The sequence below is a fragment of the Malus sylvestris genome, chromosome 4 (genome assembly GCF_916048215.2).
Source record: "Malus sylvestris chromosome 4, drMalSylv7.2, whole genome shotgun sequence".
Taxonomy (NCBI): Eukaryota; Viridiplantae; Streptophyta; class Magnoliopsida; order Rosales; family Rosaceae; genus Malus; species Malus sylvestris.
The window spans coordinates 18,399,337-18,531,658 of record NC_062263.1 but is presented as its reverse complement, the minus strand read 5'-3'; the positions used below and the strand labels follow the sequence as shown (position 1 = coordinate 18,531,658).

Below are 132,322 nucleotides of genomic sequence, written 5' to 3'. Positions count from 1 at the left end.
CTGAGAGCCCTCACAGCCCAGGCACAACGACACAATTATCAGGGGCGTGCTCGTTGCAGGCGGGCGGGACGATGGTGGTGTTTATAACCGGTGGAAGACTATCAACAAAGCATGCACTTTATGGAATGGAAGCTTGGAGAGAGCCATGATTGGCATGCTTAGTGGAAGGAGCGCCATAGAAATTGTGAGTTTTTTTCTTGATATTTTATTTGTCATGTACATAATATTATTTTGCAACTAATTATTTTTATGTATTTTTTGCATAGGGTGACAAAACAATGGAAATTTACAAGACAAGAGTAACACCAAAAAATCAAGTTTTTAAGTTGCAACATGCTTGAGACGTCCTCAAGGATTTTCCAAGGTGGGCAACTGATGCAGACCAACAATGGGGAAGATTATTTCAATGTGAAGCCGCACCGAGAAATGAAGGTGTTGATGAAGGTGTCGATGAAATGACCCCATCTCCTTCTTTAGCAAGGCCCCCAGGAAGAGATAAGCAAAAGGAAGCAAAGAGAAAAGGGAAGGCCCAAGATTCGACGAGGGGAGACTTTGCTATCGGAATTGCAAAATTGCATGAAACTCATAGCGCTCGCCCAGAAGAAGCGGCCCAAATGTGTTTACAAATGAAGGAAATCTCGGATAGGGAGGAAAATAGGTTTGAAATTGAATTCATGATGAAGGACCTCAACAAATACACTCCATAAAGGAAGAAGTTCTTACGTGATAAGCAAAAGGAAATTATGCGAAAGTCTGCCTCAAGGAGTATATTCAAGATGATGAATCCTCTAAACCCTATATCCTAACATTTCAATGAAGTCCATCACCAAGTGAAGATGGTGGATATAATTGTTAAGTTTATGTAGTGTATGAATTATGTGCTTTATTAATTAAGTTTATTAATTGTCGTTTGTATTAAGTTTATGTTGTTTATTATGTGGTTTATGTACTTTATTAAATTTATGTCTTATTAATTAAGGTTGGTGAAAGTTGAAAGCTTGCTTTGTGAAAAATTTAATGATTTTTCAATATTTATCGGAATTTAAATTTTTTTAGATTAAAATGTTTATAAAATTAATTTACAATAGTCTACATATTTATTTTTTTTTAAAAAAAATTGATTTAAGAAAAAAATTAGCCTAAGTTCATTCTTTAATAATTCCGGGCTAAAATTTTAGGCCAGAAGGGTTGGAGTAGAAAAGATGTTTCTGGGCTAAAAGCCAAATTTTTCAGGCTAAAAAATTTGGCTTTTAGCCCAAGGGTTGGAGATGGTCTCATGGTGCGCAGGCCGAGTAATTACTAAGCTAACTACATCCTTCGGTTATGTGCGGGGCATGCCAACTCGACTGTCGACCGCGGCCGGTGAGTAAAATTTGTTGATGTTGCGTTGGGTGCGCTGCTGAGTTCTTGATCTTGCAACTGCAGCCGAGGAAGGAACAAGTCTCGGCATTTGGATTCTAAAGCCTGAAGACAAGGCTGCTAGTTCTGCAAAGTTCAATATCAAATTTGGCTATCAAGGTGGCAAATGTAGTAACTTGGTAACACCTCACTTCACCGAGAAGGCTAATGAGATGACCTCTGCCAATAAGGATTTGAAAATCCTTCTCGACTGAGACTTGGATAGATAACCAGTCGGCCTCATTGCATTGTTGTTTATCCAAACTGAAGGTGCTTCGCGGTCAATTGATTCTACGGCAACAGTGCTGTTTATCCAAACTGAATGTGTTCGCCGGTTGCCTTCACAGTGCTGTTTATCCAAACTGAAGATGTGTTGGCGAAAGAGAAAATAAAAATCTCAAGGTTGTTGAAAGGTTTCGCGTAGAGTGGGAGTTTGCACAGGTCAGTTTGTGTGTTGAGTTGGAAGGGCTTTCAATGTTGCATGCGACTCTGTATTTACAGTGGTTGTATTTTGCTTGGCACGGCCTGATAGCTTTGTAAAGTCCAATCACCTTAGCCGTCCAATATCTTCAAGATATGATAAAGGCTATCTCATGATTCTCCTTGAAAAGATAAATATATCTTTCCACATGCGTGACCTGACCACTGAATGCATCCTATTCCAACTGAAACTTATCTTTCTCCACCATGTTGGTCCAGGTGCAACCATGCATGCATAATAAATTGCATTTTATTTGCAACATAACCTGATCACTTAAGAGAGCATTTTCTATCAAAAACCATCTGACATACCTCATGACAAGATAGGAGCATGTGCCATTTGTCCTTCACAATTTTCCGTGACCTTTTAGAATAAAAAAATAAAAAAATAAAAAAAAACCTAGGCTTATCACATCATCACCAAAAGCTAAGCCTATCTAGACTTTTTCATGATCTATCCATGCATGCATATGATAGGAGCATATTTATGCGACTGAGTTAGCTTGTTCTCATGCATTTATGTTGTTATTTCTTAATTAATTATGTATTTTAAGCTATTTTCGTGTGTTTGTAGGTCCATAGGCCTTATGAAGCAATAAGATGCATTTTGGAGCAGTTTTGGGCTTGGAATGAATAGCACATGCATGGAGCAAGGTGGATGGATGAAATTGAAGACTAAAGAGGCTAGGAATGTGTTAAAGAGAAAGAAGAATTAATGTAAAAAGGACAAAGAGCTCAGGCACAAAGGGGTGTCACTCCACCATTCACCTTTCCATCATTGTCGTGCACCACCATTGCACTCCCTTTGGATTCCTATGCTGTGCATCATCATCCATGTTCCCTCCATTGACTCATTTGCTGCATCATTCCACCTCTCTTTCCTTTCTCTACCATGTGCACAATCATTTATGTTCCCTAGCTGCAACACCACTCCATTTTACCCTCATGCTTTGCATCATCACTTCACTTTCACCTTTGAATCATTTCAAACACCACTCATTGTACTCAATTGCTACACCATTCCTTGTTCCCTCCATCATTTCAGATTCATGCATCATTACATTGAATCATTGCACTCAATTGCTACACCATTCCTTGTTCCCTCCATCATTTCAGATTTCATGCATCATTGCACTTAATTGCTACACCACTCTATGTTCCCCTCCATTGCCATGCACTTCCTTTATAAAAGGAAGTGTGTGTAACATAAATTGATGGCAAACTTTGCTTGATCATTCATCCCCATTTCAATACAACCTTCATCCAAACACATCCATTCATCTTCACATCCATTCCTCCATACAAACAAACCTTCAAACACTCACCAACACCTTATGTCGTAGCAAAGGAAGGGAAGGAAAGTGCTTGGACGTGCTTGCTGTCCAACTTGGATCGTTGGAGCTTTTAGGTGTTTTCTTTCTTTTGTTACCAAAGTTTAAATTCATTTTCTTTCATTTTGTTATGAATATGAGTGGCTAAACCCCTCTTAGCTAGGAGTGATTTCAAAGCCATGATTATGTGTGTAATATGATTTGATAAATTCCAGTTATGAACTCTTGAATCGTGAATGCAATTGGCTTAACTATTTGATTGATAACTTATTTGTATTTGTTAATTAAGGGTCGACACTTAATTGGCATGCATAAATCCGTTGCTAGAATATAAGGAAGTTTCACATAATCATTACAAACTTATATTCACATGTAGTGAAGGTCGCTTATAAACGATCGCGTTAAGTTCAATTTCTAGCATTAGTGACATGATGTCATAGTTGCAAGTGCTTTGTCAATACTTATGATTTTCATTAAACGTAATGATCTTTGATTGTATCTTTATTATGATGTCATGTAGGGAACCTTTGAAGAATGTTTTGGGTTGTCGAATGATGTCATCCAATCCAATTAAACAAGGAAAATATGAGAGTTAACTAGTGATGTCACGGTTAATTTGGAGCATTGTCGTTCATAATTCAATGAAGTAGTAACTGGAAATCAAGTTATTTGCATACATATCATGTGTGGAGAAAAAGCCTCTAGCTATCCCATCCATCATCTTATTTCTCACATTCATTTTACAATCTGTCTAGATTTCAATACTTGTTTGTTTGTTACAACTTCATCCAAATCAAAACCCTCCTTTTAGTTCTTGTTTCAAAGTGTTTCAAATCTATTTTAGTTTGTGTTTTTAAGTGTTTTGATTCAAGTAAAAGTCCATTTTCGTCCAAAGTCATTCCTAGTGTCTAGTTTAAGTTTATTTGGTTGTTTTGAGTATTTTAAGTTTGCTTTGAGTCATGTGAATCTTGTTAAGTGTTTTTAAGTTTAGTTTTATGTTTTTGAGTCAGTTTAGAAGTTATTAGCAAGCCCTCCTAATCCCCGGTCCATAACGATCCCTACTTATACTTATACTACAATTGTCAAAAGAGGGTTAAATTTGTGTGTTAAGTTAATTTTCGCATCAGCATAATAACCTTCTACCACATCACGCAACTATTTTCTTATTCCATATGCAATGCAAAAGCCATCATGACCACATCAGAGCTAGGAGTCCCAATCCAAGCTGCTCTTCACACGGTGCACTGCTAACAAATCCAAATTAATTTGGACTGCTCTTTTTGCTTCTGAGTTGGGGTTATGATTTGTATCCCATTTATTTTGTACAAGAAAATCAAGATGATTTATCAAAAGATAATTATTATGATTAAAAACCTTAACATTATCTCAAAACAAAATTATCTTAACTTTCTTATCCAACGGTCTAGAACCATGCTTACTCAACGGCCTCAATTGCACGGGCTGATGATGTAATTTTGGGTCCAAACAATATTATATAAACTAATTAATCTGAACATTAAATAATGTCATTTTTCAAAAAGGTGAGAGTTTTAGCCTTTTAGGTACATAATAAAGATATATGTAGTGTCATCTTAAAATGGGGTAATAAAACCCCATAAAAATAAACATAAAGGTGATAATTAAGAGAGAAGCAAAAAAGTACAAATAAGATGATGAGGACTATTTAAAAAGGAGAAGAAGTGTAGCTTTTAAAAAGATGGTGGGATCATCTTAAGTAAAATTGTGCAATTAAAATGATGTTGGGAATAGGTTTGTCTTCTTCCTCGCACGAGGCCGACCCTGCAACAAAAGATTTCAGATTCTGGCGTTTACATATAAGCCCGCATAGCTCTCTCCCCGTCCATACCTGCCTAGTTCCGCCTAAAAATTGGGGGCCCTAGATAGGTGCCTACTCCGGCTACCCTTAGGGCCGATTCTGTTAGTTAGGACATTCCTCTTTAACCTAATGCGTCTCAAGTTTAAATCATCATCCTCCCTATACTCAAGATCAGTTTAAGATATTTGGTGGCAAAACTCACTTAAAAAGTGAGTCTGTCATGACTTTACCTCCAAAACCTTGACATATAATCCACTTCCTTGATAAGCTTCAAATGGGTCTTGCAATTAATATTATTAACAAAATAAAATTTACAATTGAAAAGAAATCATTCTCTCTCTCTCTCTCTCTCTCTCTCTCTCTCTCTCTCTCTCACACACACACACACAAAACCGAAATCAAATTATTTGAGAATAAGAAATAAAAACTGAAACCGAACCAAAATTTCGATTTACCGAAAATCGGTAAAACTGAAATAATATTGGTTTACCCAAAATCGTAAGAGGATTCGATGGAGGAATTGCAAGAGGATTCGACGGAGATTTGCCTATAATCACCAATGGATTCTACGAAGATCCACCTCAAATTGCTCCAGAAACGCTTCTCCTTTAAAAATACTTAGAACCCACATGATTAGAAATTTAGAATTAGTACAATTATATCAAACTCTGACTCGATTTTAAAATTCCGAAAATCGATTTTAAAATCCCCAAGTCAAATGACACATCCCGACCTGGAATGTTCACTTGGACACTCGAACCAAGGCATGCTAATCGACAGTGGCAGAGCCAGGATTTTACGTGAGGAGGGGCGTCACGTAAATGTTAAAAAAAATAAATAGATAATATTTATAAGCGAGTAGAATACATTGAATTGTCAGCTAATTAAAATTTTTGAGGCGCTAAATGCTTTCTTCATGTTGAAATTAACCTTCCAATATCAAGTCAATATATAGAGTGATTAATAAAAAATTAGGAAGGATTAAGAGAAATAAACCTTCCAATATCTAGTTAATGAAAAATAGGATGGATTGGAAATTTTCGAACAAAAAAAATGAGAAAAATGGATTGAGAATTTAGAGAACAAAATATGAAATTTTATAAATTTAGTAAAAATTTAGAGAGAACATAAATATTTATAAACCTTAATATTCTGGTGGGTTGGAATTTGGAGGACAAAATATATGAAATTTCAAGAAGGAGAGGAGGAAAACTCAAAATTAAATCAGACTTTTCATTTTAATTTTAAGAGTTGATTTGTTTATAAAATAAGATATTAAATTTAGTTTTAAAATGAATGTTGTTGGAATTGAAAAGAAAAAGACACCTCTTATTTTAATTATCGGTGAATGGAATTTAATAATTTTTTGTAATTTAAAAGAAAGATCATACTAAATTTACCAAAAAAATAGAATTATAATAGATATTATTTAGAAGGGATGAAAAAGCGAAGGTAGGCCTATGCCTATACTAGGCTTATAATGCCTCCGCCACTGTTGACCGACACTTGGAATTTGACGAAGCCATAAAAGTGAAAAAGTGTGAATAAATTAAAAACTTAAAGTAACTAAAGTGAGAGCACGCAGTGTGCTGGTTAGAACCCTTATTACAAAGCATTGTGCCAGAGCTTAAGTATGAGTGCAGTATACAGGAAAAAAACTTCCTACATTATCGGTGATCAGTGATTACCAGTAATCCTCGTCACCACAAGAGCACCTCTACTAAGTTTTGAAAAGGCGAAAAACATTCATGAGTGGTCCAAAAAGTAAAGTTTTGTAAAACCATTATTTTCGTAAAAGTATATACGCTGAAATGGAGTGCGAAAATAGAATCCGCCTTTCAAAATACCCTAGGAGGGATCATAGAGCCAATCCAGTAAAAAAGTCAATGGTCAACGATCCAATTGAAGTTGGTTAAGTCGGTTTAAGTCAATTTGCGCTAGTCCGAGCTAACTGGAATCCACTAGAATATTACATCTCTGGATGGAATATTTCGTTAAAGCTACCGGAATATTATGTTAAAGTTAACAAAATAACCTGAGATTTTGACAGAGACACTAACGTAGTCAAGAATATTCCGTCATCTTCTCCAGTGATAGTTGCTGGCATAGCCGTTCACCGACCGGAGTTTTGCTGGAAACTGGAATTTTTTTCCAAAAACTGAAAATGACTTAAATCAAAGGCATTTCACAACCAAATTTCACCCAAAACATATCAAAATGAAGCTTAGACTGAGAGAGTTCAAATTATACCTAAATGAAGGTCAAAAGGTGGTTAGAGACGGCCAAAAGGGCTCGAAAGTCTTGGCTAATTTGGGTTTGTCGAGAAAGTGGCAGGTTCGAGCATGCAAAGCTCGAATCTAGTCCATGTGATCGTGGGGAATTCCTTGATGGTGTCAATTTCACCCAAGACGACAAGATTTGGCTGGAAAATAGCTTGGGAACAACCATGATCAGAAACGTTGCAAAATGAACTTGAGAATTTAAAGTTTGAATTAGAGATCGTTATCCTTCTAGTTTGGGTTCAGGCACAAGGTTTTTGTCCTTATTTCTAGGTTTGAGGAGAAGAGAAGGGACGAGTTATGGTGGTTTGGTGCGGGTGAAGCTCGCTAGGGTGGTTAGGTAGATGGTGGTGGTCTTGGTGCTGTGTGCACAGAGAGTAAAGACAGATAAGGGAAAGAGAGGAGAAAGATGAAGTGAGGGAGTTTGAGAGAAAGCATAATGAGACATAGATGAGAGGGAAATGGGGACAAGGGAGAGAGCTGTGGGCCCCAATTGCTCACAAAACAAGACTAGAAAAGACGAAACACAAATATCTCCAATTAATGGTGAAATTATCAAATTGCCCTTGACATTCCGTGTTTTGTAAAAATCTTTATTTAGCTTCAACTTCAGTTTCTCTTGTGCCCAAGCGTTCATGGTGACGACCACTACGATAATATGCTAAAGGAATGGGTCAATTTACTCAATGTGTGTGTTTGGGTCAAGCCCAAACAATTAGCTATTAGGCATTAGGCCTAATTAGGAAATAGTAACATAAATGGGCCAAGTTGCCCACTTGTTTAACAAGTCATGCTGTTTATTTGTTTAACAAGTCCAGCTGGTAAATCAACAGTACCACAAACTGCACCCTGCATTACTGACATCCCACTGCTGTCTTGGAAACAAGTTGTGGGTTATCGAGGGTGTAAAATTACCATTTGGCCCTTCGCCTGGAAACATGCGCAAATTGCTTGTTACATGTTTGATTTACGTCTTGTCTCTACAGACATGCTTGTAAGAACGAGTACTATCTAATAATATGAGAAAAGAGACAAATTATGAAAAGAGTTTCAAGGTTCACGTAGGATTCCCATTTAGCCTGTTAGGGGCATTTTTGTAATTTCACATTGTCGAGTGGATAAATTACAATAAAATTTGGGATGGGATTGACATCGAATGCCTTGAATCCATATCAAAATCCTCAATTTGAACTCCTAGTCAATTTCAAAATCCCTAATTTTTTCATTAAAAAAAATTATTCAGAGTTATGGTGAAAAATCCCACCTTCAAAGCTTGAAAAGTTGTAGAGAAGAAGAAATTCTAGCGGAGAAGCTTGTACGGCATCAGAGTGGTGTGGCGTGGTCCAGTGTGGCCAAAAGAGTCGAGAGAAGGGGAAGTGAGAAAGTGTGAAATTAAGAGAAGAACTGAGAGAAAGAGAGAGAGTTGATTTTAAATGAGGGCTAAGATTCAATTTGAACAAAATTCAACGATTAATAGTAATTGATTTATTAAATAAATAACATTTCCCATTCAGTTCGATTTTACAGAGCAAACCCTTTATGGAAACCAAATACCATATTTGAATTCAATTAAATCATTCAAGAAAATCCATAACAATATCCAATCTAATAATAAACTGAAATACAAAACACCAAACTCAAAAATCTGGAAACATAAAATTATTCGCAAACTTATACCGAAATACTACCAAATTTCGGCCAACATAGGGCCCCATGTCTAAAATTATAATATTTCAAAGGTGCAGCAACCTCTTGGAAATTTGAAATCTCCAGCGTCGTATCTTTAGGATTCTTGACTTGGGCGAATTTGAGACTTGAGCAAAATTAGCCTCCGATCCCTAGCCTGCTTCTTAGCGTGGTACCCTTTCACGACATGTGTTGGGGCTTTGCAAACCTTAAATCAATGGTTACGTGAGCCATAACGCTAACACATATCAAGGTCGGCCGAATACTCTTTTCTTTTTCTTTTTTTTGCCCTTTATCTTGAAGTCTTGAGCCTTAGTATCAAAAAAGTCGCGCTTAGTGGCCACGATTCACACTCTTTGCTTGGCCTGTACTTTGCCTCCCCCTGTTCGCGGACTGAGGCGACTTGCTCCTGCCCCGACCCCTACCCCCCATTTGGTGTTTTAGGCCTCAATGCGCACTCGCGTTTGCTTCTCACAAAAGAACAACGTTTCAGCCAGTTGGGCATGGCAAATGGTTTTTCATCAGGAGCTGGTTGTTCTTTTTAGTTACTAGTAAATTTGAAAACTTTTGGAAGTTTTATGCCTGATATTGTTGTTGCAAACCAATATTCTCACATAAAAGGTGGATAAGGTATTTTCGAAAAGATTCCTATTAGTCAACACCTTATTACAAAACTTAAGACTGATGGATCGCTGATGTGGTTGATGGCTTCACCTTTGGCGGTGTCACAGTTGCTTGGTCGAGCAAACCTCAAGGCCTCCATTGTATTTTCGACTGGTCCAATTAAAGGGAGAAAGAGAGAGTGTCATGAATTTGAAAAATTTAATTTTCACAACGGGAGGATGTCATCGTCGAGAAGGATGGCTGTAGAAGCTTAGGGTGGGCTCTACCAAAATTGAGACTTAACTGCGTTCGGGGTTCACACTTTCCCTCCTCCTTTTAGTGTAGATTAGTGTAGAATATCGTTTATAGAAAAAGAAAAAGAAAATCAAGGTCATTGATAAGTAAAATCACTTCTACATATAAGTCACACCTAGACGAGCCCAAGGCAATGAAAAATATTATGTTGTCAATAATCACTTTAAAAATAGAACTTGGCAACTGTACCTGCATTTATGTAATACATTCACTATTTAACTGTCATATATGGTTATATGTGATATTCTTATTCTCTCTTTTTAGTTGCATATTTGATTATCAGCGGACGAATGTACTAAGTAAATGCATGTATCATAACCAGCCTTCCAATATTATCATTATTACAAACGATATTCTAAATTAATTTACACCAAAGGAAAGGGAAAGTTTAAAACCGAAATATAGTGGGTTGAAAAAAAAAATTCTAACTATCAAAACAATTCACCACTTGTCTTCCCCTGGAAATTAACAATACTCTAATCTAGCAATTTGACCCAAAAAAAAATGTTAGCTTCTTCACTATGACTCTACGGAATGGGCCTTAAAGGCAGGCAATCAGGCCCTAAAACAGTAACGGGTGGAGCCCAAGTGAGCAACCACATTTTTTCTTGTTGGTCAAGCGGTGATCCACCACCTGCAACATTGAACTCTTTTATGAAATAATTCTCATTGGATTACTACTTTTAATTTGTTTTTGTCAAATAAAAGAATAGCTCTATATTATAATGGTCCAACATCATTTTTTTAATAAAGGTTAAGCATTTCTTCGATTAAAATGTTTACTTTATTTGTTTGTTCTTTTAGATATGTACAGTAGTTGAAGGAAAAGTTCGTACAAGGATACTTAGCAAAACGACTGTACCTATGAAACTTTTGATATTTCTTAATTTATATTGTTATTTCTTCTTAAATTTTAGCCCAGTATTGTTTGATAAGAATTCAAAATCATGATTGTGTATCAATAGGTTTTGGGAAATATGATGCGATGTAAAAAGGGTGATGGATGGCAATCAATTCTAAACAATCGAATATGGGATTCACAAGAAGGAGAAGATAGGATCTTGTCGGTTTTGAGGTTGAGTTTTGATGAATTGAAATCTGCATCTTTAAAACGGTGTTTTGCATGATGTTCAATGTTCATCAAAGGTTTCAGAATTTCAAAGATTGACTTGATTCAATTATGGATGGCTCATGGGTTACTTCAGTGCCCTACTCCGAACCAAAGTAATCTAGAGATGGAGGATATGGGAAATGAATACTTTAATATTCTATTGGAGAACTCCTTTTTTCAAGATGTTGAAGTGAGTAGATATAGAACTACTACTATTTCCCATTGCAAGATGCACGATATTCTGCATGATATTGCAGAACATGTATCAAAATCAAAGAGCAAAGAATCCAATGAGTGTCGATATGTGGCGCAGATTTCTACCTCAATGCTACAGGGGATTCCAAAAAGAGGCGTACATAAATTGGGCTCAATCTTTTGGAATGGTGATGTTCTCGGTGACATCTTATCAAGATTTAAGGGCTTACGTGTGTTAAAATTATACGAGGCTGATAGCAATGAGTTGCCAATGTCAATTGGGGAGTTGAAACACTTGAGGTATCTAGATATTTCCAGAACAAGGATCAGGATGCTCTCCAAGCTTTATAATCTACTGACATTAAAGATGTTCAGACTCAAAGTTGAAAAGTTTCCAAGGGAGCTTCTTAATCTGATCAATTTGAGACATTCTTATTTTAGAAGAGATGATGAGATATATCCAGTTGGGGTTGGGCAATTGACTAATCTTCAGCATTACCCTTTTTCATTGTGGGTAAGGAGAGAGGTCGTGGAATAGAGGAGCTGGCTAGCTTAAAGCAATTGAGAGGCAAATTATCCATTCATAATCTAGAGAACGTGAGAGATGGAGAAGAAGCAAAGAAAGCCAAATTAGTGGAGAAGACAAACATTCGCGTATTACTCTTTGAATGGGGTGGAGACAGGTCACGGATCAAAATTAATGACGGGGATGTACTAGAAGGCCTTCAACTACCATGCACTAAACTGGAATATTTAGAGATACGCAACTTTATGGGTGAGACATTTGCATCGTGGATGATTGGGAGTCCCTTTCCTGCATTGAAAAGATTAATCATCCAGGACACCAAGAACCTAATTGAATGGATGGAAGTAGCAGAAAACATTGTTCTCCTTCCATGCCTCGATGAGCTGTTTACGAGGAATTGTGATCAATTGAGAAGTGCTCTAAGTCATTTTCCATCTCTTAAAAAGTTAGAGATAGATTCCATGGGTAGCAGCATGCCAATAGCAAATATAAGTAGCAACTTGGCCACTCTTACTTCTCTCTCACTAAAAAAGATAAAGGGACTTGATTGTCTGCAAGATGGAATGTTAAAAAACAACAAGAATCTTGCATACTTGAAGATAGAGGAATGTCCGGACTTGAGTTCTATTACTATGGATGATTTATTTGGGTGTTGCACTTCCCTTAAGTCCGTGCATATTTCTGATTGCCCTAAACTTAGGTGTCTGCCAGATGGGCTACAAACTCTTGTCTTTCTTGAGGAGTTGGATATATGGAGGTGTCTAGAGCTCATTCCAAATATGCACAGTCTCACTTGTCTCTCCAGATTGTATATTGAAGACTGTCCTCAGCTATCCAGACTACCTAACGGACTTGAATACTGCACTCCTTTAAGTCCGTGCATATTTCTAATTGCCCTAAACTTAGGAGTCTGCCCGATGTGCTACAAACTCTTGTCTCTCTTACACAGTTGTACATACGGAGATGCAGTTGTCTAGTGCTAATTCCAGATATGCATGGTCTCACTTCCCTCTGTGAATTATCCATTTATGACTGTCCTCAGTTATCCAGTTCACCTACTGGACTTGAATAATGCACTTCTCTTCAAACGTTGAAAATAATCAGCTGCTCCAGAATAACATCCATTCCATTTGAACAGGGCCTCCCATCCCTCCGCGAATTAGAGATTACGGATTGTCGTGAATTCTCAAGCCCACCGAGTGGGTTAAAATGTTGTACCTCTCTTCAGGATTTGACAATATCTTTTTGCAGAAAGCTAACATCCACTGGGATTCACAGCCTCCCACCCACCCTCCACTCTCTGGCGATATGTTATTGCAGGAGTCTAGAGTCCATTCCAACTTTACCAGGCTGCCCGTCCCTCCACAACAACAACAACAACAAAGCAATTTCCCACTAAGTGGGGTCGGCTATATGAATCCTAGAACGCCATTGCGCTCGGTTTTGTGTCATGTCCTCCGTTAGATCCAAGTACTCTAAGTCTTTTCTTAGGGTCTCTTCCAAAGTTTTCCTAGGTCTTCCTCTACCCCTTCGGCCCTGAACCTCTGTCCCGTGGTCACATCTTCGAACCGGAGCGTCAGTAGGCCTTCTTTGCACATGTCCAAACCACCGTAACCGATTTTCTCTCCTCTTTCCTTCAATTTCGGCTACTCCTACTTTACCTCGGATATCCTCATTCCTAATCTTATCATTTCTCGTGTGCCCACACATCCAACGAAGCATCCTCATCTCCACTACACCTACGTGTTGATGCTTCACCGCCCAATATTCTATGCCATACAGCATTGCCGACCTTATTGCCGTCCTATAAAATTTTTCCTTGAGCTTTAGTGGCCTACAACGGTCACATAACACGCCGGATGCACTCTTCCACTTCATCCATCCAGCTTGTATTCTATGGGTGAGATCTCCATCAAATTCTCCGTTCTTTTGCAAGATAGATCCTAGGTAGCGAAAACGGTCACTCTTTGGTATTTCCTGATCTCCGATCCTCACCCCTAACTCATTTTGGCCTCCGTTTGCACTGAACTTGCACTCCATATATTCTGTCTTTAATCGGCTTAGGCGATGACCTTTGGATTCCAACACTTCTCTCCAAAGGTTAAGCTTCGCGTTTACCCCTTCCTGCGTTTCATCTATCAACACTATATCGTTTGCGAAAAGCATACACCAAAGGATATCATCTTAAATATTAAGTTTGTGATCTTCGCTAGATTGCTCCGGTCATTAGTGTGGATAAGTATGTAAATGGATAGAGACAGGAAGCAAACACAAGATGTACGTGGTTCACCCAGATTGGCTACGTCCACAGAGTAAAGGAGTTCTCATTAATTGTGAAGGGTTTACACAGTATATAGGTTCAAGCTTTCCTTTAGTGAGTACAAGTGAATGATTTAGTACAAATGACATTAGGAAATATTGTGGAATAATGATCTCGTAATCACGAAACTTTTAAGTACCGAAGTGTGGTATCGTCTTCACTTGCCTTATCTGTCTCATAGGTAGATGTGGCATCTTCTTTGGAAGTACTCTTCCTCCCTCCAGGGGTGGTATCTTTAATTGGTGGAGATGCACAAGGTAATGTATCAATTTCACTTGACGCTTACTTGTAGTTTCAGGCTTGGTCAAGCGCGATACAAACCATGTAGTAGGAGTCCCCCAAGTCGCCGAGCTAGGGGATCTGCTGAAAGAGGTGACAGACAAGGTAAGCAATCAGATCTCCAAGTAATTAGTCCCAGATCAGAAGTTTGATTTCGAGTTCCGGCTGATTGTTATCCTTCTCCTTATCTTGCAGGTAGCATGAAGGATAAAGAGAAGAAAAGGAGAAAATGTGATATGAGATACTTTTGCTTTTGAAGAAGTAACTTTCCACATGCTTATTCTTGAACTGGGCTGGAGGGTTTTCTTGTTTCCGCCAGAGTATAAGGCCGACTGAAGAATTTGAGGGTCAAAACAAGTCCATCAAATCTAGAGTACGTTCGACCCTGCTGATATGGGATACTTTTGCTGTTGACAAAGTAGTGGATGTATCGGCACGTGTTCTGTTACGCTTGTCTCCACATGCTTCCTTGTATCCTTCTCACTTGCCCTATTTGTTCCTCAGGCAGATGTGGTATCTTCTCGGGAAGCATAAGATGTTGAAGATGAGTACTCGAGAGCAATGGGGTTCCAGGCAGTCAGTTCCGGACTGGAAGCTTGATTCCAAGTGCTGACTGATTGCTCTCTTTCTCCTTGTCTTGCAGGTAAGAACAAGGCCAAAGGAAAAGACAGGGAAAAAGCATGATATGGGATACTCTTGCTTTTAACCCTGATGATATGAGATATTCTTGCTCTAGTGTAGCTTGTTTGCAGAGGTATTCTCAGGGGGAAAGAAAGCTGAGTATTTTGAGAGGCTTCGTTGGGAGTGCCCTCTCAGATATGAGGAAGGGTTGAGCATTTTTGCAGGTCTGCCTGTCCGTTGAGGATGGAGGTCGACATATATAGGAGTCTGCCTAACAAGGAGTAATACTATTCTTTTACCCTGCTTGGTCATAGCACGGTAGTGGGAGTTGCCAGCTTCACGTGTTTTAACTCTGTCAGAGCACTTTGAAAAAGTGGTCTGTGGTATCTGGAAAGTTGATGTTACGTGTGAAGATTACAGACAAGCTTTATCCAAGGAGATCTGGCTCTCGAACTTGAGAAAGCGGTGTGAGGATTACAGACAAGCTTTATCTAAGGGGCTCTCGAAGTTGAGAAAGCGGTGCCTCTTCGGTTTTCGAACAAGCAATCCTGTCGGGGATCTGTCTCTCGAGATTCGGAGAACGGTGCCTCTTCGATTTTTGAGAAAGCAATCCTGCTAGGAGTCTGGCTCTCGAGATTCGGAGAGCGGTGTCTCGTCGCTTTTTGAGAAAGTAATCATGTTGGGAGTCTGGCTCTCGAGATTCGGAGGACGGTGCCTCTTCGATCTTGAAGCAAGCAATCTTGTTAGGAGTGTTTTCTCGAATGTGAGTAAAGTTTAGGCCTGTTTGCTAGTCTACCTTGCCACGGAGCACAGAGGTTGACCCACAGGGGCTTTCCAATTATCCAGCAATGGTCCTGTTCCTTTACCCTTGTGGGTAATAATATGGTAGCTAAACCTTCAAAATTTATGTGTCTAAACTTTGTTAGTGCTATTTCTTTGCTATTCTTTTACCCTTCTTGGTCATAGCGATGTAATGGGAGCTGCAAGCTTCACGTGTCTAAACTTTGTCAGAGATTTTTGGCAAAGTTATATGTGGTACCCGTGAGCTGATGTTGCGTGTGGAAAGTGAATGATTGAACAGTAACATTCACGTGCTTTCTACTTCACTAGAAATCTTAGATAGAATGCCCGTAATTTCCGCAAAGTTGAGTGTGCATGTGACAGGTGCTGACAAGACTAAAAAAGCAGGTGCCTATTCGATTTCTGAGATCGGCCGTCGTGGTCTCTGAGCAGCCCAGCTTTTGAGAAAGCAAGCGCCTCTTCGATTTCTGCGATCGACCTTCGTGGTCTTTGAGCAGCCCAGCTTTTGAGAAAGCAAACGCCTCTTCGATTCCTGAGATCGGCCCTCGTGGTCTCTGAGCAGCCCAGCTTTTGAGAAAGCAAACGCCTTTTCGATTTCTGAGCAGGCACCTCTTCGATTTCTGAAGCTCCATCGAGTGCGGATTTTTATAGAGGCTGGTATTAAGTTCCAAAGAACACTTGAATCTCCACCAGTAGAAGCTCCCTTCTTGCATTTCTAAGATCTTGATTTGTCCGACCTCTTTTCTCTTCAACACCTTTGAAAATGTCTGGCCCCTCCGACCGTCGTTTTGACTTGAACCTTGTTGAAGAGGCAGCCACGCCTTCTTCAGACAACATATAGCGCCCATCATTCTTATCCCCTACTGGTCCTCTTACCGTTGGGGATTCCATGATGAAGAATGATATGACCGCTGCGGTGGTGGCCAGGAACCTTCTCACTCCCAAAGATAACAGACTACTTTCCAAACGGTCTAATGAGTTGGCTGTTAAGGATTATCTGGCTCTCAATGTTCAATGTGCAGGTTCTGTGTCTAATATGGCCCAACGCCTATTTGCTCGAACCCGCCAAGTTGAATCATTGGCGGCTGAAGTGATGAGTCTCAAACAGGAGATTAGAGGGCTCAAGCATGAGAATAAACAGTTGCACCGGCTCGCTCATGACTATGCTACAAACATGAAGAGGAAGCTTGACCAGATGAAGGAATCTGATGGTCAGATTTTACATGATCATCAGAGGTTTGTGGGTTTGTTCCAAAGGCATTTATTGCCTTCGTCTTCTGGGGCTGTACCGCGTAATGAAGCTCCAAATGATCAACCTTCGATGCCTCCTCCTTCTAGGGTGCTGTCCAGTACTGAGGCTCCGAATGATCCCCTCCGGTGCCTTCTCTTTCTGGGGCTCTACCGACTGCTGAGACTTCTCCTAAGCAACCTTTGTGAAAGCTCCCTCTTGTTTGTTTATTTTCACTCGTGTATATGTACATATTTGTAACTTCTTAGAGATATCAATAAATAAACTTTGTTTCATTTCAACGTATTGTGTTAAATACACCAAAGCCTTCTTCACTAAGTTCTTTGAATTTTTCTTTTGTTGAAGCTTGTATGTTGAAGCTTTGTGAGTGGAGCATGTAGGTTGAGGTAATGTTCCCTTAATTTCCCGAGTGGGGAAAACTTCTCGATTGGAGACTTGAAAAATCCAAGTCACTGAGTCGGGTCGGCTATATGAATCTTAGAACGCCATTGTGCTCGATCCTATGTCATGTCCTCCGTTAGATCCAAGTATTCTAAGTCTTTTCTTAGAGTCTCTTCCAAAGTTTTCCTAAGTCTTCCTCTACCCCTTCGGCCTTGAACCTCTATCCCGTAGTCGCATCTTCTAACCGGAGCGTCAGTAGGCCTTCTTTGCACATTTCCAAACCACCGTAACCGATTTTCTCTCAGTTTTCCTTCAATTTCGGCTACTCCTACTTTACCTCGGATATCCTCATTCCTAATCTTATCCTTTCTCGTGTGCCCACACATCCAACGAAGCATCCTCATCTCCGCTACACCCATTTTGTGTACGTGTTGGTGCTTCACCGCCCAACATTCTGTGCCATACAGCATCGCTGGCCTTATTGCCGTCCTATAAAATTTTCCCTTAAGCTTCAGTGGCATACGACGATCACAAAACACGCCGGATGCACTCTTCCACTTCATCCATCCAGCTTGTATTCTATGGTTGAGATCTCCATCTAATTCTCCGTTCTTTTGCAAGATAGATCCTAGGTAGCGAAAACGGTCGCTCTTTGGTATTTCCTGATCTCCGATCCTCACCCCTAACTCATTTTGGCCTCCATTTGCACTGAACTTGCACTCCATATATTCTGTCTTTGATCGGCTTAGGTGAAGACCTTTAGATTCCAACACTTCTCTCCAAAGGTTAAGCTTCGCATTTACCCCTTCCTGAGTTTCATCTATCAACACTATATCGTCTGCAAAAAGCATACACCAAGGAATATCATCTTGAATATGTCCTGTTAACTCATCCGTTACCAACGTAAAAAGGTAAGGACTTAAGGATGAGCCTTGATGTAATCCTACAGTTATGGGGAAGCTTTCGGTTTGTTCTTCATGAGTTCTTACGGCAGTCTTTGCTCCTTCATACATATCCTTTATAGCTTGGATATATGCTACTCGTACTCCTTTCTTCTCTAAAATCCTCCAAAGAATGTCTCTTGGGACCCTATCATACGCTTTTTCCAAATCTATAAAGACCTTGTGTAAATCCTTTTTCCCATCTCTATATCTTTCCATCAATCTTCGTAAGAGATAGATTGCGTCCATGAAATTGGATATTGGTGGGTTTTGGAAGGGGCTCGATTCAGTCCCTCCGTTTCAGGTTATGCCACAACTTGAAAGCTTAAGCTTGAGGGGTTGGTCTAAGCTCAAGTCTCTGCCTGAACAAGTTCAACACTTTACTTCTCTAACACGTTTGAGCATATCCCATTTTGAAGGAATTGAGGCTCTTCCGGAGTGGTTGGGGAACCTTGCATCTCTTAAGTCCCTATATACATGGGGTTGCAGGAATCTGATGTATCTACCTACAGTTGGAGCTATGAAATGCCTCACCAAATTATACAGCATATCCTTTGATGATTGTCCTCTTCTAAAAGACAACTGCAACAAGGACAGCGGCCCGGAATGGCCCAAAATTTCACATATTTCAATTATCTGAGGTTTTTCTCGTTCTTTTTTTTTTCCTTTCCGGTTCTTGTGAGTACTGATCATGTAAATTTTTTTTCTCTCTTTTCAGTAAATTGAATTAGTTGATATGTTGTATGTATGTTTCTGTTTTGTTACTCCTAGACTACGATTTAATGTACGTGATATGAATTTTGTTGAATATAACTCACATCAGAGAATTCAAAAAATAAAATATAATTTTTTATCATAAAATTCAAAGCCTGGTTAGTTTTTTTAGATAACTATAAGTGATTAAGTTGAGACAATATTTGTATAGTAAAAAGTTGATCAGTGACTGTCTCTTTAAATATTTGATAATTTTCAACTTTACAAAATTGTAACAAGATATTTTTACATCATGATATGCATCTAGTTACTTGCCTAGTCCAATCATATCCTCACATCTCTTTTGGTTGTTCTCCACTCTCCCCACTTCAGTTAATCGGTGAATTAGCTGAAATAAGGATATGGTTTATATTATTAGTTGGAAAAAAATAAAAAGAAAGTTTGTCTCTGAGTTTTGAAGTGTTGTTTGTATTCAGACATGCATTTAAAGGTACCATTTGTTGTAGTCAATTAGTTAAAATTATGCTCAAGTTTCTGACATATTCTGTTTAAATCTATAGTTGACAGGGTCACAATTCAGGATCTTCAATTTATCGATAGTTGACTGAGCCATAATTCTGGGTCATTCACCCTAAAGGTACCCACTGTTTCTTTCTAAACCTTAAAAGAAATCTGGTATTAACACCAAAGTTATTATTTTTAATTGGTTCCTTGAAACAGGTTTTTGTTGGGACAGTTGTAGCAATGCTCGGGAAGGCTATTTTTGTTCTAATCACGAGTAGCGGAAACTCCCCAATTGCTTGCTCATTTTCCATTTGGTTTCAGATCGCTCAGCTTCTCTATCTTCACCCATCGTTGCAAATTGCATCTTCGAATGCCATTATGTTCCCCCAAATTTTGCAGCTCTCAACCCACCATATCCATTTCTGCATATCATTCAACTCACTCTTTCTCTCATCAAATCAAAACCCCAGATCCAATTCTTTCCCTCATTAGAACCCATAACATCATCTGAATTACAAGACTGGTGCGTGGGGAGTATGCATGTGGCAGCTCCAAGGATTTGAAGACCCAGAGAAGAAAAATGAGGAGGAAGAAAAGGTAATATCTTGAAAATTTGATTATTTTAATGTTATAATTGCAGACCCAGAAGGATAATTATGTGAATTACTGAGTTTTCGAAAGAAAGTAGCTTCGATTTTTTGATATTTGGCAGGCAAGAGAGAAGGAAGTGAAAATCAGAAAGCTTTAGAGGATGACGGATTGGGTTCCGAAGCTCTGACAATTCTGACTGAGAAAGAGTTCAATAACAAGGTAACGGAATTCAATGTTTTGTGTTTGTTATGGAGGCGTATTTGCAACAGTATAAACCCCTTCAAGTCTTAAACAGATTGGAATACACGATGTACAAAATGCAAAGCACTTCCGATTTGCAAGTCTTTTTTTTTCCTGCTGTGTTCACACCCAACTTAATTTAGTTCCATTCTATCACCTAAATTATATCATAAGTAATCCATAATATAGCAACAACAAACATTGTTAATTAGCCAAGTTGCAACATATTTACATTTATAGAGGGCACGCAGGGAGCATATGATGGTTCTTGCATATATATTCTCCTTGAGAAGGCAGACATGACTGTGACATTTGGAACACATTTATACTCATGAGGCATTGGGGTAAAGTGACTGTGTTCTGTTTTTTGTTGTTATTTATTTATTTGGAGGGATAACGTAACCTTTTACCGTTTGTTGGAAGGAATATTAAAAGCACACCCTATTTTGTCAAATTGTTCTGAAGCATTTGATGATGATTTTAGAATTCTCCTGACTTTCTAACTGAAATTTGTGCCAAGAGAACCCAACTAAAGTGGTTTGCTGCTCCACTTATGAAGTATTAGTGTATTATTTGTTGTTGTTAGAGTTTTTATTGGATTTTGTGTGGGATTGTTTGATTATTTTGTTATTTTATTGGGTTTTTTTTGTGAAATTTGTTCGACTATTATATTTTGGTTTTGTCAATTACATTTTACTGTGCTTCGTGGTGTAGAATCATCCTAGAATATCAATGCCTGAGATGGCTGATAAAGGATAAGGTGTTATTTGATTGTTTTATCTGTTTTTAGTTATTGGTGCAGAGCTTGAAGGAAGTTGTGGATAACTGCACTGAGGTTCTCACCATGAAAAAATTTGTCAAGGTGTGGATAACTTATGTTCCTTTTTGGATGATTAATTGTGTTAAACTTATGAGTTTATCTCTACGAAATGAATTTACTCACATCTTTATAAAATGAATTTTACTTTTTTGTAGGATTCTTCATTTAAATTTCTAGGGTTTAGGTCAATGTTTTCATTTGAATTTCTAGGTTCTTTTGATGTGAAGATTTGGGAAGTAAGGGATTGGGTTTTCAAGAAACACTAAGCGCTCGAAAGTTTCTCCGCACAATTTTTCCAGCCTTAACTTCTTTGTTAACTTCTGTGCAGGGCTTTGGCATTCTCTCATTCAAGCATCAAAGAGGCTTTTGGCTGATACGAGGTTCGTTTCCTAGCTCTAAGGTGACTGTCTCTACAGTTTCAACTAGAATATAAAATATCAAAGCCCTAGTCATATGCCTCAAAAATTTTACCATCATGTGACTTACATTAATCGAATTATAGGTAATTAATTTAAGATCTGCCAAAGTAAATACAACTTTAGGCACACAATAATTTTATTCTATTGTAGTTTTCTTAGATACTAATATAATTACGTTTTTTTTGAGTTATGAACAATAATAAATGAAAACATAATTGAAGAAAAATGATAAAAACTCAAATAAGAATGCAAATTCCCACTTTCGATTTGTACATTAAAGCCATTTTCTGTACTGTTCATTCTTGCATATCACCATGCATATGATGGATCATATTTCCGTCTTCAATTTTAATGGCATAAGCCATTGCGGATCAGAGCTGTAAAAAAAAGCAAACTACATGACTCAAATTACCAAATTGGAACCATGAAAACGAAAATAAAAGATCTCTAAACTACAAGGTGCAAAACTGTGATTGGCCAATTTATGTATCTGCATCACATCATATCTAATATAGTAACAAACTAATTAACAATAAGTAAGATTGATTTGATGATGTTGAGGCTTTTGATCATTGTTTTATAACTTGCTTTTGCCCTTTGCTTTGTTACAAATGGGTATAAAAGTCACACATTCCACTTCAGTTAACAACTACTGTATGGTATGTTTTCTTTTTCAATCATTAGATACCAAAGCTTACAATTTTCAACCTAATTCCAAACATTAAGCCAAGTCCATTCAACAAGTTTTCGAATTTAGATTCTTTTAATAATTATACCCTTTGTTCACTATTGATCTTACCGTGCACTCTTTATTTTTTTAGTATGTTTTTATTTGTCAATGTTTTAGTCGAATTATTTGTCAATGTTTCAGTACATTTGTATTTAATTGATTATGTTTGTGTCTTTAGGGCTTTAAAACGAAGTTTCAAGTGTTTCTGAATTCAGGACAACAAACTCTACATGTCAAGGTAAGCTATTTAGAGTTTTGGTCTAGTTTTGCCTAATATTGATTTTAAATTACTACTACTACTACTACTACTAGTAGTAGTATAAATTGGCTTTGGGGGCTAAGCTTCCACTCTTCTATGTATGATATATTTGAGAAGTGATTTTAGTTGATGGTTATGTAAAATATTATGTGTTTGGAACTATAAATTTGGATTTGAAAATGGGTTTTCTGTGGAAATGGCTCTAAGGTGACTAATTAACTGTGTTTCTCTCTTATATTGAGTTCTTGATTGTTTATGGAGCTTTTGTCCAATTTTCTTTTTGTTTAGAAAGTTTGAATTTGGAATTGGTTTTCTATGAATTTTTAGATTTTGTTGTATTAGCTTAGTGTAAAAGTTGTGTACAGTAAGAAGCTTTTCGATTTTGGTTTTTTGCTTATGTTTTATTTTGTAACAATAATAAAGAATAACCATATGATTCTGTGCAACGTTGAATGATTATATTTTCACATCTGCAAAATTGTACTAGCAACTTAATAAGACATGGACTGCAAGTTTAGGCTTAATAAACTTGAAATAGAATACATTTTGCTTTTGGAAAAGTACACATGATGTGGGTATTTAAAATGTTTACCTGCACACAAAATCACATTTTCTTCAATAGTTCAACTATGGTACCATAACTTCAAAACCTATCATTGTTAATAAGTGAATAAATACCGTGGTTGAATATCAAAGTCTGTGGAACTTTAGATAAGTTTAGAACAGACCAGACCAAAGGGTTGTTAGAATCCCCTGATGGCATGGCTAATGAGATTGGTTCAGTTGCATATACAACTGAAGTTCTATCAACTTTAGTCTGTTAGTAGAACAAAAAACGTTTATTTCATTGTTTCGTTTTTTCATGTGAAAAAAACATTTATTGTTTGAAACTTTCCATGGTGCTTTGTTTATAAAAGATTCAGGATGGGGATTATCTAGCTTTCATTAATTGGCATCTTTATTTTTAAGTTTCGTCTATGCTTTTGTTTGTAGGATCAATTTGTGAAAGAACATAGCATATCATAGGCATTATCAATTTATTAGCTGAAGTATTGTAGCTATTTGCACGACTCCAACAAGTCACCCAGTCATACAATGGGCTTGCACGTCTGTAAGCTCCCCATCCCCCTCCCTCTTTCCCTCCCTCCATTTTCTTCTTATAAGTTTCGTACTAACATAAATTTGTACATCAGTAAAATAGAAGCAGCTATATTTTGAATAACTCTTTATATGTATTAAGAGTTGTCAACAACTGCTCTATATTTTGTGTAAATACTTTGTACATGTTTTATATAAATAGTGTTTACATATCTATGCACAATGCTTACAACACATTCAGTTCCTTATTCTAACACTTATATACAATGCTTATAATTCATTTGACGTTCCTGGGGCAACGCGTGGGCTAAAGCTCTAGTATCTACTATTTGACATAGGCATCTGTTTAACTTCTGGCCAAACATAAACTTTATTCAAGGTTGCTCTGTTTTGTACTGACTATTTTTTACTTATATATGATTGGAATTTGCAATAATACATGTATGGCAGCACATACTGCATTCAGTTCATTAAATATGTTTTCATCAAAATGTTAGTTTACAACTTCCAGATTTAAAATTGACGGTCTTCCTTATTCTTTTGCAGTGAGATTATGGGACAGGCTATTTTGCAACTTTTGTATTAGGGGATTTTGGTTGCTGTATTGATGAATTAGTACTGCTGTATACTTCAATGCAACTTTTAGCCATCAAAAGGATATTCTCGGATAGCAACAATCTGATATCTTTAGGATGATATGAGATTGCAAACCAGTTCAGATTTGAGGGGAGTGGGTCAATGTTGAATGGAATCTTCAAGGGAGACCAAGCAAATGTTCAAGATTAGTAGCATTCTAGGCGGGTATTAAGATGTCATACAAGAAGCTTTATTGATAGAGTGGAAGCATTCTTTTGAACAGGACACCGTATATTCATCTTACTACGAGTACTATACAATGTGTGTATCATCACGAGAACGCTTACAAGTTGTAATTAAACATTTTTACTTTTTGGCAATAATTGTAGTGCTAATTTTACATATGCGTGAGAAATTGTTTGTTTCACAGGTAGCAAGGTGGTATTGTATAACATAGTTGCAGGCCCTGCTAAAAAGAACATCTTGTACATTGACAAGGTAATGTCTCTTATCCGTCTAAGCCAATTTTTGAGCATCTTGATTATGTTTGTGCTAATTGGTGTTTCTTAATACTACTGCTCCATTCAAATTGTGACTGCAAAGCAGTAAGCACCAGATGACAAGTACTAACTGAGGCAGCTATATGATTTCAAGTGCATCAGCATGCATTGTCTTTTCCGGTCAGGAAGTGATTAAATCAAAGTCGCAGATTTCCATTGCCAGTCTTGGAGACATTCAGTTACAGCAATTTTCCAACGAACTTGAAGCTTTTCAATGAGTTTCGATGTCCTGAATTTCAATGGTAAACAATGGAATTATATAAGTTCTATTGCAGATTAAATTCAGGTTGAGCGATCGAGCTGAAAATCATCTCTTCTATCCATTGCAGGGGCACTGCATTTGATAAATGACTGGCCAAGGTTACCAGTTTTTCATTTGGCTAGAGTCTGTGGATGTAGAATGATGGCACGCTTCAAGTGAAATGACAATATTTATTCATCAAGGCTAGTAGATCGGATATTGCTCATGCAGTTGGTATGATGAGTCGATATATGCATAATTCAAGTAAAGAGCATTGACATGCAGCTAAGTGGACATTGAGTTATCTCCATGATATTAGAGATGTTGGTTTATGCTTTGAGAGGGATGACTCTGGTATTGGCAACTTTGCAGTTGGTTATGTTGATTCAGATTATGCAGGTGACTTGGATCAAAGGAAGTCTACTATAGGCTATGTGTACTATGCTAAAGGGCCAGTTTGTTGGAGGTCCATTTTGCAGTGGTTTGTTGCCTTATCTACTGTTGAGGTTGAATATATGGCAATTGTGGAAACTATAATGGGGGCCATTTGGATGCATGAACTTATCAGAGATTTAGAAGTTGAGGTGCATTGTGATAGTTAGAGCGCCATTTATTTGGCTAAGCATTAAGTTCATTATGTGAGGACTAATCACATAGATGTGCATTATTACTTTGTGCGTGAAGTTGTTGGTGAATGAGATATCATTCTCTAAAAGATTCCAACTAAATACAACCCTTGCTGATATGTTGACTGAGGTTGACTGAGGTTGTTGGTATAGCCAAGTTTGTTCATTGCTTGAACTTGGCTTACATTTTGCATATATAAAGAAAATGTTGAGCAGTAAGAGTTTGGACCATTTGGCTTTGAATAAAGAGGAAATTAATCACTATGTTTTCTTTTTTATTTGTTTCTTTGATGTGTAAGAGCTATTGGGTATATCGGGGTTTTGGGTAGTGAGATTGTCAAACACTTTGTAAATACTCTCATTTGATTAATAGTGAATTATTGGGTGAGCTCATACTGCTTTAAAGATGTACTCTAATTACACTAACAGATGTGTTTATTCTTAGTGAATGTTGATATGATATCGATGTTTAGTACCAATACATCAATCTTACGTTACGGCGGTGATACGTCGTACCAATATCGTCGTTCGAATCACTCTGTGCGTATTGTAGCGGATTACCTTCGACCGTCTGAAATCATTGATTGGGCCCACCTTCCTTTCAGATTAGTTAAGTTTTGTTCGGCCTTCGGGTTCGGGCCTCCATCCGTTCTTGGAAAACCTAAATACAAATACCTAGAGTGAAAAAAATCAGTTGCAGCCACAAACCTTAGCGCTTCCCGCCACTTCAACCCTTCTCTCTTTCCCCGTATCCCAACGATGGCGGACAAGAAAGGGAAACGCCGTCGAACCGACCCGAGCTCCGACGATGAAACCCACCATCCCAACAAGAAGGTCCCCAAGAAAGACACAATCATCAACAAAACCCTCGAGAACCTCCGCTCCACCACCGCCGCCGCCTCCTCCTCCAAATCCCTAAGCCTGGCCGACCTCCCCATCTCCTCCACCTGCCGCGAGGTCCGCGAACTCGACCACGAGTCTGTACAGTACGAGATCGAACTCCAAATGCTCAAGGTCATCAAATCCATCCTCGACGGCAACGGCTTCACATTCCAGGTCCCCTCACGCGCCGCCGCCAACCAGCTGTACATCCCGGAGCTCGACCGCATCGTGTTGAAGGACAAGACTTCCCTTCGCCCGTACGCCAACGTCTCCACCGTCCGCAAGGCCACCATCACAGCTCGTGTTCTGCAGCTGATTCACCAGCTCTGCCTCAAGGACATCCACGTGACCAAGCGTGACCTTTTCTACACCGATGTCAAGCTCTTTCAGGACCAGAATCAGTCCGATTCGGTCCTCGATGATGCGGCCTGTATGGTTGGCTGTACGCGCTCTAGTCTCAATGTGATTGCCTCCGAGAAAGGTGTAGTTGTGGGGAGGCTTATATTCAGCGACAATGGCGATATGATTGATTGCACAAAAATGGGAATGGGCGGAAAAGCCATTCCGCCCAATATCCGCAAAGTTGGGGATGTGCAGAGTGATGCATTGTTCATATTGCTGGTTGAGAAGGATGCGGCTTTTATTCGATTGTCTGAGGATCGGTTTTACAATAGGTTTCCGTGTATTATCCTGACTGCGAAGGGGCAACCTGATGTAGCCACCAGACTCTTTTTGAGGAAATTGAAGCTTGAATTGAAGCTACCGGTGCTCGCCCTTGTGGACAGTGATCCATATGGCCTGAAGATTTTATCGGTTTATGGTTGTGGGTCGAAGAACATGTCATATGACAGTGCGAATTTGACCACACCGGATATCAAATGGTTGGGGATACGGCCGAGTGATTTGGACAAGTACAAAATTCCAGAGCAGTGTAGGTTGACGATGACAGATCAGGATATCAAAACAGGGAAAGAAATGTTGGAGGAAGATTTTGTGAAGAAGAATCCAAAATGGGTTGAGGAGCTGACTCTTATGGTGAAGACCAAGCAGAAAGCAGAGATTCAGGCTCTGAGCGCATTTGGCTTTCAATATCTGACTCAGGTTTACTTGCCGCTAAAACTGCAGGAGCAGGATTGGATATGACATATGAGCCTCAGGCTTGAGTTTGGTAGGAGTGTTTGTTTTATGGTAAGTGATGAATTTACTTTTGAACTGTTAAGCTGAAGGGAAACGGAAAGAAATGAATGAACAATGATTTCGTGACTTTGTTTCCTCGTGAATGACAAGTCTTTTTTCTTATTTTCCTGCTGATGTTGCGTCTCTGTGTCTGTATAATCAAAGAAATGTGTTCTTGATGCGGGACTGTAATTTTGGAAACTTATTGCTTTGGCAAAACTAGTTTTACATTGAATTCTCCTTGTTGGCATAGCTGTCATGCATAAATCCTTCACACCACTCCTCAATTAGTTGCTTGAGGTAATGATCGTTGGATTTGTACTGCGAAATAACTGCAGAATTAGCAAAATGTACCTGTTCATGACAACCAAAATATGTGTTGGTATACCCTGCATTCTGCACGTCCCGGTATGTAGCCAGGCATTGTTGTACTCCCCTCACAGAATCGTATCTGCTACGAGCCCTCAGAATTGTATTATATGTCACCTGAAAAGTAAAAAAACTCGAGGATCTACACGTTGGACTTGTGATCATTTTGTTTGCATTGTCGTTAGAATTATACGCAGAATCATGTCCAGGCATTTCTGGAATTCTCGTATCTTATAAAATAAAGCAAAAAAATGACCGGCGATTATGTTTTCAGACATCTTGGAGCAGTTCCATCCTTATGGCAGGACCACTCCAACATAACATGCTAAAAGGAAACCCTAATGTAAACCAACTAATATGGAATTATTTGTAAATCGTGCTTATTTTGTACGAAAACTTTTCTCAGAACGTGCTAGGACATATGATTGTAAATCAGAACCATTTGTTCTTGGTACTCACGAAATTTGGGTGTATCTGAGATTTTTTCATTTCTGCAAACAGCGACAATGCTTGCTCCAAATTTCCGCTTTCCACGCACGTATGAACCAAATGACATGATGCATCACATTTAGGGCGGAAAATAATGCAATTTTGCATCTAATTACGCGCATGTAGGAAGAATAGTGGTTACAAACAAGATAAATCGCGTGACAGGAAAGCTTCAAACCTTGGTAGCTGTTGTGTATGCAATAACATCACGTTTCATCCCACCTGCACGCATATTTTTTTATATGGTAATGCTAGCAAGACCAAAAATTTTAGATCAAATTTGCAAACAAAATAATGTTGCTGTAGATGATTAGATTATTAACTAAGTGTCGATAAACGTGCTTGTTTCTTATTCATAGCTGATTACTCATATATTTCATGCATTTATATCATCCATTTCTAAAGTCTTTGTGATGTTTTTGTGCTAAAATGGTTGCATTTTACCTTACCTTGTGTTAGTGTGCAGTTAAATTTGCTTTAGGATCAATTTCAAGCAAAAAGGAGAAAAGGAAATAATAAAAACAAATAAAAGAATTGGAAGTGGAGGTTGTCTCCACGGGTGGTGTTTGAAAAAGAAATCAGAAAGCAAAGTGGGGGAGTGAGGATAAAGTGGAGCACTAGGAAGTGGGATGAGGCTTGTCTTCCACTTGTGGCCTTAGTGACTTGGAAAAGAGCTGCCTTTTGTTAAAGGCAAGAAAAGAAAACACACAGACCGGTAGTGGGAAAGACACAAGGCACACGGCAGAGAGCAAAAGAAGGGAGAGCAGAGAAGAAGAAGAGGAACGGACAGAGTTGCAGGAGCAACATAGCAGAAAGCAGAAGGGATGCCGCAGCTCCAAGAGGATCGGAGAGCTTAGGAGATAGCTTCCTTGTAAAAAAAAGGGTTGTCTCTTTCTTTGATTCTTCATGGATAATTTCTTATGTATTCAAATAATTATGTATAACTAATTTCCTTTTGCTAGAGTGAGGCCATGAGCCGCAACATGATTACGTAGATTTCTCTTTCAATTGCTTAAGTGTTGTTACATGCTTGCTTTGATATTTTCAATCTCTAAATTAAACTATCTATGTGTCTTGATGATTGATCACCATTAGGATGCTTAGAAAAGTCATTGGATGCAATTTTGAACGAATGTCACGTTAAAATTGGTTATGCTTCTTGTGATTGAGGATTGTAATTTCTCCTAAGGTAAATATCATACTCTTAGGGATTACATGGTTTAACAAAAGGATTTTCTTCAAGATTAATGAATCATTCATGTTTATATTTAATCCAAATGTCATGGATAAATTGCATGTAGTGGTATGCGTTTTAACTTGAATGTCACAAGTAAAACATACACAAGGAAAACCCAACCTTCAAAGCATATATGTTTTCGATTACTTAAGCAATTGGAAGAGCTACGTAGGAGTGTTGTTGGTCAAAGGTTGACTCTAGCACCTTTTCAATCTAATTTTCTTAAATTATTTGTATTATCTTGAGTTTATATATTTACTTGTTTTGTTTAGTTGGATCACTATTCCTATAAGCCAATTCCCATTTTAGATATTTGTTTAATTCACATCCAGTAGTATTTAGTTTCGTCAAATTAGTGTAGTTCTTAGAGTTAAATAAGTTAAATACACAAAAACTCGTAAATTGTTTATATCAGTCCCTGAGAAGATCGACCTTGCTTCAGCCATTCTATACTACAAACACTTGTTCTCTTGCAAGAATTTTCTATGGTTTAACCCTTGTTTTACAAGTGGTAATATCGCTATCAAGAAATTGGCGCCGTTGCCGGGGACTGTGCCAACAGTTCCCGAGCTTTTGTGTTTATTTTTCTTATGCTTATGTTTATGTCTTATTTTTATTAATCATTAAAAAAAACAACAATTAATTTAGTTGAGTTTCGATCTTTGATTAAGTGCAGTGGATGTGTGGTGTGAGATTTTTGTCTTTGTTTAACTAACTAGTGCTTGCCAATTTGCATAAACTGTGTTTTTGATTCATCTAGGTTTACTGACACACCCTAACCCGAAGACTAGGACGTGCTGGCCGTCACGTGAGCGTGACGTAACCATAACGCAAGCGGAAACAATTTAATAATAAAATACGAGTTAACGAAAACCACTAATTGCAGTTATTTACAACCTAGCATTCTATGTGCATAAGAGTGTACTAAACACACATAAACAGAGCATAAGCATCTAGGTGCAGTCAAGTAGGAACATAACTAATTTACAACACCCTCGGGTGAATCCTACATTTATTTAGTCTGTCAGAACGCCGAAGCAGTCTCGTAGGCCACCAACGCCTCAACTATCAACTAGAACCTGGAGGGGCGAAAAACAGAAAACGTGAGTGGGCGAAAATAAGCTTTTCCAAATCATTTCATAAATCCACAATTATAACCCCTTTTTGGAAAACCTGTATACTTTCCCAGAAAAATAGTATATAGCATATATATCTCAACTGTCTCAATCATCAATCTTATAACAGATTCAATAAAGAATGTACCATGCCAATCTCAACAGTTTAGTATGAATGCATTAACATAATATAATCAGGTAAAAGAAATAATCAATCGGAGGCCCTCTAATAGCCCTGAACGATTGAACCTAGAGCTCAACATCTATCAATCTCACTCTCTGCCGGAGTCACTCCGCGTGACCTGTCCGGCCTTCTGCACATAAGTCGGAACCACCTAATGTAGTCTGAACGACTCATGGTAATATTCGCTCTAGTGCTTCTCTCATCAATCATCTGTATACAATAACCTAAGGTCACCCACCAGTCATAATCTCACTAACACTCTACGACTGGCCCGTCGTACCCACTCCGCGTGGACTGTACGACCAGCATCTACTTGGATCCAAGGCGAGCGTGCGATGCGGTGAATACTATAAGCACTAAACCATGGTGCAGGATATGAGCTCAATATATCATCATCAACATAACAGTAATTAAATACTTACCTGTGCGTCCACAGCACCACCTTACATATATGCATCATACGACAGTTCATAATATCCATAATATTCTATGCATGGCAATCACATCATATTTCATTTCAATATACTTTTCATTTAAATTTGATTTCTGGGGAAATCGAGTATATAGGTATATATAAAAACAAATGCCCACTCACTGGTATGTCGCCGGGTCGTAACCCCCTTGACGCCCCTGGATGTGCTCGTCCTCGTTAAAAGTTCCACCTAGAAGTGAAATAACTTAAAACAATCATTTAACGCACAATTAACGCACCTAAACCAAACTAGGTAATTAATTCTTCATACGATGCTCAAATTGGGTATATGAATATACCACAGTGACCTACACAACCTCAGGATCATCCCCATAATTTTAAAATAATTTTTGGAGGCCTCACGCGCCCCCACGCGCCTGACGTGGCACGGACCTACGCGCGGCCCACGCGCGGCCACGTGCCAGGCACACTGACGGCACAGTGAACGGCGTTAGGGAATATTCTGTTAAATCCTAGCATTTTCCGTTAAATATCCAACGGTAACGGTAACGGCGTTGGCATATTCCGTCAGTTTTGACGGAATATTCCCTGTCTTCTCCGGCGAGTCGCCGGTCGCCGGCGACTGTTCGCCGGTTTCTGGAAAATTTTCAAATCCACTATTCTCCCTCGTTTTTCAACCAATTTCTTCGCATTTTATACCAAAATGAAGCATTTAACATGTACTAACACGTTGGAAGGGTTTTAAGGCCTAAAAACAACAAGATCAAACCTTTCAAAATTCTTCAATTTCGGCCAAACTCGAACCCGACGATTCCGACGTCCATTTTGTTCAAACGAGGCACTCCGAGCCTCCTTGGAACTTCCTAAGACTCGTGGTGATCTTTGTTTAACCTAAAACACAACCAAAATTAAGTTCGTGAACAGTGCCATTACACGGGGTGTTTTAAAACTAGGGTTCTCGAAATAGAACTTACCTAAAACTGGTATTCCCGTGCTCGTGAGGTCCTAAGGAGTGTCGTGGTGATCTTAGATCGGACGTTGGTGTAGGATTGTGATTGTTCTTGGTGTTTGTCCGAGAGCTTGAGAGAGTTCGAGAGTAAGAGAGAGAGAGTGATACTGAAATGAAGAAAGAGAGAGAGAGTGAAGGGAGATGAGAGAGAGACATCCCACGGGTTTTGGGGAGGGATTTAGGGGGTAGGACCCCACCCTAAGTCCAAACACAAATTAAATTAACACATACTAATATAATTCTAACCCTAGTTTAGGATCTTAGTGTAAAACAAATACCAAATTTACGCACCTTAATCCCGTTTAAGGGCGTTTTAGTAATTTCACGTCCTCGGTATTTAGTAACTCTGGGACGGGCTGTGACAATCTCCCCTCCTTATAGAATTTCGTCCCCGAAATTCCAATCACTAACCAGAACATCAAAAGTCATAGAATAACCTCGGATACATATCTCTCATCCGATCTTCTGTCTCCCAAGTAGCTTCTTCAGCTGAATGGTTTCTCCACAATACTTTCACCAAGCTCACGGTCTTATTCCTCAAGGTCTTATCTTTCCAATCCAGTATAGTCACTGGTTCCTCATCATACGTCAAGTCCGGATTAATTTCCAATGGTTGAGGAGGAATCACATGTGAAGGATCTGAAACATAATGCCGAAGCATCGAGACATGGAACACATTATGTACCTTAGACAACTCTGGAGGTAGCTCCAACCTGTAAGCAACTTCACCAATCCTCTCAGTGATCTCATAAGGTCCAATGTACCTGGGACTTAGCTTTCCTTTCTTTCCAAAGCGAACCACACCTCTCCAAGGCGATAATTTCAGAAAAACATAGTCGCCCACATTATACATTCTGTCCGTGGTATGTCGATCCGCTAGGCTCTTTTGTCTATCCTGGGCCACTTTCAGGTTAGACTTAATTACCTGAATATTCTGAGTAGTCTCATCCACAATCTCTGGGCCCTCAAGTATTCTTTCACCAACCTCTGACCAACATAATGGCGTACGGCAAGCTTTACCATAAAGTGCTTCAAATGGAGACATTCCAATACTCGAATGAAAACTATTATTGTAGGCAAACTCCATCAAATCCAAGCGATCATGCCAAGAATCACCAAATTGCATCACAGAGGATCTCAACATATCCTCGAGTGTCTGAATAGTTCTCTCTGACTGACCATCTGTCTGTGGATGATAAGCTGTACTGTAAAGCAATCTAGTACCTAAAGCTTCTTGAAAAGCTATCCAAAACTTAGAAGTAAATCTTGGATCTCGATCAGAAATAATATTCATTGGAACACCATGATACTTTACAACCTTCGATATGAATAACTGAGCCAACTTATTTAAAGAGTATTTCTCCCTTACTAGAATAAAATGTGCTGATTTGGTAAGTCGATCTACAACCACCCAAATGCCATCAAAACCATTTTGTGTACGTGGCAACTTATACACAAAATCCATCGTTATATTCTCCCATTTCCACTGGGGAACGGGAAGTGGTTGCAATCTCCCAAACGGCTTCTTTCTTTCAGCCTTAACCTGCTGGCAAACAATACACCTACTTACATACTCCGCAATCTCCCTCTTCATACCCGGCCAATAGTAGAATGGTCGAATGGTATGATACATTTTAGTTCCTCCTGGGTGCATAGCATAAGCCGAACAATGTGCTTCATCCAAGATTTCCTTCTTCAGTTCCTCATTATTAGGCACATACATCCTGTTCTCTTGCATAAGCATACCATCTGATCCTCGGATCTTGAGATCTTTCTTCTTCCCTTCATTTCTTAAATTGATCAATTCTTGAATTTCTTCATCCCACGATTGAGCTGCAAGCACCCGATCAATTAAAATTGGCTTGACTTGAAAATTGGCAAGAAAAGCTTCACTTTGCTCTTCCCATTCTAACTCTACTCCAGTAGATCTCAACTCTGCCAGAAGAGGAACACGACTGGCATACAAAGCATTAAGTCGCCCTTGAGGCTTCCTACTCAGAGCATCAGCTACCACATTTGCACGACCCGGATGGTACTCAATCGTGCAATCATAATCACTTAACAATTCCAACCATCTTCTCTGACGAAGATTAAGATCATGCTGAGTGAAAAGGTACTGAAGGCTTTTATGATCGGTAAAGATCTTACATTTCTCGCCATAGAGATAATGTCTCCAAATCTTCAAAGCAAACACAATAGCTGCCAACTCAAGATCGTGAGTCGGATAGTTTCTTTCATGAGTCTTCAACTGCCTAGAAGCATAGGCAATCACTCTACTATGCTGCATCAAAACACAACCCAAACCATTCAAAGAAGCATCACTATAGATCTCGAAGTTACCATTATCATCAGGAAGTACTAACACAGGTGCATGAGTAAGGCAATACTTCAACTGTTGGAAACTTTGCTCACAACTTTCATCCCACTCAAACTTAACATCCTTCCTGGTTAACTTCGTTAATGGCAAGGCAATCATAGAAAAGTCTTGAACAAACCGTCTATAATAACCTGCCAAACCAAGAAAACTCCGCACCTCAGTGACCGTTCGAGGTTGTTCCCAATTTTCCACTGCTGCTATCTTTTGAGGATCCACTTGAATTCCCTGAGCTGATACCACATGTCCCAAAAATGCCACTTGATCCAGCCAAAATTGACATTTACTAAATTTGGCATATAATCGGTGTTCCCTCAATTTCCTTAACACCAAGTTAAGATGTCGAATATGGTCTGATTTCGACTTAGAATATACCAGGATGTCATCAATAAAAACAATAACAAACTTGTCAAGATATTCCTGGAATACTTCATTCATCAATCTCATGAAAGCTGCAGGAGCGTTCGTTAATCCAAATGGCATCACCAAAAACTCATAATGCCCATAACGAGTCCTGAAAGCTGTTTTATGAACATCCTCATCTTTAATCTTTAATTGATAATACCCAGACCTCAAATCGATCTTAGAAAACACACAGGCACCTTTGAGCTGATCAAACAAATCATCTATACGAGGCAAGGGATAACGGTTTTTAATCGTCACCCGATTCAATTGCCTGTAATCAATGCACAATCTCAAAGTTCCATCTTTCTTTCTTACAAACAACACTGGAGCTCCCCAAGGTGAAGAACTAGGCTGAATGAAACCTTTATCAATTAACTCTTGCAATTGAATTTTCAACTCTCTTAATTCCGCTGGTGCCATTCTATAAGGAGCCAAAGAGATAGGATTCGTACCTGGAAGCAATTCAATCGAAAATTCCACATCTCTATCTGGAGGCAACCCAGGTAAATCATCTGGAAATACGTCAGGATAGTGTCTGACTACTCCGACTTCCTCCACACTACCGGAATCAACATCATTCAAAACCACATGTGCCAAGTATCCCTGACAACCCTTGGATAACAATTTCTTTGTCCTTATGGCGGAAATAACACCATGCCTCACCCCACTTCTTTCACCCACAAATGTAACCTCGGGTAGTCCAGGACGAAGAAAAGTAACTGATTTCCCGTAACAATCTATATGGGCGCGATTATAATGCAACCAATCCGCCCCTAAAATCACATCAAAATCCACGATGTCTAACGGGATAAGATTAGCAGGCATAATGACATTATCTACCATCACTGGACACCCAGAGTAAAAACTATCAACATAACATTTATCCCCTCTAGGCATAGCAAACTCTAAATCAAACCCTAGAGGTGAAGGATGAGGTTGCGTTATTTGAGCAAATGTATGAGAAATCACAGAGTGTGTAGCACCACAATCAATCAAGACTCTAGCAAAATGACCAAGAACATTCAACGTACCCATAATCAAGTCTGGATGGTTCTGAGCATCTTGCAGCGAGATGTGGTTAACACGTCCCTGAGCTGGCTGTCGTCCTCCACGACCTCTGCCACTCTGGTTACCTCGTCCCTGATGAGTACGTCCTTGACCTGCCTGGGCAGGCGGCCTAAACGACCCTGTACTACTAGCAGCAACTCCGCTCTGTTGGGGCTGACCCCCCTGATACCACTGAGATCCGCTAGCTGGCATAGACGGATATGAAGTATAACCTCCTTGATCCTGAGAATATCCACTCTGAAAATAAGGATCCTGGGAATAGTGATACTGTCCCGGAGCATAAGGAGCAACATCACCCTGATAGTGATAAGCACCACCACGACCACCCTGGCCATAACTGCCTGAATTAAAGTTCTGTTGAGTCGGTGCTGATGTTGGCATAACAGGCTGCTGGGGCCTCTGCTGATTCTGGGGACAATACATAGCTCTATGTCCTGTCTGACCACATGTAAAGCATGCACCACTGCTTCTCCTACATTCCCCATAATGTCGGAAATTACAACGGCGACATAACGGAGGACCCGAACTACCAGTACCACTAAAGCCTCTCTGACCAGAAAATCTAGGTCCATTACCAAACCTACCACCTCCTCTCCTCGGACCTGTGGCACTAAATCCACCACTGGAAGAACTCGAACTCATTCCACTTTTCTTGAAATTCTGCATCTGACGAGGTCCTGGAATGGAAACACCTTTACCTTTCTCATTTTTCTTCTGACCATTACCCTTATCCTCTTCATCCTCACTGTCCGGAAGATTATCAGAGTCTTCCATCCGGACCAGAATCTCAAAATACTCATGATAATCGGCACAGGGAAGTGCATTGGCAAACGTTCTGTACTTCTTCTTAGATCCTAGCTTGAAACGACGAAGCATTTCTGCTTGATTACCCGCTAAATCAGAATCATAACGGGATAAATCAGTAAACTTCCTGTAGTACTCATGTGCAGACATATTTCTCTGCTTCAGACTGGTGAATTCCTGTTTCTTGCGATCTATATATTCCGGAGGAACAAATCTCTTCATAAAATTTTCCTTAAATACCTCCCATTCGGCTGCCCTTTCAGGTGCCATGTGCCTCGACTGATTTATCCACCACGCAGCTGGCTCACGGCCCAAAAACCAGGTGGTGGTCTCCACCCATCTATTAGCTGGCAGGTTTCCCTGACTTTGCATCACTTGAAAGGTCTGCTCAATTCGATCCAACCACTTTTCTGCCCCTTCATAACCTTCATTTCCCTCAAAGGTTTCCAGTTTCAGATTATACATCGTCTCTACGGGCGTTCTCTGAGGAGGACGGATATTAGCCTGAAAAGCTTGAGCCATTGCTGCCCCTAACTGAGTTATATCGGGGAAATTAGGCTCAGCAGCACGGCGAGAATCTCTACGAGGCGGCATAATTCTGACAGAAAACATCCAAAAATCAAATAAAGAACTCATTAGTTATACAGGACTGCAACCTATGCTCTGATACCAAACTGACACACCCTAACCCGAAGACTAGGACGTGCTGGCCGTCACGTGAGCGTGACGTAACCATAACGCAAGCGGAAACAATTTAATAATAAAATACGAGTTAACGAAAACCACTAATTGCAGTTATTTACAACCTAGCATTCTATGTGCATAAGAGTGTACTAAACACACATAAACAGAGCATAAGCATCTAGGTGCAGTCAAGTAGGAACATAACTAATTTACAACACCCTCGGGTGAATCCTACATTTATTTAGTCTGTCAGAACGCCGAAGCAGTCTCGTAGGCCACCAACGCCTCAACTATCAACTAGAACCTGGAGGGGCGAAAAACAGAAAACGTGAGTGGGCGAAAATAAGCTTTTCCAAATCATTTCATAAATCCACAATTATAACCCCTTTTTGGAAAACCTGTATACTTTCCCAGAAAAATAGTATATAGCATATATATCTCAACTGTCTCAATCATCAATCTTATAACAGATTCAATAAAGAATGTACCATGCCAATCTCAACAGTTTAGTATGAATGCATTAACATAATATAATCAGGTAAAAGAAATAATCAATCGGAGGCCCTCTAATAGCCCTGAACGATTGAACCTAGAGCTCAACATCTATCAATCTCACTCTCTGCCGGAGTCACTCCGCGTGACCTGTCCGGCCTTCTGCACATAAGTCGGAACCACCTAATGTAGTCTGAACGACTCATGGTAATATTCGCTCTAGTGCTTCTCTCATCAATCATCTGTATACAATAACCTAAGGTCACCCACCAGTCATAATCTCACTAACACTCTACGACTGGCCCGTCGTACCCACTCCGCGTGGACTGTACGACCAGCATCTACTTGGATCCAAGGCGAGCGTGCGATGCGGTGAATACTATAAGCACTAAACCATGGTGCAGGATATGAGCTCAATATATCATCATCAACATAACAGTAATTAAATACTTACCTGTGCGTCCACAGCACCACCTTACATATATGCATCATACGACAGTTCATAATATCCATAATATTCTATGCATGGCAATCACATCATATTTCATTTCAATATACTTTTCATTTAAATTTGATTTCTGGGGAAATCGAGTATATAGGTATATATAAAAACAAATGCCCACTCACTGGTATGTCGCCGGGTCGTAACCCCCTTGACGCCCCTGGATGTGCTCGTCCTCGTTAAAAGTTCCACCTAGAAGTGAAATAACTTAAAACAATCATTTAACGCACAATTAACGCACCTAAACCAAACTAGGTAATTAATTCTTCATACGATGCTCAAATTGGGTATATGAATATACCACAGTGACCTACACAACCTCAGGATCATCCCCATAATTTTAAAATAATTTTTGGAGGCCTCACGCGCCCCCACGCGCCTGACGTGGCACGGACCTACGCGCGGCCCACGCGCGGCCACGTGCCAGGCACACTGACGGCACAGTGAACGGCGTTAGGGAATATTCTGTTAAATCCTAGCATTTTCCGTTAAATATCCAACGGTAACGGTAACGGCGTTGGCATATTCCGTCAGTTTTGACGGAATATTCCCTGTCTTCTCCGGCGAGTCGCCGGTCGCCGGCGACTGTTCGCCGGTTTCTGGAAAATTTTCAAATCCACTATTCTCCCTCGTTTTTCAACCAATTTCTTCGCATTTTATACCAAAATGAAGCATTTAACATGTACTAACACGTTGGAAGGGTTTTAAGGCCTAAAAACAACAAGATCAAACCTTTCAAAATTCTTCAATTTCGGCCAAACTCGAACCCGACGATTCCGACGTCCATTTTGTTCAAACGAGGCACTCCGAGCCTCCTTGGAACTTCCTAAGACTCGTGGTGATCTTTGTTTAACCTAAAACACAACCAAAATTAAGTTCGTGAACAGTGCCATTACACGGGGTGTTTTAAAACTAGGGTTCTCGAAATAGAACTTACCTAAAACTGGTATTCCCGTGCTCGTGAGGTCCTAAGGAGTGTCGTGGTGATCTTAGATCGGACGTTGGTGTAGGATTGTGATTGTTCTTGGTGTTTGTCCGAGAGCTTGAGAGAGTTCGAGAGTAAGAGAGAGAGAGTGATACTGAAATGAAGAAAGAGAGAGAGAGTGAAGGGAGATGAGAGAGAGACATCCCACGGGTTTTGGGGAGGGATTTAGGGGGTAGGACCCCACCCTAAGTCCAAACACAAATTAAATTAACACATACTAATATAATTCTAACCCTAGTTTAGGATCTTAGTGTAAAACAAATACCAAATTTACGCACCTTAATCCCGTTTAAGGGCGTTTTAGTAATTTCACGTCCTCGGTATTTAGTAACTCTGGGATGGGCTGTGACATTTACTTACTTTCTTTTCCTTTTTGTTGTTTAGTTAGTTTCTGATAAGTTTTATTTTATTTTACTTTTATTTTTATTGTGGCTTAATATTTCTGTTGTTTGTTCAGGTGTAGTATATGGTGATAAGAACAAGGTCCAAGAATCAAGTGCTTATTCCTTACGACCCTGAACCAGAGAGAAGTGCAAGAAAGTTAGCTAGAGAAAAATATTTAGCACAAGATTCCAACCTTGGTGATACTTTTCTTAAGGATTTGTTTCGTGATCCTGAGAGCAGCACATTTATTTTCCAACCTTTGGCACCAGTTGCACACATGGCCCTAGCCTTACCTGCAGCAGGTCAACCTTTAAGGAATTCATTGGCAGCGAGAGTCAATGCAGTGCCAAGGTGCATTATATATCCAGATGTGGAAGATGGGACAACCTTTGAAATCAAACCTCGCATCCTCAACATATTGCCATCCTTTCATGGGTTGCCAAACAGTGATCCTAACATGCATTTGGCTGATTTTATTGAGGCATGTGACAACACCATAATTAGAGGTTTCTTTTCTGAAGCTATCAAGTTATACTTATTCCCGTTCTCTTTGAAGGACAAAGCCAAGGCGTGGTTGCATTCTCTGCCTGCCAATAGCATTACAACATGGATAGAATTGCAAGAAAAATTTCTCAATAAGTTTTTTCCTTCTTCCAAGACTCTTGCACTCAAGAAAGAGATATTGGCTTTCGCTCAAAAGCCAAACAAGTCTTTCCATGAAGCTTGGGAACGGTATAATGAGATGTACACAAAATGTCCTCATGCTGGGTTTGATTCTAACCTTCAAATGAACATATTTTATGATGGTCTTAATGCCACCACCAAGAGTCAAGTGAATGCATCTGCTGGAGGGTCACTAATGTCAAAATTAGCAAGGGAAGCATTTGAGTTATTTGATATGATGGCTTCTGAATCCCAACAATGGACAGAAGAACAAACACAAAAGAGAGGAGTTTTTGAGATTTCTCAGAGTTCTCCTAATGTTTCTGCTCAAATTGCTAAAATGGAGAAGAATTTTAATGCCAAGTTTGCTGCCTTAATGCAGGTCTCTTCCATGCCCAATGCCCAAGAAGCTTGCATCATTTGTAGTGAGACAACTCATGACATCACTCAATGCCCCAACAACGATAGCTACCATGAGCTTGTGCAAGAGCATGTGAATATGGTGAATAATTTCATTAGACCCAGAAGTGACCCTTATTCCAATACATATAATCCTGGGTGGAAGAACCATCCCAATCTTAGTTGGGGTGGCAACCAACAGCCACGTCAATACCAACAGTTTTACCAATCAACTAGTAAGACTAAGAAACCATCTCTTGAAGATCAAATGTCATAGCTAGCTCAACACAGTTCGCTCTCTCTAATAGCACCAACAATTTTGTCCAATCCACATAAACTAGCATTCAGAATCTCACGGCATCAGTGGGGAATTTGGATACTCAAGTTGGACAGCTTGCTACCATGTTCAATGAAAGAGAGAAAGGAAAGTTCCCGAGCCAATCTGAGCAAAATCCAAGAGGGATGGAGCATTGCAAAGTAATACGGACATTGAGAAGTGGTAAGAGCTATGACAACAGAGAAGTGGTGCACCATGAAGCCGAAGTGGAAGAAGAAGAGTTTATTGAAAGTGCACCGTTAGCTGCAAAGTCTCGGTCAGAGGCTATTTCTGCAGCAGGTATTCCAGATCCTAGTGCAAGTGACAAAGTGCAATCTCGACCCAACTTTTATGCAAACAAGGAAAAAGGCCTTGGTAGTTTATTTGCACATTCTGACAAGCCACCATACAAGCCACCTTTGCCATTTCCACAACAACAGTAACAACGTTCCAAGGATCAACAATGCATTGAATTCATGAAGACGTTGGCTAAGGTTCAAATTAATTTGCCTCTATTAGATGCTATTAAACAGATCCCATCATATGCCAAATTTCTGAATGAGCTATGTTCTACAAAGAAAAAGTTCGTGGAATACGAGAAGGTGATTTTAACTGAGCAATGCAGTGCTGTCCTCTTACATAAGCTACCACCCAAGAAGAAAGATCCGGGGAGTTTCACTATCTCTTGTACTATTGGTAGTCTTGATTTTCATAAAGTATTGATTGATTTAGGATTGATTTAGGAGCAAGTGTTAATAGGTCCATGACCTATCCTTTGGGTATTCTGGAAGATGTGATTATTAAAGTGGATAAATTCTATCTCCCAGCTGATTTCATTATAATTGACATGGAGGAAGACAAGGAAGTGCCTCTCATTTTAGGCCGACCGTTCATGGCCATTGCCCGGACACTTATTGATGTGGAAGCAGGTACTTTAACCTTAAGAGTGCAAAGAGAGTCAGTTGTATTTAAACTCTTTGAAGCTATCAAGCGTTCGCTCAAACTTGAAGAGTGTTTTCCTGTTGATGTTTTGGATGGGATTGTGCATGCAAACTTTGCCTCAGGATCATTTAACGATGAGCTGTTAACTTGCGTCACCAACCATGATGCTACTTTATCTATGGAAGAAAATGTGGTGGACGTCATTGCTGCATTGGATAGTGCACCAATTCATAATCCAAAGTGGTGACATGTTTATGAAAGCCTTGGAGTGCCTAAGCAGCCCCTTCTTCCTTTAAGTAAGTAAGCTCCGAAGTTAGAGCTCAAGCTACTGCCGAGCCACCTCAAGTATGCACATCTCAGGGTGAACGAGACCTTGCCTGTTATTATTGCAGCTGATCTTAATGACACGGAGGAAGACAAATTACTAAGAGTTCTTCGCAAGTATCAAGATGCTCTAGGGTGGACACTTGCTGACATAAAGGGCATTAGTCCAGCTTTGTGCATGCATAGGATTTTTATGGAGGCTGGGACTAAACCAACTGTTGAAGCTCAAAGACGTCTAAATCCGATCATGAAGGAAGTTGTAAGAGTTGAGGTGATGAAGTTACTCGATGCAGGTATCATTTATCCAATCTCGGATAGCAAATGGGTGAGCCCGACTTAGGTGGTTCCAAAGAAAACTGGTATTACTGTGGTGAAGAATGATAACAACGAGCTTATGCCTACAAGGATGACCACTGGATGGCGAATGTGTGTTGACTATAGAAAGCCCTAACAGCACTAGAAAAGATCATTTTCCGCTGCCATTCATTGATCAGATGCTCGAGAGACTAGTTGGTCATTCTTTCTATTGTTTCTTAGATGGTTATTCAGGGTACAACCAAATTCCAATTGCCCCTGAGGATCAAGAGAAGACAACGTTTACATGCCTTTTTGGTACATTTGCATACAGACGAATGCCATTTGGATTGTGCAATGCCCCTGCCACTTTCCAACGATGCATGATGAGTATTTTTTCCGGAATGGTTGAAAATATTGTTGAGGTTTTTATGGATGACTTTTCTGTTTTTGGTAATTCTTTCGATATATGTTTGGATAACTTGTCTTTGGTTTTGGAAAGATGCAGGGAGACTAATCTTGTGTTAAATTGGGAGACATGCCATTTTGCTAGGACATCTAATTTCAAGCAAAGGAATAGAGGTCGACAAGGCAAAGATTAAGGTGATCGCCAAATTACCACCACCAACTTCTGTGAAGAATGTGAGATCTTTCTTGGGACATGCTGGTTTTTATCGAAGATTCATCAAGGATTTTTCCAAAATTAGTCGTCCTCTTTGTAATTTACTTGCTAAAGATGCTTGTTTTGATTTTAATGCAGATTGTCATGATGCTTTCAACAAATTGAAGGATCTTCTCACATCAGCCCCAATTATAACAGCTCCAGATTGGACCCTTCCTTTTGAGCTCATGTACGATGCTTCCGATTACGCTGTGGGTGATGTCTTTGGTCAGCGACGTGACAAGCTCCCCCATGTTATATATTATGCCAGCCGCACTTTGAATGATGCTTAGCTGAATTATGCCACTACGGAAAAAGAATTACTTGCAGTGGTATTTGCTCTTGAAAAGTTTCGATCGTACTTAATTGGTGCTAAAGTCATTGTGTATTCTGATCATTTTGCTCTCAAGTACTTATTGTCTAAAAAAGAGGCCAAACCACGATTGATTCAATGGGTCATTCTCTTGCAAGAGTTTGATTTGGAGATCCTAGATAAAAAGGGACGTGAGAATGTTGTGGTGGATCATCTATCAAGATTAGTAAATGCAAGCACTGATGAGGCAGATTCAATGCCCCTGCAAGAGAGCTTTCCAGACGAGCAACTTCTAGCAGTTACTCATCAAGTACCATGGTATGCTGACATTGTAAATTATTTGGCATCTGGAGAAATACCATCAGAGTTCAATTACCAACAAAGGAAGAAGTTCCTCTCCACTGTAAAACACTACTTTTGGGATGAGCCATACCTTTTCAAGCATTGCCAAGATCAAATCATTTGTCGGTGTGTCCCCTTAGAAGAATAAGAAAGCATTTTGAAGTTTGCTCACCATTCTGCATGTGGTGGTCATTTTGGACCAAGAATGACTGCGGCTAAGATCTTACAGAGTGGTTTCTTTTAGCCATCTTTATTCAAAGATGCATACCTATGGTGCTAGGCTTGTGATAAGTGTCAAAGAGTTGGCAATCTTTCTCAAAGAAATGAGATGCCCCAACAAAGTATTTTGGTGATTGAACTATTTGATGTCTGAGGTATAGACTTCATGGGACCTTACCCTTCTTCACATGACAATCTCTACATCTTGGTGGCGGTTGATTATGTCTCTAAGTGGGTGGAGGCAATAGCTTCTCCAACATGCAAAAGTTCTGTGGTGTTAGGTTTCTTGCAGAATACTATTTTTCCCCGATTTGGAGTACCTCGTGCTATCATCAGTGACGAAGGTACGCATTTCTTAAACCGCACCATGGCTGCCCTTTGTGCCAAGTATCATATTCACCATCACATAGCCACCTCATACCATCCACAGACATCTGGACAAGTTGAAGTATCTAATCGTGAGCTCAAGAGGATTCTTGAGAAAACTGTCAGTTCATCTCGAAAGTATTGGAGTTTAAAGCTTACTGATGCTTTGTGGGCATATATGACAGCTTATAAGACACCAATTGGGATGTCTCCTTTTCGTTTGGTGTATGGGAAAGCTTGCCATCTGCCTATAGAACTTGAGCACAAGGCATATTGGGCTATTAAGCACCTCAACTTTGACTACCAGGCAGCTGGAGAGAAGCGAAAGCTGCAGTTGAATGAACTGGAAGAAATAAGGAATGATGCTTATGAGAATGCAAAGATTTACAAGGATAAGACCAAGAAATTTCATGATGCTCACATCTTTCGTAAAGAGTTTCAATCGGGTCAGAAGGTTTTGCTTTTTAATTCGAGACTGAAACTATTCCCAAGAAAGCTCAAATCACATTGGAATGGTCCATATCGTGTTGTACAGGTCCATCTTCATGGGGCTGTGGATATCCAAAACATGCAAACTGGTTTTGTCTTCAAAGTTAATGGACATCGCTTGAAGTTATACAAGGAGTCTCCATATGATCTTGCTAAGGATTCCATCACTTTGAAGGAACCTGTTATTTGAATCAAATTGCCAACAGAATGTCTAGCTCTATATAGTAACTAAAGCGCTTCTTGGGAGGCAACCCAAGCTTTCTATCTTTCATCTTTAGTTTGAATAATTTTAAATGTTCTTGTTCTGTTTTTCTCTTGTTTTCTGGTTTGTGTGTTTAAGTCCTACTTTTGCTCCCTTATGCAGGTAATGATTTTGCAGTCTCTACCACAACTTCTTGAAAAGTTTCTTAATCCCACGGGTTACTTACACATTTGTTATGCATAATGGGATGTTTTGAAACAAGTTTGGGGATGATTTGGAATTCTACCATGGAACAAAAAAAATGCATTTTTACTGCTACTCTCTCGCCTACACAAATTGGTGTGTTCTTTCCTTTTCTTTATGTGTCTTTATTTCATTTTGTATTTCTTTCCTTCCATTTTTATGTCTTTTTGTTCAAAATTCCTTTCATTATCATTGGGGACAATGCTATAATTAAGGTTGGGGGTGGAAATATATTTCGTTAGTTTACTTCTTGTTTAAAGAAAAAAAAAGAAAAAAAAATTTAATAAAAAAAAAAATTTGCATTTTTGTTGTTGTTTGTAGCTACTTCTCAATTCAATGATGAGATTTGATCTTAATTTCCTTCTTACTTTCAAGAAGTCTAAGTTCTTTTCGTTGTCTTTGTGTTAATTGTGATTTCCAGCAATCAACTTGAAAAATAAATGTGCCTAGTCTTGTCGATGTGAAACTTGAGCATGATTTAGCGTTTCATATGTGAATTATGTGAGATTATGTAAACCTTGTGAGTTTTTGAGCCTATACATGATTGAACCATTATGCATCAATCTCATTCCTTCTTGTGCGTATGATCTCACTGTACATGTATCTCTAAAACTTGCTTTATACTCTCGTCTCATTCATCAATTCATGTAATAACTTGGAAGTGATATAAGCCATTTTTGGATCGTTTGAGCCTTTCATGCCTACCTTATATGCTATGTGTGTCCGTAGTAGCCTGTTGAGCCTTTAACTAAGCCATTTCTTAGTTAGCCACATCTCTTTACCTTACTCCGATATTGGAGTTGAGCCCATACACAAAAATTGATTCCTTATTGTTTTGAGAAAGTATTACATGGGTTGTGCTCTTGGGGGTTTCATTTATGTCGAAAGATGGATGGAGCATGTGTATTACAATGAAATGTGAATTTGATGGGTGATGTAGCTTTTGCAGATTTATGCATAGCTTTGCAGATTTGTTTTTTTTTTTTTTTTGCTAAAAAAAAATTAAAAAAAAAATGAAGAGTGTTGATTTGTTGAAAATGTGTCTGCAGAGTATAAATTTCCTTTTGAAGTTGAATTTAGGGAGTAACAGGTGCTCGAGGTTTTATTATTTTGCTTTCAATTTGAGGTGGTGTGATATTGAGGTGTTGGAAAACTACCAAAGTGTACTTTCTCAAAAAATTTTATTTCCATATCCTTTCTTTCATTAGCCTATCACCTTTAGCCCCATTACAACCGTAATAAAGTCCTATTGATCTAAGGTATTACTTAAATATTGATAGCGAGTTAGGTGGACAAGCAAGCATATGGCGGCATGTACAATGAGATCACTTGAGTGAAACACATTAACCAAAACTTATGAGTGAATGAGCGTATGTCTTGTGAGAAGCTCACATGTTTGCATATGATGATTTAAAGGAGCTTGGAATTGCATTGACATGACTAGCTCACACATGACATTTCAACGTTTTGTTTGAAGGAAATTTGGTTAACTATTGGATGATGTTTTGAGCTCTTGTTGCTTAGTTCTTGGCTGTTTGTTTCATGGTTAGCACTTATCTCTGAAATCGAAATTGAGAAGTTGGCTACTAAGTTGTTGAGTCTAGTCTTAGTTGAGTGGTTTTGTTTTGTGTTTTGTTTTACTAGAGGACTAGCAAAAATGTAAGTTTGGGGGTATTTGATCACTCATATATTTCATGCATTTATACCATCCATTTCTAAAGTCTTTGTGATGTTTTTGTGTTAAAATGGTTGCATTTTACCTTACCTTGTGTTAGTGTGCAGTTAAATTTGCTTTAGGATCAATTTCAAGCAAAAAGAAGAAAAGGAAATAATAAAAACAAACAAAAGAATTGAAAGTGGAGCTTGTCTCCACGGGTGGTGTTTGAAAAAGAAATCAGAAAGCAAAGTGGGGGAGTGAGGATAAAGTGGAGCACTAGGAAGTGGGATGAGGCTTGTCTTCCACTTGTGGCCTTAGTGACTTGGAAAAGAGCTGCCTTTTGTTAAAGGCAAGAAAAGAAAACACATAGACCGGTAGTGGGAAAGACACAAGGCACACGGCAGAGAGCAAAAGAAGGGAAAGCGGAGAAGAAGAGGAACGGACAGAGTTGCAGGAGCAACATAGCAGAAAGCAGAAGGGATGCCGCAGCTCCAAGAGGATCGGAGAGCTTAGGAGATAGCTTCCTTGTAAAAAAAAGGGTTGTCTCTTTCTTTGATTCTTCATGGATAATTTCTTATGTATTCAAATAATTATGTATAACTAATTTCCTTTTGCTAGAGTGAGGCCATGAGCCGCAACATGATTACGTAGATTTCTCTTTCAATTGCTTAAGTGTTGTTACATGCTTGCTTTGATATTTTCAATCTCTAAATTAAACTATCTATATGTCTTGATGATTGATCACCATTAGGATGCTTAGAAAAGTCATTGGATGCAATTTTGAACGAATGTCACGTTAAAATTGGTTATGATTATTGTGATTGAGGATTGTAATTTCTCCTAAGGTAAATATCATACTCTTAGGGATTACATGGTTTAACAAAAGGATTTTCATCAAGATTAATGAATCATTCATGTTTATATTTAATCCAAATGTCATGGATAAATTGCATGTAGTGTTATACGTTTTAACTTGAATGTCACAAGTAAAACATAAACAAGGAAAACCCAACCTTCAAAGCATATATGTTTTCGATTACTTAAGCAATTGGAAGAGCTACGTAGGAGTGTTGTTGGTAAAAGGTTGAACTCTAGCACCTTGTCAATCTAATATTCTTAAATTATTTGTATTATCTTGAGTTTATATATTTACTTGTTTTGTTTAGTAGGATCACTATTTTTATAAGCCAATTCCCATTTTAGATATTTGTTTAAGTCACATCCAGTAGTATTTAGTTTCGTCAAATTAGTGTAGTTCTTAGAGTTAAATAAGTTAAATACACAAAAACTCGTAAATTGTTTATATCAGTCCCTGAGAAGATCAACCTTGCTTGAGCCATTCTATACTACAAACACTTGTTCTCTTGCAAGAATTTTCTATGGTTTAACCCTTGTTTTACAAGTGGTAATATCACTATCAATAGCACATCATTTGATTTCCAAATTTAAAATTCGGTCTCCCTAGTATTATTCTTTTAGAAAATCTTCACTAAGCCAAAAAGTTGTTATATTCGTGTAGTTTTTTCTCTTCAAAGACTGGAAAAGGCGAAAATCCCTATCGTACTAGCAAACCTGGACACAAGTGTGACAGCTATAATTACCACATTTTATACCAGATGATGTAAAATGTATTGAATTAGCATCCAATGAGATTAAAATCAACACTAAATGGGATAAAACACTAATTTGGTGTGGCGGTTACCATCTCTCTTACCACACATCATGTGGTATGAATAGCATTAATCAATTTTTTGTTATTTTAGAGGAGAGGGGCTAGGGGTTAAGAATTTTTAGAAGCAACTACTATGTATCGTTTGTTGGTTGGTCAGCCAATTAATCATTTCAAGTTTTAATACTTAGTTGTCTTTTAATTAATATAAATGATATATTTATATTTAGTGGTAAGAAATTTGATCTAAATTACACAATAGATCAACTATATAAAAATATGGTAGCGAACTCGTCGATTTGAACATAAAACTTCAAAATTATAAGCAGAAATTAATAACACTAGACATACTACTAAGTGATTTGATTGTTTTTTTTTTTTTTTGACGAAAATTTGATTGTATTTAAAACGTAAAAAATTGCAAACTGCACCACAACAAGCCTGGGTTGCACCAAGGGCTAAAGTGGTACTCCAAAGAGCATGGGTTCCATATAACCGAGGCCTAATTACCCCCTTCGAAATCCACAAGTAAAAGAGCCCGCGCGATGCCGTGGAATTTAAAACTTTGTTGAATGTGTGGGACTTTAAATTTATTTACATCTATATCAAAATCTATTTATATCTTTATGTTCTATAAAGAACAAATGATACGTAAACTTTATCTGATTTACATCCATGTAGTTATAATACATATAAAAATATCTTGTTTTCTATGTCTCAACTTTTCACATGCGATATAGAACTTTTGTATTTCACTTGCTTATTGATTGAGTTACAATCTCAGCGTGAGAAAAGCATTCCATGATCTAAAAAAAAAAAAAAAAAAAAAACCATAGTTAAGAATTTCTTTTGCTATTCCTATTCCTTTTTGGCATCATGTGCAAAAAATGTAAACCCCAAGCAACATATTGATAGTTGGGAGGAACATGCATAAATTAAACTTTAAATTTCCATCACACTTATTTGTAATTAAATAAAGTAAATACACAGTGATCATATCACAATCACAGAAGTGAGGATTTTCAACTGCCACAATATTTAACAACTACCATGAATCACTTACAAAAAAATACACAAAATCTCGACAATATATAAATATATGTGTGTGTGCGCGCTCGCGCGCGCGCGAGCGTGTGTGCGCACGTGTGCTCATGTTGATCTGAGACCCTAAATTATGAGAAACAAATGAGAAGTACAACACGAACCTGAATGAACTTCTGCTTCATGGAATGCTGCATTACCATTTGCATGTCTACACAAGCTCCGAAATCTCACCATAGAGTTGCTACATCTGCACTCTCATGTCGTATATGAATTCCATTTCTTGCAAGTTCAAGAGAGTTAAAACTCACAATTAAGGATGATTTGTCGGGGAAGAGAAGTGATAGTAGTTTTGATGGTATGATGGAGATGGTGATGGACCTTGCCAACTATTTGGATATTTAGAATGAGATGGCAAATGTCGTAGTGGACATGTAGAAGCAGCTCGATCAGAATCATCCCCCACTTCAATATCTGAGATAGCTCCACACTGTCATGTGAGATGGCGATGGCTGCAATGACAATTGCTTTGCGTGCATTGTATCGTTTGGTCTACGTACCAGAACTGATGACATTATCGGAAGTTGGATAAAGAGTCTGGCATTGAAAGATAAAGTTTTAAATCATAGAGAGAGATACAGAGAAAGAGTATTACATCGCTTGCAAATACATATGGTTATCTGCATATAAAGAAACATAATACAGAAACTGTTCTAAATCATCTCGTTCAAACCATCAAAATAGTTTAAAATTATCACCAAAAGAGGTATTCAATCAACAGGCTCAATACAAAAACTGTCTGAAGCACCCATTTCCACTTTGCTAGAAACTATGATAGTAGCCATTGGTTAACCTTCCATGATAAACTAAAAATTGAGATATTATAAAGAAAATAGATAATATTTAAACAGAGAAAAATCAATGAAATATAACCATCTCTGAATCTATTCTAAACAACCTCCATATAAACATGAGCACATCTTCATACACTCCATCTTCTCCTCTGTCTCAAATCAAATTCGTTTTAATACAGGTCTCAACAAATCAGACCCAAAAAGCTCCCTTGTCAAATAGGGGTAAACACGTCATTTTACTGTTGAGATGAAAATATGAAGCAGAAGAAAGAGAAAACCAGGGGCAATTCCGTCCTTTTACTGTGCTTAGGAATACTGAAACAATTGAACTGCGTTTTTGTATCTATAGAATTTCTGTGATATGGTGTTAAAAAGAGACATAACGTAGGCCATTTGGGTGCACTAGTGAAAATGTTAATGAATATTCAAGTAAACTAGAAGTTGGTGACTATGAATTATGATTGAAGTCATAGCATTTCTATTTCTATGAAAATGTTCATGAACTTCTTACTGTTATTTTATGGTAAAATTAAACTCATGATTTTTTGTGTACATATATACTTTTCCAATTACCTACGTATTTTTGAGATACTTTGATATTTCTTCCGACGATTGAGGTTCTTTATTCGTCAAATAGCCATTGAGATATTTGAGTAAACCACTATGTTTGGATGAGAGAAATAAACTTGGGATTTTGGTAAAAGTCAGAATTTATAAATTGACATGCAACAATTTCCTTATTTGGATTCATAAACATAGAAATTTAGAATTTATGCGTGGAAAAAAAACTTGGAATTTGGGACCTCCAATTCCCAAGTTCAAATTCCATGTAAATAGGTGTCATTTCCCAATTTCTATGATTGAGAGTTTAAAAATAATAAATTCCGTATTTAATTCCATTGTTCTTTTAAGTTAACCAAACAAGAAAATTTACAAATTCTAGAAAATAAAATCTTGTCATTTTAATTTTCGTTATTTTAAAATTCCTTAGTAATCTTAAATTTCTTCATCCAAACACAGTGTAAATATATAAATATACAGAGCTGCTTTCCTAAGGTTGAGGACTAGTGAGGAGTTCTTTCATCTGAACCCTTATATTAATCTAAGGGTAGCTAGGGTTATTAAGTTAAATCCTCCTCATTACACCTAAACAAAATTCTAACCGGAAAAAAAATGAGAGGGAGAATAGAACTACAAAGCCCAGTCGTCTTCCCCGTTACACCAAATGGAAAAACCCAGTTGTCTCCCAAAAATTCAATAATGTTCAAAATCCAGTAATGTTAATCACAAAGCACCAAAAAAAGATTGAGATTCCTGGGTTTTAAAAACTGCTTCTTCTTCATCGCGAAACCATGTCGGATTGTGCAACGCGGCCTATATCTTGTTGGTCGAATTCAATTTTCTATTGGGAGTCGAGAAACACGAGATGGATGGGTTGCCATAAAATTGAAAGCAAGACTTGGTGAGCCTCTAAATACGAAGCTCCAAGATAAAAGAAGAGGTTCAGAAATCCACACACCTAGACACTTAAACTCCCAACCACCCTACACACTCAGAAAGTTCTCTACGTTCTTCATCATACTTGTGAAGAACCACAAGCACCCATACACGTGTTGATTCCTCTATTGCCACAAGTCAAATCCTTGTGGCATCTATAGAGATTAAGTCACTACGGCCCTCAGATCAATGACCATACATATACACTCTACTAGGGGTGGGCACAGGCCGGGCCGGGCCCAATTTTGAGGGGACTGGATCAGACTTGGGTTCAAAGGAAACGGGTCAGGCTGGGGATTACATTTTCTAATATAAGAACTGAACCTTACCCGGCCCAGTTAAAACGGGCCGGTTCAGGCTGGGTCCACGGGTCCCTTTTCTTTTCTTTTCTTTTTTTTTGAAAAAAATAAAATAAAATTTGCACAAATTGCAAATTGCACAGATTTGCGCAGATTGCAAACTCCACAGATTGCAAAACAACATCAAAGGGTCCTTGATCTGAAAGTGGCTTGTTTACATCAATTGCAATGAAGAAGATCCCCTTATTCCTACAATGAGGAAGATCCCCTTACATCAATTATGAGTTAAAACTCAAACTCTTTAAGATAAATTTATCACGTAACTGAAAGACATAGGTAATATATTTGCAATCCTAGCTATATACAAGGTTTGAAAATGTACAAATATCAAGTCAAGCTTATGGCTGCGACTGGTTAAGAGTCTGACTCTCGAGCACAAGTAACAATCTGCAGTAGCAAACCTGTTTAATGTGTAATTCATCTGCTACACATTAAGTTAATTAATCTGTGCTTGGGTGTGTGAGTGTCACCCTTCAAATTCATGCAGTATGAGAAAACTACCTAAAGTTTTGTCAATGTTCAAGCTAACAGGACAGCTGCTCCACCAATGGATTAGATATTATTTTTTGCAGAGGAAATGAAAGGGAAGGACAATAAGCATATCAAAATCAGAGCTTTGAAAATCACTTTGTAGCGCAGTGAGTATATCAGAGCTTTTTAGTGGGAATAATACCATAACCAAAATCTTAAAAAAAAAAGCAAAATGCCAATCGTTCTGTGAAATCCACAAAAATCCATAAGTTTACAGAGACTAAGAAAAATCAAAGAACACTGCTAGAACGAGCATTTCAGAGCTCCATAGCAAGTGGGATTTCACATAGCAAGCACATTGAGGCCTATCAGAGGCTTAAACCATAACAAATAGTACGAAGAAGATGGAGAGAAAGACCCACCAGAAGAGAGAGAAACTCAAAACCCAGCAAAGCAAAACAAAACTCAGAATGCAAAATCACAGAACGATTAGGGTTTTCTACTTGCAAGCTATGACTTTTGGGGTCCTTGGAAATAAGAGTATAGCTATATATCTATATCCTACACTGCCTAAATGGTGGCAACATATCAATCATCAATCCATAATGCAATTCAAATTTTAAGAAAACCCTAAATGGTGGCAACAGGATTGAATCATCAATCTACAAATTCTAACTTAAAACCCCTAAAATCCCTACACCAGATATTCACAATTTCACATTAATAATAAAACCTAATTCAAAATTACTAAAATTTTAGAGGGATGATGGTTGGTAGCGGTACTGGACCACTGGTGGTAGCAGTGTTCCTTGACGGTGGTGTGGTCGCGACGGCGGAGGTGGTATCGTTATGTTAGTCGCGACGGCGCTGTGAGAGTCTAAGAGTTGGAGCTCGATAGTGGTGATGGGGTGATGGTGGTCGGGTCGCGACGGCAGAGGTGGTGCTGTTGCGTTGGTCCCAATGACGGTAAGCAGTGAGCACTGTAAGTGTGAGTGAGAGTCTGAGAGTTGGAGTCGATGGAAGGGACAGGGAGAGTCTGATAGTATGAGAGACTGAGGGTGATTCTGGAACTTAGGAGGTGGAATTGGCTAGGGTTGAAACTAACGATTAAGATTGGATTGAGATATGATATCTTAAATCTCGTTCGTCCATTGTAATACAAACGGGCTGGTCTAGGTACCCGCGGTTCCTATACTTTTGGAACCGGCCTAAACCTAAAACTTCAAAGGCCCATCCCGCCCCGCCCCGTTCTGTTTTTACAAAATTAGGACTCGGCCCGTACCCGCCCCGAACCTTGATTCCTATCCTGACCCGCGGTTCCTGTATCTGTTTGCCCACCCCTACACTCTACTGTTAACCCAATACCACAAATTCGATCAAGTTACTCAAGTAAAATACAAAACCTAAATCTATGATAATATTGCAGTATACTAACCTGAAGAACTAGAACCATAGGACGCCATGGATGCAGGAAAACAAGACTTGCAAACTGTGATTCTTCTGCTTTTTGTCAGATTGCTATTTTCTCAAAACTAAGAATAAGACTTGGTACCAATATGAGCGTTAATCAGAGATCACCACATATATATATATATATATATATATATATATATATATATATAACGTTAATAAGAGATCACCACATATATAACCTTCTCATATAATAATAAGGATTCCCTATTATAATCCATATAGAAAAATGCTTGTATTTTCTATCTCATATTAGTTCTAATATAAGACTAAATCCTCCATCAACTGGAATCATTCTATCAAGTGGAATCATTCTACTAACTCTTATAAGGTTTTCTTATGCCAATTGGACTCAGCCCACCATTATGAAATATCCAGTCTCATGTTCATAATCTTACATCTACAACCCCGGGATCGAATTAGAGCATTCAAACATTGTAACAGAGATCGTAACCTAATTGTACATTAATACAATCGTTTACTTTGTATACATATTCTTGTGTTATTTGTCCCATGAATTTCACGATCACACTTACCATCTCTTTTGCCCTTGTCGTTCAATTTCTTGGTTCTCCTGAAAGCACATCGCCGTTTGTGATCACCATCCTATAGTTTGGTCGGATCCACATCGCGTCGTCACATAGCCTACATTGCCATCTTAACTTTGGCCGTCGCACCAAACAAACATTGACCCGATTCAGAGGCACAACATGGAGGATGCACCGAGACAAAGAAAACTTTTTTCTTCGTTCTAGAAACAACGAAATGGCGTTCAAATTTTTTGCAGGATCGAAACGCTGGTAAAGAAAACGAGAGCGAGTGCAATTGAAAACGTTTCGAGCTGCAATGCAATCTCCTCATCCAATGAGATTTGTGTTTCAGTACAGTGGACAAAACTGGAGAGAGGGGGAAGGGAACGGAGGTGGCTAAGGACTTTGAAATTTCAGGAAAGGGTCGTCGATAAAAAAAAGGAAAAAAAAGCTAGAAATTGAGCTGGCAGAACGAAAAAAGAAAAAAGAAAAGAAAATCAAACTTTCTGGCATAAAGAAAAAAGGAAAAAGAAGGAAAAGCCTTAAAAATTTATGCATTTTTATCATTTTAAACTGTCATACCTGTTTTACATAAAAAAAACCTATTAAATATTATAATACTGTATTTTTTTAAATACTTTTACAACTATAGTTTATTTAAACATTTTTGTCTCTGTAGTTAAAATAGTCATTGAGATTTGCATAACACATAACTTTAATCCATGAGATTTAAAATCAATAGAAGTGGTCCCTAAGATTGTCCACCATCCATTATTTTAATCATTCCGTTAAAAAACTCTGTTAAGTAGAGGGTATAACACATAACTTTGGTCCTTGAGATTATCCACCATCCATTATTTTGGTTCTTCCGTTAAAAAGCTTAGGGATCATGTTTTTTAATGGAATGACCAAAATAATGGATGATTGACAATCTCAGGAACCACTTCTATTGATTTTAAATCTCAGAAACCAAAGTTATTTTGTCACATCCCGGCCCGGGGTGGACCACTTCCCGGGCCTGCTCCACCACCGTAGCACGATATTGTCTGCTTTGAGCTTACCATTCCCGCACGGTTTTGTTTCTAGGAACTCACGAGCAACTTTCCAATGGGTCACCCATCCTTGAAGTGCTTTGGCCTTCTTCTCGCTTAACTTCGGAGTTCCTACGGAATCCGAAGCCAGTGAGCTCCCAAAAGGCCTCGTGCTAGGTAGGGATGAGAATATACATTTAAAGATCACTCTCCTGGGCGATGTGGGATGTTACATATTTGTTATGAAAATCTCAGAGACCATTTTGGATAAAAAAAACCAACATTTTTTATTGTTTTATTTCACAGCACATCAAAAACAATTAATTTTTTCAAAGTACAATAATACCAAACTAGCCTTTTGTCACGTTCATACAAATAGGGGTGGAAAAAAATCCCGAAAACCCCAAACCAAATAAAAAAAATCCCGATCCCAAACCAAAAATTTCCCAAACCGAAATTCCCGAAATTTTAGGGATGCTATCCCGAACCGATCTCGATATTTCGGTACAAGAATCAGGATTGGCTTCTCGATATTTCGGGAATCCCATACCGAACCGAAAATATATAATATTAATTATTATATATATTTATACATATATATTATTCTTTTATAATTGATGCTAGTAGTTTCTAATTCATGCACTGCAACCTGGAATGCCCTACACCTTGCATATTTTTTATGTTCTGTTTGATATTCATTTGGATTTTATTATTGCTGCTGTCATGGTTGATGATTTCAGATGGCTTGATTCTTTTGTTTCTTAATAGGTTGCAAAAAGGGTTTAATTAATTTGAATTTTGACTCTGATAAAAACAGTCAGGCATGCCAGGTTTAGATTAAACTAGAAATTAAGCCCGTGCGTTGCCACGGGAACCAGCTGTTTCAGGCGTAATCGGATGAATAAAACATATTTAAGTTGAATAAATTTAACACAATTATAAACAAACAAAGGGATACATAAGGGAATGAGATCGATAAGATAAGCAATTTTGCTTTTATATACATTCAAGTGAGTTGGCATATAAACACATTGTATAATGAGTAGGAAGAAACTGAACGTCTTTGATTAAAAAGAGATGGTTTCCAAAAAAGTTATGTTTCTTTCCTTTAGAAACAGAAGAAACATTTAGTTGACACATAATATGTGTCATGCAGTGTAGACAACCATTTCAACAGGTAATTAAAAATAGAAAGTGTTGTGGACTTGTTCAAGTAGCTAATTTTGTAACCACAACTGTTCAAAGGAAAAAATAAGCAGGTTTGTTTCCACACGAAACTGAAGAAACAGAAGCAACCTGCAGTTTACACATATTTTGCCCCTGCAGTTAAGACGGCAAAATATATGCCCTACAGTCTACATACCTCACTTGTGCAACATATGCCTTACACAGGAAAAACATCAAAAATCGAATACAAATTTGTAAATTATGGACGGATTTTGTTTTACATTTTTATAATCAAATCAACCTACAGATAAGTTATATTCAAGTTTATACCAAATTCATATAACATTTCCAAGTAAATTCATACAGAATTCGTTTAACGATAAACAAAAATTTTAGCAAGTTGGGCTAAAATACTGCAATTGCTCAAAGTCAAAAAAGAGGGGAAAAAAGGTAGTCAGCTTAGCATAATATACAAATTTTCAAACTTTGAATTGCCTTGTTTGCAAATCAGTATTCCGTTATGCATATAACTATTGAACTTATTATTTGAATCCAAAGCGGAAAAGTCAGGAAGACATTCACAAAATCAAATCAAACGCACCAAATATCACATCAAAGAATAAATTATATAAATTGACAGATTGAAAGAAACTCAGTAGAGATTAGAAAGAGAAAGAGAGACCGAAGGAACTGGGAAAGTGAAGAGAGACGTAGTTGTAGAGGTTAACGAAGGATGCCATGGCCAAGAAATCAAACTTGAATAATTAACATTTATTGTTACAGATGATTAACTCTAAGGTCTCTCAATATCTGTGATCAAATGCATGTAAATGGTTAAATGAGTTGTTGATGCACAAAACCGGGGCGGTCTTGGAACAACGTAAATCCGACCGTGAATCTGCACAAACGCTCAAGAACACGAAGAACACAAAGAACACAAGGATTTTATCGTGGTTCACCCCAATGTTTGGGCTACGTCCACACTGTAGTTGATTCTGTTTCTCTGTAATTGTATGGATACAAGAGTTTGAGGGGAAGTCCCCCAGAGAGAGAAGAGAAGGGAGAGGAGAGCCTCGGTGGTGTGAGGTCTCTCCTGAATGTAATGAGAGCTTCTCTTAGCCTTCTTAAGCTGGCTCTCTCCCCTCCTCAAGAATGAGGGGAGGAGTCCCCTTTTATAGAATAAGGGGCTCCTCCTCTTTTACAAAGTATGGGCTTTAGTGTGAGGCCCAAATACAAGGCCCAAGGCCCAAATATACGAGGCCCTAAATATGGTATAAACAGTAGTTCCCCAAGTCTTCAGTCAAGAGAGTCTTTTGGCTGGAGACTTGAAATTCAGTCCATGTGTGGGCCGAAGTAACTAAATGTCGTCTAGAACTGATGCTCGATATGAGGCGGTGCCCAATCTGAAATGATGCTCAACTAGAAGTAGCACATGTTGTGAGGCCGCTTTGCTTGTAGCTTATGTTGCCTTGGTTGGCTTGGCTTGTGGCGTTTGAAGGTGAGGGAGTCCCTTTTATAAAATAAGAGCTCGCTCCTCAATACATAAGTGATGGGCTAAGTCCCCCAAGTATTTTTCATGAGGCCCAGTTGAGGCCCAATATATGGTACATAATGTAGTCCCCCAAGTCTTCGGTCAATAGAGTCTGTTGGCTGGAGACTTCAAATTGAATCCATGTATGGGCCGAAGTGGCGGTTGTTCGGAGGCGGTATTTGTATACCCTGCACTGAAGCTTTGTAGGTGAAGCTTTGCAAGTGAAGCTTTGCAAGTGAAGCTTTGTAAATGAAGCTTTTGAAGCTGATTGACATGAGTGATGCTCATGAATGTTTATGTTGATTGACATGAGTGATGCTCATGGATGTTAACATGAGTGATGCTCATGAATGTTAACATGAGTGATGCTCATGAATGTTTATGTATGATTGATATGAGGGATGCTCATGAATGTTCATGTATGATTGACATGAGTAATGTTCATGTATGATTTGAAGTACTGGGCGTACTTTTGATCGTCTGGTTGGAGCTATTTTGGGCTTATGGGTTTTCGCCCTCTACACAACATTCCAGCCCATTTACTTTAGGCTTTGCCGTTTTTTTTTTTTTTTTTTTTTTTTTTTTTTTTTTTTTACCCTCTGATGGGGTTTATACATATTACCCTCTGATGGGGTTTATACAAATGTTTTCAAAATAAAAGGAAAATAAACTACATCATTCTGATGGGGTATTTATTCCTTGTTTTTTGCAGTGTCTCCATGTGCATCCCTTTTACTTTCCTCTTTTCTGCTTTCCGAAATATTCTCCCAACAACATGATCTTTTTCTTTCTTTTTCTTTCTTTTTCTTTTCTTTCTTTTCTTTTTCTTTTCTTTCTTTTCTTTTTCTTCTCTTTTCTTCTGTGGCCGACAACAGTGTGGGTGTATGCCACCAGAAAAGTCTACCAAGTCGTGGCCACTACTTTGTTTTTGTTTATTGACCCCACTGCTTTTCTCTTAGCCTTCTTCTTTTCTGCTTTTGATATGTCGCTTGACGACATGATTAAGGGCACAGCTATTTGGACAACCTCTTCGACCCCACCCACCTTCTTTTCTTGGTACCTCCACTGCGTATTGCAGGAAGATTGTTTCTGAAATTAGACGGAATAAGGACTTTGCCACGTTGGTCTGTCGGTGATCAGGAGCCGTCTGCCACCATGACTGCTATGCTCAAAGACCGGAGTGTTGACCAGAGCTTGGACCGGCAAGTGTCTCTGCCGAGAGTGTTGACCAAAGTCGTGAATTAGAAAGCAGACGCATTGTTACCTTTGATCTTGAACCAAGCCTCAGCACACTGCTTGTGGGCAGCAGCCAAATCAGCCTTACAAGAACACTCCAGCTCAATAGGAATCCCAGATTCATGATTCGTTGCATCCAAGCTCAGGTGACAAATCCTGCAGTCCCTCCCCACTTTCGCCATTAACGACGAACTCAGAAACCTCCTTCCTAGTTCGAACCTTGTTAACAGACGCCTCCAGTTGGTGTTCAAGCTCCACCAGATCTTCAAATCAAATGCAACTTAGATCCTCGCTCGTGTAGCGTTGCAAACTTAATTCCAGATGGTGAGTTTCTCTCCTCATTTTTTCCAATTTCAAGAAGCATACTGCGAGCCGTGAATTTCTCCGTCCAGAAACGGTCCAGATCCTCCATCACGATCAGCGACTTCGGCATCGTTTGGAGGAGAAGCATTTTCAGATCGGAGTCGTCGGCGACTTTGGACATGTCGACGTCGTACCCGTCGTAGCTCAGGAACCTCGCCATGGCGGCGACGAAGCTGGTTTTTCCGGTGCCAGAGGGGTCGTAGAGCAAAAAGCTCCACTTCCATACGCGGAAATTTTCGAGATCGGACCGAATTTTATTCTTCAGCTCAGCGTTCATCACCACGGTGTCGAAGGTGGCGGGGTGCGTGAACGGAACCAATCGCCACCTTTCATTTTCGCTGGAGAGGTTTATGTAGAGCTTGATCTCTCTGTTCCGCTGCTCGATTTCGTCGGCGACGGTGAGGATGTGCTGGAAGTACTGGCGGAACACACGGCGCTTGTCGGACCGGTTGATTTTCAAGACGAAGGAGCGGATTCCGTCTGACTGGGATTTCTGGAGGGAGCGAGGTCGGGATCCCGAGCTTCTCGAAGATGATTTGGGTTTTGATGCTGTTGCCTTTTCTTTTTTGGTGTGCTTTTGCTTTTGGCTTTTGGGATGGGGGTTTTCTGGAAAAGCCCAAGGAGGTTCTGGGTTTCTGCAGATTTTGCAGTATTGATTTTGTAGATTTTGCAGATTCACAGTGGTGAGATTTGATGAAAAAATGAAAGAGAACCGACATAGTTTTTTGTGTCGTTTCCCACAGACGGCGCCAAATGTTGATGCACAAAACCGGGGCGGTCTTGGAACAACGTAAATCCGACCGTGAATCTGCACAAACGCTCAAGAACACGAAGAACACAAAGAACACAAGGATTTTATCGTGGTTCACCCCAATGTTTGGGCTACGTCCACACTGTAGTTGATTCTGTTTCTCTGTAATTGTATGGATACAAGAGTTTGAGGGGAAGTCCCCCAGAGAGAGAAGAGAAGGGAGAGGAGAGCCTCGGTGGTGTGAGGTCTCTCCTGAATGTAATGAGAGCTTCTCTTAGCCTTCTTAAGCTGGCTCTCTCCCCTCCTCAAGAATGAGGGGAGGAGTCCCCTTTTATAGAATAAGGGGCTCCTCCTCTTTTACAAAGTATGGGCTTTAGTGTGAGGCCCAAATACAAGGCCCAAGGCCCAAATATACGAGGCCCTAAATATGGTATAAACATGAGTAATTTAGCTTGTTGATTTTTCGTCAGCCACCAGTGCAAATTTCATACGAATTCTCTCATATGCTTTGTAAATCTACCAGGATTGGTAAAAAGTTAAATAATAAAATCAGGGATTAAACTTAGTTACTATAATATGTTCATGTATTATAAATTATTAATACATGCAGTGGAGAATGGTTCCATTGTAGACTGAGATGCAAAGAGGGCAAAAGATTGCATAATTGGAAGGAAGAGCTTCAAGATGAGAATTGAATTGATCAGCAAAAGATCGCATATACTGAGATGGAAATTGTAAGGAATGTGGATGTACAAATCACATGAGAATTGAATTAACTGATAAGTGCACAGTAACCAAAACCCTAAACAACTATAATACGCAAACAGAAAAATCTAAAAAACCAAGGAGATGGGAAAAGGAGGATGAATCATTATTTAACTGAAGAATACAATTCATAGAACAATAATTAGTACATAAAACGAAAGCAGCAGTGTAAAAGTCATGTGGCTACCTGAATTCTGAGGGCTAAGGACGATATCTTAATAGCACCAAGTTCTATTCTCAGTCAGAGTTTGGAAACTGAATTCACGACTCTTCTGGGTTCCTATTAACAAACATAACATGGCGGACCAAATTAAAAACAACTTTAAACCGAAAATTAAAATCTAAGTTGTTCTAGTTCTTTTTATAAGAATTCTCATAACCCTGAACAAAAAGAAAATTTTACCGTGAGCTTGGAGCTTATCGGGGTCACATTCTCCTTGCTCTGCAATCACACATCACAAAATTCGAAGTTGAAAACTTTTTAAAAATATATATATAGCAACTTGTCCTACCAACCTGACTTTAAAATACAACTTCACTAAAACTTTTAGCTGGGTTGAGGTTCCTTACATTACAAAAATGATATATAATGTAAAATAATGAACTTGATATTCCATGGAGGGGTATGTGTATCTTTTAGAACATCTATAGCAGACAAAATGGAAAGGTACAAAGCATTAAACAATTATCTACACCTAAACAATGGTCTAAAAATAAAACCTAATACAAAATTGTAGCTGCTAGTGGTTGAGATTGAAACAGAGAGGTAAAATCTGCAGGATCACAAAAAGAGAATTTAAATGTAGAATTTATCTGTAAATCAAAAACTCCAAAAAGAAAAACAATAAATAAAAAAATGAGGTCCATCAAGAAAAGAAACCTTACCAAGCTCAAAGCCCTAACGTTTAATCTAAATTAGAGAACACTAACCCAGAAGACAAAGTACTACACATTTCTTAGTAAATTACTTTGTGGTGGAGGCTATATGTATAAGTGATAATTTCAGTAACTTGTTGCTGAACCTTCGTTTATCAAAACATAATAAAGTACATAGAAAAAGCATTGTTGAATCTTCCCAACTATAAAGTACCTGAACATTTTTTTCACTCACACCAGGGACACCACAAAGTAAAGGAACTAATAGCCCAACTAATTGGTTAATGTCTTGTAAACCTTCCACTTGTTTATATGAGGATATGGCTGCACCAAAAATAAATATAGTTAAAATAAATTCAACCAATATGGCATGGAAACCATGGGAATTAATCATATGAACTGACTCAATTGACCAAAAAACACAACACAAAACGCATCAAACCATCAAGAAAACATAACCAAATTGATGTCCAAAGTCTAGGGTAAACAACACACATAGAGACTTGAAGTGGCAGATATTTGATGTTGTATGAACAATTATAAAAATCTTTTGCTGAAATAGCAAAATCAACACTACCAACATGAATTTTGACACGAAAAATATCTCACATGCCCTGTCTTAATCACAATTAAGGGAACATTAAGCATCTTAATTAGTTTACAAAATTAATATCAAAAGTCACATTTCAGCAGCAATTAATAGCAGAAATCAGAGTTTAGTGGCAGGGGACCAAAAGAATCTCAGTAAAAATGAAACAATTCCAAACAAATAGAAAGAACTCGAGAAAATTCACCAAAAATAAAAAAATAAAAAAACTGGAGAAACAATTTCAAACAAATCTTTAAAACGCAACCGCACCCGTTGCTCACTATCTCTCTCCCCAATTCCCACTTCTCCGTACATCTATCTCTTTCTATCAGCTTGCAATCATGTAAACTTGTACCATGGAAAATGTGAATCAAAGTAAAACATTTGGAAAGCATTAACTCTTCAATAATTCAAGGAACTTGGCTAAAATACCGTGATACAATCATTAATCTGCCGATGCACCAAGAATGTTGAATAGTTATAATTCTCTAATGTGATGTCTATAGGAGGGACTTTAAAGTACAGAGGGATTTTAGATTCGGTTGTTAAAAATGTACAACAAAAACATTAGACTAAATCTATGAAGCTGCTATTAGAAGAGAATGGAAGTTCTTCTAAAGTCAGATTCTAGTTTTTAATCCTGTAATGATTTCGATCACTGGGCAAAACTGATTTTCTAATACATGATGGACTTGTTATTTCTCTCCTGAGTCATGTTTTCTAATTTTTTTCTTCTAAAGTTTTGGCTGATCATCCAAATTGCAACGACATTCAACCTTTGGGACTTATGTAAATTTGGGGCAAAAAAAAAAAAAAAAAAAAACGGTCAATATACCATGGCTTGTCATTTTTCAACCTATCCAATTAAAAGTAGCACATCTCTAATTCAACATATCCAATTCATATCAGCACACATCCAAATTCCAGTTCAATAAACCACATATCCAAATCAATTCAAACTAAATACCTAATATTCAATCACATATCCAATTCAAACAACATGGCTAATATTCAAGAACATGTCCAATCTTTAAGCACATATACAAAACAGATTTAGAACACTATAAAATCCTCTTAGTAGCAGAACATAAACATCAAAATCCAACAGAAAGACAAAGCAGCATACCAATTCTCTATCTTGTATGCTGTTTTCAGGTGGATCCTCCTAACTCGTCCCAAAAAAACCGTGCATATAGTTCACCTGCAAGCATCATCCCACAGCCAAAAATTAGAGAGAACCAAGGAATACATAAGGAACCATGAAATGGGAAAAAAAATCAACCAACAGAGGAATGAGAAGCAAACACTAGAAAATTTTAAAGAAGCACAGAAATGAGCACAGCGAAACCCAAAAATTCGAATGATGGTTCTAACAAAGCAAACGAAAAACAAAACAATAAACAACGCTAAAATTTTCTACACACACAAAAAGTAGTGCTAGGGCTCAGTGAGAGAGAAGGTAGTGCTAAAGGCACTATTTGTCAGGCAATCATATAATAGCCACAAAAACAACGCTAAAATTTTCTACACATACAAAAAGAAATTGACACAATTTAACCAAATGTAATTTCAGCAGAAGGACAAAAAAAACCTAAATAGAACAGAAACAAAATCTCAAAATCCAAGTAAAACGAAGAACAAAAATCACATGACAAAAATTAATATAAAAAAAAAACCCAACATGCATGAAAGACGAATAATCGGTGAAAGCAAGGAAATCCATTTGCAAAGAAGGTTTTTGTTTGCGAACCTCAACAACTGGATCTTGTTAAGAGCAAGGCGAGGAGCAAAACCAAGCAAGAGAAAATTGAGCCAATACATATACAAAAGGGGCAAGTAAAAGAGTCCATGAATTTCCAGTGTAGCGAGTTAGTAAAAATGTACTCCAACATGACCAGGCCAAAAGGAGTTTCCTTCACTCTCAATATGGTTTATCAAAAGTAGTGTCTCATTTTCTTCAGGCCAAACATGTAGGACAACACCAATCACAACTACAATTACTAACAATTGTGCAAAAGAATTATAAAAACACTCATGTACCATATAAGAACAAACCTCACAATTGGTCTTAAGAACTGTTTTTCCAAAGAGACCCATTACAATGCGATCTGAAAGAAAACAAAACATGAATAATATCAACGAAACTACATTTTCTCTGCCAAGTAAAATCTACGACAGGTGATGAACAAAATACAAAGCTGTCAGCTTTAATTTAATTATTATCAAATATTGAGGGAAATTAACAACTACCCAGAAATGTTTGCTCAAAATTAATTGATGATATGAATAATTTAATTACACAACATTTACAAAACCCAAAGTTCTTTAGCTTAATTTGATCTTACCATTTAATTGGAAGAAGTAAAAAATTACATATAAATGTTTGCACACAATTAATTGATGAAACAACCAATTAGGCAATAAAAAATTTCAGATGAAGAAATCATACCAATGGGTTTTCATTAATTTCGATATCGAAGTTTAACTTTGTGAGTCGCTCCAAATCGTTCTCCTGCCAAAAACAGAAACAAACCCCCAAAATAAGGAGCTCTGTTGGTTCCCAAATTTTAACAACTGTTTCACGTGTACCTTTCATCAAACAGGTGGTGATCGCTGCTACTAAGCAGGATTGAAGATTGAGTATCTCATTATTATAGGAATTAGAAGTCATCTTCCAGACGAAATCAAATACTCAAGGACAGGCAATCAAACTAATGGTGTAGTGAAGAGAATAAAACACAACCTACTACTCCCTCTCTCTCTGTGCAAAGGCGGCATGGCTCTCATTCACCAAACCCTCATCGAATGACAGCCACCTAGACCCATCCCAATCCGTCCCAAACCCATAGGACAAAATTAACCTTCCTAACTTAGCATCCAGACCGCTTCAGATCTAAAAACTTTTGGCACAGAGAGTGCACATGCATAATTAAAATTCACAGATCTAGTGCATGCAGCCGTACATCAGTAAAGAGAGCCAGAGATTATTAGATTTTACCTTGGGTCCGAGATCCTTAAGTCGTGTGCTCTCCATTTTCCAAAAGGACCTGAGTGTTGAAGAGCGTCCTCCAAACAAATCACAGATACATTAGCTAGCACAGAGAATAGACACATTTTTTTGTTTCAGACCGCAGATCCAAGAACCACACTTATTTCACCGATTTTTAGTTATGGACAGAAAAGCGAAGCAAGGGATTGGATGTTTACCTTTGGAATTTTTGTGCTCTCTAATGAGAGAGAAGGGAACCCATAATGAAAAACAAACCAAAGGGCAAACAAATAAATCGACGCCCAGAAAATCCCCCAATCGATTTAAAAAACAAAAAAAAAATCAAAAACCATACTGCCTAAATTCGTGTTATAGCAACCCTAAATTCAAAAAATTTCTCTAGGTTTCCATATTTTCTCATCCAACAAACCACAAATTCATATAAAATCAGAAAAGTAAAATTACCAACAGTGGGGCTCGTATGAGGGCATTCCTCCGCCTGCAACGGCGTCGAGATTGCTTTCTGCAGCAAGGATTACACAGGAAGTCAGTAAAATTCATAGACATCTGCAAGAAAACAAAACCACCGAAAGTCAGAGATTTCCAAAACCGAAAAGAAATAAGAGAGAGAAAGATTGGAGTATCGTAAGTGTATAAACATATTGGAAAAACAATTGCAGGGCAATTACTACAATATGAATCAAAATTCCACTGTTTATTACACAGTGCTTTGGAAATGTGTAAGTAAAGAAAGAATTGGAGTTCTTACAGAGTCTTGGCGAACTGAATATTAGCTTCGAGCGCCTTGAGAGATTCATTGAAGGACTTCATTCAACGTTTATCAAATGCCAGTAAATTCTGTAATGTACATAGAAAAATCCAGAAATATTAGAGATGAACAAAAATAAGTGAATCAGACGACTGTAATTTTGAAATATCATCTATTTGCTAATACGACATTTTTCCATCAAAATAACACAAACCCCAAAGAAAAAATGGAAATTGGGAACGACCCATAATCTGAAAATTTACAAATATTAACAGAAACGGATGAAATATGAGAGAAAGAATTGGAGTTCTTACAAAGTGTTGATGAAATTTTAGAGAAAGAATTCGATTTTCCTGATCGTTTTTACTCTTTTCTCATCCCTCCCATCAAAAATCCTAAACACTCATCACTCCACCCACCTCAAATCCTCTCTCTCTGAAAATAGCATAAATATATAACCCTTTCTCTCTCTGTAATCTGAAGAAAAATCTGATCAAAATTTATAAAATTGGTTTTTGGTTTGGGAAGGTGTAGACAGTTAGAAGGGAATTTGGAGAGAGAAGAATGGTAACGTTTTCAGTAGTTGGGAAGCAAAGCCATATATGTAGCTCGGTTCGTTTAGAACCAACGATCATCCACACAAAACTTTGACTTACACAAAAACCGATTCAATAAACCAAAACAGATACCCAAAATTATAACCAAACAATCAAAACCCACAATAAAAAAACCATACAACAACAATACTTTCACAGAAAAATCTGTAAAAAAAACCCCACAAACCCCCCAAAAAAAAATCAATCTGATTACCTCGCCCCTCTCCCTCCCATTAGTCCCCTCCAAATCCATGGCAATTGTGCACGGCTCACTGCCAACACACTTGGCAATCCAAATACTCTTTGTAGTTTGGCTCCTAAAACAAATCCACAAAATCAGATAGTCCTCTCCCCCAAAAAAGCACTTATTCCAAAAGCAAAAAAAAAACCAAAATTGACTACACAATCAATTCCAAACTCAGAAACTAACCTTCCACTGTAAGCATCCATCTCCCTAAACTTAGTCCGAAACAAATGATTTAACAAAGTGCGTTTCCCTGCAAAATCAAAAGCCATAAGCACCAAAACCAAAGTCACCAAAAATCTCAAAACTCAACCAAATCGAACAAAGTTTCAAACTTTTACCGCTGCTCTGCGGACCCATGACTGCAACAACCGCATAGGAGAGTCCGCACTCAGTAGGCTTCACCTCCTTCGCGAACCTGTCGAGCCCATCTGCATTAAATTCTCCATCGCTATTGATAAGTAAATTTAAGAAAACATCAAAACCCCTGGAAAAAAAAAACAAATTCTTTCAGAAAAACCAAAGAAATTCACTCAGGTAATCAATCAATTAAGTACCTAATTCTCCTGGATGTCTTGAATAAATATAACACTCCAATATAAATTAACTACCCAATAGTAATTTTTCCTGTTTCTTTCTTCTTATTCTCGGGAAAGAAACATACCCAGAAACAAATAATTGAAGAAAGCATACAGAAATTATTGGGGAGGAGTAACATACAATCTGCTGGGTTCTTCTTCGCTTTGCAGATAAGAGGTGGTGGCTTCTCATCGAGTTCATGTATGCCCGAAGTGAGACGGTGAGCGGGCGTGAGAGAACAGGGCGATGAGAGAGAGTCGGGAGAGAAAAAGAGGGAAAGAAATGGGGATGGAAACGGACGGAAATGTAGTCGAACAATCCACGATGACTGACGGGTGGGCGCTCTTTCACTGTGCAAAATCGAGGATCCCCACTCCTCCCTCTCCCTCTTTCTCTCTCGCTGTCTCCCTCTCCCTCTGTCTCTCTATCTCGATCCCAAAGCGGCATGACCTCCCATCCTCGAAACCCTCGCCGAACGAAGAATAAAGAGGCGGTGGCAATTTTGTAAATAAACTGAAATTCAGGTACAATGAACAGTAAAAAACAGTGCCAATTGCAATGCTTTCTTTAGACTAAAGTAATGGTAATGTGAATGAAATGACATTCCTAGTTCATGAATGTGTTCTTGAATTATATATTTGAACAACAATTCATAATTTCATATTTCAATTTGGAATTCCCCAAAATTTGGTTTGGGATTGGTCTTTAAATTCTCGTCCCGAAAAATTTCGGTTTGGGATTTGAGATATTAGTTTCGGTATGATATCCCATACCGAACCACCCCTACATACAAATCCCCTTCAAAGATAAGTCCTTGCATGGGTCCCACAATGTGAATATTACTTCTTAAAAAAAATACGGGTCTCACACATTTTAGATTGAATTTTCAGATAAGGAAATTATGATGCATTGTTTTCTTTTAAATTATTATTATGATATTTTACACTATGGGGAGGGAAATGATTTACACCCACGGCACAATGGGTAGAAAATGAAGACTCTAAACATCAGGATGATTTACCACTTACAATTATGGCGCATTGTTAAAGAATGTTTTCACGGTTCAAATCTCATAAGTGAGATGAATTAGTTTATTGTGTTGTTGAATATTTTTATTTTCCTTGTTTAATACAAACGATATCCAACTCTGGATTATCTAATTACGAAAGGATGTATGAGATTCAAACATGGATCCAAAATAGGAATACACTACTCTGGCTAATTTAGCAAATCTATATCCGCATGGGGTTGTTGAATTTTTTTTCTTCCTTTTTGACACAAGATATATTCACGCTAAGGAATGTAAGAATAAATTTATATCAACCTTGAAAATTAATTAGGAGATTAAGCACACTATCTCAAAACGACATGTAGTGTTAAAAAAAAACACACGCAATATATTTTTAAACGACATGTAGTTAGGTAATAGGCCAAGCATTTTTCGCGTCCAACTCCTACGTGGCGCCAATTCTCGCAAAAGGCAGTAGAATTACACGAGGGTGAGGCCAACCCGCCCCCAGCAATCCGCCACGTCCAGGATTTCCAAGGGCAAATCCGGAAATCCATACAATCGCAATCTTCTGGAGTGTCCCGACCGGACCAAATTCCTTAACCAGATTACCAGACCGGATGTCAGCGACACATCATTTCTGAAATTCGGACGGAAGATCAAAACCCTGCAGTCGTCCGAAATATCGGAAATCGGAAACATTTGATGCCGATAAGAGATGCCGCCGAAGCAGCAATCGAAGGCCGATTTGGCGAAGAAGCAGAAGATCGTAGAGGACAAGACCTTCGGGCTCAAGAACAAGAACAAGAGCAAGAATGTCCAGAAGTATGTTCAGACCCTCAAGCAATCTGTCCAGCCAAAACCCGATCCTTCCAAGACCGCCGCTAAGGTCCCATTTTCTTCATCTTCTTCTTATTTTCTATGATTAATCGAGGAATGATTAAATTTTGATTGATTGGTTGATTAATTAACTTGATTTTGATGTATTAGAAATTATTTTTTTTATGGAAGTTTCGATTTTTGTTTTGATTCTATGCGACGTGACAGAATGGATCAATTTAGATAAGAATTAACGTTGCAGATGTTAGTTAGTCCAGTTGGTCAGGACAATTTACACCCTTACGCGCAAGTTCGAATCCTACTAAAAGGTCGTACCCAGTGCACAAGGCTCCCGCTTTACGCAGGCTCCCGCTTTACGCAAGTTCGAATCCTACTGCGTGGATAAAATAGTTTAGGATATCGCCTTTTGGAAAACAAAAGATTAGAAAATAAAATTTTGAATTTGCATGGTTAGGGAAACATTCAATTACACATATATTAGTTTGGGGAAAAAGGAGTTGCTACAACCTGGGATGCCACCATGGCATCCCGAAATAATGACGTGGCGGGTGGCATCCCGAAATAATGACGTGGTGCCATGTGTTTTAATTTCTCGGATGGTGTTGCATGATGGGTTTGGGACACTGCCATCTTGGTATCTCTGTTTCATGATAGTTGTTCTCGAGTTTTAGGCTTTGGTTTTGTCAAGTGTTTGAGTATCTGTTTTGCTTCATATGGAGTTTCTTTTGTATAGTAACTAAAATGAGAGAAATTTTGTCTGTGAGATTTGTGTAACAGAAGAAGAAGGAGGAAGAGAAGGCCAAGGACAAGGAACTGAATGACTTATTTAAGGTTGCTATTAGTCAACCGAAAGTACCAGTTGGTAAGTGATTACTTTCTGTTCTAGTGTCTAGTTGATTGGCGTTTTTGAAATTCCGACATGATATAAATGGTTAATTGATTGTGCGTAGGTGTTGATCCCAAGTCTATACTATGTGAGTTCTATAAAGCGGGGCAGTGTGCAAAGGGTTTCAAGTGCAAGTTCTCACATGATTTGAATGTTCAGAGGAAAGGAGAAAAGATTGACATTTACAGTGATAAGCGTGATAATGGTACCATTATAATTTTTAACTTCAGTATGATGCCAATTGTTTGACAATTTTGGATTTCGTTGTGGTTTATGTTGTTCTGAGTTTGATGTTATATCTTTTATAGAAGAAACAATGGAGGATTGGGATCAAGAAACCTTGGAGAAGATGGTGGAGTCAAAGAAAAATGAGTACCAGCAGAACAAACCAACTGACATTGTAAGTTTTCTCTCTCTGAGGTGTTTTGTACAACCTGCATTCTAGTTCCCAACTTCATACATGCTTATTTAATATAGATATTTGAACCATCAATGAATTGTTAGACTTCAAAATGATTTTTCCTTTGTTGTTTTTAATACATGTGCAGATCTGTAAATACTTCTTAGAAGCAGTGGAGAAGAAACAATATGGTTGGTTTTGGGTCTGTCCCAATGGCGGCAAAAATTGCCACTACAGGCATGCTCTTCCTCCAGGATATGTTTTGAAGTCACAGATGAAGGCTCTGCTGGACGAGGAGAGTGAAAAAATACCCATTGAGGAGGAGATTGAAAATCAGGTTATTTGAACAAGTCTTTACATTAAGTTATACTGTTATAGCATTTCGAGTTTGACTGTCTAAACGCTTTCAGTTTATCATTGCTATCATTTCCTGATATGTAACCTAAGCAAACATTCGCCTTGGTTTTAGCGTGTTAAATTGACAACTTCGACACCTATGACTCCTGAGCTATTTATGCAATGGAAGAAGAAAAAGATTGCAGAAAGAGATGCCAGCTTAGCTGCAAAAATGGCAGAGCGAGCTAAGAATGACCGTATGAGGTGTGTTTATTTTCCACTTTCTCCAATTTGTTATCACCCCACCCTTTCAAAGAAGAAAAAATAATAAAAATAAAATGGATACAAACATTAACTTTCTGATGTTAACAAAGGAAATAGCTATGAACGATGAAGGGGCATTTTGGATGTGAACTGATTATGTTATCGTTTCCACTCTTGCAGTGGCCGTGAACTATTTTTGTCAGATTCTAGCTTATTTGTGGATGATGCTGAGGCAGATGAGAAGTACCACAAGGAGGAAGAACCTGCAGTTGCTGAAAAGAAGGTTGGTTTTAATTTTGAATTTATATTGGCGATGAACAGAAGGGTAGTTTCACTTGTTAGCTGGCACGCTTTTATAATTCTAACCTCAAAACTCTGTATACTATTGCACTGGATGTTATGAGATAGAAGTGCTCAGGTCTGTTAAAGCTTATGATAACTGTTTTTACACTATTGACCGTAGATGCCGGTGAGGAATTTGGGTTGCTTTTCTATGGCGTGTTATATTTGATTAGCACAGAATTCAATGGACATTGTTAATTGTATCACTCAAATTTTCTATGGTACGAATTCAGGCCAATGAGAACTCTAATGGAGATGGACCGAGCAACTCAGCAACAGCTGGTGGTGATGCTGAAGTTACCAATGTTGATGATGACGATGAACTGGACATAGATGAGTTAAACGAGTTGGAAGCAAGCTTATCGAATGTAGCAATTCAAGATCCAGGCACTCATGCTTAGTCCACAAGAGCCAATCTGAAGTCTGCATACTTTTTTTTTGAGTGTGGAATCGTGTTATTATCTGTAAGCTCATGACCCCCTCAAGGAGCATAACCTCTCGGATGCTCTCTGAAAGGTTATAATGTTCACCCGTCAATGATCTTAGCATCCTTGGGGATCATAATGTGCATTTGTGTTATTTATCCAATTTTCCTTGGTCGATAGTCCCTTAAGAAGGATACAAGAATAATCATGTTGCGTTGTATTTTACCTGAGCATTGTAGGATGCAAGTAATGTCTCCTCTCAGTTAATGCCAGAACTACCTAAATGTTGAAGAATTTAAACAAATGTTTCTCTTGGATTCAAGTGGTAATTCTTGTGCTTTCAGATGCTTAGTGTTAATCTATCAAATGTGGCGGCTTCATTTGGTCCCAACAATCCGAAAGTTGGAGACTGAATCATAAGCCTTCACCATCCACTCCATGGAGTTTTACATTGTCTGAAACCTTAAACTAAAGTTACCAAAATGCAGCCGATGTTCGTTTATATTCTGTAAATTCATGCTAGGTCAACAGTAAACACTTACTATTGCGTCCATATAATAGTTCGGCATCTCACAACCCCAAAAGAAAATATGTCATACCATCAGTTGAATACGGTTATCATTACCCATCATCGAAAGGCACGTTCTATGGTTCCACAAGTACCACGAGATGAAGCAATCAACGTTTGGTGTGGCCTATAATGCCTATAGTGACCAACATAGTGACATAAATCCAAATGACCCTAACATAAAAGATATTCAATTACCATTGAGGGAACCAATTTACATTTCTCAATCTAGTGTTCCCTCAAAGCCTAAGCATGTTACATCAAGATGTGGGGGCAATTCAGCTTGCAAAAACAATCCAACTATTAACATGATAATCACATCACCAATATAGGACCTGAGAATAACAAATAATTTAATCGTCACTGCCATGTTATCTCACGCACTATCTTCTTGAGATCACATGCACATAAAAATATACAGTAATAAAAGTGAGCAGCACATACGACATTGCTCTCCCTTAAGGTTCGCCCTTTTTTTGTTTTAAGTCCAAATATATATATATATATATATCATATAACATTTGATTAAAATCTCAAATCATGAGCATGCTCGATCTATAAGTTAAAACCAATGGCATGCGATTACCCAAACGTCACAGTATACCAACATTGCCTAATGACCAAATAAAATATAATAACTACCTAGTGTCACGGGATGACTCTTTAAGCCTTCCGCCCGTGCGGCACTTAGACTTGAATACCTCGATGAACAAGCTAAGTAAGCCTTCGAAGCCTCGCTTCCCCGGATCGAATCACAAAGAAAGCTAAGATAGCTTGGAGAATGCTAAGATCACTTAGAAGATGGGAGAAAGGAAGCTTTGTATTGAAAGTTAAGAGAACTTTACAATTGCTTACAATTCTTGGGATGGTTTGGCCAAATGGCCTTACCTCCTATTTATAGGCCTAAGTCACCTCCTCAATGAAGGGTTCTAGAATTCTCTACTTACATCCAAAAATATCTAGCATAGTTCTAGATACAACTTGCCTAATCTAGATTATTCTAGGTGAGGCTTAAATATGTACACTTGTGTGGAATGTTCCGGAATGCCCTAGATTATCTTGAATGCTCCGCCACGTTCTTGATTTCTCCGGGACGTTCCAGAAGCTTCCATGAAGACATGGCTTCATGGGCTTTAGATATATGATGTCTTGGGCATTTTCTTTGTTTTTAACACATGGCCCGTGACATCCTCCCCCACTTAAGCCGTCGACGTCCTCGTCGACTCTTGCCTCTCGAATGTCTGAATCAAGTCCTTATATTGCCATAAGGACGTCTCCTTCTCCCATGTTGCTTCGGAGTATGGTAGCCCCTTCCATTTGACAAAGTACTCCACATGCTTTGGTTGTCTTGGTCGCACCACGACACGCTTGGCTTCAATGCTCTCCACTTCTTTGTCAAATGCCTCCGTCATCAAAGGGGGTGCTCGATGAGACTCACCTCGACTTGGTTCCTCATCGTCTGCATGATAAGGCTTCAAGTTGCTCACATGGAACACCGGGTGAAACTTGAGGCGGGGTGGGAGTTCTACAACATACGCGGCTTTGCCAACCTTCTTGATGATAGGGAATGGTCCCTCATATTTCCGCAACAAGCTCTTATGCAAGCCACGAGTACTCTTGTGCTGAGACGCATTGAGCTTCACAAAGACTTGGTCGCCAGTTTGGAACTCCACATTCCTTCGTTTACGATCCGCCCATTTCTTCATCTTCTTTGAAGCCTTCTCCAAATGGGCTCGAGCAAGTTCGTGGGCTAATTGCCACTCCTTAGCGGTTTTGAAAGCGGCTGGACTATTCCCCGTGTAGCCAGTCACGACCGTGTTCGGGGTCAAGGGTTGTTGCCCTATAGCCAACTCGAACGGACTTTTCCCTGTCGACTCCGAACGTTGCAAGTTATAAGAGAATTGGGCAACATCAAGTAACTTAGCCCAATCTCGTTGATTGGCACTAACATAGTGCCGCAAATAAGTCTCCAACAATGCATTAACCCGCTCCGTTTGTCCATCAGTTTGGGGATGAAAAGCTGTGGAGAAGTCTAACTTTGAGCCAAGTAGCTTGAAGAGCTCCTTCCAAAATCTACCCGTGAAGCGAGCATCTCGATCGCTGACTATGCTCCTCGGAACACCCCAATACTTCACCACGTGCTTTAGAAACAAGCGTGCAGCTACTTCGGCTGTGCACTCCACAGGTGCGGGTATGAAAGTGGCATACTTGGTGAATCTATCGACCACGACGAAGATAGATCCACATCCATCAGACTTGGGCAAATGTGTGATGAAATCCATGGTCAAACACTCCCATGGTCTTGATGGGGTGGGAAGTGGTTCCAACAGTCCTCCCGGTTGCCTTTGTTCCACTTTGTCTTGTTGGCACACAAGACAAGTCTTCACGTATGAATCTACATCATCCCGCATTTGTGGCCAATAATAAGCATCGCTCACCAAAGCCAACGTGCGGTGAGTACCAGGATGTCCTGCCCACATTGAGTCATGGCACTCCTTAAGGATTTCTTTCCTTAAGCTTCCCCACTTTGGGACATAGATCCGCTTGCCCTTGGTGTATAGCAAGCCGTCCTCAAGCCAAAACCTTCTTGTCTTCCCATCCTTGACAAACTCCACAATGTTCTTGGCTTGGACGTCATGTGATAAACCTTCTCGGACACGGCCCAAGAGATGGCTTTGCGGCTTGAGTACCGTAGCCATTAACTCTACTCGTCTACTTAGAGCATCGGCCACCACGTTCTCCTTTCCTTGCTTGTACTCTAGCTTGTAATCAAACTCCGCTAAGAACTCTTGCCACCTTGCTTGCTTAGGTGTGAGCTTTTGTTGGGTTTGAAAGTAGCTAGTGGCAACGTTGTCCGTCTTGATGATGAATGGGGTACCAAGCAAGTAATGCCTCCAAACTCTAAGGCAATGGACGATGGCGGTCATCTCCTTTTCATGGGTCGTGTACCTCTTCTCGGCATTGTTTAGCTTGCGACTTTCATAGGCTATCGGATGTCCCTCTTGCATCAACACTCCTCCTATGGCAAAGTCGGAAGCATCAGTGTGCAACTCGAATGGCTTACTAAGGTCGGGCAACCTTAGTACAGGCTCCTCCATTAGGGCCTTCTTCAACCTCTCAAAGGCCTCTTGACACCGGTCCGTCCATTCCCATGCCTTGTTTTTCTTAAGAAGGTCTGTTAAGGGTGCCGCTATAGCTGAATACCCTTTTATGAATCTCCGATAGTAGTTGGCTAGCCCCAAAAAGGATCGTAGTGTTGGTACCTTGGTCGGCGGTTCCCACTCTTGAATGGCCTTGATCTTGCCCTTTTCCATCATAAGTTTCCCCTCCTTTATCTTGTGGCCGAGAAATTCTACTTCTTTTGTGGCAAAGGAGCATTTCTCCTTCTTGACATAGAGTTCATGCTCCCGAAGGGTCTTGAACACTATGCGCAAGTGCTTGACGTGCTCCTCCAATGTCTTGCTATAGACAACGATATCATCAATGTAAACCACGACAAACTTGTCAAGATAAGGATGGAATACCTTGTTCATCAATGTGCAGAATGTTGCGGGGGCATTGGTCAGACCAAATGGCATGACTTTATACTCGAACGCTCCATATCTGGTCACCATCGCCGTCTTCGATTCGTCTCCAGGGGCTATCCTCACTTGGTAGCGATCGAAGATCTAACTTTGTGAAGTACCTTGCTTCACCAAGTTGATCGAATAAGTCGGCGATCAACGGAAGTGGGTACTTGTTCTTGATGGTAATCTTGTTCAATGCTCTATAGTCGATGCACAACCTTAGGCTACCTTCTTTCTTGCGTTGGAACAGGACGGGTGCACCATATGGGGACTTGGAGGTTTGGATGTAGCCAGCATCAAGTAGCTCGTTGAGTTGCTTCCTCAATTCCTCCAACTCGGGTGGCGACATCCTATAAGGTGATTTGGAGGGAGGCTTAGCACCAGGCTCCAACTCAATCGCATGGTCGACCTCTCTCCTTGGTGGTAACTTCTTTGGCAGTTCCTTAGGCATCACGTCCGCAAACTCCGCAAGGACGTCTTCCACTTGTTTCGGCAAAGGCCCGTACTTCTCTTCCCCTTCATTCAACATTAGGGTTGCAAGAAATGTGGCCTCGCCTTTCTTCCAAGATTTGGCAAATTGAATTGCCGACAAGTGTTGGGTACACTTCTTGGCTTGCCTTTCCAATGGCACCAGGCAAGGTTGTCTCCCGTCGGCTAGGATACAGAAGATATTGTAGAAGGGAATGGGAAAGGCTCGTACCTTGTCCATGAACTCTAACCCAATGACTACGCCATAGTCGTCCATCTTGACTACGGTGAAGTCGATCGTTCCCTTCCATGTGCCAATGTCTACGTGCACATTACGCGCAACTCCAACAATGGGGGTGGCGGCGGAATTTACCGTCTTCACGCTACCAGGCTCCTTTGTGACTCGGAGGCCAAGCCTTGTGGCTTCCTCCGACGTCATGAAGTTGTGTGTTGCTCCCGTGTCCACCAACACACGCGTCGTCTTGTCACCAGTCTTGACGTCGACGAACAATGATCCTCCCCCAACTTGAGCCTTAGGTTGTGGGAGGGTTGTCTGGATGGCATTCAGTAGACGGATGCATCCCATCGTTGCATCGTTACTCTCTTCGGCCTTGTCCTCCTTGAAAGCCATGGCCTTAAGGGCCTTCTTTTGTGGGCAATCTCGCATCATGTGAGGGCCGTCGCATAGGTAACAAGTGGGTTACCAAGACTTACCCTTGCCTTTGTCATGCTTATCGGCTTTCTTCTCCTTCGGTTTGCTTGTCTCGGCCTTGTCCTTCGGCTTATGTTCTCCCCCACTTCTCTCATGGTTACCCCTCTTCCCCGTGGACTTGGAATCACCTTGGTGGCTTGATTTAAACTCAATCAAGGATTCAGCAGCGGCAATGGCATCAGACAATGTTTGCACGTGTCTCCTTTGTAGTTCGAGTTTTGCCCAATTTTGCAGTCCACTCATGAAGTACATGAGCTTGTCTTCCTCTAACATGTTGGGCACCTCGAATAACAAGCTCACGAAGGCGTTGACATAGTCTTTGACGCTCCCCGTTTGCTTGAGCCACCTTAGTTTCTCCTTGGCTTCGTACTTGGCATTTTGGGGATAGAAGTGCAACATAAGATCTTTCTTAAATTCATCCCAAGTGGTGAGAGAGAACGTACCTTGTTCAATCTCCATGCTCCGACGACGCCACCACATAAGGGCATTGTCAGCTAAGAACATGGTTGTCGTTGAGATTTTGGACTCGTCATCTTCAAGCTTCAGGTACTTGAAGTATCGCTCCACGTTCCACACGAATGTGTCGAGCTCCTTTGCTTCCCTCTTCCCATTATAGGATTTGGGTTTAAAGGAGTCGATTACCTTGGAGTCCAACGCCTTGATTTCCCTCGGCCCTTGCACGAATTGCTTCACGACTGCTTCTTTACAAAACGCCACATCTCCCTTAAGTTCCCTTGTGTCCTTTATCTCTTCTTCAAGCGCCACAAACCTTGCCTCTATGTTGTCAAGGTGAACCTGGACTTCCCTCCGCATCTTGTCTGCCATGGTGTTGAGAGCGCCAAGGAGCTCATCTCGTAGCCCTTCCACCAAGCCACGCAGTTCATCCTTACCATTGTCCACCATGGTTTGGATTTCCTCCTTGTCGACAACGTCCTCATCAAGTCGAGTATCGAACTCGAGTATGGTTCGTTCCACCTTCTCGAGTCGCTCCTCCATGGTCTCCATCGATGCTTGCAAGTCCTTTAACTTTGGCTTGCTCTTGGCAACATCTTGGACCTCGGCAGTACGCTCCCTTAGATCGGAGACTCCAGACACCATCTCTCCACTTGCCATATCCTACTTTCCTTCAAGTGATTCACGAGCTTGGCTCTGATACCAGCTGTCACGGGATGACTCTTTAAGCCTTCCGCCCGTGCGGCACTTAGACTTGAATACCTCGATGAACAAGCTAAGTAAGCCTTCGAAGCCTCGCTTCCCCGGATCGAATCACAAAGAAAGCTAAGATAGCTTGGAGAATGCTAAGATCACTTAGCAGATGGGAGAAAGGAAGCTTTGTATTGAAAGTTAAGAGAACTTTACAATTGCTTACAATTCTTGGGATGGTTTGGCCAAATGGCCTTACCTCCTATTTATAGGCCTAAGTCACCTCCTCAATGAAGGGTTCTAGGATTCTCTACTTACATCCAAAAATATCTAGCATAGTTCTAGATACAACTTGCCTAATCTAGATTATTCTAGGTGAGGCTTAAATATGTACACTTGTGTGGAATGTTCCGGAATGCCCTAGATTATCTTGAATGCTCCGCCACGTTCTTGATTTCTCCGGGACGTTCCAGAAGCTTCCATGAAGACATGGCTTCATGGGCTTTAGATATATGATGTCTTGGGCATTTTCTTTGTTTTTAACACATGGCCCGTGACACTAGGCCATAAAGCGGAGGGGGTCCACACAAGGGATATAGCACCATGCCAAATATCTAAATAACATATGGTCATCACCACATGGAATACGGGTGACACATTCGCACTACTACAATATAGGCTATCATCGGCGAACCAAAAACCGACAATAAATCTAATTTCTGTCGGAAATTTGGCAAAAATTCGACATAAAACAATGCAATGTCGCATTTCAATAGCGACACTAATGCTTGCGTCACGAAAGGCCCTCAGTGTCGGTTTGATTGCTTAATCTGCCACTATGCATCGTCGTTTAAAAGCGACACTGACATTAGCGTCGCTTTAAAGCGACGTACATTTGAACATTAATTATAATATATCCACCTCACTGTCGGTTCTAACCAACATTCCCATAAAATTATATAAATAAAATATACCTAAACCGACGTTATATAACCATTAAATAAATAAAATATTCAAATTTAGCAATTTAATTATAATATATAGCCACCCTACTGTCGATTCTAACCGACATTGTGTTACAATTAAATAAATAAAATATACTAAACCGACGGTAGATAACAATTAAATAAATAAAATATTCAAAGTTAGCAATTTAATTATAATATATATCAACCATACTGTCGGTTCTAACCAACATTGTAATAAATTTAAATAAATAAAATATTCCTAAACCGACGTAAGAAAACCATTACATAAATAAAATATTCAAACTAATAACGGTCTTAACCGACACTACCCTTGTTAATATTAATAAAAAAATGTAAATCTGCATCATTTTCAATTAATTGGTACTAAAAAAAATTGTAACCAAATTAATAAATTTCAAGTTTTGACCAAAACAAACATTAATAAAAAAAATTAACAAGACATATAGTGCCACAATATACAAATATTATACGTCAAATGTTCCACATAATATACAAAAACTCATCCGTCACAACAAACACTAAATCCGACATTACAAACATAACATACAAAAACAAAAATAGAGAACAAATGTGTCATATTTATCCGCCAAGAAAGCGAACCAAATAAACTACTCAACTGAACCTAAGCCTGAATGTGGCCCAGATCCTTCTCCTCCTTGAGATCCTCATTCTCCTCCTTGAGATCCTCCATCTGCTCCTAAATACCTTGTGAAGTCCACATCAAATCCACCACCAGCAAGCATTCCAGAAAACCCCCCAACTGGAACTTCAGGACAAAATACAGCAGGAGCAGCCATCTCAGGTCGATATACTGGCGTTTGATAATGCGGAGGCTGCTGCATGTATGACATGGGAAGATGCTGCATATATGGCATGGGCGGCTGATGCATGTATGACATGGGTGTAGGCATCGGATACATATGATATGAAGGTTGCTGATTATGGCCAGCATATGGATATGCAGGGGGAGGCTGATTATGGCCCGACTGTTGAGGAGGCTGACTCTGGCCTGACTGTTGAGGAGGCTGACCCTGGCCTGATTGTTGGGTTCCCGAGCTATACGATGGTTGAGGCTGAAATTTTTGGAGAAACATAGCAAGCAACTGATTACTATGTTCAAACTTGCCTTCTAGGTCCAAAAGCCGTTTATTAGTATTTTCTTCTCTCATTCTCAACACATTATTTTCAGTCATCAGCAATGCCATTGCACTATTAGATGACCTTTTGGAGGAATTTGATGTAGAAGATGAAGAACATGCATAGGACACCATATCAGGAGTCACCTCATGACCATACCCTCTGACTCTGTTATGAGTCTCAGGACCCATTGTATCAACATAAACACGGGTCCTAAGTTCTTCATTATCCTCTTGGCCCGACTCAATCAAATTTTGCAAATTGCCCTCCATTGTTGTCTTGCATTACAATTAAAAAAAAATCAAACAATAGTAAAATAGAAAAATAAGTTATAGATATTAAAAATTAATAACAACAAAGGACAAACACGAAAAAATCAATTACCGCTGTACGCTCCGACGTTTCATCAATCCAACTTTTATCCTTTCGTGTATGACATTCACGGAAAAAGGTTACTGGATCTACCTCTTTCCCATGCTGGTTCTGCTTTATGAAAAATAAAGTTTCATACAAACAATTTTAAGCACACCTCATACTAAAAATAAAATTTATAACTATGTATTATTTAAAATTAATAACATATATTTAAAGTGAACAATCCTTACAAATTCTTGCCGTTTTCTTGCAAAAGATTTTGTCCCTATAGTATGGTTCATTGTTTTCTTTTTCCGATTAATCTTATTTTTTTCAGCAACCTCCTGACAAAAAAAGGAAATTTTTTAGGCAAATTTACAGTTAAAACGAAATAAATCATATAACAATTACCCTAGTTGTTTTCCTTATTCCAGTATGCCACCAATGCAGCCCACTGTGTAGGATTCACTTCAGGAGGAGGGTGGCTGAGCTCCTCTTCTGCTCTTTTAGAATAATGCTCTTTTTTTAACTTATTTCTATAGTCTTTATGCGCATGCTCAGCAACCTTAAGCGTCATATGACGAATTATAGGCATTTTCACAATATCAGCATCTTCAAAAAAAATATTTCCCTGCACCCATAAAAAAATAATCAAGCCAATCAATTATTATTACATTTATCGCCTTTTCCTTCTATTTTCAAGGAAAAAAAAATATATATATATACCTTTATTCTATTCCACAAAACTTCCTTAACTTCTTCCTTAATCTTACGCCAATCCCTCTCCAACGGGAAATTTCTGTTGTCTTGTACCTCCACTGCTACAAGTCTTGAAAATGCACTAGAATTATCACTAATGCATTTTCCAGACGAATCAAACGAACAAAGTTGTTTCGTCCATTTAGGAATTGAGGGTCCCCGCGTCCGTTGAGATGTTCCTTATTATAACAAAAAAAAAGCAATTAAAAACAAGGAAACAAACGTAGATTTTCAGTTTAAACACAAAACAAAAACTGAAATTATAATGTTTAAAAAACGAACCAGCCTCGAACTCCTCTTCCAAATGAAGTTCCTCAGAACGTTGTTCTTGACAAGAATTATCCATAGCAAAAGTTAGTGGAATGAATATGGCTGAAATGAGGGAAAGAGAAATGGGAGAAGGGGAGAAAGTAAACGAGAGAAAGAAATGAAAGAGAGAAATGGAAGCACGGAATAATGGGAAAGAAGGGGCTTAAATATGGATACAAGTTCAGCGTCGAATTATGAAGATATTACGTCGGTCCAAACCGACACTACCACTGACAAACTGAGACTTTTGGACTTTGCGTCGAAATATTTATACATTGCGTCGGTTCAAACCGACACTACCACTGACAAACCGAGACTTTTAGACTTTGCGTCGAAATATTTATACATTGCGTCGGTTCAAACCGACATAATTCCTGACATGGACTAGCTACACCTAGCCTGACATAGGTTCACTTAAAAGCCTGACAGGCTTTTGACTAAACGCCAGTGGCGTCGAAATAGGGTGACATTGCGTCAGTTTAAACCGACGTCACTCTGACACATTGACTGTCGTATCAGTGGCCTCGAAATTACAAAGGTTGCGTTGGAATAAGAGAGCTTTGCGTCAGAATAAGAGATCTTTGTGTCGGATGAGTAAGGGATTGCGTTGGTTAAAACCGACGCAAATGTTGACATGACTGAAACAACTTTTCCACACCATTTCCTTGTGCCAAAAAACCGAGAAAATTCCCGCCCACAATATTTAAACTAAACCGACGCATATGACATATGCCGTCGGATAAAAGCGACCGGAAGCAAGCCAAAAAAAAAAATAAACGTTTAACCCATCTTTAAAAAATAAGTTGTTATGTTATCTCATATAATATTTTAACATAAAATTTAACTTATAAATAATATTTAATAAAAAACAGAAATCTAATTTTACGATAAAATATCATCAAACACTAATTGAAACATGGTCTAATTAAAACAAAAAATAATTGATATACTTTTTCCCGTCATCCGTTAGCTCGTCGTCGGCATTGACTTGATTAAAGAGTTCGGTAGGCAACGGTAATGATTCAAGAAAAGGAGTCTCTTCCACGCCAACCCTTGTATGGAAATTTTCATTATCAAGAATTCGATCATCCAAGTTAGGTATGGAATAATCATCAATTGCATCACTATCCTCCAATACGTCAAACAAATCCCTCGACTGGGTTCGAACAACCACGTGCCAATCTTTTTCAATTGTGTCCTCCACGTAAAATGTTTGTAATGCTTGTGATGCTAATATGAAAGGATCCTCTTTAAATCCCAATTGATTGAAATTCACCATAGTAAATCCATATTGATCGGTTTTCATTCCTCGTGGACTTTCACTATTAACCCATTCGCACTTAAATAACATCACAGCTTGACCCCTATCTCCTGCCTCAGTAGGACCACAATATTTAACTTCGAACATCTCTACAACTTTGCCATAACAATTCACTTGCCCAAGTGCTCTAGGAATATTTGCAGGTACAAAGACACCACAATTTTGATTCTTATGCTTATCATCCACATATTTCATACGAAATCTAAAACCATGAACAATGTCACTTTTATATCTACTCACAACCCTACTTGGATAATTAGCTAGCTAATGCAAGTCTTGAGATATCAACGTGTCATTAGCTTGACATCTTGAATTCATCTGTAATAAGTATGAAGATAAAAATTGACATAATAACTATAAACACGTTATAATTAAAATGCAAAAGAATAAATAAATAATGTGATTGTTATATCAACTCACATGTTGCTTGAACCATTATAGAAATTCTTTCTTGCTTAGCTCGTTAATTTGTTGCATAGTTAACCTTTCTCGACGATGTTTAGTTTTCAAGAATTCCTCATGTTGCCTAGACAATTATATCCAAATTTAGATAATTAATTTTTCAAAGTTAAGAAAACCAATAAAACATTAAGATGTATGATTAAACGTTCTTACCTTCGAAATGGGCTAACTTCATCACAATTATTGAGAATGTATTTATGGCACTGATAAAAAACATTTAGATCGAGCTCCACATTTTCTCCTGAACCCATATAACATCCTTTCGAGTAAAAAATTGATAACCCACCAGATACTCCACGTCCAATACCATCTTCATTTCGGCCTCTATGGGTACGACGAGACTCAACATCTCTAAGATACATGGAACAGAAGGACAAGCACTCATCCACCAAATATGCTTCAGCAATAGAACCTTCAGGACGACCCTTATTACGAACATAGCGCTTCAGTGTTTGCAAATACCTATAATTATAAAACGAAATACAAATCATTATAATTATTAATTAAAGTTACTATAATTGTAAAAATTTATAAAAATTTATTCATTACCGTTCAATTGGATACATCAATCTATATGGAACAGGCCCTGCAATAGCCGCTTCATCTGCCAAGTGAATTGAGAGGTGCATCATTATATCAAAAAATGCAGGAGGGAATATTTTTTCAAGTTGACATAATGTTAAGGAAATTCTTGAATTCAGTTGCTTGAATCCTTCTTTAGACTCCTTCTTACTACACAACTGTCTGAAAATTGCACTCAACTCTAATAATACCATAGTAACAGCTTTTGGCAAAACCGGGCGTATTGCAAGCGGGAGTAACTGTTGCATTAAAACATGGCAATCATGACCTTTCAACCCATGTATTTTTTGTTCATTCACATGTACACATCGTGACAAATTTGATGAATATCCATTGGGGACTCGAACAGTAGACAACACTTTGCAAAACGCAGTTTTTTCTTCTCTGTTCAACGTGAACAATGTTGGAGGTCGAAATGTTTTATTTCCTTTTCTACGTGGGTGTTGACTACGTCTTATGTTCAAGAATTCAAGATCTGCACGTACTGCTAATCCATCTTTAGACTTTTCTATAACTAGCAATGTTCCCACCACACTGTCACATATATTCTTCTCGATATGCATAACATCAAGATTATGTCTAATCAACAGATGCCTCCAATAAGGTAGTTCATAAAAAATAGATTTCTTCTTCCACTGACTGTTACTACTTGTACTGCTTGAAGTTCTTCTTCTGCGTTGCCCAACTGAAGCATCTTTGTTTGGTTTTCCAAAATTAAATCTTAATGTAGAAAGTTCTTCGAGACATTGTAAACCAGTCCACTGCCTTGGTGCACTACGATGCTCTTGGCGACCATTAAAAGCTATGGTTTGCCTTCGAAACCTATGATTATCTTCAAGAAAGCGTTGATGCCCCATATAACAAATCTTATGACTCGCCGGCAAGTAAATAGATTCTTTATCATGCATGCAATGTGGACATGCTTTATAGCCATGTGTACTTCATCCTAATAACATTCCATAAGCCGGAAAATCACTTATAGTCCATAAGACAGCAACCTTCATTGTAAAACTTTGGTTGGAATACGCATCATAAGTAGGAGTGCCCACCTCCCACAATTCATTCAACTCGTCAATCAATGGATGCATGTATACATCAATCTCTTTACCAGGACTGCGTGGTCCTGGTATTAACAGAGACAACAACAAATTTGGCTGCTTCATACACATCCAAAGCGACATATTGTAAACAGAAAGCACCACAGGCCATGTGCTATGGTCATTCCTCATTTTCCCAAAAGGATTAAATCTATCACTGGCTAACCCCAGTCGGACATTTCGAATTTCTGACGCAAAATCCGGATATATATTATCCAAATGCTTCCATGCTGGAGAATCTGAATGATGTCTCATAAACTCATCTTTAGGACATTCAGTTGCGTACCACCTCATATGTTCAGCCATATGCTTCGACATAAAAAATCGTTGCAATCGTGGTTTTAAAGGAAAATACCACATAACCTTAGCTGCAATATTTTTTCTTGAGCTATCATCTGCGTTGGTAATTTTATATCTTGATTTACCATAAACTGAGCACACGGTCAAATCCGAAGTATCTTTCTAATAGATCATGCAATCATTGGGACATGCATCAATTTTCACATACGACAGACCCAAGTCATTTATAAGTTTTTTTGCCTTGTAACAGGTTTCAGGCAAACAATCCCCTGCATGCAACATTCTTTTAATTAACTCCAGTAAAGTGGTGAAGATCTCATTTGGCATTCCCGCTAAACACTTAATCTGATACAGTCTTACAACTGCTTCCAATTTTTTAAACTGCTTACAACCTGGCCACAAATCTTGATCTGCCTCTTCAAGCAACCTAAAAAAAGTCTCCACCTCTTATGGACGCCCTTCCCCAATGGGGGTTCAGTAGATGGCCCAACACCTTCTTCTGTTAATGGTTGGACAAATACATCATTAAGAAAATCATACATGCCAATCACCTCATCTCCTGTTTCTTCTTCTCCAATTGCCATATTTTGCTCTCCAATGTTTTGCTCGCCATGATGTCGCTACCAAACGTTTTTCTAATCTTTATCCACATCATACAATATGAGATGTTCAACAATAGTGTTCCTAACAAAAGTATATCGATTACAACATCTTTTGCAAGGACATCTAAACTTATCAGGTCCAACACCATTTGCAACTGCTTGATCCAAAATCAAATTAATTCTAGTTGTATATGCTTCAAAATTTCGAGGTATCGTCAACCAACTCTTGTCCATGCTTTACCACTTTACGAGGGAAAAATAGTACATTCACACTAAGATGCCTACAATCTTTCAATCCCTATCATGTAGGCATAACTATTAGAATTTTCAATTTCTATCTTTCAACCCTCGAACTCTATCACAATTGCAATCTTTTAATTTTCAACACCTATTATAGTAAAAACAAATTAAAATAACAACAAAAATTTATCAAAATTATGCTCATCTAATCCATTCTAATAAATACCAACCAAAAGTTATCAAAATAATAGCAAAAACAAATTAAAATAACAACAAATTAAAATAACAATTACAGTACAAAACAAATTAATTTAACATAATATATTCTTATATTACTAAATATTATAAGTTTATGTTATATTTAATATTGTTAATTTAACATAAATGCTAATAAATATTATTCATTTTCATTTTCTCATAACAATTCAAGTGACAAAATTAATTAATTCGACTAAATATAAATTAATTTAACAAAAATAATAGAAATTTATCTAAGTACTTAAATTAGAATTTTTAAATAAATAAACTTGTGTTTTATACAATTAAAGAATTTAGTGATAGAAACCTGAATTATGGAAGAATTCCGTCGTCGATGAATTCTTTATGTACTCAAGCAGCTCAAATAAATTCCCTACAAAAGTGAATTGTAAATAAAAATTAAACATAATAGGAGACAATAAAAATATTAAAAGCAAAAAACACTTACTGTTGTGAAGAAGTAACAAATGAAATTGGAAGAACAAGTAAGAAAGGTCTAAGTGAAGGAACATGGGGAGGGTTTGTAAGAGAGGAAGAACAAATAAGAAAAATGCAAGAGAGGATGAAAGAGAACACGGGAGGGTATATAAAGGCCCTCAATCTGTTGCTACAACTGACACCAAGTTTCAAAATATTTTTAAAAACTAAAATCTATGTCGCTCAGAACCGACGCAGGCTTTAAATTATTTAAAAACAATAATTTGTGTCGCTTAAAAGCGATACTAATACTTTATGTCGCTAAGAGGCGACACTGTTTTGTTTAAAGCGACACCATTATTTAAAATTATTAAAATATATGCCGGTTATAAGCGACATTAAATGTTTACGTCGGTTTAAAAGCGATGTAGACATTTTATGGCGCTTATAAGCGACAGTAAATCCGACGTCATCTTCAGTTAGTGTTGCAACTGTCTAATCCGCCAGTATATTAAATTAAACCGACACCACCTACTGACACTATAAGGCACTTTTGTAGTAGTGTCGGAGAAACCCAAAACTAGATTCAAATACAATTTCATAATCAAGGCCAAAATCAATTTAAATCCAAGACCAAATAATCAACAGTACAATTTAAACGTAAATCATTCTCTACAAAACATTTAAAAATAATAGTATGGGAGAAATTGCGCGATGAGGCAAGTGAAATGACCCTCGACTTCATCTCCAAGCTAAACTCGTATTTTCACCATGGATAATTCTAGGGAGACTAAAATTATAGATAAAATTTGCAAACTAAATGATGTGTTATCATGAACACGTTTATCAACGCTTAGGTCATAATCTAATCATCAACTTTAATGTCATTTAGTTTACAAAATTTTATAAATTTAATCTCTTTAGCATTACCTTTTCATCATAGTCCGCAAATTAATAATCACCACTCAAATCACGTACATCTCCCGAATCCCTAATTCCATATTAAACCATAATTATATTTTTGTCCACAAGTTTTTACATCCTCATCAAGCCAAACACATAAAATTCAACTTAGATTAACCAAATCCTTGACTAATGACGCATATTGGATTCAGACTAAGAAAAAGAAGGAAAAATGATACAGAGGGAACTTTGTAGCCTTCCCACTTCTTCACGTATCTCGTTTATTCATTTTTATTTTATTTTTATCGGTACATCGAACGTGGGGTTTATGAATCAAATCATTGAATGAAGACATATATCTAACTTGTTATGCATTCAATCAGGCATTGGTATTATCCCAACTTAACTACTCATGTCTAACATAGGTTGGTCAGGCTAGTAACTTAATTTTTGAAATGTGAAGTTTTATCTTAAAACTTTCCGCTGCTTTTACCACTTACTTTTATATTGTAGATTGTTGTGACATTTTTCAATGTGAAATTATGTCCATCATGACCTGTATTAAAGACAGGTAATGGATAAACCTTTATTTGGGCAATATTCTATCTTCATGAGGAAAAGTGACAAGCAGAGCTTTTTTGGATGCATGAATTTGGAAAAACCTTTTGCAACTTTAAATTATAATTGGGATTACAAGTTTTTTCTGAGGAGGGGGCCATCATCGAAGGAAAAATTTACACATCTTCATTTTTTAATGTTGCAGAAACCAAAACCAGTGATTTCGTGTTTACCTTTTTAAGTTAGTTTGGATTTTACTTTTGTATTCATCCTTCTTTCTTTGTCTCCTTTTTTTCATTGCTCTTCTTTGTCTCTCAATTTTACTCGTATACTTTTTTCATATCACAAACTCAAAATTCAAAAACTAAAAATGAAGTAGTAATCAAATGAGCCCTTAAATAATTGGACGCTTAAAATTAGATATATGTTTATTCTTTTTTATTTTCTTGTTGACAGCTAGATGATTATTGATTGGTAAGAAACCAAAATTGACAAGGAATAGTGCTGCCTTGCTCCCTAGCAGTTAAAACTTTTTATATTGGAATTGATCAACAACACAATCAAGGGTTTGTCGGGTTCAACTACAAAAGTTTGTCTTTCTTTATGGTCACAAATACTGTCTAGGATAAAAAGGCTTCAAATTTGCACGACTGGATCAACCTTGTTGCCCATATAATTGCACATTTTACAACTGTACTGAAACTTGTTGAGAATATAAAAAACGAATAAATGAAAAAATAAAACTCAGGTAAAAAAATTAAGTATACAGTGTGTGGAGTTTTCTAAGTTTTTATTCTGTAAGATTTCCGACGTGGGACTTTATGTTCTTCAACAAGTGTCATCCCTTAAGACTACATCAATATTTTGATAAATTGAAACAGATACATTAGGTATATCTGTTGCAAACATGCATGATTCCCAAACGCGTGCGGTTAAATCTGGAATCGGATAACATATATCTCTATTCACGTTCGTGAAACATCGTTGTATTCTAAAAGTCATGCAGAACAACACAGAGTTCATCGTCTACTAGAACAGGACTCTTCATCCTCCATAAAAATGTATAGAGAGAGAAGAAAAAGAAATTTTTATTACGAACTGATGGTAGGATCAGTACATATATATAAAACCGAAAGCAAAGCCCCATTACAAACTTTCTCATGCATTTTTAAGAGCATGCATGTGCTCTACTAATACATATAGTACTGCAGTACACTGCTATAATATTATGCAGCTAAAGAGATTAACGCTCGTATGACCTACACGTGATTAATTTGATCACTAGCCGGCTCCATAGGCGCCTGCTCAACCTGTGTCGACACCTTTCTACGGCGGCCCAACCCTCTCCCGACTTTCAAAGCTACTCTCACCACCAACTTGACAAGACTGGACACTATCTTAACTTTGATCCGGCCTCTCTTTGGAGGAAGCCTAGATAGAGCCATTGGTGTGGACTTGGAGTAAAACAAGAAGTTAGGTAAGAACAGAAATTAAGAACCAATGTTTTGTATCCAAGTACAGAGGAAATGGGAATGAGACAGCTTTTTATAATGTTGGTGTGGGAGCAGAGTGAGTAATGCAGATAGGCTGCTAAGTGCGATAAAGTATTTATATATAAGTATATGCTGAAGAAAACACATGCATGAGGAAAAAGCACTGTTTTAAAAAGGTTAATTTGATTTCTATTTGATATTTGAATCCCAATGTTTGATAGTTTAATATAGAGATTGCTTCCTTAATTAAGTGATTCGAAAACTCAGTCAAGTTTAATTCCCAAGAAATTAATGATAAATCAAAATCTGATGTCAACTAGTGAAGTCATGTCCTTGATAATTGAAACTTTCAAATGATGAGTTGGTAACCTCACGGGTGACACCAGTTGGTTCCCTTTAAAAAAATGATGAGCTGGTTATATGCCTCTGTTGGTTTAATAGGGTTTAATCATGTTCACACTCTCCACAGAGGATAATAATACGAGAGACATCAACTTGTTATATTAATTTTTGGTTTCTGTGATGATTTCTTATTTTATTGTGAATAAATAAGGTTTCAAATGGGACACAACACAAGATAAATGAAAAATTGTCACATTAGTTGAGATATTAAAACATGGTGTCTATAGTACTTCCACATACATTCACACAAAATGTTTTTAGTTCAAAGATTACATAGTCAAGCAAGGAAGATAGAATAAGTCGTAATTTGATGGAAATAAACTGTTGTGATGGCTTCCTAAAGACTCAAACCTAAGCAGTCACTCAAGTCCACGAGGCAAGCTCCAAAAATTCTTGAACATAACAATTAATTGCCCAATGTCTCTTGGTAGTTCGAGACCTGAAATATCCGCTGTCCCCTTTGAAAAGGACCCGAAAAGCTTTTGCTGGAAAAGCAGCAGACAAACCCTAACAGATGTCTTCTGGCAAAGGGAACACAAAAAAAATGGAGGTACAATAGGCTTGGACTATAATAAGGACACTAGCTAGTGTTTGCTTAGGTTATTGGAAAACTTAGTTACGACTGCTGGGGTTTTCTGGTTCTGCCTTTGAGCTGATCCTTTGGACATAATAATTGCCAAATCACTAATTACATTTGTCCTTCTGCATGTAGCATTTGGTGATGAGGTTTACAAGGAGTATTTGCAGGTTTACAGGAGTCATTCCTGCTTTGTGGATCAAATCCTTGATATATTTGGATTGATTGACAAAAGATATCTCCATTCTCCTTATATTGTACCTGTAAACCTAGAAAATAGGTAAGCTGCCCCATGTCTTTCAATTCAAATATGGAGAACTGATTCTGTTATTGTTTCCACTCTTGCAGTGGCCATGAACTATTTTTATCAGATTCTAGCTTATTTGTGGATGATGCTGAGGCATATGAGAAATACCACATGGAGGAAGAACCTGCAGTTGCTGTGAAGAAGGTTAGTTTTAATTTTAAATTTTTATTGGCAATGAACAGAAGGGTGGTTTCACTTATTAGCCGTCACGCTTTTATATTTCTAACCTCAAAACTGTGTTTCCTATTGCACTGGAAGTTATGAGATAGAAGTGCTCAGGTCTATTAAAGCTTATGATAACTGTTTTTACACTATTGACCGTAGATGCCAGTGAGGAATTTGGGTTGCTTTGTTGTGTTTGGCTTTCGGTTGTGGCATGGAAGTCTTGTTTCAAGGGAAGATATGGTGACTGCCACAAGCAAAGTTGGAAGCAAGCAAGTCTTGACTTTGTGTTTGCTTGCATGCAATTGTGCATGTTTTATTTTCTATGCATTAAATGGCAAATCGAGAAAATGTTGTACTCTATAGGCTCGGTATAGAATAGGGTGTTGAATATGCCATGTGAACTTAAGATTTTCTGGTCTTGGTTGTTGGATTAATTGTTGGTGCATGACTATAAGTGAAGGAAATAGTTATGCATTGTGTGAGCATCCGGAGGAGAACACAAAGGAGAGAAAATAGAGAGTGAGAGTGAGAAATTCTTGGGGTAGAGTGAGGTTTTTGGGAAAATTCAGTGAGTGTACTAGGGATTGGGGTTTAGGTTATGTCGATTTAACTAAGTGTATTGTACTAGTTATTCTTATAGTGAAGAGCAATATCTCTCCAGGGACGTAGGCAGGATTTTGCCTAACCTCGTAATTCTCTCGGTATCTTTATTTCTTGTGTTTTAAACTATTCAACCATGGATTTGTATTTTTGGTGAGATAATCTAAATTTGGTTTCGCACTGACCGGCCAAAGCACAACAATTGGTATCAGAGCTTTGTTGGAAGCTTTGGTTCATTGAAGGTTCAGATTTGTTATTCACCATGATGACTACAAACATGTCATTTTCAGTTGAGAAGTTTAATGGGAAAGGCAGTTTTACTCTCTAGCAGATGAGAGTAAAGGATGTCTTGACTCAACAAGGTTTGCCTAGAACTTTGAGGGGAAAAGATGGGAAGCCTAAAGAAATGATAGATGATCGGTGGGAGGAGCAGGAGTTGCGTTTTGTTAGCACGATTTGACACTGTATAGCTGATAACATTATCAATAATGTTATGGATGAAGATTCTGGACAAGTTGGAAAAATTCTATATTGCTAAGAGTTTGACCAACAAGTTACATCTGAAGCGGAAGCTATACAAGCTGAAGATGGATGAAGGCGGGAATCTCATGGACCACATGAATGTGTTTAACGGATACTTGGATCGATTGCGGAAAGTTGATATTAAGGTTGAGGAAGAAGATAAAGCCCTCTTACTTCTTACCTCACTTCTAGATTCGTATGAGAATCTTGTGACAACCTTATTGCATGGAAAAGATACAGTAAGCTTGGAGCAGGTGCATGCTTCTTTGGTGTCTTATGATACATAAAAGAAGACCATTGTTGATGATGGGCACGAGACTGCTTTAGCTGTTGAAGGTTTGAATCGTGGAAGAAAATTGGATGGAGGATTTGAGAGAGACAGTAGGTTCAAATCGAGTTCCGGAGGCACGGGTCTACAAGACTACAATGCTACGACTGTAAAGAATTTGGGCATAAAAAGAAAAATTGTCCTTTGAGAAAAAGAAAGGATGATCTTGGCCCGGGTTGTAGCAATTTTGTGGCGGAAGACTTCGAGTATACCCTTTAGGTACTCAAAGCAACACTTCTCCTGGTGATGTATAGTCTCAAGTATTGTAGGGGTTTTGTAGCAGGTGGAGCTATGGGATTCGCAAGTGATAAGATGGTCCTGAAGGAGAAGAAGTGAGAGGAATGTTTGTTTGGCTCAACAGGTGCTGCTGAAAATGGGCGCGCTGATAAGTTTCCAGGTTGCAGACAATAAAGAGGGGGAAATCCTACTGGAGGAGACGAGGGGTGTGTCGAGACCTTTTGTCTGAAGCTAAATGGTGATTTTTAGCTTGCAGCAGTTGCACATGCATTGGCAGTGACTGAATCAGAATAGGACCAATGAGGTTGATTCAGGGTGTGTATGCTGGTACATAAGGCCAATGGAGGCTTTGGCAAGGGATGCAAGGATTTTTTCATGGTATATTCAAGGTGGAGATTGTTGAATTTTGGCTCATATAATTATGAGTTGGCAACAATTTTGATAGTGTAACTTTCTGAATGCTACAAGGAAATGGCAGCAGCCATTTGTGACTTTGTGTTTGGCTTTCGGTTGTGGCATGGAAGTCTTGTTTCAAGAGAAGACATGGTGACTGCCACAAGCAAAGTTGGAAGCAAGCAAGTCTTGACTTTATGTTTGCTTGCATGCAAGTGTGCATGTTTTATTTTCTACGCATTAAATGGAAAATGGAGAAAAAGTTGTACTCTATAGGCTAGGTACAGAATAGGGTGTTGAATATGCCATGTGAACTTAAGATTTTTGAATCCGACGCCAAGATGATCATTCAGATGCTCAGGAAGGAAACGCCTATTGACTTTAGCTTGGAATGTATTCTTGGTGATATTGAGAGTCTAGCATGCAGGTTGACGTCGGTTTCGTTTGCTTACGTGTCTAGGGAGAGCAATCTTGCTGCTCACTCGGTTGCTAAGTTTGTTTTCAAGGAGGGTCAAGACTTTATCTGGGATTGTATAGGCCCATAATTTTTGTTTAACACTCTTGCTAAGGATGTAAACATTCCTATTTGTATTTAATCTATCTCTATCTTCGGAAAAAAAAAAAAACTTGAGATTTTCTTAGTCTTGGTTGTTGGCATAATTGTTGGTGCATGACTATAAGTGAAGGAAATAGTTATGCATTGTGTGAACATCCGGAGGAGAACACAAAGGAGAGAAAATAGAGTGTGAGTGAGAGTGAGAAATTCTTTGGGTAGAGTGAGGCTCTTGGAAATTTTTTGTGAGTGTACAAGGGATTAGGGTTTGGGTTATGTCGATTTAACTCAAGTGTATCTTGTACTAGTTATTCTTATAGTGAAGAGCAATATCTCTCCGGAGACGTAGGTAGGATTTTGCCGAACCTCGTAATTCTCTTAGTGTCCTTATTTCTTGTATTTTAAACTATTCAACTGTGGATTTGTATTTTGGTGAGATAATCTGAATTTGGTTTCGCACTGACCGGCCAAAGCACAACATGCTTTTCTATGGGGTGTTATGTTTGACTAGCACAAATTGAATGGACACTGCGTTAACTGTATCACTCAAATTTTCTATGGTTCCAATTCAGGCCAATGAGAACTCTAATGGAGATGGACCGAGCGACTCGGCAACAGCTGATGGTGATGCTGAAGTTACCAATGTTGACGATGGTGAACTGTACATAGATGAGTTAAACGAGTTGGAAGCAAGCTTTTCGAAGGTAGCAATTCAAGAGCCAGGCACTGATGCTTAGTCCACAAGAGACAATCTGAAGTCTGCATACTTTTTGAGTGTGGGATCATGTCATTATCTGTAAGCTCATGAGCCCCTCAACGAGTGTAACCTCTCGGATGTTCTCTGAAAGGTTATAACGTTCACCCGTCAGTGATCTTGGCATCCTTGGGGATCATTGTGAACATTTGAGTAATATATCTAATTTTCCGTGGTCGATAGTCCCTTAAGAAGGATACAAGAATAATCGTGTTGCGTTGCATTTTACCTGAGCATTGTAGGATGCAAGTAATGTCTCTTCTCTCATTTAATGCCAGAACTACCTAAATGTTGAATTAAACAAATGTTTCTCTTGGAATGAAGTGGTAAGTCTTGTGCTTCCAGATGCTTAGTGCTAATCTGTCTAATGTGCCGGCTTCATTTGGTCCCAACAATCAGAATGTCCGGAGAGTGAATCATAACCTTCACCCAGTCCATGGAGTTTTGCACTGTATCAAACCTTAAATTGAAGTAATCAAATTGCAGTCGGAGTTCGTTTATATTTCGTAAGTCATGCTTGGCCAACTGTAAAACACTTACTACTACATCCATACAATAGTTTGACGTCACAACCTCGAAAGAAAATTTGTCATATAACCAATTGTATATGGTCATCATTACCGGTCACCAAAGACGTATTCTGTGGTTCCACAAGTACCACGAGATGAAGTAATCAACGTTTGGTGTGGGCTATAATGCATATATAGAGACCAACATAGTGACATATAAATCCAAATGACCATTCCTAACATTAAAGATATTCAATTACCATTGAGGGAACCAACATGTATACATTTCTCAATTTAGTGTTCCCTCAAAGCCTAGCATGTTACATCAAGATGTGGGGGCAATTCAGCTTGCAAAAACAATCCAACTATTAACATGATAATCACATCACCGATATAGTAATGCATAATTAAGCCTCTGAGAATAACAAATATAATTTAATATCGTCACTGCCATGTCGTCTTACACACTATCTTATTGGGATCACCTACATAGAAAAATATGCAGTGGTAAGGGTGAGCAACACATACGACATTGCTATATATATCTCAAATCATGAGCATGCTCGATCGATGAGTTAAAACCAATGGCACGCGATTACCCAATTGTCACTATACACCAACATTGCCTAATTACCAAATAAAACATAATAACTACCTATGCCATAAAGCGGAGGGGTTCACACAAGGGATATAGTACGTATGCCAAATATCTAAATAACAACTGGTCATCACCACATGCAATGCGGGTCACATTCGGAGAAACACGAAACCACATTCAAAATGCAATTTCATAATCAAGACCAAAATCAATTTAAATCCAAGACCAAATAATCAACAATACAATTTAAACGTAAATCATTCCGTACAAAACATTTATAAAAAAAATAGCACGGGAGAAACCGATGAGGCAAGTGAAAGGACCCCCGACTAGCTAAACTCGTATTTTTACTATGTATAATATTATGAAGACTAAATTTGTAAACTAAATGATAATGTATTACCAATAGAGATGAACACGTTTATCAATGCTTAAGTCATAATCCAATCATCAACTTTCATGTCATTTAGTTTACAAATTTAGTTTCTCTCGCATTCCCCTTTCACCATAGTTCATGATGAGTAGGGATGACAATAGGGCAGATTGGGTTCGGATGTGACATCTCCATAAGTGAACCCGTTTGTTTTCCCCACACTCGAAGCCGTAAAAAACCCGAATTGGTGTTCCCCGTAATCGAATCCATCGGGTAACGGATTCCCCATTGGGTAACGGTTTTCCCATGGTAGGGGTTTGGAGGTGTGGTTCGAGGGCTCGCCAGAGACGGTGGGGTGGTGTGGGTAGCGGTGCCATGTGTGCGTAGATCGGGAGAGGTAAGGAGAGTGTAATGAGGAGAAGGAGAGAAAGACAAAGAGAGAGAGACTTGCAGAGAATTGAGGTGAGGGAGAGAGCATGGGAAGAAGAGAAAGGTGAGGGATGAGGGAGAGAAGATGGTGGTGTGCTGTGTAATGAGGAGAAAGCGAGAAAGACAAAGAAAGAGACTTGCAGAGAAGTGAGGTGAGGGACAGAGCATGGGAATAAGAGAAAGGTGCTTGGGGAATGGAGAAGCACAGAGCACAAAAATGGGACTTTTGTAGTCTCAAGACTTTTGCATGTGTGGGTACGCATGTACGTGTATGTGGTGCTCAAGACTTTTGTAGTCTCCCATGTAGTATTAAAGAAATCAAAGGTTTTAAATATAATAAATAATTATATTTTTTATTAAATAATGAAAATGGGGTGGGTTCGGGTATGGGTTTGGAGCGGATACCCCTATAACCATAACCGAACCCGAAACCGAAAATTTTACCCAACGGTTACCCATAACCGTAACAAACCCGAAATTTGCTCCCCGAAACCGAACTGTTCGGGCCGGTTACCTACGGGTATTGGATTTGACGGATTAAATTTCCATCCTTAGTGATGAGTCGATATTATGCTATATATATATATTACCCAAATCTTAGTTTATTTTGGTTATTATTTCGCAAGAATTTTGATACTTTAAATTGTATTTTCAATATAGGATTTCTGATTTCCTCTGGGGAAAAATGTGATCAAATGGAAGAATTTTGGAGTCATTCCAATTGGAGGATCTTTGCGAGCTGCTTAGCTTGATTGCGTCAAAATATCATATTTTTCCACCAAGAGGTTATTTTCTGGCGATGAAATAAAGAAGCAGTGCGTGCTGCTGGAAAGTGACGTTTCTGGGCTTAATTTCAATTTTTGGAGCTCAAGATGACATCCGATGAGTTTGTGGCCTTCTTCTAAAGAAGTGTTCAACATAGTCCAAACTTTAAATCCAGCTATTTTGGGCTGATTTTGAAGCAGATATGGGTCCAAAACGTGGTTGTGCAGATTTATAGCAGATTCTCCTAGTTAATTTGGGATTATGTTTCATAGTTTATTTTAATTTATTTGGTTTCCTAATTTTATTCTAAGACCTTTTTTAGGTAGGGTTTTATTTTATAGTAGTATAAATAAGGCTTTTTAGCCATTAAGGTTTTGGAGGGGATGCACTAATTTAGAGAGCGTTTGATGATTTGTATTTTTCTTTCAAGGTGTTTTCTATCCTTTTTCTATTTCAATAAAACTCCTTTTTTTTTTATGGTTGTTTGTAACTAATTTTCGTTTGCTAGGGCGAGACCATGAGCCTTAGCATGAATATGTAGTCTTTATTCAATTGCTTATGATATTATGCATGTTTACTTTGAATTATTAATCACTATGTTTAAACTGTCTCTATGTCTTAATGCTTAGCTACCATTAAGATGTTTAGATAAGTAATCAGATGTAATTCGGTTGGAATATCTCCAGAGGATTGAGTATTGCTTTCTTGTGGTTAATAATTGTAATTTCACCTAATGCGAATACCACGCTCTTAGGGGGTTGCATGGTTTTTCAAAGGGTTTTAACAAAACTTAATGAATCTTGCATGTTCATATTTGATCTAAATATCATAGACGGACTGCATGTTAGACATACGTTCTTGCTTGAATATCACGAGGAGAATATGCATTAGAAATACCTAACCTTCAAAGTTGCATGTGTAATTCATAAGTAATTGGTAAAACTACATAAGATTGTAAAGGTGATGGTGGAACCCTAGACTTTTACAATTTGGTTTCCAAAACGTTTTGTTGATGCACAAAATCAGTGAGGACTTTGGTACAACAAAAAATGTTAAGTTTGTGACCTTCACTAGATTGCTCCGGTCACTAGTGTGAATAAGTATGTAAATGGATAGGGATAGGGAAGCAAACATAAGATGTACATGGTTCACCCAGAATGGCTACGTCCACGGAGTAGAGGAGTTCTCATTAATTATGAAGGGTTTACACAAGTACATAGGTTCAAGCTCTCATTTAGTGAGTATTAGTGAATGATTTAGTACAAATGACATTAGGAAATATTGTGAGAGAATGATCTCTATTTATAGAAGAGAGTTTCTAGTTTCATTCTGACATTGACACGTGTCGTGTTGTGATTGGCTTCTGATGTTGACACGTGTCATGCTATGATTGGCTTCTGATGTCAACACGTGTCGCATTGTGATTGGCCTCCTAGTTGGAGGGAAACTCTTCTGGGTCCTTGACGGTATAACGTTGACCGGTGCTCAGTAGTTTCGGGATTGGTCAAGTATGGTACAAACAGTGCTCCCCTAAGTTCCCGAGTGAGGAAAGCTCCTCGGTTGGGGACTTGCAAGCTCAAAGCCATTGAGTAATCACGAAAGTTCTAAGTACCGAAGTGTGGTATCATTTTCACTTGCCTTATCTGTCTCATTTGTAGATGTGGCATCTTCTCTGGAAGTACTTTTCCTCCATCCAATGGTCGTATCTTTAACCGATGAAGATGCACAAGGTAATGTATCAATTTCACTTCAAGCTTACTTGTAGTTTCGGGCTTAGTCAAGTGCGATACAAACCCTATAGTAGGAGTCCCCCAAGTCGCCAAGTTAGGAGATTTTTCGAATGAGGTAACAGACAAGGTAAGCAATCAGACTTCCAAGAAAGCAACCTGGATCGGAGGTTCGACTTCGGCTTCCGGTTGATTATTCTCCTTCTCCTTGTGTCGTAAACAGAAACAAGGACAAGGAGAAGCAAATGAAGAAGAGATGATATGAGATACTTTTGCTTTTGAAGAAGTAACTTTCCACAGGCTTATTCTTGAACTGGGCTGGAGGGTTTTCTGGTTTCCTTCAGAGTATAAGGCTGACTCAAGAATTTGAGGGTCAAAACAAGTCTATCAAATCTAGAGTACGTTCGACCCTGATGATATGAGATACTTTTGCTGCTGACAAAGTAATGGATGTATCGGCATGTGTTATGTTACGCTTATCTCCACATGCTTCATTGTATCATTCTCACTTGCCATATCTGTTCCTCAGGCAGATGTGGTATCTTCTCTGGAAGCATAAGATGTTGAAGATGAGTACTCGAGAGCAATGCTAGGTAAGTAATCAGGCAAGGGGTTTCAGGCAGTCAGTTCCTGACTGAAAGCTTGATTCCAATTACTGACTGATTGCTCTCTTTCTCATTGTCTTGCATGTAAGAACAAGGCCAAAGGAAAAGATAGGGAAAAAGCATGCTATGGGATACTTTTGCTTTTAACCCTGATGATATGAGATACTCTTGCTCTGGTGTGGCTTGTTTGCAGATGTATTATCGGGAGGAAAAGAAGTTGAGTATTTCGAAAGACTCTACTAAGAGTGCCCTCTCGGATGTGAAGAAAAGTTGAGCATTTTTTTTATTTGCAGGTATGCCTGGCTATGGAGGATGGAGGTCGACATATATAGGAGTCTCCTTAACAACAAGTAGTAGTGTTATTCCTTTATCCTTCTTGGTTATAGCAATGTAGTGGGAGCTATAAGCTTCACGTGTTTTAACTTTGTCAGAGCACTTTGAAAAAGTGGTCTGTGGTATATGGAAAGCTGATGTTGCGTGTGAAGATTGTAGACAAGCTTTATCCAAGGAAATCTGGCTCTCGACGTTCGTAGAGTGGTGCTTCTTTGGGTTTAGAACAAGCAATCTTGTCGGGGATCTGACTTTCGAGATTCAGAGAACGGTGCCTTTTCGATTTTTGAGAAAGCAATCCTGTTGGGAGCCTGACTTTTGAGATTCGAAGAGCAGCGTCTCTTTGATTTTTGAGAAAGTAATCATGTTGGGAGTCTGGCTCTCGAGATTCGGAGAGCAGTGTCTCTTCGATTTTTAAGAAACTAATCATGTTGGGAGTCTGGCTCTCGAGATTCGGAGGGCGGTGCCTCTTTGATTTTTGAGCACGTAATCCTGTTGGGAGTCTGGCTCTCGAGATTCGGAGAGCGGTGCCTCTTCGATTTTTGAGAAAACAATCCTGTTGGGAGTCTGACTCTTGAGATTCGGAGAGCAGTGTCTCTTCGATTTTTGAGAAAGTAATCTTGTTAAGAGTCTCGCTCTCGAGATTCTGAGGGCGGTGCCTCTTCGATTTTTAAGCACGTAATCCTATTAGGAGTCTGGCTCTCGAGATTTGGAGAGCGGTGCCTATTCGATTTTTGAGCAAGCAATCTTGTTAAGAGTGTTTCTCGAATGTGAGTAAAGGTTGGGTATTTTTGCCAGTATGTCTTGCCACTGAGCACGGAGGTTGACACACATTAGGACTTTCTAGTTATCAAGCAGTGGTGCTGTTCCTTTACCCTTGTGGGTAATAGTTGGGTAGCTGGACCTTCAAAATTTATGTGTCTAACCTTTGTTAGAGATCTTTGGCAAAGTTATCTATGGTACCCGAGGAGCTGATGTTGAGTGTGGAAAAGGGTGCTTCTTCGAAATCCGGAGAGTGATGCCTTTTCGATTTTTGAACCAACGACCCTGTTGCCCTTTCTTTTATAAGGGCACCAATTGTGTGCAAGAAGTACATTCAGAGAGTTATTGCTTGTACGGATTTTCCTCTTACTTCAGAGATTTTTTGCACCTCATTTCTCCTTCATCATTTCTGAGAATGTCTGGCCCATCCGACCGTCGTTTTGACTTGAACTTTGGTGAAGAGGCAGCCATGCCTTCTCAAGACAACATATGGCGCCCATCCTTCTTATCCCCTACTAGGCTTCTTAACGTTGGGGACTCTGTGATGAAGAATGATATGACCGCTGCGGTGGTGGCGATGAACCTTCTCACTCCCAAAGATAATAGACTATTTTCCAAATGATCTGATGAGTTGGCTGTTAAGGATTCTCTAGCTCTCAGTGTTCAGTGTGCAGGTTCTGTGTCTAATATGAGCTAACGCCTATTTGCTCGAACCTGCCAAGTTGAATCATTGGCGGTTGAAGTGATAAGTCTCAAACAGGAAATCAAAGGGCTTAAGCATGCGAATAAATAGTTGCACATGCTCGCATATGACTATGCTACAAACATGAAGAGAAAGCTCGACTAGCTGCAAGAATCTGATGGTCAGATTTTACTTGATCATCAGAGGTTTGTGGGTTTGTTCCAAAGGCATTTATTGCCATCGTCTTCTAGGGCTGTACCACGTAATGAAGCTCCAAATGATCAACCTTCGGTGCCTCCTCCTTCTGGGGTTTTGCCTAATACTGAGGCTCCGAATAATCACCCTCTGGTGCCTTTTCTTTTTGGAGCTCTGCCGACTACTAAGACTTCTCCTGAGCAACCTTTATGAAGGCTCCTTCTTGTTTGTTTATTTTGATTCATGTATATGTACATATTTGTAACTTATCGGAGATATCAATAAACAAACTTTGCTTCCTTTCAACGTATTGTGTTAAATACACCAAGGCATTCTTCACTAAGTTCTTTGAATTTTTCCTTTTGTTGAAGCTTGTATGTTGAAGCTTTGTGAGTGAAGCATGTAGGTTGAGGTAGTGCTCCATTAATTTCCCGAGTGAGGAAAACTTCTCGTTTGGAGACTTGAAAAATCCAAGTCACTGAGTGGTCGTGAGACTTTCGAGTATCAAGGTGCAGTAGCATATGGTAGGAGTCCTCCAAGTTTCCGGTCGAGCGAGTTGACGAATGAGGCATTTCCTTTCTAAGTGGTAGCCCAAAACTCCTTCTTCATACATAGTTGTTAGGCCCAAAGAAGTGGAAACCTAGGCAATTCTTTTTTCGATTTTGTTTTTCAATTTTCGAATTTTCGAATTTTCGAAAAAAAAAATATATATATATATTTTAAAGCTTTGGTGTTGAAGTTTCGTCGGTGAAGCTTTGAGGTTGAAGCTTTGTTGGGCACCATGAATTGATTTTGCTTCACACTATCTTGATCAAGATATTGTGAAGCTTTTGTAGGTGAAGCTTTTGTGTTGAAGCTTTTGTAGTTGAAGCTTTTGTGGGTGAAGCTTTTGTGATGGGTGAAGCTTTTGTTGGTGAAGCTTTTATGGGTGCAGCTTTTGTGGTGAAGCTTTTGTGGTGGGGGAAGCTTTTGTGGTGGGGAAGCTTTTATGGGTGAAGCTTTTGTGGGTGAAGCTTTTGTGGTGGGGGAAACTTTTGTGGGTGAAGCTGTTGTTGGTGAAGCTTTTATGGGTGAAGCTTTTGTGGGTGAAGCTTTTGTGGTGGGTGAAGCTTTTGTGGGTGAAGCTTTTGTGGTGGGTGAAGCTTTTGTGGGTGAAGCTTTTGTTGGTGAAGCTTTTATGGGTGAAGCTTTTGTAGGTGAAGCTATTGTGGGTGAAGCTTTTGTAGGTGAAGCTTTGGAGTTGAAGCTTTGTAGGTGAAGCTTTGGAGTTGAAGCTTTTGTTGGGTACCATGAATTGATTTTGCTTCACACTATCTTGATCAAGATAGTGTGAAACTTTTAAGAAATTGTAGTTGTCTTCTATTGATGAAGCTTTTGCTGGTGAAGCTTTGGAGTTGAAGTTTTGTTGGGTACCACGAATTGATTTTGCTTCACACTATCTTGATCAAGATAGTGCGAAGCTTTTGAGAATTTGTAGTTGTCCTCCATTGATGAAGCTTTGTTGAATTTTCCAATATTTTTTTTTTTTGGGAAACTAGAAATTTGAAAATGTGGGAGAGACAACATATACAAATTTTGCTTCCACACTGTTGAGCAAGAGATTGTGATACAAGTCACACCTTGTAGTAGTCGAAGGTTTGGAAGAACCATATAAATTGAATTTGTTTCGAACAGTCTTGAATTTGCTTTGAAGGTTTGAGAATTGTAGTTGCCCTCAATTGATGAAGCTTTTGTTGGCACCATAAATTGATTTTGCTTCACACCGTCTTGATCAAGAATGTGTGAAGCTTTTAAGAATTGTGGTTGCCCTCCATTAATGAAGCTCTTGTTGGCACCATAAATTGGTTTTGCTTTACACTGTCTTGATCAAGAGTGTGAAGTTTTTGACAATTGTGGTTGCCCTCCATTGATGAAGCTCTTTTTGGCACCATAAATTGGTTTTGCTTCACACTGTCTTGATCAAGAGTGTGTGAAGCTTTTGAGAATTGTGGTTGAACTCCTTTGATGAAGCTCTTGATGGCACTATAAATTGGTTTTGCTTCACACTGTCTTGATCAAGATTGTGTGAAGCTTTTGAGAATTGTGGTTGCCCTTCATTGATGAAGCTCTTGTTGGCACCATAAATTGGTTTTGCTTTACACTGTCTTGATCAATATTGTGTGAAGCTTTTGAGAATTGTGGTTGCCCTCCATTGATGAAGCTCTTGTTGGCACCATAAATTGGTTTTGCTTTACACTGTCTTGATCAAGAGTGTGTGAAGCTTTTGAGAATTATGGTTGAACTCTTTTGATGAAGCTCTTGTGGGCACCATAAATTGGTTTTGCTTCACACTGTCTTGATCAAGAGTGTGTGAAGCTTTCTACGAGTTGTAGTGTTTGCATTGTTACAGAGGGGAAATGTTTGAAGCAGATGCAAGAGGGCTGAATAGCTTGATCTTCGTATGCCATGCACTGAAGTTGTTGTTGGTTTGCAATAAGACTGTGTTGGTGACTATAGCTCTTGTTGGGCATAACTGCTCCTCTAGTTGAGCTGTCAAGCTTGAGGGTTTTTGATTATTTGTGAATGCTAGGAGTTCACATGTACAAGTCGTACTACTCGTCTTCTGGTAGATGGAATGAATGGTGAGCTGCTTTCATCACTTGGTTGGTGGTACGAAGATGAGTTCCTTCTTCACCTGGTTGGTGGCATGAGTGGCAAGTTGCCAAATGATATTAGAGTACGGGTTGTACATTTCCTCACTTGGTTGGGGGCATGAAGGAGAGTACGGGTTGTACATTTTATCACCTGGTTGGTGGCATGAAGATGAGTTCCTTCTTCACCTGGTTGGTGGCATGAGTGGCAAGTTGCCAAATGATATTAGAGTACGGGTTATACATTTCATCACCTGGTTGGTGGCATGAAGGAGTGTTGGAAATATGCCCTGAAAGTCAATCTTTGGAAGAAACCTTTTAGGACAAATGAATGGATGTATAGATGACTCTTATACATCAAATGGCAAAGATACTAATTAGGACTATCTCAATGAACGATATATGTCCTAAATAGTGAATCCATGGACAATGGATCGATTGAAGAAGTAATCTAATGATGTTAGACTACAGAGACCTTCTTCACATAATCATCATGTCCAAAAGGTTCCTGGTCATAGGATTGTCGGAGGGAAACTGACAATGCATAGATCGGTAATACTATGTCCGCTTCAATTGGAAGAATGGAAAGTCTCATCCCATTCATGTAGTGACACTAAGACAAGTATGTAGGTGCTCATTAAGGGAATGAGTTCACTGAACACAATCGAACGAGAGTACTTGCATGGAGGTCTACTCACATGTCAAGCAACTAACTCTTATGGTTGGAATAATGTAAGTAGTCCTTTGACCTGAGGCATCGTCGTTGTCTTGTGGTTAAGTACTTGATCTTTGATTATGTCAAAGTCACCCCATTCGCGGGTGTCCACGGCATAGTTGGGGTTAAGCCACTTAGTCATGAAGGCAAGTGAATGCGCAACAAGGAATCTCTAATCTTCGTTAAGAGAGGAAGAATACTCTAAGATATGATTCTGGAATCTTCGGCCGAAGTATCGAGCGTAATAAAGGAAAGCGTTCCTATACGACTCAATTGAATCATATAAGAAGGAGTAATCACATTAGGGGTTTGACATAATATATCCATACCCTAATGATGTGATTGAGAGTATTGTTTTAGAGAAGGATCGAATTACATTGTAATTCCAACTGAATAGGTTCTCCGAACAAATTCTACATTAGCTTGGGTAGCCATGATATATGGTTAGATGTCACTCATGGCTTGTGAGTTCTTCTAGATGATTAAATGTAGTAGTCAAAGAAGAAGGTGAATTAAAAGGAAGTTTTAATTCATTAAATGATTGGATTAAATATAATCAATTAGATTGGTGCCAATCACCTCACTGCCTTGCTAATTAGAACCTAAAATGATTGTACACCGATACACTCTTGTAATGATACCACTAATGGATGATGGGAATAATTAATTGGATTAATTACGTGTTGTGATTAATTAGAAAGTCTAATGAAATCATAAAAGCGATATAAGATCGTTTTGGGCTTAAAGAAACGTTCGGGTTTAATTGGGCCTAGACCCATTGGGCTTTTATTCAAGCATAGGATGACTTGAAATAATAAAAGCCCAAAGCCCAAACCAAACACTAAAGGCCGGCCACTTAAAGGGAAAGGGAGAGAGTGAAAGTCAAGTTGTTGACTAGGTTTCTTTTTGTCTATATAAGGAACTTTATAGAGATATTTTTACTTAGGGTTTTTGTGTGTTCAAAACAACTAAAGAGAAAAAGAAAATTACTCTCTCTTCAACACCAAAACCGGCCACCTTAAGGGTGATTTTAGCTAATCATCTTTTCACCCTTTTGGTCATTCCTCCATCCATCTCACTACACTAGTGGGTGTGGATCTTTAGAGGTCTTCTCCTTTAGAGATTAAAGGAGAACCAAAGGAGCACTCATACTAACAAAGTGGAGGAGGCAAGGAGGGAGGCTAGGCTCAAGGAGTTCAAGGAACAAAGGGCTTGGAGGTGGTCCATCCTTGGTCTAAAATCTAGATCAAGAGGTATAGATCTATTCCTACACTTTGTTCTTTACTTAAATGTTTTGATGCATCATATATAAACCTATGAACCTTGAAGGGGATTTGCATGACTATAGCTTTGATATTATTTGATAACATGCTTCCGTTGCTTTCGTATATAAATTTTGAATTGTATATGCATGCTAGTCATTAGAAATCCCACATGAATCTCATAGATTTCCCTTCAAGTGGTATCAGAGCCAAAGGTTTATATATTATGTGTCCTTTTGGATTTTATGCATATGGGTTTTAATCTTATGTATGACATATTATTGCTTCATTCAAAGTATGTTTATCTTTTGTTTTTCAATGGTTGAAAAATGTGAATCAATAGTTGAAAAGATATGTATGCAAAAGTGTTTTGGATGCATGAATGAAGAATGAGTTTAGAACAAAAATTTGAGGTTTTGAACCAAAGGGAGGGCACGGTTTTGGGGGTGGTTTTGGGTTGTGTTTTTGTTTTATTGTAAACCACTCTCACATCCTTTTAAAGCTAGAAAGAAGAGTTCTTGTCACTTTTGTTTTTGGATTTGAAAAATCATCAAGAATGTACAAATCTTGAAATTGTGTTCATGGTTTTGTTCTTGGTGTTCATGGTTTGAGTTTTGGTGAAAATGGTTTTGTTTTGTTTTCATGCATTGTTTTGTGGTTTTGGATGATGTTCATACCATCCATAGCCTTCCCAAAAATTAATTAAAACCTAGACTTGACTAGGTGAATTTCCATCACCCTTTTCACTAAAGTCCTTAAAGCAAAACCAAGTGACAAGCAAAATTTAATTTTTTCTACATAATGTTGATTTTATTGCTTTGTGTAAGAAACCTCCCATCCCCATTAAGTGGCCGGCCTTCCTAGTGGATTTATCCACTTGTGGGGCTATTTTGTAATCTTTGAAAAGTTGTTTTTACTTTTGAAGTATTTACGGTTTTACCCCTAACTTTTTCATATTTGCATAATAGGCCCATCCATCTAAAAAGTTAAAATATTTGATTTTAATTTTATTGGTTGTTTAAACTCATAATATTATTATGCCCATATGCACTAAATCTAAATGTTTATGTTGCATTCCATTTAATTATTTAATGTGATTCAGTAGTTAGAAAATGGGTGACTATGGACTTATGCCTTTAAACGATAATTGAGCTATAAGACAAGGCGCTAAAATCAAATTGTTTGAACCTTGGGAATGTGTTTTAATTACTGTTTTAATTGGACCTTGTCACGTTTGACATTAATCTATCTCTCCCTCTTAGTATATGAAATTTGTAGGAATTTGTACAAAACGGTTTGTAATTCTTATTACTCCTTAATCTCTTTTAGTTAGTTGATTCCCTCTAGTACTAGACTAGAGTTTCTTTAACTATTGGTAAGGAGACATAACTAAAAGAGGGTTTTGACATGAGATTAAAGATTAAATGGGTCCAATGCCCTAATTAGCAATGAATGATTGTCTTTCATTTCTAATGGCTCAATGAAAATGTTTTAATTGGATTGAAAAGCACGTAATTAAATTGACACAACCTCCCCGAGTTTATATTCAACAATGTTGGCTCGTTGTTGCAATAACCTAATAAGTCCATGGTCATCCAAGAGCCTAAGATAACTATAAAGTCCAATTTCAAAGGAATGCAAAAACCTTAGTAGTGGTAGTTACTTCCAATATTTGAAAAATTCGTTTTTGATATTGATTTGTTTTTCTTAAAACAAATAGTGGGAGTATCATACGCTACTAAATTATAAATGAATACAATTAGTAGTTATATATATCTCCAATATTTTGAAAATTGTTTTGATATTGATTTGTTTTATGAAAACGAATAATGGGGATATCATATGCTACTAATTTCATTAACTTTGGACTAGTAGTTATAATAGGACAATTTATTTGAATGTGATTAAATAAATAAAATTGATGAGACCTTAAAATCCCTCAACCAACATACAATATTAAGTTGAAAGCGTAAGAGTGCTTTGAACACTTTTTCGTGGCCTTCCACCATGGTAGGCTCCAAGCGTTTATGACTTGTACACCGCCTTCACCCTATCATGGGGGAGTGCAAAGTGCATGCTTATACTCAGGAGGAGTTTATTTAAAACATTTGATGAGGTTAAGGTAGGCAACGAATGTGGCCAACATCGTATCATCGTGAGGTCATACTTGAACCCCTAGCTAAACCGGCATGGTGGGAAAGAACTTAACTAAGAGAAATGATGCCAACATCGTATCATCGTGAGACATTGTTTTCTAGAGGCCAAAAAGATGGGTAATCACAAGAGGTTGTTGTGAATGGGTAAGTGTACCCTCTCATTATTATTTTTGCTAGCCGACATCGTATCATCGTGAGGTGGGCTTGGTAATAGTGAGCCTCCCATAACCCGCTAGGAGCTTTCTTTGAAATCTCCCGGATTCCATCTTGAGGGATATGGAATTTGCCAAAAATGGTGGGTGGTGTCATTCCGTTTAAAGACCCGAATTGTTTGACTTAGTCAACAATCAAACTAATTTTTTTTATTGTTTATGTATTTAGATATGGTTGGAAGCACACTCGCGAAAATACTCGACAGACATTGCCTAGAGGGGCACAATTTCCCATCATGGTACTGTAATGTCAAGATTCTCCTAACATTGGAGAAGATTGTTTACGTGCTAGACAAGGCTCCACCTCACATACCTCTCGGCCTTGAGGCCACTGAGGATGAACGTGCTAAGTATGACAAGCACGTTGAGGATGACACACAAGCCAAGTGCTATCTATTGGCTTCCATGAATGAGGAGCTACAGAGACAGCACGAGGGCATGGACAATGCATCTTCCATCATACTCCATCTTACGGAGTTATATGGTGAAGGGACGCGCAACCGTCGCTTTAGCACTGTTTGTGAACTTGTGAAGACCAAGATGGTCAAGGGGGCTCTAGTGCATCAACATGTACTGAAGATGATAGGATTCATTGAACAATTGGAGAACCTAGGTACTCCACTTGACAGGGAATTGGCCCAGGACTTCATATTGGCTTCTCTTTCTGATTCATTCTCGCAGTTCGTAATGAACTACAATATGAATAAGATGGATAGTACTCTCTCTGAGTTACTAAACATGTTAGTAACTGCCGAGAAGACTATGAAGAAAGAGAACGTTGTAGGGACTGCTGCAGTAGCCTACAACAAGCCATCATCTTCTAAGGCCAAGCCGCAAGGCAAAGGCAAAGGCAAAGGGAAGGAGAAGAAGTCTCCCACTCCTAAGCCGCAAGGAGGAGTAAGGAAAAAGAAGGCAAAGGAGCCACCATTGTGGAAATGAGGGGCATTGGAAGAGGAATTGCAGGTTATACCTTGCAACTCTTAAGGACAAGCCACAAGGTATGGTTTATGTTCTTATCTTCAATTCTAATTGTTAGATCTTCTAAATATTTATATTTGATATAAAGGGCTAATCACTTGTATAAATGTATATAGGTGGAGGAGCCAAGTAGAAGAGGAACAAGCAAAGAGAAGTGTGGAGAAGGGTTCGGCCACCATGTTTTTTGCTAACTACTTAGGAAGTTTGTTAGGCATTAAAGATAGTCTTTAAACTTTCTTATTTTGTTAAGAACTTAATGTGGCTTCATATGATGGAAGATCACTATTAGTGCCTAAATGTATAAAGGTATTTATATTAGTCTCTAAATGTATAGAGCTAATACTTTTTGGATTAAACATTATGAATGTTTGAATTATCATATTAATGTAATGTGATGTATACCTTCTAATATATTATTTCCTTAAAAGTAGTGTTATGAATTGAATATTGTCTTGTTGTATCCTAGTTGAGATACAAGATTTATATCACTTATTGTAATGTGATAAACCAAACTTTAGACTTATCAATTATGGATAGATCTCACATGTAGGACATAGAAGGATACAATGAATCTTTAGATTTGGTTCCAATTGTCTACCTATGAGTTCTATATGAATTGACAAAGGTCTAGAGATTCCTTTCTTGAAGAAAAGGAAGATCACATTATAATGATATAAGTAATAAGAAAAACGTTTCTTATATGGTTATCACTTAGAACACAATAATCAAGATCACTCTTGATTCAATTAGTAACTAATTGGGCATTCTTTAAATTGTTTTAAAATGTCAATTGTGTTAGTGATTAAACCAAGAAAGAAGTGTCTAAATCTATAAAATGTTTAAAGACTTTAGTCACTTATTAACGAGACATTAACTTAGTGAAGATTGAAACAAACGAGCTTGAAAGGTTTTAAAGCCACTACACAATGTCTTCTACCCGTATACTCCACGTTTATACATTTTGAATGTATGAAGAGATTTCTCATTGAGAGTTTGTGATTTTAATTGTTAAAGGACTCAAGCTCTTCAAACGTTAAAATTCCATGTTGTGTAACATTCTAAAGAATAGTCTATTAATGTTGGTTTCGTCAACCTAGCATAAAATGGTTATATGTTGGGAGTTGTCCATCATTCTCTTTTATGAGAACAAGCTAATAACAAAGCATATGGACAAGTTGATGAAACAAAAGAGAATAGTCTATGAATGTTGGTTTCGTCAACCTAGCATAAAATGGTTATATGTAGGGAGTTGTCCATCATTCTCTTTTATGAGAACAAGCTAATAACAAAGCATTTGGACAAGTTGATGAAACAAAAGGGAATAGTTTTCAAAATGAGTCACAACATATAGTTTAACAACAAGACAATCCAAATTCAACATCTTATGTAACTATAACGCTCTATGTAGTTTTGATAAAGAATTATATCAACCACCTAGAAGGAATGGTTGAGTTTCTATATCCTTAGTAGGAGCCATGCTTCCACTAAAGACTTGGATAATTCTTATATGACTACATTAAAGGTCTTAGTATGACTAAAACTTGTAGTATGGTGTATGACACCATATGATTTAAATGAATAAACTTGATAAAGCAAGTCACACATTTCAAAAGGAATTACTTGAGAAAGAATTCTTTTGTATGATTCGTTTAAATAACTTGTGTTAGCTAGAGTTGTTGATAGTCTCAAAATTGTTGAGACATCATCAATAAGCTAATGGATCTCAATGATTGTCAATGGATCCAAGACAAGTTAGTGGGAGCAATATGCATTCAAATCAAGAAAATATAATTGTTAAGATTTTTTGAATGAATGCTAAGTTACAACAAGGCCAGTGGGAGTGATGTCATAATTTTGAGCAACAAGATATGAATAAAGTCTATTTGATAGACTTGATAAAACATATATGTTACTCGAAAATTGACAAAACGTGACACGGTCAATTTTAAAGTATAGACTTGAAATTGGACTTATTGATATAGCAAGGCTATCTCAAGGATATTAAATAGGGAAATTAAATCTCAAATGTTGAAGATTTAAGAAAGCATTTTCCTATATGATAGAAAATCACTTTCGTATCCCTTATAATGAATGTGTCACAAAATCACAAAAGGGACACATGTATGGACTTGTGAAGTAGATATCCAAAAGTGAAGAACCACAGGGGTTGTCATTTTAAGATATTACTATATCCCAGGATCAAAACCAAAGCAACTGATAAAGTATTATTGCCTTTAAGAAAGAAACATCAGAGTGGGACTCTGGAAGCGTGCATTCACTTAGGTTATAAACCAAAGTGAAAATAAACCATTTTAACAAATGGAACTTCATATTGGATGAAGTACTAATCATATGAATGAATTGTTAGTATTGTACTACAATGGTCTCAAGGTTGGAGCAAAGTTTGTATAAAGTATACAAACGAAATATATGACGATATATTGTTTTAGAAACTGCTTCAAAAGGTGTTTTTGAATGAAGGGGTTCTTATAGAACCAATGATTGAATCCAAACCATAAGGTCGTTAGTAGGATACTACGACGTAATGGGGCGATAGCTCAAGCCATGGAATCAAGGTCTCATCAAAGTATTCAAACACAATAAAGAGACATCATCAAATGTTTTGGAAACATTTGATAAGTAAATCCCTTTTAAATAAAAAGGGGATTAATACATAACCAAGTTAACCTACGAGCATAAGCTCTCTCAACTAGCATGTATAAGATACACTAGTGATTGACTTTAGTGCAAGTGGGAGATTGTTGGAAATATGCCCTGAAAGTCAATCTTTGGAAGAAACCTTTCAGGACAAATGAATGGATGTATAGATGACTCTTATACATCAAATGGCAAAGATACTAATTAGGACTATCTCAATGAACAATATATGTCCTAAATAGTGAATCCATGGACAATGGATCAATTGAAGAAGTAATCTAATGATGTTAGACTACAGAGACCTTCTTCACATAATCATCATGTCCAAAAGGTTCCTGGTCATAGGATTGTCGGAGGGAAACTGACAATGCATAGACTGGTACATACTATGTCTGCTTCAATTGGAAGGATGGAAAGTCTCATCCCATTCGTGTAGTGACACTAAGACAAGTATGTAGGTGCTCATTAAGGGAATGAGTTCACTGAACACAATCGAACGAGAGTACTTGCATGGAGGTCTACTCACATGTCAAGCAAGTAACTCTTATGGTTGGAATAATGTAAGTAGTCCTTTGACCTGAGGCATCGTCGTTGTCTTATGGTTAAGTACTTGATCTTTGATTATGTCAAAGTCACCCCATTCGCGGGTGTCCACGACATAGTTAGGGTTAAGCCACTTAGTCATGAAGGCAAGTGAATGCGCAACAAGGAATCTCTAATCTTCGTTAAGAGAGGAAGAATACTCTGAGATATGATTCTGGAATCTTCGGCCGAAGTATCGAGCGTAATAAAGGAAAGCGTTCCTATACGACTCAATTGAAGTGGACATAGTATATACCGGTCTATGCATTGTCAGTTTCCCTCCGACAATCCTATGACCAGGAACCTTTTAGACATGATGATTATGTGAAGAAGGTCTCTGTAGTCTAACATCATTAGATTACTTCTTCAATCGATCCATTGTCCATGGATTCACTATTTAGGACATATATCGTTCATTGAGATAGTCCTAATTAGTATCTTTGCCATTTGATGTATAAGAGTCATCTATACATCCATTCATTTGTCCTAAAAGGTTTCTTCCAAAGATTGACTTTCAGGGCATATTTCCAACAATCTCCCACTTGCACTAAAGTCAATCACTAGTGTATCTTATACATGCTAGTTGAGAGAGCTTATGCTTGTAGGTTAACTTGGTTATGTATTAATCCCTTTTTTATTTAAAAGGGATTTACTTATCAAATGTTTCCAAAACATTTGATGATGTCTCTTTATTGTGTTTGAATACTTTGATGAGACCTTGATTCCATGGCTTGAGCTATCGCCCCATTACGTCGTAGTATCCTACTAACGACCTTATGGTTTGGATTCAATCATTGGTTATATAAGAACCCCTTCATTCAAAAACACATTTTGAAGCAGTTTCTAAAACAATTTCCCTTCAAGGAGAGTACGGGTTGTACATTTCATCACCTGGTTGGTGGCATGAAGATGAGTTCCTTTTTCACCTGGTTGGTGTCATAAGTGGTAAGTTGCCAAACAATATTAGAGTACGGGTTGTACATTTCATCACCTGGTTGGTGGCATGAAGGAGAGTACGGGTTGTACATTTCATCACCTGGTTGGTGGCATGAAGATGAGTTCATTCTTCACATTTCATCACCTGATTGGTGAGAATAAGGGCAAGGTGTCGAGGCACATTGTAGCAAGTGTCGAGGACACAAAGTATGTTGAACCCTTTCAAAGCACAGTTGGCTTATGTATGGATGTGTTGGAATGTATGATGTTTATGTATGAATGTGTTGGAATGTATAATGTTTATGTATGAATGTGTTGGAATGTATGATGTTCATGTTGATTGATATGAGTGATGCTTATGAATGATTTACTATGCATGATGGGATTCATACTTTTGATATGTGAACCATGTTGGTTGTAACACTTAGTATCACATACTTTGTGTCAAAGTATGCATGTTGAAGATCTGAGTTGGAGTATAAGGGTAGGTCAGCGTAGACCAAGTGTTCCAGTGCTAGGAACGCAAAAGACTCAGAAGAAGTTGTCTGAATTCCCTCTTCTTTAAATATTTTCCGAATGGCTTGTGTGACAAAAGATCTCAAGCAGTTGAGAGTTAAAACATTTGTAATGTGTATGCCTTCTTATAATAGCATTTCCTTCAGTACCTAGTCCTCCACTTTGAAAGAGTGAGGCTTGGTCCCATATTCATAATAGTCGACGGTACTTTCACCCTTGGTTGTCTTGATACAAACTTTTATCCCTCTTGTTGTAATGGGCTTGCTGAGAGTAAAAATCCTTCCTCTTACCAAGAGACAGATACGTTTGGTGACTTAGCGAGTAGCTAAATGAGGCAATGGGTGTCTGAATGGCCAAGATTTCCTCACTTGGTAGAACTTAACTTCCACTTTCCATTTGTTGATAGGGGTTAACCATATGGGGGTTCCCTTGGTATGTCCTTACTTCGACGGAGGCGTGGTTGTAAGCATGTGCCATCACCTCAGATTAAGTCTTCCAAGTGTTGGCATTGATCATATACTTGAAGAAACAATCACGTAGGCCTGCCGTGAAGACCTTGAGGGCGGTCTTGTCATCTGCCTCAGCGCAGCGAGAATACTCATGGCTGAAGCGATCGGCATACTCTCATAGTGACTTGTCCGGCTTCTGACGAATAGTGTACAAGTCATCTGTAGAATGCAAGCGATCGATCTGGAAGATGTGTTGAGAAACAAACAGTTTCCTCAGTTTCTCAAATGGGTCTACTGTCTCAGGTGGAAGACGGCAATACTAGTTTAGAGCTCTGCCAGAGAGGGTGAAGGGGAAGAGAAGATATCGCTCTTCGTCAGTGTGCATCCGATATGCCATGGTGGACTCAAAGAGGTTAAGGTGTTCAATTGGGTCCTCACTTCCAGTATATAGTTGTAAACCAAGCTTTTGTTTTGTTTTTGCTTGAATGTGGGGTGTCGAGGATCTTCCTTGTGAGAAGGCCAAGCCTGGGTTGGTTCAATAAGGTATCTCGGCCTGACGTTCGACCTTCAACTTGTTTACTTCTTCAAGGAGCTGTAGGACAAGAGGGTCCTAAGTAGAGTCATGTACCACTGGAATTTTCTTTTGTAAGTCTCTATCGCTTATTGGAAGTAGGAAAGTTTGAGCAAGGGCGTGTGGTTTTTTCTTGGACTCGCCGTACTGACTTTTAGGGTGAGTCTGTCGGAATACCTCAGAGTTCCCTGTACCTTCATGTTCCTCTGGGACCTGTTGTTCCTTTCCTAGATTGGCAGCGGGCCTGGGTCGTGGGAGGGGACTGAGTCTTTCAGAAACCCTTGGGTCATTGATCTTCGAGCATATGTGGAGGGGATTCTCTCGACGTTGCTTTAGGAAATCTCGGCAGTCACGATAAACGGCTTTTGATCCTTCCAACCTTTCTGCAAGGAGGTGTCTTCCTCCACTTCTCCTGCTGATCGGATCATATTTATATATATTTTTACTTCAAATTCACTCGTCTTTTCTTAGTTAGTTCCTTATATTTTGAGCTATTTACGTTATTTTTGTGTTTATAGGATTTGTTTATGCAAAGAAAATAAAAATGGCACAAATGAGTTTTAAATAATAAATTCATCGAAAATTGCTTTAGTCGTTCTCATTTTGTCATGGGTTATTGGTAGAATTATGTCACGGATTATAGGTCATGGAAGTTAGGCTAAATTTATTAGGTATGCATTAGAAATTATATGGCATTAGAAATTATATGATATATCTAAAATTGAAGTGTTTTGCAGTTGGTGAGTAAAGAAAAGAAACATAAAGAAGCTGCCTTTGCAGCTGGAACAAATGAAAAAAAAAAAGGGGATCCAAGAGACAGCAAAACGTGAAAGAATAAAATAAGGGAAGCTGCCTTTGGGCAGTGGAAAAATAAGAATTGAAAGAGGAATCCAAAGAAGAAAGCAGGATAAATAGAGGGGAAAGCAAGAAGCACGCGGGGACAGATTGGAAAAGCTGCCTTTGGCAGCTGGCGTGGATGACAGGAAATGGAAAAATAAAAAGAGGGAAAGGGAGACATGTTAAAGGGGAATTGGAGAAAGGGGCTGCCCTTTGGGCAGCTCGCAGAGACGCAAGAGACACGGGTGGAATGAAAGCAGCCTGCGCAGCGAGCAGACTGGCGCAGAGATTTGAGAGAGGTGGAAAGAGAGAGGTCAGACGGCAGAGAGCAGCACGGACTGGAGGAATAATTAAATAAAGAGTGGACTGATTGGGAGAGACGTGGGCTTTGCAGAGAGAGAAGAGGAAGCTGCCTTTGGGCAGCGTGAGAAGGACAGGAACAGAAGCAGCTGAGCTGCGTGGAGTTAGGCAGGGGCGTAGACAAACAGAAGCACAGTGAGGGCAGAGAGCAAAGCTTCACTTCCTTTTCTTTCGGTTTAATCTTTCCAAACTCCTATTTTATTTTTGTTTTAATAATGTGTAATTAATTTTATGTTGGTTAGAGGTTAATTCGAAACCATGAATATATTTGTAATATGAATTGATTACCTTCGGTTGTGATTTCATAAGTTGTGATTTCAATTTACTTATCCGTTCGTATAAAAACTGATTTGTGTATGTTGGTTGAGAGTGCACGCTTAATTTACATGCATGAATTTGATGCTAGAATATAAGTGAATTTCACCTAATCGTTATGAATTTATTTTCACAAGTAGTAAAGGTTGCTAGTCACAATCACGTTAAGTAAATTCTTGGCAAGCGTATCATGCTTTTCATAGTTACGAATGCCTCGTCAATGCTTATAGTTTTCACAAAGTTTAATGATCTTTGATTGTATCGCTATTGTGCTTTTCACGTAGGGGACTTTTGAAGAATGTTTTGAATTGTTGTATACGTTTTCCCGTCCAATTCAATAACTTAAGGAAAACTTGAAGATTAAAAAAGTGCTGATCACGGTTAATCTGGAGTATTGAAATTCACAATTTATTGAAAGAACAACTGAAAATCAATTTAGGTTGCATATGTGTCATGTGTGGAGAAGAACCCTCTAGCTAGTCCGTCATTTATCATTTTACCTTAATTTTATGTTTTTGTCAATTCTGTAATTTAATTAAGTTTAATTTACTTTTCATCAAAACCAAACACCCATCCATTATTAAATTATATTTTTTAGTTAGTTTTCTTTATTGTTAGTCTTTTAATTTAATTTCCGTCCATTTCAGTTCCTAGTGTTTAATTTAATTGTTTTCATTATTTTGAGTCATTTTAAGTGTGTTTCGAGTTATTAGAGTTTTTAGCCTAATTTTGTGTCCTTGAGTCTTGTTTAATATTTTTAAGTTAATTTAGAATAAATTAGCAATCCCTCCTAATCCCCGGCCTAGAACGATACCCTACTTACATCTATACTACAATTGTCAAAAAGAGGGTTTAATTTTGTGTGTTAACTTATTTTACGCATCAAATTTTGGCGCCGTTGCCGGGGATTAGTAACTTTGCTAATCCTTTTATTTTTGTTTTTGTTTATGTTTATATTGGTGTTTGTGTATTTTACTTTTGATATTTGATTTATTTTTCTTTCTTTGATTTTAGGTTCAAATGGAGCCGAAAGAAATTTAAAGGAAAGATGCGTCCGGCTAAAGACGTTAAATCAAGCGCTTCTTGGGAGGCAACCCAAGCATTCAACGAAGGGAGACTTTGGAATCACTAACCCAATCAGCTTTGCATTCTTCCACCCTTATCTTTACTGCTTTCATTTTGTTTTGTTTAGTTAGTTGTGTTATTTGGTTGATTTCTGTGAGTTTGTGTTATTTAGTTTAAGTGTGGGGGAAGATTAACCAAAGTCTCTTTACATTAATTTACATAAAAAAAAAAAAATAAAAAAAAAATAAAAAAAAAAAAAGGATAAAATTTAAAATTAATGATAAAAAAAAAAAATAAAAAAAAAAATTCAAAAAAAAAAAAAAAAAAAAGTACAAATATTTTACAATGATGTAAACTAATAGTATTCATTGGTCGGGTGGTGCTTCAGTAGTAGGCGGGGCTTCAGCAGTCGGCGGGGCCACAGAAGGAGGAGGCGGCAGAGGTTGATCAGTTGGAGCTTCACTACGCGGTGCCGCCCCTGAAGACGAAGGCAGATGCGGTTGGAACAAACCCACAAACCTCCGATGATCAAGTAAAATTTGACCATCGGTGTCCTGCATCTGGTCAATCTTCCTCTTCATGCTGGTGGCATAGCTGTGTGCGAGCTTGTGCAATTCCTTATTCTCATGCTTGAGCCCTTTAATCTCTTGCTTGAGACTCTGTATTTCAGCCACCAAGGATTCAACGTGACGGGTTCGGGCATATAGGCGTTGGGCCATGTTGGATACGGAACCCGCACACTGCACACTGAGAGCCAGAGACTCCTTGACCGCCAATTCATCAGACCGCCTTGCGAGCAGTCTGTTATCTCTGGGAGTGACAAGGTTTCGGGCCACCACCGCAGCGGTCATGTCATTTTTCATCATCGAATCCCCCACGGTAAGGGGACCGGTAGGGGATATGAAGGATGGCCGCCATATGTTGTCTGGTGAAGGCGGAGCTGCCTCTTCACCAATGTTCAAGTCAAAACGACGATCAGAAGGGCCAGACATTTTTCAGAGGTGGTAAAGAAAGAAGAGAGTCGGAATGATCAAGATTAAACAAGTGCAAGAAGGGAGTGTTTACAGGAGGGTACTCAAGTGTGTTGTGGAACAAGCTTAACGTCTCTATAAAAAGGAAGAAATCAAAGAGGCGCTCCTCAGAGAAGCGTCCTCTCGCAAATCGAAGAGTCGGGGCTCCGTTCTCAAACGTCTGATTCTTTTCTCAAAAGAGGAGTTTCCTTTCTCAAAAGCCGGATTCTTTTCTCAAAAGAGGCGTTTCATTTCTTAAAGGCTGGGCTTGCTCAGAAACCACGAGCCGAACCCCGGATTTCAAAAGATCAATTTGTCCAGACGTGTCGTCACTTGTCACACGCAAATTGCTTTGCGGAAATCTCGGGCAGTTTGTCGAAGCACCAATTCAGAAATCGAAGAGGGAAATTCAACAGTCAAAGACACGCTAGCTTTCTCAAAAGCTGGGCTTCAACCCACGGGAAAATCTTCTTTTCCAGATTTATCCGCACGTGTCACATGCTACCTCTACAATCGACGATGCTCAGAGCTCGAAGCGCCGATTCCAGATATCAATGAGGAATCAGCTTTGCGGAAATTACGGGCAACTTTGTCAGAAAGCGCGTAATTTGTACTATTCATCCATCCACCGGCTGCCGACACTAAGTGAGAGAACAGTTCCGGTTGTGAAGACAAGTCCTATAAGTTTCTACCTTCGCCTTCCACAGCAAAAGCACACTCTCTCAGCACACCCTCTCAACACCTCTTCATCTCCGAAAATGCATTCCCAAAGAATCCTCTCGAGTCACTCTGTGTTCCTCATTCCTTGGGATACTCCTGCGAACAACCCATTCAAAGCAAAAGTATTTCATATCATAAAGGTTGAAAGCAAGAGTATCTCATATCATGCTTTCTCCATGTCCTTCTCCTTGTCTTTGTTTTCCGACAAGGAGAAAGAGAGCAATCAGCCAGCATTTGGTATCAATCTTCCAATCTGGAGCCAACTGCCTGGAACCCTTTCCTGATTGCTTACCTAGCCTTGCTCTCGAGTACTCATCTTCTTCATCTTATGCTTCCGTTTTGTCTACCACATCTACTTGGGGGACAAGTAAGGGAGGTGAAAATGAGACCTCGAAGCATGTGGAGACAATTCAGCTAGGGACAAGGAGAAAGAAAGCAAGAGGTGGGCACTTGGAAAGATTGAAGAAAGAAATAAGGACCAACACCTTTCCCTCGTGCCTGCCCGTTGTGCAGAAGAAACAAGCAGAGAAGAATGCAGCTTGCACAATCATCCCAGCGGAAGGAGTCCGAACTGAGGAACTAGAGAAGCTGCCACATCTGCTTGGAGAACAAATAAGGAACTGCAACATTCCCAAAGAGCAAAGCCTCGCCGTACAATATCATCAAATCATCACTTGCAAGTAAAAAGCTAAGTGTCACCCTGTTCAAGAGGAAAGCTGTGGAAAGTCAACAAGCACGACCAATGATTACTTATTAGTTTTATTCATTATCTTTTATCGTAATTTTCAATTTTTCGTTTGCATTTTTTTTTAATTAATTTTCTTGCGTACTTAACTGAATTATTTCTTTTCTTTGCAGGAACTTTTAGTTATTTCCACCCTTGAAGTTGATTGCAGAATTTTAGCTTGGGGGTCATCGCTTGATTTTACTGCAAATTAGGGAAGTTTTCAGTCCAATTGTTTTATTTTGTTTCTTATTTATTTATTTATTTTATTTTTATTTGCATTATAGTGTTTTCTGACATTGGGGACAATGTCCAGTTTAAGTGTGGGGGTAGACATCTCTAGAATTTCATTTGTTTCCATGTTGTTGCTTTTTGTTTTCTTAATTAGTTTTGTTTTCATTAAAAAAAAAAAAAAAAAAAAAAAAAAAAAAAATCGGAAAATTTAAAAATCCAAAAATATTGTCTTGTTTCCCTTATTGTTTTGAATTAGATTTTTGTTAGTTTCCCGACCCAATGATATAATTGGATCAAATTCGAACCATGATCATCAAGAACTTAGTTAACATGTGTTTTGTGAAATTCCTTATTCTCTTGTTAGATTTGTACATGTTTGACCATCTTTGAAAAACCAAATGCACATAGCCTTGTTAATGTGAAACTAAAGTATGACTTAAAGCTTCATATGTGAATTTAGTGACCATATACATCCTATGTGAGTTTTTGAGCCTATTGAAAGTGTGTGCATTTTTCATACACTCCTATTTTTTTATGTGTGATGAACTTATGTGATATACATCTCTAGAACTTGCGTAACGATCTTTCGAAATGTTTGTCATTGATTGCATGAACTTGGAAATGATAGAGGCATTAGGTTTACCACTATGGCCCAAAGAACCATGTTTCCCAAAGAAAATTGATATCATTAGATTGCCAATTTGAGCCGTGTATGTTGAGCCTTTTATTTCTTATCACCAGATATGTCTACCCTTATACCTGAAACATTTTTCCTTACCCTTTCCAAGCGAGCAATGTGAGATTGTCTTATGAGAAATGTTTGTAAAGTACTTTGAAGGTGTTTGGCAAAAAAAAAAAAAAAAAAAAAAAAATAAGTGTGGGGGTATTTCATGTTTGTGATTATATAAAAAAAAAAAAAAAAAAAGAAAAAAAAAAAAAAGAGAAGAAAAGAAAAAGAAAAAGAAAGATTGTATAAAAAGAAAATAAAAAGTTTTTAAAGTTCAGTTTAAGAGTATGGTTGGAGGTGCTAGAAGAATTGCTGGAGAGCTTGAGTTCTTATAAATCTAAAGAAAAGAATTGCTTGAAAATGTAGCTTGGAACTTGTGTTTTCCTATTCTTTCATTTCAATAACCCTCTCCTTAAACCTCATTACGTCCAATAAAAGTCCTCTTGATTTAAGTTTTGCAATTATGATTGTGGAGATGAGATCTTTATGCAAGCTTATGGTAGAAATTTCACATTTGATTCTTTGAGCGAAACACATTAAAACTAAACACATGTGTGATTGAGTGCATATCCCGTGAGAAGGTCACTAGTTTGCATATGATGATTTTAAAAATAAAAACTTGAAATTGCATTAGCATGGCTATCTCACACACTACACTTCAAGGATGATTTAAAGATTACTGCTAATATTTGAATAAGGAAGATGAACTTGGATTAGTTCCTTGATGCGAGCTATGGTTCTTGATGATTTGTTTTCTTGAATGAAATTCTATGAGGGTCACATAAAGGGAAGCTAATGTTTTTCATGTTATTACTTTTTCATATTTTCTTTGTTTTGCTCGAGGACTAGCAAAAGTTAAGTGTGGGGGTATTTGATCGGATCATATTTATATATATTTTTACTTCAAATTCACTCGTCTTTTCTTAGTTAGTTCCTTATATTTTGAGCTATTTACGTTATTTTTGTGTTTATAGGATTTGTTTATGCAAAGAAAATAAAAATGGCACAAATGAGTTTTAAATAATAAATTCATCGAAAATTGCTTTAGTCGTTCTCATTTTGTCATGGGTTATTGGTAGAATTATGTCACGGATTATAGGTCATGGAAGTTAGGCTAAATTTATTAGGTATGCATTAGAAATTATATGGCATTAGAAATTATATGATATATCTAAAATTGAAGTGTTTTGCAGTTGGTGAGTAAAGAAAAGAAACATAAAGAAGCTGCCTTTGCAGCTGGAACAAATGAAAAAAAAAAAGGGGATCCAAGAGACAGCAAAACGTGAAAGAATAAAATAAGGGAAGCTGCCTTTGGGCAGTGGAAAAATAAGAATTGAAAGAGGAATCCAAAGAAGAAAGCAGGATAAATAGAGGGGAAAGCAAGAAGCACGCGGGGACAGATTGGAAAAGCTGCCTTTGGCAGCTGGCGTGGATGACAGGAAATGGAAAAATAAAAAGAGGGAAAGGGAGACATGTTAAAGGGGAATTGGAGAAAGGGGCTGCCCTTTGGGCAGCTCGCAGAGACGCAAGAGACACGGGTGGAATGAAAGCAGCCTGCGCAGCGAGCAGACTGGCGCAGAGATTTGAGAGAGGTGGAAAGAGAGAGGTCAGACGGCAGAGAGCAGCACGGACTGGAGGAATAATTAAATAAAGAGTGGACTGATTGGGAGAGACGTGGGCTTTGCAGAGAGAGAAGAGGAAGCTGCCTTTGGGCAGCGTGAGAAGGACAGGAACAGAAGCAGCTGAGCTGCGTGGAGTTAGGCAGGGGCGTAGACAAACAGAAGCACAGTGAGGGCAGAGAGCAAAGCTTCACTTCCTTTTCTTTCGGTTTAATCTTTCCAAACTCCTATTTTATTTTTGTTTTAATAATGTGTAATTAATTTTATGTTGGTTAGAGGTTAATTCGAAACCATGAATATATTTGTAATATGAATTGATTACCTTCGGTTGTGATTTCATAAGTTGTGATTTCAATTTACTTATCCGTTCGTATAAAAACTGATTTGTGTATGTTGGTTGAGAGTGCACGCTTAATTTACATGCATGAATTTGATGCTAGAATATAAGTGAATTTCACCTAATCGTTATGAATTTATTTTCACAAGTAGTAAAGGTTGCTAGTCACAATCACGTTAAGTAAATTCTTGGCAAGCGTATCATGCTTTTCATAGTTACGAATGCCTCGTCAATGCTTATAGTTTTCACAAAGTTTAATGATCTTTGATTGTATCGCTATTGTGCTTTTCACGTAGGGGACTTTTGAAGAATGTTTTGAATTGTTGTATGCGTTTTCCCGTCCAATTCAATAACTTAAGGAAAACTTGAAGATTAAAAAAGTGCTGATCACGGTTAATCTGGAGTATTGAAATTCACAATTTATTGAAAGAACAACTGAAAATCAATTTAGGTTGCATATGTGTCATGTGTGGAGAAGAACCCTCTAGCTAGTCCGTCATTTATCATTTTACCTTAATTTTATGTTTTTGTCAATTCTGTAATTTAATTAAGTTTAATTTACTTTTCATCAAAACCAAACACCCATCCATTATTAAATTATATTTTTTAGTTAGTTTTCTTTATTGTTAGTCTTTTAATTTAATTTCCGTCCATTTCAGTTCCTAGTGTTTAATTTAATTGTTTTCATTATTTTGAGTCATTTTAAGTGTGTTTCGAGTTATTAGAGTTTTTAGCCTAATTTTGTGTCCTTGAGTCTTGTTTAATATTTTTAAGTTAATTTAGAATAAATTAGCAATCCCTCCTAATCCCCGGCCTAGAACGATACCCTACTTACATCTATACTACAATTGTCAAAAAGAGGGTTTAATTTTGTGTGTTAACTTATTTTACGCATCAAATTTTGGCGCCGTTGCCGGGGATTAGTAACTTTGCTAATCCTTTTATTTTTGTTTTTGTTTATGTTTATATTGGTGTTTGTGTATTTTACTTTTGATATTTGATTTATTTTTCTTTCTTTGATTTTAGGTTCAAATGGAGCCGAAAGAAATTTAAAGGAAAGATGCGTCCGGCTAAAGACGTTAAATCAAGCGCTTCTTGGGAGGCAACCCAAGCATTCAACGAAGGGAGACTTTGGAATCACTAACCCAATCAGCTTTGCATTCTTCCACCCTTATCTTTACTGCTTTCATTTTGTTTTGTTTAGTTAGTTGTGTTATTTGGTTGATTTCTGTGAGTTTGTGTTATTTAGTTTAAGTGTGGGGGAAGATTAACCAAAGTCTCTTTACATTAATTTACATAAAAAAAAAAAAATAAAAAAAAAATAAAAAAAAAAAAAGGATAAAATTTAAAATTAATGATAAAAAAAAAAAAAAAAAAAAAAAATTCAAAAAAAAAAAAAAAAAAAGTACAAATATTTTACAATGATGTAAACTAATAGTATTCATTGGTCGGGTGGTGCTTCAGTAGTAGGCGGGGCTTCAGCAGTCGGCGGGGCCACAGAAGGAGGAGGCGGCAGAGGTTGATCAGTTGGAGCTTCACTACGCGGTGCCGCCCCTGAAGACGAAGGCAGATGCGGTTGGAACAAACCCACAAACCTCCGATGATCAAGTAAAATTTGACCATCGGTGTCCTGCATCTGGTCAATCTTCCTCTTCATGCTGGTGGCATAGCTGTGTGCGAGCTTGTGCAATTCCTTATTCTCATGCTTGAGCCCTTTAATCTCTTGCTTGAGACTCTGTATTTCAGCCACCAAGGATTCAACGTGACGGGTTCGGGCATATAGGCGTTGGGCCATGTTGGATACGGAACCCGCACACTGCACACTGAGAGCCAGAGACTCCTTGACCGCCAATTCATCAGACCGCCTTGCGAGCAGTCTGTTATCTCTGGGAGTGACAAGGTTTCGGGCCACCACCGCAGCGGTCATGTCATTTTTCATCATCGAATCCCCCACGGTAAGGGGACCGGTAGGGGATATGAAGGATGGCCGCCATATGTTGTCTGGTGAAGGCGGAGCTGCCTCTTCACCAATGTTCAAGTCAAAACGACGATCAGAAGGGCCAGACATTTTTCAGAGGTGGTAAAGAAAGAAGAGAGTCGGAATGATCAAGATTAAACAAGTGCAAGAAGGGAGTGTTTACAGGAGGGTACTCAAGTGTGTTGTGGAACAAGCTTAACGTCTCTATAAAAAGGAAGAAATCAAAGAGGCGCTCCTCAGAGAAGCGTCCTCTCGCAAATCGAAGAGTCGGGGCTCCGTTCTCAAACGTCTGATTCTTTTCTCAAAAGAGGAGTTTCCTTTCTCAAAAGCCGGATTCTTTTCTCAAAAGAGGCGTTTCATTTCTTAAAGGCTGGGCTTGCTCAGAAACCACGAGCCGAACCCCGGATTTCAAAAGATCAATTTGTCCAGACGTGTCGTCACTTGTCACACGCAAATTGCTTTGCGGAAATCTCGGGCAGTTTGTCGAAGCACCAATTCAGAAATCGAAGAGGGAAATTCAACAGTCAAAGACACGCTAGCTTTCTCAAAAGCTGGGCTTCAACCCACGGGAAAATCTTCTTTTCCAGATTTATCCGCACGTGTCACATGCTACCTCTACAATCGACGATGCTCAGAGCTCGAAGCGCCGATTCCAGATATCAATGAGGAATCAGCTTTGCGGAAATTACGGGCAACTTTGTCAGAAAGCGCGTAATTTGTACTATTCATCCATCCACCGGCTGCCGACACTAAGTGAGAGAACAGTTCCGGTTGTGAAGACAAGTCCTATAAGTTTCTACCTTCGCCTTCCACAGCAAAAGCACACTCTCTCAGCACACCCTCTCAACACCTCTTCATCTCCGAAAATGCATTCCCAAAGAATCCTCTCGAGTCACTCTGTGTTCCTCATTCCTTGGGATACTCCTGCGAACAACCCATTCAAAGCAAAAGTATTTCATATCATAAAGGTTGAAAGCAAGAGTATCTCATATCATGCTTTCTCCATGTCCTTCTCCTTGTCTTTGTTTTCCGACAAGGAGAAAGAGAGCAATCAGCCAGCATTTGGTATCAATCTTCCAATCTGGAGCCAACTGCCTGGAACCCTTTCCTGATTGCTTACCTAGCCTTGCTCTCGAGTACTCATCTTCTTCATCTTATGCTTCCGTTTTGTCTACCACATCTACTTGGGGGACAAGTAAGGGAGGTGAAAATGAGACCTCGAAGCATGTGGAGACAATTCAGCTAGGGACAAGGAGAAAGAAAGCAAGAGGTGGGCACTTGGAAAGATTGAAGAAAGAAATAAGGACCAACACCTTTCCCTCGTGCCTGCCCGTTGTGCAGAAGAAACAAGCAGAGAAGAATGCAGCTTGCACAATCATCCCAGCGGAAGGAGTCCGAACTGAGGAACTAGAGAAGCTGCCACATCTGCTTGGAGAACAAATAAGGAACTGCAACATTCCCAAAGAGCAAAGCCTCGCCGTACAATATCATCAAATCATCACTTGCAAGTAAAAAGCTAAGTGTCACCCTGTTCAAGAGGAAAGCTGTGGAAAGTCAACAAGCACGACCAATGATTACTTATTAGTTTTATTCATTATCTTTTATCGTAATTTTCAATTTTTCGTTTGCATTTTTTTTTAATTAATTTTCTTGCGTACTTAACTGAATTATTTCTTTTCTTTGCAGGAACTTTTAGTTATTTCCACCCTTGAAGTTGATTGCAGAATTTTAGCTTGGGGGTCATCGCTTGATTTTACTGCAAATTAGGGAAGTTTTCAGTCCAATTGTTTTATTTTGTTTCTTATTTATTTATTTATTTTATTTTTATTTGCATTATAGTGTTTTCTGACATTGGGGACAATGTCCAGTTTAAGTGTGGGGGTAGACATCTCTAGAATTTCATTTGTTTCCATGTTGTTGCTTTTTGTTTTCTTAATTAGTTTTGTTTTCATTAAAAAAAAAAAAAAAAAAAAAAAAAAAAAAAAAAACGGAAAATTTAAAAATCCAAAAATATTGTCTTGTTTCCCTTATTGTTTTGAATTAGATTTTTGTTAGTTTCCCGACCCAATGATATAATTGGATCAAATTCGAACCATGATCATCAAGAACTTAGTTAACATGTGTTTTGTGAAATTCCTTATTCTCTTGTTAGATTTGTACATGTTTGACCATCTTTGAAAAACCAAATGCACATAGCCTTGTTAATGTGAAACTAAAGTATGACTTAAAGCTTCATATGTGAATTTAGTGACCATATACATCCTATGTGAGTTTTTGAGCCTATTGAAAGTGTGTGCATTTTTCATACACTCCTATTTTTTTATGTGTGATGAACTTATGTGATATACATCTCTAGAACTTGCGTAACGATCTTTCGAAATGTTTGTCATTGATTGCATGAACTTGGAAATGATAGAGGCATTAGGTTTACCACTATGGCCCAAAGAACCATGTTTCCCAAAGAAAATTGATATCATTAGATTGCCAATTTGAGCCGTGTATGTTGAGCCTTTTATTTCTTATCACCAGATATGTCTACCCTTATACCTGAAACATTTTTCCTTACCCTTTCCAAGCGAGCAATGTGAGATTGTCTTATGAGAAATGTTTGTAAAGTACTTTGAAGGTGTTTGGCAAAAAAAAAAAAAAAAAAAAAAAAAATAAGTGTGGGGGTATTTCATGTTTGTGATTATATAAAAAAAAAAAAAAAAAAAGAAAAAAAAAAAAAAGAGAAGAAAAGAAAAAGAAAAAGAAAGATTGTATAAAAAGAAAATAAAAAGTTTTTAAAGTTCAGTTTAAGAGTATGGTTGGAGGTGCTAGAAGAATTGCTGGAGAGCTTGAGTTCTTATAAATCTAAAGAAAAGAATTGCTTGAAAATGTAGCTTGGAACTTGTGTTTTCCTATTCTTTCATTTCAATAACCCTCTCCTTAAACCTCATTACGTCCAATAAAAGTCCTCTTGATTTAAGTTTTGCAATTATGATTGTGGAGATGAGATCTTTATGCAAGCTTATGGTAGAAATTTCACATTTGATTCTTTGAGCGAAACACATTAAAACTAAACACATGTGTGATTGAGTGCATATCCCGTGAGAAGGTCACTAGTTTGCATATGATGATTTTAAAAATAAAAACTTGAAATTGCATTAGCATGGCTATCTCACACACTACACTTCAAGGATGATTTAAAGATTACTGCTAATATTTGAATAAGGAAGATGAACTTGGATTAGTTCCTTGATGCGAGCTATGGTTCTTGATGATTTGTTTTCTTGAATGAAATTCTATGAGGGTCACATAAAGGGAAGCTAATGTTTTTCATGTTATTACTTTTTCATATTTTCTTTGTTTTGCTCGAGGACTAGCAAAAGTTAAGTGTGGGGGTATTTGATCGGATCATATTTATATATATTTTTACTTCAAATTCACTCGTCTTTTCTTAGTTAGTTCCTTATATTTTGAGCTATTTACGTTATTTTTGTGTTTATAGGATTTGTTTATGCAAAGAAAATAAAAATGGCACAAATGAGTTTTAAATAATAAATTCATCGAAAATTGCTTTAGTCGTTCTCATTTTGTCATGGGTTATTGGTAGAATTATGTCACGGATTATAGGTCATGGAAGTTAGGCTAAATTTATTAGGTATGCATTAGAAATTATATGGCATTAGAAATTATATGATATATCTAAAATTGAAGTGTTTTGCAGTTGGTGAGTAAAGAAAAGAAACATAAAGAAGCTGCCTTTGCAGCTGGAACAAATGAAAAAAAAAAAGGGGATCCAAGAGACAGCAAAACGTGAAAGAATAAAATAAGGGAAGCTGCCTTTGGGCAGTGGAAAAATAAGAATTGAAAGAGGAATCCAAAGAAGAAAGCAGGATAAATAGAGGGGAAAGCAAGAAGCACGCGGGGACAGATTGGAAAAGCTGCCTTTGGCAGCTGGCGTGGATGACAGGAAATGGAAAAATAAAAAGAGGGAAAGGGAGACATGTTAAAGGGGAATTGGAGAAAGGGGCTGCCCTTTGGGCAGCTCGCAGAGACGCAAGAGACACGGGTGGAATGAAAGCAGCCTGCGCAGCGAGCAGACTGGCGCAGAGATTTGAGAGAGGTGGAAAGAGAGAGGTCAGACGGCAGAGAGCAGCACGGACTGGAGGAATAATTAAATAAAGAGTGGACTGATTGGGAGAGACGTGGGCTTTGCAGAGAGAGAAGAGGAAGCTGCCTTTGGGCAGCGTGAGAAGGACAGGAACAGAAGCAGCTGAGCTGCGTGGAGTTAGGCAGGGGCGTAGACAAACAGAAGCACAGTGAGGGCAGAGAGCAAAGCTTCACTTCCTTTTCTTTCGGTTTAATCTTTCCAAACTCCTATTTTATTTTTGTTTTAATAATGTGTAATTAATTTTATGTTGGTTAGAGGTTAATTCGAAACCATGAATATATTTGTAATATGAATTGATTACCTTCGGTTGTGATTTCATAAGTTGTGATTTCAATTTACTTATCCGTTCGTATAAAAACTGATTTGTGTATGTTGGTTGAGAGTGCACGCTTAATTTACATGCATGAATTTGATGCTAGAATATAAGTGAATTTCACCTAATCGTTATGAATTTATTTTCACAAGTAGTAAAGGTTGCTAGTCACAATCACGTTAAGTAAATTCTTGGCAAGCGTATCATGCTTTTCATAGTTACGAATGCCTCGTCAATGCTTATAGTTTTCACAAAGTTTAATGATCTTTGATTGTATCGCTATTGTGCTTTTCACGTAGGGGACTTTTGAAGAATGTTTTGAATTGTTGTATGCGTTTTCCCGTCCAATTCAATAACTTAAGGAAAACTTGAAGATTAAAAAAGTGCTGATCACGGTTAATCTGGAGTATTGAAATTCACAATTTATTGAAAGAACAACTGAAAATCAATTTAGGTTGCATATGTGTCATGTGTGGAGAAGAACCCTCTAGCTAGTCCGTCATTTATCATTTTACCTTAATTTTATGTTTTTGTCAATTCTGTAATTTAATTAAGTTTAATTTACTTTTCATCAAAACC

The 132,322-nt window shown here is 38.4% G+C and overlaps 9 protein-coding genes, 2 long non-coding RNA genes and 2 pseudogenes across 28 annotated transcripts; 7 read left to right on the top strand and 6 right to left on the bottom strand.

The window, feature by feature from the left end:
• The first annotated feature begins 11,164 nt into the window (after positions 1-11,164).
• Positions 11,165-13,139, top strand: LOC126618170 (putative disease resistance protein RGA3; annotated as a pseudogene).
• Positions 13,129-18,597, bottom strand: LOC126618837 (uncharacterized). The gene is made up of 2 exons (XM_050287029.1): positions 17,750-18,597; positions 13,129-13,422 (listed from the first exon to the last, which is right to left on the bottom strand). The coding sequence occupies exons 1-2, from the start codon at positions 18,570-18,572 to the stop codon at positions 13,157-13,159; spliced, it is 1,089 nt and encodes a 362-aa protein (XP_050142986.1). The 5' UTR covers positions 18,573-18,597; the 3' UTR covers positions 13,129-13,156.
• A 3-nt stretch (positions 18,598-18,600) lies between these two features.
• On the top strand, positions 18,601-18,993 carry LOC126618169 (disease resistance protein TAO1-like). Its single transcript, XM_050286254.1, has one exon. The coding sequence runs from the start codon at positions 18,601-18,603 to the stop codon at positions 18,991-18,993; it is 393 nt and encodes a 130-aa protein (XP_050142211.1).
• A 2,209-nt stretch (positions 18,994-21,202) lies between these two features.
• Positions 21,203-23,765, top strand: LOC126618852 (uncharacterized). Its single transcript, XR_007621878.1, has 4 exons — positions 21,203-21,264; positions 21,551-21,602; positions 22,550-22,609; positions 23,624-23,765. It is a non-coding gene; the product is annotated as an uncharacterized LOC126618852 (long non-coding RNA).
• Positions 23,766-26,366: 2,601 nt separating this feature from the next.
• LOC126618836 (DNA topoisomerase 6 subunit A) lies at positions 26,367-48,473 on the top strand. Of its 2 annotated transcripts, none has more exons than XM_050287027.1 (2): positions 26,367-29,193; positions 47,959-48,473. In XM_050287027.1, exon 1 carries the CDS (start codon positions 26,491-26,493, stop codon positions 27,754-27,756), a length of 1,266 nt encoding a protein of 421 aa, XP_050142984.1. In that variant the 5' UTR covers positions 26,367-26,490; the 3' UTR covers positions 27,757-29,193; positions 47,959-48,473. The 2 variants fall into 2 exon arrangements, with proteins under 2 accessions (XP_050142984.1, XP_050142985.1); XM_050287028.1 differs by having other exon boundaries at positions 26,367-29,530; positions 48,292-48,473.
• Positions 40,406-41,662, top strand: LOC126618168 (uncharacterized). Its single transcript, XM_050286253.1, has one exon. The coding sequence runs from the start codon at positions 40,406-40,408 to the stop codon at positions 41,660-41,662; it is 1,257 nt and encodes a 418-aa protein (XP_050142210.1).
• Positions 40,988-41,094, bottom strand: LOC126620551 (small nucleolar RNA R71; annotated as a pseudogene).
• Positions 48,474-60,155: 11,682 nt separating the features above from the next.
• On the bottom strand, positions 60,156-61,788 carry LOC126618845 (AAA-ATPase At2g46620-like). Its single transcript, XM_050287043.1, has one exon. It carries the CDS (start codon positions 61,247-61,249, stop codon positions 60,875-60,877), a length of 375 nt encoding a protein of 124 aa, XP_050143000.1. The 5' UTR covers positions 61,250-61,788; the 3' UTR covers positions 60,156-60,874.
• Positions 61,789-62,573: 785 nt separating this feature from the next.
• On the bottom strand, positions 62,574-69,593 carry LOC126618846 (uncharacterized). 17 transcript variants are annotated; one of them, XR_007621863.1, is made up of 14 exons: positions 69,272-69,593; positions 68,893-69,038; positions 68,738-68,804; positions 68,522-68,624; positions 67,712-67,800; positions 67,408-67,509; positions 67,161-67,180; positions 66,952-67,045; positions 66,403-66,465; positions 66,009-66,061; positions 65,080-65,154; positions 63,579-63,688; positions 62,892-62,930; positions 62,574-62,768 (listed from the first exon to the last, which is right to left on the bottom strand). It is a non-coding gene; the product is annotated as an uncharacterized LOC126618846 (long non-coding RNA). The 17 variants fall into 17 exon arrangements; XR_007621867.1 differs by having other exon boundaries at positions 66,952-67,019; XR_007621869.1 differs by having other exon boundaries at positions 66,952-67,000.
• Positions 69,594-70,742: 1,149 nt separating this feature from the next.
• LOC126619560 (zinc finger CCCH domain-containing protein 11-like) lies at positions 70,743-73,954 on the top strand. Its single transcript, XM_050287968.1, has 8 exons — positions 70,743-71,028; positions 71,757-71,841; positions 71,930-72,070; positions 72,174-72,265; positions 72,414-72,602; positions 72,735-72,865; positions 73,046-73,148; positions 73,441-73,954. The coding sequence occupies exons 1-8, from the start codon at positions 70,858-70,860 to the stop codon at positions 73,606-73,608; spliced, it is 1,080 nt and encodes a 359-aa protein (XP_050143925.1). The 5' UTR covers positions 70,743-70,857; the 3' UTR covers positions 73,609-73,954.
• Positions 73,955-81,533: 7,579 nt separating this feature from the next.
• On the bottom strand, positions 81,534-83,674 carry LOC126618166 (uncharacterized). The gene is made up of 6 exons (XM_050286252.1): positions 83,611-83,674; positions 83,296-83,507; positions 83,012-83,200; positions 82,821-82,913; positions 82,600-82,698; positions 81,534-82,493 (listed from the first exon to the last, which is right to left on the bottom strand). Exons 1-6 carry the CDS (start codon positions 83,672-83,674, stop codon positions 81,744-81,746), a joined length of 1,407 nt encoding a protein of 468 aa, XP_050142209.1. The 3' UTR covers positions 81,534-81,743.
• An 888-nt stretch (positions 83,675-84,562) lies between these two features.
• Positions 84,563-86,859, bottom strand: LOC126618165 (uncharacterized). Its single transcript, XM_050286251.1, has 3 exons — positions 85,970-86,859; positions 85,574-85,882; positions 84,563-85,160 (listed from the first exon to the last, which is right to left on the bottom strand). The coding sequence occupies exons 1-3, from the start codon at positions 86,857-86,859 to the stop codon at positions 84,563-84,565; spliced, it is 1,797 nt and encodes a 598-aa protein (XP_050142208.1).
• Positions 86,860-92,903: 6,044 nt separating this feature from the next.
• Positions 92,904-96,966, top strand: LOC126619816 (zinc finger CCCH domain-containing protein 11-like). Its single transcript, XM_050288233.1, has 3 exons — positions 92,904-93,019; positions 93,198-93,300; positions 96,527-96,966. Exons 1-3 carry the CDS (start codon positions 92,994-92,996, stop codon positions 96,689-96,691), a joined length of 294 nt encoding a protein of 97 aa, XP_050144190.1. The 5' UTR covers positions 92,904-92,993; the 3' UTR covers positions 96,692-96,966.
• Positions 96,967-132,322: the final 35,356 nt, after the last annotated feature.

What these genes read in the sequence shown, in the direction of transcription:
- LOC126619816 (XM_050288233.1), top strand. Translation starts at nt 92,994, where the DNA reads ATGAGGTTTACAAGGAGTATTTGCAG. An exon ending in TTTACAAGGAGTATTTGCAG is followed by an intron (nt 93,020 to 93,197) that starts GTTTACAGGAGT and finishes CCACTCTTGCAG; the next exon opens with TGGCCATGAACTATTTTTAT. An exon ending in CTGCAGTTGCTGTGAAGAAG is followed by an intron (nt 93,301 to 96,526) that starts GTTAGTTTTAAT and finishes GTTCCAATTCAG; the next exon opens with GCCAATGAGAACTCTAATGG.
- LOC126618836 (XM_050287027.1), top strand. Translation starts at nt 26,491, where the DNA reads ATGGCGGACAAGAAAGGGAAACGCCGTCGAACCGACCCGAGCTCCGAC.
- LOC126618845 (XM_050287043.1), bottom strand. Translation starts at nt 61,249, where the DNA reads ATGAACGCTGAGCTGAAGAATAAAATTCGGTCCGATCTCGAAAATTTC.
- LOC126618168 (XM_050286253.1), top strand. Translation starts at nt 40,406, where the DNA reads ATGGTGATAAGAACAAGGTCCAAGAATCAAGTGCTTATTCCTTACGAC.
- LOC126619560 (XM_050287968.1), top strand. Translation starts at nt 70,858, where the DNA reads ATGCCGCCGAAGCAGCAATCGAAGGCCGATTTGGCGAAGAAGCAGAAG. An exon ending in CTTCCAAGACCGCCGCTAAG is followed by an intron (nt 71,029 to 71,756) that starts GTCCCATTTTCT and finishes TTTGTGTAACAG; the next exon opens with AAGAAGAAGGAGGAAGAGAA. An exon ending in CTGCAGTTGCTGAAAAGAAG is followed by an intron (nt 73,149 to 73,440) that starts GTTGGTTTTAAT and finishes GTACGAATTCAG; the next exon opens with GCCAATGAGAACTCTAATGG.
- LOC126618837 (XM_050287029.1), bottom strand. Translation starts at nt 18,572, where the DNA reads ATGGAAAGATATAGAGATGGGAAAAAGGATTTACACAAGGTCTTTATA. An exon ending in TAGGAATGAGGATATCCGAG is followed by an intron (nt 13,423 to 17,749) that starts GTAAAGTAGGAG and finishes AGGATATCCGAG; the next exon opens with GTAAAGTAGGAGTAGCCGAA.
- LOC126618166 (XM_050286252.1), bottom strand. Translation starts at nt 83,674, where the DNA reads ATGGATAATTCTTGTCAAGAACAACGTTCTGAGGAACTTCATTTGGAA. An exon ending in TTTTGTGGAATAGAATAAAG is followed by an intron (nt 83,201 to 83,295) that starts GTATATATATAT and finishes TTATGGGTGCAG; the next exon opens with GGAAATATTTTTTTTGAAGA. An exon ending in AAACGTCGGAGCGTACAGCG is followed by an intron (nt 82,494 to 82,599) that starts GTAATTGATTTT and finishes TTGTAATGCAAG; the next exon opens with ACAACAATGGAGGGCAATTT.
- LOC126618169 (XM_050286254.1), top strand. Translation starts at nt 18,601, where the DNA reads ATGAAATTGGATATTGGTGGGTTTTGGAAGGGGCTCGATTCAGTCCCT.
- LOC126618165 (XM_050286251.1), bottom strand. Translation starts at nt 86,859, where the DNA reads ATGGGGCATCAACGCTTTCTTGAAGATAATCATAGGTTTCGAAGGCAA. An exon ending in TTGATGTATCCAATTGAACG is followed by an intron (nt 85,883 to 85,969) that starts GTAATGAATAAA and finishes TTATAATTATAG; the next exon opens with GTATTTGCAAACACTGAAGC. An exon ending in GAAGTTAGCCCATTTCGAAG is followed by an intron (nt 85,161 to 85,573) that starts GTAAGAACGTTT and finishes TCATGGTTTTAG; the next exon opens with ATTTCGTATGAAATATGTGG.